Below are 144,179 nucleotides of genomic sequence, written 5' to 3' on the forward strand. Positions count from 1 at the left end.
ATTGAGTCGAATGCACCACGAAAATCTACAAAAGCAGCATATATCTTAGATTGCCTTTGAGATCTATATTTTTCAACCAAATGCATAAGTATAAGGCAGTGGTCTAATGTAGAGCAACCTTTAGAGAAACCTATTTGTTCTTTCCCTGGTAAATTTAAATTTTTCATCCATATAAGGAGTTTGGATAGGAGGTGCTTAGCGTAGATTTTCCCTATCACTGATAGTAAGCTTATCGGTCTGTAATTCTTTGGTTCTTTTGGGTCGCCATTTTTAAAGATTGGGATAATTATTGATCTTAACCATATCTCCGGTATGATCCCATCTTTGTCTATGAGAGTAAACAATTGAGCTAGGGGTGCTGCCCACCAATCTATATAGGTCTTAAATAATTCTATTGGTAGACCGTCTGGCCCAGGCGATTTCCCCGATTTGAAATTTTTAACTATCTCTCTAATTTCCACTTCTTCTACCCTTGGCCACTCCTGGAGTTTATTGATTTTATTTATAGCGGTCTCATTTCCTTTAAGTTCACTGTGTAGATTGTTAAATACAGATGTAAAGTATTGGGACCATTTGGATTCTGCAATTGGTGGTTGGGTTAGTTGATTTTCGGCTTTCAGTCCTCCGTACACTAGGTTCCAGAACGCTTTGTTGTTTTTACTCTGAATTGAGTCAAATAGTTGTAGCCATTTTTGGGTTGCATATTTCTGTTTCTTTTCGGCCAAAATGTAATGATATTTTCTTTTTTCATCGAGATAAGAGGGCTCTAGTTTAATGCGATTATTTTTAAATGTTTGACGCAGTTTTCTTTTTAGCTGGAAACATTCATCGTCAAACCAGGGGCTAGCGCTATGTTTAAGTATCCAACCTTTAAGTGGAGTACTAAGCTCTACAAACATTTGGAAGATTTCATTATAAGTTTTCAGAATATCACTGCAGGGATTAGTGGTCTTTAAATTGGATAATACTTGTTTTCTCAGGTTGGCTGTGAGTTTTTGCCCCACTGCTGCACTCATTTCCTGAGACCATTTTAATTGAGTCATTTGTTTGTATTGAGAAGGTTCTATGATATTGTACTTAGTTATTTTGGTTTTGTTCTTTAAGTTTATAGACAGCGATAGTGGCTGATGGTCGCTTTCAGTACGCGTTCCAATTTTGAGGTCCATGATCGAATTTATAATATTATAAGGGGCAAGAATATAGTCAATGACACTGCATCCTCGGGGGGAGAAGTATGTAAACTCCCCGCTTCTATCGCCTTCTGTTGAGCCGTTCACAATCTGCAAATTAAAGTTGTTACATAATTCGAGTAGGCGTAAGCCTTCGTTGTTTACAACCCTATCTCTGGAGAAACGTCCTATTTTCAGGGCATGTGCGATATCATTATCAGTATTCCAATTTAATTTGCTACATAGTTGTTCATTGTTGGTTCCCACTCTTGCATTAAAATCACCTGCTATTATCAGTGAAGCATTTGGGTATTTATCGGTCAAATTTTCTATATAGAAGGTTAGCTGTGACCAATTTTCACTGCTGCTGTTGTTTTTGGTTGGGGGGATGTAGACGTTTACAAGTAGCAAGGTATCGTCTTTTTGTGTTAAAAGTAGAGCTTGTGCAAGTGGAAAGCATTTTTCTAGCTGCTTGATCTCAAACCCTGAGTTGTCTTTGATCATACAACAGAACCCTGCTTTCGGCCGGCCCTTCGTCTTTGTTTTCAAAGCGGGTTTCGTATAGGAGGTGAATCCATTAATTTTAATATCTCTAGTTGACCATGTTTCTTGTAGAAGTATTAATTCAAAATCTTTGAAGAAGTTCATTAGGTCTGGGTCTCCGCCTTTGTTTCCCCACCCTGCAATATTCCAGGACAGTAAGCGTAGAATCCGTTTTTGAGTTGGTGGCTGGTTAACAGCATTTAGTCATTCTAGTTCTGTTATTGAGTCCAGCGAGGAATTTTGTCTTTTGCAAATACAGCCATTTGTCGCTGCTTTCGGTGGGGAGGGTAATGGTGGGTCTTTTAGGGGGGGGGGGAATGAAGGGAAGCTGCCAAAAAGCTTTATGGAAATGGTAAAGATTTTTGATTTAGTGGATATATGGAGATATAAACATCCTGTTGAAAAGGAGTTCACATATTTCTCAGAACCAAAAAACTCGTATAGTCGAATCGACAGTATATGGATTACTAAGGATATGACAATTGAAGCAGAGAATGCCGAAATATTGCCAAAAACACTTACAGATCACAATCCAGTATCATTAACTCTTAAAGGAAAAGAGGAGAAAGGGGAAAAAATGTGGAGAATGAATGTTTTCTTATTAAAAAACGAAAAAGTAATACAAGGAGCCAGGAAGTTGATGAAGGAATATTTTGAAAACAATTGGAGGAAAGGGACAGATGTTAAAACAGTGTGGGATGCTGGGAAGGCGGTTGTTAGGGGATATTTCATACAACCAAACTCAATAGCATATAAGAATAAAGAAAAAAAGAAAAGGGGGCTTTTAGAAGAAATTAAAAGGAAGGAAAAATTGGCCTATGCAAGCAAAAATAAAGAGAGATTAAATCAAGAAATTAAATTACTGAGAGTAGAATATAATAAAATTATAGAACAGGAGGTAGAACAAGAAATCAAATTTTGGAAATATAAAAAATTTTGAATGGGCAAATAAGCCAGGCAAGATCCTTGCCTGGCAGCTAAAGAAACAAAGAAATGAAAAATTAATAAATAAAATAAAAGTAGAAGAGAGGACAATAAGGGATATGACAGAAATTAAAAAAGAATTTGAAAAATATTACAAAAAATTATATCAAAAAGATGAAGTGCCAATAGAAGAAATAGAGGAATATATAAAGAAAAATAAATTAATAGAGATAGCAGAAGAAGACCATAAATTATTAAATGAACCAATATCAACCGTAGAAATTAAGGAATCAATTCAAAAATTAAAAATAGGGAAATCCCCAGGTCCAGATGGCATACCAGCAGAATATTACAAAGAAATGTTAAATGAATTAATTGACCCACTAAAAGAAGTAATAGAGGAAGCAGTAGAGAAGGGGAATATTCCAGACTCTTGGACTCAAGGGTATATAACGCTCCTGCCAAAACAAGGTACGGATTTGGAATCGGTCTCAAATTATAGACCCATTTCATTGTTAAATTCCGATTATAAAATTTACGCAGGATTATTGGCTAATAGGTTGAAAAAAATTATAGGAAAAATAGTACATAAAAATCAGGCTGGATTTGTGGAAGGTAGACAAATAAAGGATAATATCAGAAATATAATAGACATAATGGAATATCTACAAGTAAGAAGAGACAAACAAGCAGCCCTGATTTCAATCGATGCGGAGAAGGCTTTCGACAAAATCTCATGGGAATTTATGAAAAAACTATTAAAAGAATTGTGTCTAGGTGAAAAATTCCAAAAAGGTATAAATGCAATATATAACCAACAGAAAGCAAAAATTATTATTAATGGAGAGTTTGGAGAAGAAATCAACATCTTTAAAGGTACAAGACAAGGATGCCCCCTATCCCCAATGTTATTTATAATAGTATTAGAGGTTCTATTAAAGAAAATAAGGCAGGACAACCAAATAAGAGGAATAGCAGTTGGTGAAAAAAGATATAAGTTAAGAGCCTTTGCAGACGATGTTATGATCACAACAGAAAATCCCCTACAATGTACACCTAGAATATTGGAATGCATAAACGAATATGGCAGATTAGCAGGATTCAAATTAAACTATGGGAAAACCAAAATACTAGTGAAAAATATGGAAGAAAAGGATAAAGTGAAATTACAAGAAATTACAGGATTGGAAATTAAAAAGAAAATAAGGTATCTTGGAATAAATTTAACAACAAATACTATAGACTTAAGTAATGAGAACTATGGGAAAACATGGAATGAAATAAAAAATGACTTGCAAGTATGGGGAAAATTAAATCTTTCCTTACTAGGGAAAATGTCGGTAATAAAGATGAACATATTACCAAGGATGATGTTTTTATTTCAAAGTATCCCAATACTAGGAGGAGATAAATGTTTTAATAACTGGAAAAGAGATTTGGCTAAATTCATATGGTCAGGGAAAAAGCCAAGAATAAAACACAAAATAACGATAGATAAGAAGGAGAGAGGAGGATTTGGTCTCCCAGATATGGAGTTATATCACGATGCGGTGGGTCTGACCTGGCTAAAGGAATGGATCAAATTAGATGACTCGGATGTATTGGATTTAGAGGGAGTAGAGACGAGATTTGGATGGCATGCCTATTTAATAGATGAAAAAGTGAGAGTACATAAAGGCTTCCTAGGGCATATAATCAGAAAATCTATATATAAAAAATGGGAGAAATATAAGAGACTCTTAGAACCGAAAACTCCCTGGTGGGCATCGCCAGCAGAAATTGTCGCAGTGAAAAAATTAAATATGAAAGAAAATTGGGCTACCTATAAAACTGTATTAAAGGAAGAAAACGGAGAATTGGAATTAAAGGACTACACAGAGATTAAAGCTCATATTAGTGATTGGTTCCAATATATTCAAATTAAGTATAGATTAGCAAAAGACAAAAAGTTAGGATTTGAAAAAGAAATATCAAAATTCGATAAATATTTAATACAAGAAAAATCAAAAAATATATCTAAATTGTATAATCTGATTTTAGAGTGGGAAACAAAGGATGAATTGGTTAAAGCATCAATGATTAAATGGGCGCAAGATATTGGGAAAAATATTATGTTTGAACAATGGGAAAAATTGTGGAAAGAAGATATGAAATTCACCATGTGTTATATACTGAAAGAAAATTACCTTAAAATGCAACATAGATGGTATTTAACACCTGAAAGAATAGCAAAAATGAATAAAAACTGTAGCGATATCTGCTGGCGATGTAACACGGGAAAAGGTACCATGATACATATATGGTGGAATTGTTTAAACATCAAACAATTTTGGGAAATAATATATAATGAAATGAAAAAAATGTTTAGATACTCATTTAGGAAAACGCCAGAAGGTTTTCTATTGGGAATTGTACCAGGAAGCCTAAGGGAAGAAGATAAGACCTTATATTTATACGCAACAGTAGCAGCAAGGCTATTGATTGCGAAAAACTGGAAAAGTGGTATAATACCGACAAAAACAGAGTGGCTTGCCAAATTATTGGAGTATTACAATATATCCAAAACAATGGAAGAAATTTGAAGGATTTCAAAAGAAAAGATAGATAGGGACTGGAAGGTGTTTAAAAGATACTTGCAAAATCATATCGAAAAATCAGAACTCCTATTAGAATAAACAAGTTCCGTTTCAAATACTGATATATCAAATAAGATGGAAAACAATGTGTAATAGAAAAAGAAGTATGAAATTAGGGTAAAGGTGTGTGAAAGAAAGTAATAGAAGTGGAAAGAAATTGTAATTGAGTAGATTGGAAGTCAAACACAAAGGTGGGGTGAAGGGTTGGTGGATGGTGATGGGGAAAGGAACTATTTGTGGGATTGAGTGTAAGTATGTTTGAACATTTTTAAGGATTGTAAGAAATGTATGTTTGTATGCTTGTATATGTGTATTAATGATGAATTTAAATTAAAAAAAAAAGGAAGGGACTGGACGTAAGTTTTTGTTCCTGAACAACAAACCTCTGTAGAGATACCAGATTTCCGAATTAGAACGTTTTCGCAGCTGAACAGGACAAGAAACCTGAGAAAGTGAGGAATAAAAAGAACAAAGGACTGATTACGACATGGAAAGAAAAAAGGGAGGAGCGGTAAAGACCAAGGAAATTAAAGGCCTTTTTTAGATTGGACGTTTGAAGTTAAACATTATTAAAATAAATAAATTAAAAGAAAACCGGCAAGGTGGAACTGGGGAGAAATCTGGCCATGGATTTGAGACCTCCAGGCTGACAACATACAGACTGATGGACATAGGGAATCTAAACCGGGGAAGGGGGGGGGGGAGATTTGGAATCCAAAGGCTGTGCAACTATTTTTTGAATCTTTTTATATCTTTTATCTCTTTATATAACTCTTGTATATCATTTCATTTTGATTGGACATGTTTTTTTAAAAAAAAGGGAATTCGTGGAAGGAAACTGGGGTGGATCTGGGGGAAAAATCTTTTTTTTCTATTTTTGTAAATGATATGGGAGGGAGGTAAGATTGTGTAATTTAAATTGGATAGTGGGTTAAACAAATTAAGTTTTAAATGGGGAGTGAGAGATTGTAGAACTAAATTCATGAAAGGGGAATACAGCTGGGAGGGGGAAGGGGGAGTCCCAGAAAGTTGGTATTGAAAGTAAGGCTTTAAGTGTATTTTATCTTTGTATTTCTATATTTTTTGGAAACTTTAATAAATATGATTTTTTTTAAAAAATGATGACACCTATAAAATCAGCCAAGGCAATTTGCACGGCAGCATTTGTTATGAATAAATGCTGCTGTTCAGTCTGTGAGAAGGGCAGATATATTGATGCAACATCAGAACCGCTCAAAGCTATAGCACGTGAACGTCCTTTGATAACAATGTCTGATGTGGATTCAACAACGGAATAAATGTTTTTAGGTGGGGTGTGTGGTAAATGTAGCCATTCTATAATGCAGATTGTCTTCTTCTTTTCTGTCTGAGCATATAAATTCCTGTTGGCAACAATGGTGTAGCAAACACTGCCAGATGCAGCTTGTGTGCAGCACCTCTAGGTGGTGCATGCGGAAAGGTTTCAATGCTTCACCCACAAAATGTTGACAAAGTGTAGGGGAGTTCCGCATGCCTTGAGGCAGGACAACCCACTGATATCACTGGGTGGGCTGCGAATTGTTATATACTGGCAATGTAAAAGCAAACCGTTCCCTGTCTGCTGGAGCCAGTGGGATGAAGATGGTTCAATGTGGCCGAAAGTCAATTGTTCAGAATGACCGCTCCCCGCTTAAAACGGGGGGCGCCCTTTGCGTGGGCGCGTGCAGCCCCTAGACCTGGAGCGGCCCCAACAGCATAGGCTTGGCTTTGCCTTCCCTCAGGTGTGATACCTGGAGGTCTCCGCCTACCTCAGTCAGTTGTCCAATCCCACCTGGGGGAAGCGTTGCCAAGGAGACCAGGCCAGGTAGGGGAGGGATTACCTGCCCACACAATAGAGGGAGGATCTCACCTAGGAATCCTCACTTGGCTCCAGAGCTTCTCCCACCCTACCCACCCTCAGTTAATGTCTTATTTTGCAGGTTAACTTTTCTTCACAGGTTTTTGCAGGTTAACTTTTCTTCACAGGTATGCGGGCGCTGCTACGTTAAGGTCGCTGTTAAAGGGCCGGAAAGGAATTTCCCTGCATTGGCAGGTTTCGCCTTTCCCGTAGCAAAACGTCACAACTTTGGCGGTATCAGGCCTTGGGCGGAATCCTTTTGTCCATCTTCCTCTTGCGGCGGCGATACCAGGGTTCCCCGTTAAAGGGGTTTTCTGAAGGGAGGCTTTGGCCGTACACCGAAAGGTTGTCATTGCTCTCCCCTGCGGCGGCGGCGTTACGGGGGCGGCCATCTCTGCTTGAACATATGTTCTCCAGAGCTGGCCCATCCCCCACACACACACTGGATAACCCTGATGCTCCCTAGGTCCCCGGCTGGGGACCAGGGAGGGAGAACGCCCAATGCCTGAGCCAAGGTCTACCCACATTTGAAATTTAATAAAGTTGTGGCCAATTTAATCCCATAGCACGTTGTCTTGAGTCGTTATTCCACATGACGGGGGGACCGTGCAGGATCTGGGGACTCCGCCTGCCCACGCAAATAAGCTGTTCAGAAACAGCTGGTGCCGCTGCTGCTGATTTTTCTTTTGGTAGAGGCCACTGTTCTACCCCCACTGGGGTATCAGTGATCCTGGTTTGCCACACTGGAAACAAGTTGTATCGGTGGCTACAGGCTGGTTTTCATTTAGCGCTGCTGCCAGCAGATGAGCCTTGTGGGTGGCTGTACCAACAGACTGACAAATGCGAAGCATGGCTGCTGTGTCTGTGGCAGGATTGTGTATCATCGGTTGTAACGCAACCTTACAATCCTCATTGGCATTTTCAAAGGCCAATTGTTTGATAATTATTTGTTTGGCTTCAGGATTTTCAATTTGACGACTCACTGCTGTAAGCAGCCTGTCCATAAAGGAAGAATATGATTCTCTTGCCTCTTGCCTGATTGAACCCCACCTTGATTGAATACTGGTGGGTTCTGGGATTTTTCTCATTGCTTGTTTAGCAGCAAGAGCAGTGTCCCTCAATAAGATTTGCAGCAGTGTGGCTTGCACTGAAGCTTGAGTGAAAGGACCACGCCCCATCATGGCATCTATGACGTCTGCAAGGGTAATATTTGGATTATTTCCCCTGATTTGTTGAAACAAAGCTGGAGCATAAGCACGGCAGGCAGTTTCCCATTCGTGGGCAAACAAAACACCTGCTGATTGGGGTAACACTGTACGTGCCAAAAGCTTGATGTCATCTGGAACCAAAAGCTGGGCTAATGTGGCTTCCAAAAGAGCCTGTGTAAATGGGGCTTGAAGTCCATTTGTCCTTACTGACAATTGCAGCTCTTTCAAGATTTTAAAGTCAAAAGGTTGGTGTGTCACTGAAAGTAGCTGGAGTGAGTGCCAAGCCAGGAATCATGCTTCTTTTCAAACCATGTTCTGAAGTTTGTTTCATGATCAGAACAATCCTCTCAAGTGATTGTTTTCACCCTGCTTTAAAAGCAACACTTCAAAGAACGGCTCAAAAAAATAAATACACAAAAAAAAACCTTAGCAAAACAGGATTCCCAATGAAATGGTCTGCCTCACAGCCAGAGGCTCTACTCCAAGGAAGCACTGAGGAGGAGTGTGACAGTTTGGAGCTTTGCTGTGTGTTCTCTGATCTGGTGACACATGCTGTCTGTTGAAGTTGAATGGGGAGGGGCCCTTAGATGTCTGAAAGAGTTCTGGGACTTGCTGGTTAATGGGATTTTCTGCCGTCCTCAGCGGATGCTCAGCCCTTCTGTCTATTCCAGCTGTAGTGTTTCAGAAAGTTGCTTTGAGCCAAACACACTCCCCTTTGAAAGTTTCAAGATCTCAAGTCTCAAATGTTTGGTAGCCAAGAGCATGGCTTAATTAGAATTGGAAACACTATTGAAAAGGTTTACTTTTCAAATACATTTAAGTAGGAATTACTCAGCCTTGGAGAAGCCCCTTCCTTGGGTCTCTGTCACTCACCTGTCAGTCACTCATCCATTCTGAATGGGTAGAAAGAAGCACAGAGCTATGACATACAGAGAGGCGTCAGGCAACCTCACTGGAGGAGGACTGGTGATTCTGGCCATGTATCTGAGTCAGTAATCACAACGCAGAGAATTGCCAGAGTTAGAATTAATCATCCTAGCAGAGACTGCTTAGAAGTATGGAATTCAACAACAATCAATCATGCAGAGATGCAACGGAGAACATTTTCTGAAATTAGAAAAAACTGCCCAGTGCTGGGGAATGACCCCAGTCATGTCCAGTGTGGGAGAGACATGGCAGGATTAACCACCCTGTGCTCTTTCAGCAACTTTCTCTGTGGTCAAGAGCTGTAGGTGCTCATCAAATGGAAGCCCTACTTCCATCTACTGCTCTGAAGTAGGGTCATCTCTGCCTCCAGGTTTTCAACTTTTATGTACATCTTCTGAAAATGCACAAACCTTTTCTCTTGTATGAACGATGCCAGGTTTTAGCTCACTGGTTCCTTTATTTTATCCAGTTTTCTGTTTGGAATCTTAATGGCTCCCCCTTTGTATTTTTTTTAAAATAATTTTTATTAACTGGCTAATCACATCAAATTAAATCACATCATATAAATTCCAAATTACAAAGCCAAATTTTTAAATTTTGTTGGGGGAACCCATACTTCAAGATCCAAAGGGGGATTCAGATCATCTTCTTTACTGCGTTAATGTCCAAATCAGTCCCAATCAGTCCAAACAAAGTTCATAATTCTATCCAGTCTTATCTTGGTGTTTCCACATCATATCTTATTCATATAATTTCTCTTTTTCCTTTACGATCTCTTCTGTTGGTCTCCTTAAGCCGATAGCAAGTATAATAATCCTGTGTGGATTTCCCGTTCCTCCACTAAGTCCAGATGGTTTCCATATATCTCCTTAGTAGATAACCTCGTTCTTTCCATCGTAAATTTTGGCATTTGTCGCTCTTAAGTCCCACCGAGGAGTTGATCCACGATATGTAAACAACTCTATTTCTCTCTTTCTCCTCCCAGACCCAAGAGCTCCAACAATGCCTCCCAAAATGGCGACGGCATTTTTAACTGCGTCATTCCAGAACTCTTAGCTTTCCAGCTTCATCTTGAAACATTGCTTTGGATCGAAAGTTTATCTCCACACAGCCTTAAATCCACAGCTTAAGTCCTTAGTTTCTGACTCATTAGGGGAGGGGATTCTTGTTAAATCACATAAAAAAAGGAAGGCAGGTTTTCTCCCCCCTCCCCCATTTGTCATACCATATCTTGACGTATCTTCTCATATTTTATTCTTGTCTTGTTATCAGAGATCTCTTCTGTCAGCAGTCTTTACTCCCCTTTTTCCTTGAAGCATGTGCAATTAATCTTGTCCAAATTGTTTCTTTTAAAGATCATTTGCAACTAGCGGCGCGAATCAGGAACGGCGTCCAGGAGAGCCGGAAATCCCACAGGAGGGCTTTGTGCCTAGTGCCCCCACCCCCATAAATTCGGGGGTGGTATAGGGCACAGCAGGCAAGGGCCGTCCCCCCCACAATCCTGGGGGGGTTAGGGAGGCTAATTACCCCCATCATAGCCTCCAAATTACCTCTTGTGGGTCGGAGAGATGTTATTGTCAGCCATCTTCCGATGCGCCACCTAGTGGCCCCCAATGGCTCCCCCTTTGTAAAAGCCTTTCCTCAGGAAAGTGGATAAGGCAAAAGAGGAGACCCATATATTGTAGGTGCCTTGGAGGGGTCATGTTTGCCTCCACACAACCATGTGCAGAAGAGTCATGGTTGCTCCTGACAGGGGCAGCCTTTGACACCACCACCACTTCCCCAGGAGAACACAAAGCTAGCGTATTTAGTAATGAGAATATTTTGTCTCCCCAAATACCGGTAGTCTTGCCACTTGTAATGTTTTTATTGGGAGGAGGAATAAGGAATTGCACCTCCTCCCAATTGCTTAGCCCAGCCATACTGAATTCTGTCTGTTGATCACACTCAAACACAACAAGGGACTAGGGATGGAGGAGAAATGTGATTCAATTTGCATTTAAAGGCAAACCTACTTAATTTGCACTTCCCAAAACAAAATGAGTACTGAAGTGCAGCCATTGTTTGAAATCCACACTTGCTGAATTTTGCAAGGTTGTCCTCCAGTCAAGCCATGTGTCCAGAAATGCATGTATTAGGGAAATAACATACAGAAATGTATTACATTAATTTAAATTGTTTTACAAAAATACATTAGGCAAGTTATACATACAAACTATGTGCATGTTATGAGAAATTTGCACTAAAAATGCTGGTGATTTTTTCTTTTAATTGCAAACTGATGTGGGAATGTGGCAAAATATTTTTAAGGTGACATGGAAATGAGGAGAGCTAAACTTAAGACATGGGTATAGCCAAGGAGGGGCAGATCCAAAAATATTATTGAAAAGCATTGAAAGTACTCAATTATCTGAGGTTCTGCTCCCCCTCAGCAGAAGCCTGGCCCCCACAATGTCTTATTTATGGTGTATTTTTGCCTGTGACTTAAGAAACTGAAACTGAAAGATTCTACCGTCCTTACAAGGGAAGTAACCTAGGCACTATCTCTCATTCAGTTCTGTAGCTTGGGGGTTCCTTCTACTGGACCCTTCGCCAACCTGGGGCTGGAAGCTGCAGGAGGGGAGGAGAGGGCTCTTGAGCTGGGGTCCTGCTCATGGGTTTCCCTTTGGGGCATTCACTGTGGGAGCAGGATCCTGAATTAGATGGGTCATTGGCCTGACCCAGCAGGTTTTTCTTAGTTTCCTATGTTCACATGCTGGTTTAAGAATAATCAATGTAGGTGATGTATTTTGGAGAGGTTCTGGCCCTATCGGGTTCTTTATAAGGGTGCTTTGTATGCTGCCATTCTTTCTGAAGGCACCTTGGTATCTCTGGTCCCAGCCCATGCCCTCATGCCATAGACCTGGCTGTTCCTTTCTCTCCTTGCAGGCTGAAGAGAAGCAGAAGGCCTCAGCTGCATTTGCTCAGCTCCACACTGCCATGGAGATCCTGGGAATTGTGGTGGAGGAGCAGAAGGCCATCTGGCGAGTTTTGGCCGCCATCTGCCACCTGGGTGCTGCAGGGGCTTGCAAAGGTAAGACTAACGGCTGGCAAAGGTGGCATTTTGGGCTGGGTGGTTCTACAAGGAGACTGCTGTGCTGGATCCATCTGCTGCAGCCTGAGAAAGGAGATGATGGAGATGTCCCTGCTTTGCAGGCTGCATGGTGCAGCATTTCAGAAAATCAAGCCATCTGCTTGGGCTCATTTGTCTGAATTCCCTGCCCCCTTTTAGCCTATCCTTCTAGGAGCATTACAGAAAGTCAATGGATCTCAGTTCAGCCTCTCTGCTTGAGAGGCTGCTGTTTTCATATAATGCTGGTCTTGCACAAGGCCTGCTCTTGGAGATCCCTGGAGTGGGAGGAGAGCCAGAGAAAGTGCAAGACCCTCCAATATGTGTTCTGTCTGAGCCAGCAAGCAGAGTGTGCCACCCACTGCAGAGTTGGCAAAATGTTAAGCCACTTGCTATCTTACATAGAACCATAGAATTGTAGAGGGCTGCCTCATGGAAACAAGCCTGTTTTTTGCTGCTCCAGAGAGTGGTACCCAAACCAACAGATTCAAATAACAAAAGAGGAGATTCTGATTAAACTGGGAAGAACGTTCTGAAGATAAGAGCCATTTAACGGTGGAACAGACTCCTTGGAGGCTTTTAAGCAGAGGTTGGATGGCCATCTGGCATGGATACTTCAGTTGAGATTCCTGCATTGCAGGGGGTTGGACTAGATGACCCTTGGGGAGGCCCTTCCAACTTTACAATGCTATGATTTCCTCAACACCCCTCAGCCTCCCAGGCTGCTCACACGTCCTGATCTGAATATGCCTCCTAGTAGGAGTTGCCTTATTGTGGCGTTCCCTGGGCTTTGAAGAGTGGTTGCCTAGGAAAGCTGCAGAATGCAAATCCCTGGGGTGATAATTTTAGAATGAGAGAAGGGACTCTCACAGCCACCCCTTGGCTCCCTTAAAATTAAAATGTGGGCTAAATGTTCAGCACAACAGTAGTCCAAGAGGATAGCAAAATCATACAAGGATCATGAAAGTGTATTATCAGAGATGGCTACAAGCAATGCTTCTGTTCCAGAGTCATAGAATCATAGAATCATAGAATCATAGAGTTGTTATAGACCACAAGGGCCATCGAGTCCAACCCCCTGCCAAGCAGGAAACACCATCAGAGCACTCCTGACATATGGTTGTCAAGCCTCTGCTTAAAGACCTCCAAAGTAGGAGACTCCACCACACTCCCTGGCAGCAAATTCCACTGTCAAACAGCTCTTACTGTCAGGAAGTTCTTCCTAATGTTTAGGTGGAATCTTCTTTCTTGTAGTTTGGATCCATTGCTCCGTGTCCGCTTCTCTGGAGCAGCAGAAAACAACCTTTCTCCCTCCTCTATGTGACATCCTTTTATATATTTGAACATGGCTATCATATCACCCCTTCACCTCCTCTTCTCCAGGCTAAACATGCCCAGCTCCCTTAACCGTTCCTCATAAGGCATCGTTTCCAGGCCTTTGACCATTTTGGTTGCCCTCCTCTGGACACGTTCCAGTTTGTCAGTGTCCTTCTTGAACTGACATGTGCTGCCTATGCACTGGTGGAGGAAGAGGGGACGGGCGGAGCGCACCACCCCCGGCAGAGCAATCCCAGTGGGGTTCCATCGTGGTTGCGCCCCCCGCCCGACACTGGGCGCCCCACCCCCACAGGCGGCATACCGCGCCCCCAGGACGCGTGCCAGCCCTGCCCCCGCCTGCTCTCTGCCCTCAGTGCCGGAGCATGAAGCTCTGCCACTGTGCCTATGCACTTGTTTATCCATCTGGCTCCATTTTGAATTTGCACCCTCAGCCTTCATTACCATTTTATTATGGTAATGAACAGAGTTGAGTCTGATACTGCTGGCTCCTCTATCAGCTCCTACCTATCAGTCTCCCAGGTGCCATCAACACTGCCTGGCTTTGCAACTGTATTTTATTTTCTTCTGATTATGATTTGGTGTTGCTGTGTCTGAATTATAGCAAGAAGAATCTTCATCTCTGTAGCATGTCACAGCACCATTAATCAACTATAATTATTTTAAAATTTGGAAAGTTCACTGCTTAGGATGATGTCCTTCACCTGCCAAATGCTTAATACCAGAGTTTCCTGTAGATAGTATGAAATATCCAGGAATTTTAGTGAGGCTCTGGGTTCAGTTCTGGAATCAAGCCTTTGATACCCTGTCTAAGGCAACATCCCTCCCTTTTGACAGCAGTGGCTTGTTGATTTCTAAACAGAGGATCACTTCATTGCCCTGTAATGCTTCATTCCAGATTTTTGAAGATTACTTGGGAATTGCAAAGAGTGTGATTGCATCCCCATGTTCCTGCTTTTTTATTGCTGCAATTGTCACATGATAGTTTGGTGATTATGGGTGACACACTGCATGGAGATTTCCCTTGCATTTTGAATAGTTGGAGCTTGGTTTCCAATAGTAAAATTACCACTAAAGTTCATGGGTTATTACTAAGGTGGTGGTTGCTACTGCGGCTTCTGCTTCTTCTCCAGCTCATTGCACACAGCTCTTTACAACAAAAGTCTTATCAGTGGCAACCTGCCCATTCTGTCCATGGCCAATGCTTAGGCCACATTCAAGTCATACCTTTAAAGCACTATGATACCTCTTTAAACAGTCATGTTTTCCCCAAAGGATTATGGGAGCTGTAGTCTGTTAAGGGTGCTGAGCATTGTTAGGAGCCCCCTATACCCCTCCCAGAACTACAGTTCTCAGAGTTTCCTGGGAAGAGGGATTGATTGTATAGCTACTCTGGGAACTGTAGCTCTGGGAGGGTAGGGGAGGAAGTTTCAGACATACGTAGGTGAGTTCATCTCTGTTATAATCTTTTCCAGCAAGGTCACATCAGGAAAAGTTTGGTTCTCACGAAAGTCGCTTGACTAGGCCAGATACTTCCTAGTTTATATCTTCACCATATTGCGGGCAACGGAAGGGTGTTGTCTCTGCAAACTAATGAAGTTCTGTGAGGGGGCTAGGAATCTCCTGACAGCTCTCAGCATCCTCAACAAACTACAGCTCCCAGGAAGCCATGACTGTCTGGAGTGGTGTCATAGTGCTTTATAAGTGTATGCCATGGGCACAGGAGCTGAGTAGACCTTTGCTCCCCAAAAGATTCCTTGTGATTGTGCCTTCTGGCAGCCAAGCAAGTACCTGTGTTGCAGCTCTGAGCTTCCCATCAGGGTCCACTGCCATCTCCTGAGGTCCGGAGAGGGAGCATCAGGGATCAAAAGAGGGCTCAGAATGTGGTCAGGGTGGTTTTCGGTGGTGGTAAGAACAGCCAAGGCAGTTCAGGTTGCCTTGTGGGGCTTCTGAAGGTTCTTCCAGGTCCTCATTTGTTCTCTGTGGGGTTTCTTGCCTCTTTCATATAGGAGGTCTCCATGAGATCTGGGCTAGGCAGAATCTTGGCCTGTTTGGAAGAACTGAATACCAGGCTGCTTCAAGACCAGCTATTTAGTGAGGCACATCCTGCTTCATTCAATCACTTTACAGGGCATCCACATGTCTGCACAAAATCTGACATTTTTCAGGGGTTTGGGAGTGGAAAAATAAATAGCTCTCCTTTCAGCAGCTCACCCTTTGCTCCAAAAATCGATTCTGTTGCCAAAGGGAATCAAAGGACTCACAGATTTAAAAATGGATCAAAGTAAAATAGAAGTGGACTAAGAGAGAAAAAGATGAATTAGTTCCTATAACTCCAGTCCTCTGCTCTTCCTGCATTCAGTGGTATTCTTGTCAGGGACTTTTTTTATTAATGTATTTGTTTGTTTGTTTGGGTTTTTTTTGTTTATTAAACTTCTATCCCAAAGTTGCCCAAGGCAGCAAACGTGATAAAATGATAAAAACCTCTTAAAAACATACCATTCCAGTAGAGATGCAGACTGGGAAATATTTAATCTTAAAAGGCTTGTTGGAAGAGGAAGGTCTTCAACTGGTACCAAAAAGAGGTGGCACCTCTCCAGTCATAGAATCACAAAATTGTAGAGTCGTCTAGTCCAAGCTCCTGCTAAATGTAATATTCAAGGGAAGGGCATTCCAAAGGCCAGGTGCCACAAAACTAAAGGTGCGACTCCTGTATTTTGCAGAACACACCTCTTAATAAGAGGGTATCTGCAGGAGGCCTTTTCCTGCAGAGCACAGTGATTGACAGTTGGGGGGGGGGTCTAAAACCCTAGGTGCCTAGGGTCAAAACGATCCCTTTGAGTAGTTGTCGAAGCCAGCCTTCGACAATCTTTGGGGTTGGCTAATTTGAGTAGCCAACCCCAAAGATCAAAGTCTGACAGTCCTTCATGTTGAATGTGAACAGCTGGCTTCGCAGATGGTGTAAACAGGAACGGTTTGGATTCTTAGATCACGGACTGCAGTTTCTTGAAGATGGACTTCTGGCAAGCGATGGGCTGCACCTCACAACGGTTGGGAGAAATGTTTTTGCCAAAAATCTCAGAAACCTCATCAGGAGGGCTTTAAACTGACTAATGTGGGGGAGGGAGACAGTGCTCCTGAAGGCAGGAGCCTATCAATTGATGAAGATGATCATCCAAATGTCATAGACCAAATGGAGCAAACAGCACGCGGACCTAGTGGTGGGAGGAAAAAATCCTTAAATAAGAGACACGGGGGAATGATTAATGGACTTCAATGTCTGTACACTAATGCGCAAAGCATGGGAAATAAACAAGATGAGCTTGAGCTCTTGGTACAGCAAACTAAATATGACATAATAGGCATTACTGAAACCTGGTGGGATAAGTCCCACGATTGGAATGTAATAATGGGGGGATACAATCTATTTCAGAGAAACAGACCAGACAAGAAAGGAGGAGGAGTGGCGTTATATGTCAGGGATGTGTATACCTGTGAAGAGATCCAAGATTTAGAACCTCAATGCCAAAGTGAGAGCATTTGGGTCAAAATTAAGGGAGAGAAGAATAACAGGGACCTCATTGTGGGAGTTTACTATAGATCCCCAAGCCAAACTGAGGACATAGATGATGCCTTCCTGGAACAGATGGCCAAGCATGCAAAAGGAAGGGAGATAGTAGTAATGGGGGACTTCAATTACCCGGATATTTGTGGGATGTCAAACTCAGCCAAGAGCATAAGGTCAAACAGATTCCTCACTGGCCTTGCAGACAACTTCATTGTCCAGAAAGTGGGAGAAGCAACAAGAGGAACAGCCATTTTAGATCTGGTCCTAACCAATGTTGATGATCTGGTTAGTGGGGTAGAAGTGGAAGGATCATTAGGCGCGAGTGATCATGCTCTTCTGAAGTTTACTATACAGCGGAAAGGAGCAGCCAAGCATACTAGGACTCAATTTCTTGACTTTAAGAAAGCCGACTTCATAAAACTTAGGGAAGTGCTGGGTGAGATCCCATGGACAGTAATACTAAAAGGAAAGGGAGTTCATGATGGCTGGGAGTTTGTTAAGAGGGAGATACTAAAAGCACAACGTCAGTCAATACCAATGAGACGGAAACATGGAAGGTGCCTAAAGAAGCCAGGGTGGCTATCTAAAGAACTTTTAACTGAGTTAAGATTAAAAAAGGATGTGTACAAAAAATGGAAAAGGGGGGAAACCACCAAAGAGGAATTCAAACAAATAGCCAGCACGTGTAGACACAAAGTCAGAAAAGCTAAAGCACAGAATGAACTCAGGCTTGCTAGAGAGGTTAAAAGCAACAAAAAAGGCTTTTATGGGTATGTTCGTAGCAAAAGGAAGAACAAAGAAACAGTGGGGTCACTCAGAGGAGAAGATGGTGAAATGCAAATAGGGGACACAGAAAGGGCTGAACTCCTCAATGCCTTCTTTGCCTCAGTCTTCTCCGATAAAGAAAACAATGCCCAACCTGAAGAATTTGAAGCAAATGATTCAGCAAAGGAAACACAGCCCAGAATAACTAAGGAGATAATACAAGAATACTTGGCTAGTTTAGATGTATTCAAGTCTCCAGGGCCAGATGAACTGCATCCAAGAGTATTAAAAGAACTGGCAGATGTGATCTCAGAACCACTGGCAGTCATCTTTGAGAATTCCTGGAGAACAGGCGAAGTCCCGGCAGACTGGAGGAGGGCAAATGTTGTCCCTATTTTCAAAAAGGGGAAAAGAGAGGACCCAAATAATTACCGCCCAGTCAGTCTGACATCAATACCAGGGAAGATTCTGGAGCAGATCATTAAGCAAACAGTCTGTGCGCACCTAGAAAGGAATGCTGTGATCACCAATAGTCAGCATGGATTTCTGAAAAACAAGTCATGTCAGACTAACCTGATCTCATTTTTTGACAGAATTACAAGCCTGGTAGATGAAGGGAACGCAGTGGATGTAGCCTACCTTGATTTCAGCAAGGCATTTGACAAGGTGCCCCATGATATTCTTGTAAAGAAACTGGTAAAATGCGGTGTGGACTATGCTACCACTCAGTGGATTTGTAACTGGCTGACTGACCGAACCCAAAGAGTGCTCATCAATGGTTCCTCTTCATCCTGGAGAAGAGTGACTAGTGGGGTGCCACAGGGTTCTGTCTTGGGCCCGGTCTTATTCAACATCTTTATTAATGACTTGGATGATGGACTCAAGGGCATCCTGATCAAATTTGCGGATGACACCAAACTGGGAGGGGTGGCTAACACCCCAGAGGACAGGATCACACTTCAAAACGACCTTGACAGATTAGAGAACTGGGCCAAAACAAACAAGATGAATTTTAACAGGGAGAAATGTAAAGTATTGCACTTGGGCAAAAAAAAATGAGAGGCACAAATACAAGATGGGGGACACCTGGCTTGAGAGCAGTACATGTGAAAAGGATCTAGGAGTCTTGGTTGACCACAAACTTGACATGAGCCAACAGTGTGACGCGGCAGCTAAAAAAGCCAATGCAATTCTGGGCTGCATCAATAGGAGTATAGCATCTAGATCAAGGGAAGTAATAATGCCACTGTATTCTGCTCTGGTCAGACCTCACCTGGAGTACTGTGTCCAGTTCTGGGCACCATAATTCAAGAAGGACACTGACAAACTGGAACGTGTCCAGAGGAGGGCAACCAAAATGGTCAAAGGCCTGGAAACGATGCCTTATGAGGAACGGTTAAGGGAGCTGGGCATGTTTAGCCTGGAGAAGAGGAGGTTAAGGGGTGATATGATAGCCATGTTCAAATATATAAAAGGATGTCACATAGAGGAGGGAGAAAGGTTGTTTTCTGCTGCTCCAGAGAAGCGGACACGGAGCAATGGATCCAAACTACAAGAAAGAAGATTCCACTTAAACATTAGGAAGAACTTCCTGACAGTAAGAGCTTTTTGACAGTGGAATTTGCTGCCAAGGAGTGTGGTGGAGTCTCCTACTTTGGAGGTCTTTAAGCAGAGGCTTGACAACCATATGTCAGGAGTGCTCTGATGGTGTTTCCTGCTTGGCAGGGGGTTGGACTCGATGGCCCTTGTGGTCTCTTCCAACTCTATGATTCTATGATTCTATGATTCTATGATTCTATGATTCTAATGTCAATGAGCCTCCCTGCCAATTCGTGTATGTTATTTAAGTGTCCGGTGATGTTCAAGGATTGGTCAGTCACATATGTGCAACATTCGGCGCCTATCAAAGCACAGGTCCCCCCTTGACTTGACAAAAAAAAGTCTGTAGCAATCCTCGTTTGTAACCTACCTCAGAGAAGTCAGATACCAAAGAGTCTGTTATCTGAGTGGCTTCTTGCATGAACTTCAGGAGGATGTCGGTGAGTCTGAGAATGTTGACGTGGTTAGATCCAGCTCCGTAAGCAGGGAACAGTGCCCGACTCACAGTCTCTCCATTGACAGCGATGTCAGAGAGATCTGACAGGTCCTTTTGTTCCCTTTTATTCCCCTGTCTCCCGGGTGGTAGATGCGGGGTGACCCTAATCCCAGGGACAATGTATCCGACAAAGCAGGACCCAGACATGTGTGGGCTTATCCAGGTGTATGCCCGGTGTCTGCACACCCAGAACAAGCCACTGAGGAACGATTCCATTCTGCCAGATGCAAAGGTCTGCAATAGCATAAGGTCTGAGTGTTGTGGCTTCCAAGTGGGTGGGTGGCCGATTGCGTTGGCCCAGGCGAGGGTGAGGTTTGGAAAGGTCTGGGAACGCGTCGGGTTGGTGACAGTCACTTGTCCTGTGGCTAGAATCTTAAATAATAATAATAATAATAATAATAATAATAATAATAATAATAATAATAATAATAATAATAATAATAATAATAATTTATTATTTATACCCCGCCCATCTGGCTGAGTTTCCCCAGCCACTCTGGGCGGCTCACAATCAGTGTTAAAAACAGTACAGCGTTACATATTAAAAACTTCCCTGAACAAGGCTGCCTTAAGATGTCTTCTGAATCTCAGGTAATTATTTATCTCTTTGACATCTGATGGGAGGGTGTTCCACAGGGCGGGCGCCACTGCCGAGAAGGCCCTCTGTCTGGTTCCCTGTAGCCTCACTTCTCGCAATGAGGGAACCGCCAGAAGACCCTCGGCGCTGGATCTCAGTGTCTTGAGGTTGACATTGCAGGTGCTAGTTCCGATAGAGGTCCCTTCTCCGGTGAAGCGGCGACAGAGGGGTCCCTTGGTGGGACCTGTGAGGTACAGATATTTGTGGGTAAGGAGGCAACATCTCTTTTTTTTATAACATTTTTATTGGTTTTTCACAGTTTTTATAAACACAAACAATACACACTACAAACAAACAAGTACACAAACAAACATGCATAATTTCATATCCCTTTTTCTTAAACCTTACTTCGCCGACTTCCTCATACCTCCCCTTTCTGCATCCCAATTCCCAAACTTATTTCAGCAAATCCTAACTTTTAGTTTTGTCAAATTTTTCCCTTATTCTTTTCTTTTACTTAATCTTTTACAGCTGTAATCGCCTTTTTTTCTAGAACCTCGACATTTTAGCATTCATTAATTTTATAATATTTCTTAAGATAAATTTTAAATTTCTTCCAATCTTCATCCGCCGTCTCTTTCCCCTGATCACGGATTCTGCCGGTCATTTCAGCCAGTCCCATATAGTCTATCACCTTCATCTGCCATTCTTCCAGAGTGGGTAGATCTTGAGTCTTCCAATGCTTTGCGATGAGTAGTACTCTTGCTGCTGTGGTCGCATACATAAAGAAAGTTCTGTCTTTCTTTGGCACCAATTGGCCGACAATGCCCAAGAGAAAGGCCTCTGGTTTCTTAGGGAAAGTACATTTAAGTACCTTTTTCAATTGATTATATATCATTTCCCAGAAAGCCTTAATCTTCGGGCACATCCACCAAAGGTGATAAAAAGTACCTTCAGTTTCTTTACATTTCCAACACTTATTATCAGGCAAATGGTAGATTTTTGCTAGCTTGACTGGGGTCATGTACCACCTATAGATCATTTTCATAATATTTTCCTTTAAGGCATTACATGCCGTAAATTTCAAACCGGTGGTCCACAACTGTTCCCAGTCAGCAAACATGATGTTATGACCAATGTCCTGTGCCCACTTAATCATAGCTGATTTAACTGTTTCATCTTGTGTATTCCATTTCAGCAACAAGTTATACATTCTTGACAAATTCTTAGCATTGGGTTCTAGCAATTCTGTTTCTAATTTTGATTTCTCCACCTGGAAGCCAATTTTCCTGTCCTGTTTATACACTTCCATTATTTGGTAATAATGGAGCCAATCTCGTACTTTGGTCTTCAATTTCTCATGGCTCTGAAGTTTCAGTTTGTCACCCTGTTGTTCCAAAATTTCCCAATATTTTGGCCATTTAGCCTCCATCTTGAGTTTTTTCACAGCTTTAGCCTCCATTGGCGACAGCCATCTTGGAGTTTTATTTTCCAACAAATCTTTATATCTAGTCCAGACATTATATAATGCTTTCCTATAAGGAGGCAACATCTCCGGAACGGTATTGTTCCAGTGTTATGGCTACTGGAACTAGTGGAAGACTTTGCTGGAGGTGGCTGGGTGCGTGGGCACAGATCCAACAGTTGAAGTAGGGACTTTCTTTAGCCACCTGGCTAAGAAGTTTGATGTAAGAGTTCTGCTCCCAGGACAAAAGGAGATCTTCTCCCGGGAAGGAGAGGTCTGTGCCAAGCTGCCGGGGCGTGATGCCAACTGGGTATAGTGGGTCAGTGGTATTCAGGAGCCGCCTGTCCTTAGCAATCCCGCCACATCTCAAAGGACCGGCGTTGTCCCACACAGGGGTGTGGGAGGGGTGTATAGGATGGTGCCAACCCTCCAGGTACTCTGCCCCTCTCCAGTCATGAGTGAGTCCAAGGCTCCATAGGCAACAGAATTGCCTTAGGCGGAGTCCTTGCAGTTAGGGTTTTCATGGCTCAGGGGTCATAAAAAGGCATTGGAAACCAAAGATCAAATTTTCGGAAGGGTGGTGTGAGTCTGTGTACACGTGTGTAGCCCCTCCGGCTTCGATTTCGGTCCAGTTCAGATTTCTAGAGATCTCTCCCTGGCCATAAAGTAGGTAAGTCCCATTGTTGCATCTCAGGCAGTAATAATAATAATAATAATAATAATAATAATAATAATAATAATAATAATAATAATAATAATAATAATTTATTTATACCCCACCCTCCCCAGCCAAGGCCAGGCTCAGGGCGGCTTACAAGCAATAATAAAAACAAGTTGAATTATTACAACTTAAAAACAAAATTAAAAATACAACAATAAAATATTGAAACATTAAAATATTAAAATGTAGTCTCCTCGCAGGAGGAGAAGGAAAAGAAAAAAGAAAGAGAGGGAGGGAATCAAATTGGCTCCAAGCCAATGGCCAGGTGGAACAACTCTGTCTTACAGGCCCTGCGGAAAGAAATCAGATCCTGCAGGGCCCTGGTCTCATGAGGCAGAGCGTTCCACCAGCCAGAGTTGAAAAGGCCCTGGCACTGGTTGAAGCCAATCTAACTTCCTTAGGGCCCAGGACCACTAGAGTGTTACTATTTATGGACCGTGGGGCATACCGGGAGAGGCGGTCCCATAGGTACGAGGGTCCTAGGCCGTGAAGGGCTTTAAAGGTCAAAAGCAGCACCTTAAATCTGACCCTGTATTCCACCGGGAGCCAGTGCAGCTTGAAAAGCACTGGGTGAATATATGTCTACATATCAGTACCAATACTGATGGTTGAGAGTGAGGACGGCTGACCCTATACGTTGGAGATTTTGGTCTCGTATAAAGAGTTCCCAGTACTGGTTATTGGTAAGTCTGGGTACTAATGAATGGTGCAACAGAGTCAGTGACACAGAGAGACAGAAGTCCAAGTCCCCCATTCAGTCAGGGTTGGATTTCCCCCCAGATTCGATACTGTGAAAGTCCAAGAAATGGTAGTTTGTTTGTAATCCAGTGCAGTGGCTCGACGCGAAAGCGGAGATCCTGGTCAGGGAGGAGAGGATAAAAAGGGTGGGCAATATTCCATGTTCAGCAGCGGGGTGGTAAACAGGATGAACGGAGGGCTGGGTTGGCGCTCGGAAAAGAGGAGTTGGGCTATGAAGTGGTGAGCTGTCAGTGGAGCTGTCGGTTGAGCTGTCAAACGGAGCGCTGAAGGAAAGCGACGAAGCAATGAGCTGTCAGTGGAGCTGTCAGTTGAGCTGTCAAACATGTTTGAGGTGTAGTTTGATGGCGGTTGTGTCCAGGACAACTTCGGAGGTCCAGATGGGCTCAGAGGTGGTATCTGGTCCAGTCTGTTGGGCCCAATCCTGACTCTGATCTGGTCCGGTCTGTTGGGCCCGATCCTGACCCCGATCTGGTCCGGTCTGTTGGGCCTCGTCCTCGTTGATGTAGGAGGTTGCGGCAGGAGGCGGGGCATCAAAGGTGTAGTCCTCTCCCTGGCTCTCCTGCGCCTCCTGGGGCAGTGGTGCTGCCTTGCACCTAGTGTGATGTAGTTCGGCGTTCTTTTCTCCCACCTTCACAGCAGTAGGCGAGGTTAGAAGTACTTGCTACGGGCCCTCCCAGGCAGGTTGAAGGGGCAGCTTCTGGTACACTTTAACCAGGATCCAGTCCCCCAGGTGGAAGGAGTGTGCTGGGACGTTGATTGGTAGATTCTGTCCCTCTATGGCAGCATACTTGTGGAGATGTTGTAGCTGTTTTTGGAGCTGAATGACATAATTAGTAAGTTCTGCTTCCCCCACCTCAAGTTCCAAGAGGGGAAATAAAGTGTTATAAACAGAGGGAGGGGGTCTCCCAAACAGAAGTTCAAAGGGGGACAGTTTTAACGGTCCAGTGGGGGCACTCCGAATATTATGGAGAACTAGTGGGAGTGCATTTACCCATTTTAGTCCGGTGGTACTACAAAGTTTCCCTAGCTGTACCTTTACCTCTTGATTCATGCTCTCTACTTGTCCTGATGAGGCTGGGTGGTAGGGTGTATGGAATTCCCACTTTATTCGAAGAGCTTGGGCCTCCTGTTGGACTGCCTCTGCAGTCACTGTCCAGTCGACGGGGTACTCCATACCGGGGAATGATATCTTGTAAAAGGGCCCTGGCGAGTACTGAAGCGGTTGCCTTCTTGCAAGGGAATTCCTCCACACAGGAGGAGAATTTGTCCACTATGATTAGGGCATGTTTGAACCCCTGACACTGGGGTAAGTCGATGAAATCCAGCTGTAAACTCTCATGTTATGCAATTCTTTGAGGCTGCTGTGGCTGCAGCCGCTATCCCTGGAGCATACCAGCACCTTTGGACATGGTCTATTAGTCTTCCCTTTCCCCAATGTGTCTGTTGGTGGAGGACCCTCACAAATTTTGGAGTCCAGGCTTTTGGCATGGCGGTTCTGCCGTCTGGGAGGAGCCAGACGCCACCCGTTTTGTTGGCGCCCATGGATTCCCACATTGTTTTTTCCTCTTCAGTGGCCGATTGGTACATTTGTTTGAAGTCAATGTTGGCAGGGAGTTGTATACCTTGGAACTCAGTCTCGTCCTCTGGGGGATGTAGTGAGGCCATTTGGGCTGCCCTGTCGGCTTGCCTGTTACCTTTGGAGACTGAGTCCCTCCCCTTTGTATGTGCTTTGCAATGGACGATGGCTATTGCTTTGGGCATGTGGATGGCTGTTAGTAACCTTTCCACTAGGGCGTCGTGGGAGAGCTGAGAACCAGCTGCGGTCAGGAAGCCTCTTTGGAGCCATATCTGGCCAGTTGTGTGTACTAGTCCGAAGCAATATTTGCTGTCAGTGTTGTCCTTCTTCCTTCGCTAATCTCACAAGCCCTTATGAGGGCAATTAACTCTGCCGCCTGGGCACTATATTGAGGGTTTATAGGGTTGGCTTCTAAGACTTTGAAGTCAGAGACTACGGCATATCCAGTCTTCCTTTCCCCGTTTATGACTTTGGAACTGCCGTCTGTGTAGAGTATTAGATCAGGGTTTTCTAGAGGGAGGTGGTCTAAATCTTCTCGGGGTTTCTCAGCTTGTTGGACTATCTTTGTACAATCATGGTGCAGGGTGCCATCATCTGGGAGGGTGTAGGAGTGCAAATATCCAGAGATGTAGTGATCAGGTGGGATTGCTATGAGGAATTATAACAGATATAGGGTAAGCCATCTGTGTCAGCAATGAAAGCATTGCGTTGACTGGGTTTATGTTGGATTCTTAAGCCTTATCAGAGGGAAAACTGGCCACTCTCCAAGCACTCGGCTTAAGATCCTTGTTGACCTCCCCGTCTGCGTCTCCCGGCAGGATACAGGCTAGGTCACTATCGGCGATCCCACTCAGCGTGAGAGGGACACACCACTCCTCCCTCCTCCCTGCCTCCCTCAGGGAGGGGGAAAGAGACAGACAGAATTCTATTTACATCGCTTTATTTCTGTCTTTGCAGCAGTACAGAGAAACGCGTCTGCACTCATCAGACTCCAACAGTAGAGAGAAAAAACTCCACCCCTGTACTTCCAGTACAGGTCAGATGACACTCTGAGCTAACATCCGGTGCTCAGAACAGTGAATAGACTGCCCCTTCGTTCCCATGGTACAGTCCCAAACATCAACATCCTGTTTTGCTTTGCAGCCACCTGCAGCTCGCTCTCACATTGCTGCTTTTTTCCTGACATATCATATTTTGATATGATTCTTGATCAATCTACACCCCTGCATCCCTGTTCCATTCCTCTCTTCCTCACATGTCACGTACACAGCAGTTGCTTCACCAGGCAGGCATCATGGGCCATAAAGATAGTGGGCAAGTTTCTTTGAAGCAGTTTCTTATATATTAATCTTAGGATGTTAATCTTAGGGCCAGGAAACAGATCTCACATGAAGGTGATAATGATCCGCTGTCCTCCTGGTCATCCTTCTTATCATATGTACTGATTGTTTATTACCTCCGGGGTTGCCATATGCTCTTTGTAGTTCTGTTCTTTGTTTACCCCAGAAATATTTGTGCTTAATTAGTTTTAGTAGTTTAACTTGTCCCCACGTGGGTTTGTGGAAATGCTCAGAAGAAATCTGATTGGTTCTTACGAACACTCTGTAAAAAGTTCTTTTGTGAATAAAACGGCCTGGGCCAGGGGCTGCACATGGACAGGCACAGAGAGAGAGAGAGACGATTTATATGCACCCTTCCCAGAGTCTTGCTGGTTCAAGCCTCTGTGTGTATTCTTATTAATCAGAGTTCAATCCTTCCTTTACTTTGCGAACGCAACAGGAGGGGTAGTAGGGTTGCTGGGTTTAGGGAGTTGACCCGTTTAATAGTGACATTGTATGGAGTTAACAGGAGGGCTTCATAACGGTTTAGACGTGGGTTTGAGAAGTGGTGGCAGCCCCTTAGAGCTAGAAGGGTTGAGACTGCGTGGGGAACATGTATTGTGATCTTATGTCCCAACACTGTCTCTTGAGCCTTTTGAAGGAGGAGTGCAGTGGCAGCAATGGCTCTCAAGCAACTCACTGCTCCCTTTGCAGTATTGAGTTATAGACTGTAATATGCCACTGGCCTTTCTTGATCTCGGAAGGGCTGGGTAAGAACTCCTGAGGCTACCCCCATTTGTTCATGAATGAATAGGTTGAAAGGGATGCGATAGTCCAGGAGGCCCAAGGCGGGGGCAGATCGTAATTCCCTCTTAAGGCTTTCAAAGGTGTTATAGGCTTCCTCTCCCCAAACCAGTTCATCAGGATGATCTTGGCGGGTCATAGTGGACTGGGGTTTAGTTATTTCGCTGTAGCCGGCAATCCAAGCTTGGCAGAAGCCTGCCATACCAAGGAAGCCTGGCAATTGTCTCTTTGTTTTGGGGAGGGGGATTTTGGTGACTGCCTCTATTCTGTCAGTTGCTAGGCTTTGGGTGCCTATCCCCAGGATATGTCCGAGGTATTTTACTTCCTGCTTGCAGTATTGCAGCTTCTTAGGGGACACCTTGTGTCCTTTATATGCTAGCTCGAGAAAGAGGTGTTTTGTGTCTAATTTACACGCCTCCTCGCTGGTAGAACATATTAAAATGTTGTCTACATAGAGCAGATAGGTAGACCAGACAGATGTACATCCTGTAAATCCTGGTGTAATATTGCAGAAAATATAGCAGGTGATTCCGCATAACCCTGGGGTAGCCTGGTCCAGGTTAGTTAACTAGGTCCCCAGGTGAAGGCGAAGAGGAATTGACTCTCAGGGGCTAGAGGGAGACTGAAGAATGCAGAGCATAGATCTGCAGCGCTGTACCATGTAGTTCCTGCCAGGAAGGGAATTTAGAAGGGAATTTGGGTTGCCCACCACTGTCTCAGGTCCTGAACAAATTGTTCATTCACCCACAAATAGCAAAGCGAAGTGTAATAAGGCTAAACAAAGCAAAACAGGTTGTTTTGGGTTCCATCTACATAGAAAGAAGAATCCTCTGTGGGCCTGAGGTGTTTGAGATGGCCTGAGCATTGCTTGCACCTGAAGCAGCTTGCACCTGAAGCAGTCCAGGCAGCTCCGTGGGACACGATTCAAGAGAAGCTCCGCAACCACTACGCGCCAAAGCCATCCAAGATTGCTGCCCGCCATGCGTTTTACCACCGGTAAAGACTCCTGAGAGGCAACGCGATCCCTTACAGGTGGGAGTTTCCCCAAGGCCTATCCTTTAACTATAAAGGAAAGAAAGTTAAAATTAAAACAATAGAAGACAACAAGAAGTTCCTGCACGACTACGGAGAGGACTTGCAGAAGGGAGCAGCAATTCCTTGGCCACCGTCACAGCCTGGTATAGTACCAACTCCCACACCCCCGGGTTCGGACGAAAAGAAGGACACCCCATAAAGAGAAACAACAGATTGATTCAGGATGTCTCTGCAGCTGTATAGTTGGAATATTCATGGAGCAAATTCCCCGGAAAAAAGAAGAAGGATCTTTCATATCTTGAAAAAAGAACACTTGGATATTATTTGTCTGCAGGAAACACATGTGACTAGACTCCACAGGAAAGTGTTAATCAACAAAAGACTAGGCCAAGAATTTATTTCATCAGATAGAGTTAAAAAGAGAGGCGTGGTGATCTATGCTAAGGAGAACTTGTCACCGAAATTTTTGTTTAAAGATGAACAAGGAAGAATTTTGGCAATTGAGATACAAACTCAAGGAGAAAAAGTTTTGATATTAGGAATTTATGCACCAAATGAGGGGAAATCGGAATTTTACAAGAAGCTACATGAGACATTGCTGGACTATCTGGATTATTCCAACATCATTATGATGGGAGATATGAACGGGGTGGTTTCTACCTATATGGATAAGTCACAAAACCAAAACTTAACCAAGGAAGGCAGACTACCAAAAACTTTTTTTGAACTAACCGACAATATGGATTTGATTGATATCTGGAGGACAAGAAACCCCTTAGGTAAAGAAGGAACCTTCTTTTCTGAGGCCCACCTGTCATGGACAAGAATCGACCAAATTTGGACAACTAGAGGGCTGGCTCCTAAGACTAGAAGAGTGGAAATCAGAAAGAACCGGAAATAGATCAATTTTTGAGGATAAATGGACTACCTAAAATAAGTCAAGATAAAAGATCAATTCTTAACAGCAAGATAACTCAACAGGAAATTGAAGGTGCCATCCAGAACATGCAGCTGGGCAAATCTCCAGGCCCGGATGGACTTACCTCCAAATATTATAAGACTCTGAAGGACTTCTTGATACAACCGTTGTTGGAGGTTTGTAACCAGATCATGGAGGGGAGAAAGGCACCGGAAACGTGGAAAGAAGCATTCATCACATTGATTCCCAAGTCAGAAAGGGAAAAGACTCAGCTTAAGAATTACCGTCCCATCTCACTCCTGAATGTGGATTACAAAATATTTGCAGACATTTTAGCAAATAGACTTAAAAATGTACTAAATGAAGTAATTCACAAGGACCAAGCAGGCTTTCTCCCTGGCAGACATATGTCTGACAACACCAGGAACATTATTGATATACTGGAGTTGTTGCGAATTAGAAACACAAGGGCTGCTTTAATCTTTATTGATGCGGAGAAAGCATTTGACAATATTTCTTGGATGTTTATGAAGAAAAACTTGGAAGGGATGGGAGTGGGACGGGGGTTTGAAAATGGACTAGAAGCAATCTACTCAGAACAAAAAGCTAAATTGATAGTGAACAATGTGGTATCGGAGGAACTTCAAATTGAAAAAGGGACACGACAGGGGTGCCCTTTATCCCCTCTCTTATTTATTTCTGTTCTGGAGGTATTGCTGAATATGATCAGAGAGGACCAGTTGGTGCAGGGTATAGTGGTCGGAGCGAAACAATACAAATTGAAAGCTTTTGCAGATGACCTAGTTATTACAGTACAGGAGCCAGAATCTAGCACAAAAAGAGTTCTTGAACTTATTTTGGAGTTTGGTCGGGTGGCGGGATTCAAGCTAAACAAACAAAAAACTAAGGTTTTGGCCAAAAATTTGACGCCTACAGAGATAGAGGGGTACCAGAAAGAGACAGAGTTAAGTGTGGTTAAAAAAGTGAAATACCTGGGGGTATCTTTGTCCACCAAAAATTTAAACCTATTTAAAGATAATTATGAAAAATGTTGGTCGGAGATTAAAAAAGACTTGGATATTTGGTCAAGATTGAAACTTACCTTGTCAGGCCGAATCGCAGCTATAAAGATGTGTGTTCTGCCAAAAATGTTATTTTTATTTCAAACCCTCCAGGTCGTGGACAGAATGGAATGTTTCGGAAAATGGCAGAAGGATATATCTAAGTTTGTCTGGCAGGGCAAAAAGCCCCGAATTAAATTTAAAATACTAACTGACTCAAAAGAAAGAGGGGGGTTTGCCCTGCCGGATCTAAGGTTGTACTATGAGGCTGCAGCCTTCTGCTGGTTGAAGGATTGGTTTTTGTTGGAAAACACCGATGTCCTAGATCTGGAAGGGTTTGACAATGTTTATGGTTGGCATGCATACTTGTGGTATGACAAGGCGAAGGTTCATAAATTGTTTAAAAACCATATTGTCAGAAAATCAATTTTTGCCGTCTGGATGAAGTACAAGGACTTATTAGAAAGCAAGACCCCGAGGTGGTTATCACCAGTGGAAGCCAAGATCTCTAAAAAGAGGCCCAATATGGAGGCCTACTGGCCAAAATATTGGGAACTGATTGAAAGAGTTGGAGATAATTGGAAGCTCCAAAGCCAGGACAAACTAAAAAATAAGGTGCGAGATTGGTTACACTATGCTCAAATTCAAGAGGTATTTAAAATGGATAAAAAAGTGGGTTTCCAGTTGGAGAAATCGAAACTGGAGACGGAGTTACTAGAACTAAAGACTAAGGTACTTTCGAGGATGTATGACTTGCTGCTTAAATGGAACACACAGGATGAGACAGTTAAATCTGCTATGATAAAATGGGCACAGGATGTAGGACACAACATTATGTCTGAGGACTGGGAAAGGTTATGGAACACCGGTATGAAATTCACGGCATGTAGTGCCTTGAAAGAGAACATTATGAAAATGGTATACCGGTGGTACATGACCCCAGTCAAGTTGGCTAAAATATATCATCTTTCTGATAATAAGTGTTGGAAATGTAAGGAGGCAGAAGGGACATTCTTTCACCTCTGGTGGACCTGCCCGAAAGTAAAGGCCTTTTGGGAAATGATACATAATGAGCTGAAAAAGGTATTTAGATATACCTTTTCTAAGAAACCAGAGGCTTTTCTTCTGGGCATGGTGGACCGGAAGGTGCCAAAGAAGGATAGAACCTTGTTTATGTATGCAACCACAGCAGCTAGGATTCTTATCGCAAAGTTCTGGAAGACACCAGATTTACCCACACTGGAGGACTGGCAGACGCAGCTGATGGACTACATGGAGTTGGCAGAAATGACTGGCAGAATTCGAGATCTGAGCGAGGAAACAATGGAGGAGGACTGGAAAAAATTTAAGGACTATTTGCAAAAATATTATAAGTTGTTTGAATGTTAAGATTGTGCACGATTAAGAAACGTTATGCTTCTGCAATTTATTTAAGTAAACGATAAAGTAAGTATTGATGGGGAAAAAAAATGAGACAAATTAGAAACAAAATATTATGTTTATTAAGAGTGTTAAAACTAAATTACAAATTTTCAAAATTGGTAACATAATAAATTTAAAGGTATAATAAGATGGGAAACAAGATAACAAATTGCTGAACTGGCTAGAACAATGAATGCAATGCCGAGAGGATGTGAGGAGGTCCAAAAGCGAATTGTTGAAGGACGTTATGAAAGTTTCTTAATTTTTTCTTCTTTTTCTCTACTTTTCTCTATATATAAAAAATGTTTCTTGCATGTTGCTATGTAAACAAATCTGTTAACCTATGGAAAGAAACGCAATAAAAATTTCTTATAAAAAAAAAAAAAGAAGAGTGGAAATCTGCCCAAAGACTTGCTCCGACCATAACGCTTTGAAAATGGAATTGAGACTTACTCCAGCCGGTTCCTTCAGATGGAAAATGAATGACAACCTACTAAGAGATCAAGAGATTGTAAAGAAGGCCCAAAAAACTTTAAAGGACTATTTTGAAATCAATTTGAACACCTCGGTGGAAAAGAGAACAATCGGGGACGCAAGTAAAGCTGTAATGAGAGGGTTTCTGATACAACAGAATACGATCAAGAAAAAACTCTGGAATGGAAAAAAGGATAAGATATTAGAGAAGATAAGAGACGGAGAGAAAAAATTGAGATTAAAACCAAAATCAAAAGAGATTCTAAGAGAAATTAAATTCCACCACCACCAGAAATTGACAAATCAAGAAGTGGAATGGAAAATTAAACAAATGAAACAAAGATCTTTTGAATCGGCAAATAAATGTGGGAAACTGCTAGCATGGCAGTTGAAAAAGAGACAAAAATTGAACTATGTTACCAATCTAGAGGGGGGACGCGGGTGGCGCTGTGGGCTAAAGCCTCAGCGCCTAGGGCTTGCCGATCGAAAGGTCGGCGGTTCGAATCCCCGCGGCGGGGTGCGCTCCCGCTGCTCGGTCCCAGCGCCTGCCAACCTAGCAGTTCGAAAGCACCCCCGGGTGCAAGTAGATAAATAGGTACCGCTTACCAGCGGGAAGGTAAACGGCGTTCCGTGTGCTGCGCTGGCTCGCCAGATGCAGCTTTGTCACGCTGGCCACGTGACCCGGAAGTGTCTCCGGACAGCGCTGGCCCCCGGCCAATAGATGTGAGATGGGCGCACAAACCCCAGAGTCTGTCAAGACTGGCCCGTTCGGGCAGGGGTACCTTTACCTTTACCTTTACCAATCTAGAGGTTGAAGGGAAAAACATTCAGAAACCAGATGAAATTAGAAAGTGTTTCCAGAAATATTTTAAAAAACTGTACACGCAAGGACCCGAGGAAGTGTTTGAGATGGATCAATTTTTAAAAGCAAATGGCCTACCAAAACTATCTCAGGAGAAGAGATCAATCTTGAACTATAGAATAACACAACAGGAAATTGAGGATGCCATTCAAAATATGCAGCTGGGCAAATCTCCAGGCCCAGATGGACTTACCTCCAAGTATTATAAGATATTAAAAAATTATTTGACACAACCACTAATGGAGGTTTGTAATCAGATCATGGAGGGAGGGAGGGCACCGGAAACGTGGAAAGAAGCTTTCATTACATTGATACCTAAAGTGGAAACTGAAAAGAATCAGCTTAAGAACTACCGTCCCATCTCACTCCTAAATGTGGATTACAAAATATTTGCAGACATTTTGGCGAGTAGATTTAAAAAGGTATTAAATGAAGTAATTCACAAGGACCAGGCAGGCTTTCTCCCAGGCAGACATTTGTTTGACAACACTAGGAATATTATTGACATTTTGGAACTTTTACAAACTAACATCAACACTAAAGCAGTGTTAATTTTTATTGATGCGGAGAAGGCCTTTGACAACATTTCCTGGAAGTTTATGAAGAAAAACTTGGAAGGGATGGGAGTGGGACGGGGGTTTGAAAATGGTTTAGAAGCAATTTATTCAGAACAAAAAGCTAAGTTAATAGTGAACAATGTGGTGACAGAAGAGTTCCAAATTGAAAAAGGAACACGGCAGGGGTGCCCTCTCTCCCCCCTATTATTTATTTCAGTCCTGGAGGTGCTCTTGAATATGATTAGGGAGGACCGGCTGGTACAAGGAGTACGGGTCGGAGCGAAACAATATAAACTGAAAGCTTTTGCAGATGATTTGGTTTTAACATTACAGGAGCCAGAATCTAGTACAAAAAGAGTTTTAGAACTGATTCAGGAGTTTGGTCGGGTGGCGGGATTTAAGTTGAATAAACAAAAAACCAAAGTTTTGGGAAAAAACTTGACATCTTCAGAAACAGATGGGTTTCAGAGGGAAACAGAGTTAAATGTGGTTAAAAAAGTGAAATACCTGGGGGTTAACTTGACTTCCAAAAATTTGAATTTATTTAAAGATAACTATGAAAAATGTTGGTCAGAAGTTAAAAAAGACCTAGAAACTTGGTCAAGACTGAAACTTTCCTTGTTGGGCCGAATCGCAGCTATAAAGATGAACGTATTGCCAAAGATGTTGTTTTTGTTTCAAACCCTACAGATCTTGGACAGAGTGGAATGTTTTGGAAAGTGGCAGAAGGATATCTCAAAGTTTGTTTGGCAGGGCAAAAAGCCCCGAATAAAATTTAAAATACTAACTGATGCAAAAGAAAGAGGGGGGTTTGCCCTGCCAGACTTAAGGTTATATTATGAAGCTGCAGCCTTCTGCTGGATGAAAGATTGGTTGCTTTTAGAGAACACTGATGTCCTAGATCTGGAAGGTTTTAATAACTCGTTAGGATGGCATGCGTATTTGTGGTATGACAAGGTAAAAACCCATAAAATGTTCAAAAACCATATTGTCAGAAAAGCAATATTTATGGTCTGGACAAAATATAAAGACTTACTAGAAAGTAAGACCCCGAGGTGGCTATCACCAGTGGAGGCTAAGGCCCGAAAAAAACCCAATATGGAGGCCGGTTGGCTGAAATATTGGGAAATAGTAGAAAAAATTGGAGATAATTGGAGGTTGCAGAGCTATGAAAAACTAAAGAATAAGGTGCAAGATTGGTTCCATTATGCTCAAATTCAAGAGGTTTTTAAGTTGGATAAAAAAATAGGATTCCAGGTGGAAAAATCGAAACTAGAGACAGAACTGTTAGAACCAAGGACCAAGGTATTATCGAGAATGTATAACTTGCTGCTTAAATGGAACACTCAGGATGAGACAGTTAAATCAGCCATGATAAAATGGGCTCAAGACATTGGGTACAACATTATGTTTGAAGACTGGGAAAGGTTATGGACCACCGGTATGAAGTTTACGGCATGTAATGCCTTGAAAGAAAACATTATGAAAATGATATACAGGTGGTACATGACCCCAGTCAAGCTTGCTAAGATATACCATTTGTCTGATAATAAATGCTGGAAATGCAAGGAGGCTGAAGGGACATTTTTTCACCTTTGGTGGACTTGTCCAAAAGTGAAGGCCTTCTGGGAAATGATCTACAATGAGTTAAAAAAGGTGTTTAAGTACACCTTTCCTAAGAAACCAGAGGCCTTCCTCCTGGGCATTGTCGGCCAAAAGGTGTTAAAGAAGGATAGAACGTTTTTTATGTATGCAACCACAGCAGCAAGAATTCTTATCGCCAAATATTGGAAGACTCAAGATTTGCCCACACTGGAAGAGTGGCAAACGCAATTGATGGACTATATGGAGCTGGCTGAGATGACTGCCAGGATCCGAGATTTGGGAGAAGAAGCAATGGAGGAGGATTGGCAAAAATTTAAGGACTATCTGCAAAAACTTTATAAGTTATATGAATTATAAGATTTCGCATGATTTTGAAAGGCTAGCTCCAGCAACGAGATTGGACGGTTTATGAAACTAAATTATATTAATGAAAGGACTAATGTTTAAAATAACATTTGTTTTTAGAGTAAATTGATAATAAGGAATTTAAACACAAAAAGCAACTATCTGAAAGTACAAAAGGAACGCATGAAACAAGGTTATAATTTGCTGATATTTTTATTGTTAAGAATGCATGGTGAGGGAGATGTGGGGAAGTCCGGTAGAAGATTGAAAAAAGTTCTGAAATGACGATTTTTTCTTTTTTCTTTTCTCTTTGTTCTTGTTTCTTTGTATAGCTGACTGTGTCTTTATCTGGAAAAAATTGCAATAAAAAATATTATATAAAAAAATATAATAATTTACACGCCTCCTCGCTGGTAGAACATATTAAAATGTTGTCTACATAGAGCAGATAGGTAGACCAGACAGATGTACATCCTGTAAATCCTGGTGTAATATTGCAGAAAATATAGCGGGTGATTCCGCATAACCCTGGGGTAGTCTGGTCCAGGTTAGTTAACTAGGTCCCCAGGTGAAGGCGAAGAGGAATTGACTCTCAGGGGCTAGAGGGAGACTGAAGAATGCAGAGCATAGATCTGCAGCGCTGTACCATGTAGTTCCTGCCAGGAAGGGAATTTAGAAGGGAATTTGGGTTGCCCACCACTGTCTCAGGTCCTGAACAAATTGTTCATTCACCCACAAATAGCAAAGCGAAGTGTAATAAGGCTAAACAAAGCAAAACAGGTTGTTTTGGGTTCCATCTACATAGAAAGAAGAATCCTCTGTGGGCCTGAGGTGTTTGAGATGGCCTGAGCATTGCTTGCACCTGAAGCAGCTTGCACCTGAAGCAGTCCAGGCAGCTCCGTGGGACACGATTCAAGAGAAGCTCCGCAACCACTACGCGCCAAAGCCATCCAAGATTGCTGCCCGCCATGCGTTTTACCACCGGAACCAGGCAGCGGGGGAGTCAATCAACAACTACACCACCACCCTGCGACAGGCTGCAATGCACTGCAAGTTCTGAGACTTAGACGATGCCCTGATGGATCGATTCGCCTGCGGGGTCTGGGACATCTGTCTGCAACGGTGTCTCCTCGCCAAACCAGACCTCACGCTGCAGAAAGCCATTGAGGAGGCCGTGGCCTCGGAAGCTGCTGATCCTCAAGCCAGCAGCCCACGTCTTGCTAGGAAGCCAGTTCCAGTGCATCATGAAGAGGCCAGCAGTGATGAGGCATCCTCCAGTGAAGACGATGACGTGCACCAGATAAAGCGGGAGCGCAGGAAGTTCCAACAGAAGTCCAAAGGTCAATCGGAATATGCCGGCTGCAGAGGCAACCATTCCCGTGCCAAGTGTCGATTCAGAGATGCCATCTGTCGGAAGTGTTCCAGAAGGGGCCACATTGCTAAGGTCTGCCGATTGGCTCCGTCCGGCACCCCCCCTTCACTGCCTCACAAGTCCAAGTCTTCACTCCAGTCCGCCAAGGAAAGCTGTTTCGCTCTCACCAACTGCCACTGCCCGTCTGGAACCACTATTGGCCAAACCGACTCGCCTACGCGACGCAAGCTAAACGTCACGGTGCTCATTGAAGGAGCTCCATGTGACATGGAGATTGACACTGGGTCTGCCCTGTCCAGATGTTAGGATATTTCCGTTCCACCTTAAAGGGAGCAGGCTTTGGGGAGTCACAGAGTCTGCGCATGTCCTGATCACAGGATGTTTTTGTTCTAATATTCCTTTCGTTTTTGTCAGTCGGCCAGATATGCTGACACAGAACGGTTACGTTTTCTTTTGTTCTGTTAAACGCTAATAAAGTCTGTAAATTATGCTCTTCTGTGATGCAAGCTTTTGACTGTGCTTTCTGCTGAAAGAGGGTGCACCAGCCTAGGAATGCAGCCTGGCTAGGAATTTCTAAGGCTTCGTGTCCCTAACTGTTGGATCTGCGTGACTACGGGAGGCCGATGGATGTCCAGAACTCCGGCTTGGGGGCTCAGATGGACGTTATCTCCCTGGCAGTTTCCCAACAACAAGGTTATGGGCCCAGATTCACGGCACCTACAGGAGAGTAAAGCTGCAACAGACTGCGTTTGAGAGGTATGAAGGGGGGAAAAGCGAAAGGGACGGACGCTTTTCTGTTTTACCTCGCAAGGAGTCTTTCATCTCCGGCAGATTAATTGGCCTGGGAGCCGAGCCAGAAAGGCTTCATGATAAATGAGCTGCCAAGATAACGAGTCTTTGAAGGCATAGGGCTCACGGCTCAAGTAAAAAGCTGAAATGGAGTTTTCCCAAGCTGATGGGGATACTCAGTGTCCTAAGTTACATGGGCAGAATTATGAAACTTGGGCAAAATGGTGTGAATCTTTGCTGCGTCAGTTTGGGGTGTGGCATGTTGTTTCTGAAGCCCCCCCAGTTCCTCTGACAGAGAGATGGAAATCGCAGAATTCGAAAGCGATTGACGTAATTGTCCTATCCGTATCTCTTGAGGAAATTAAGACGCTGGCTGGCAACACCACTGCACGTGGAATGTGGTCTGATTTGTTGAAAGCTCACAAGCCAATAATCCCAGCCCAGAGTTTGACTGCATCGGAGGTCCTAGCTGTTTCCCAGAATGCGATTGAGTCCAGGGATGCTGAGGGCACCGGTTGCAAGCTGCAGGGGGAGCTGACCGTCACGTCATCCCAGGCAGCATTCCAGCCTCCAGGGGGAGCCAAGGAGTCGGCAGCTGAGAGCTCTGGTTCTCGTGAGAACCAAGGCCATCGCCTTTGCAGACGCCGGAAAGGCAAAGGTAAACAGAGCCACAGGCAGACACCTGCAGATGGCCAGGAGCAGAGGGAGGGTGAAGAGCCCGCGTCAGAGAAAAACAAAGCATTGCTTGCTGGCACAGCTTCACCAAAGGCTAAAGGCACGTCTGGTGGCCAGGAGCAGCAGGGGGGCAAGCTGCAAAAGCCCACACCAGTGCAAAACAAGGGTTTGCTTGCTGTAAAGACTGCTCCAACAGCCAAAGGCAGCTTTGTTGTGGATTCAGGCTGTACGCGCCACATTTCGAAGGATCGGCATCTCTTTATCTCCTTCAAGCCTCAGGAAGGTGAGATCCACCTGGCTGATGGAAGGACGTTGCAAATTGCAGGAGAAGGGACTGTGAAACTTGCAAGTTTGCACACAACCATCAGCGGTGTACTGTATGTTCCAGGAGCTGCAAGCAACTTGTTGAGTGTCCCACAGCTTACTGGGCGTGGTTTTCAGATTTCCTTCAAGAGGAGCGTCTGTGTCATCAGTAAAGGCAAAGAGGACTATTTGCATGCAAAGTTTATGGATGGATTGTTCCATATAACTTATGATGACACTGCTGTTGTATCAAATGCTGATTCTTGTTGTGTTGCACAAACTAACAAAGTTCTTCATGCAGGTTGCATTCATGATGCACATCGAAGGTTTTGTCACCTCTCTTGGAAGGCACTGGCCAAGATGCCAGAGGTGGTTGAAGGTTTGAACATCAAACCCTGTAAATTTCACATGAAATGTGTATCTTGTGCAGAGAACAAGGTGAAGGTTGCTCCAAAAGGCAAGGAGTCTAGCAGGCAGGCTTCCAAACCCTACCAGCTAGTGCATGCGGACCTGGTTGGTCCACTTGCGCCCTCTATAGGAGGAGCAAGGTACTTCATGATTCTAATTGATTCCTTTTCCAGGTACATTCATGTGTATTTGCTCGAACAGAAATCACAAGCGTTTCCGAAGTTTAAGGAATTCTGTGCTTGGTTGGAAAATGTGCACGGTAAACGTATTTCTTGCTTGTTTACTGATCGGGGCGGGGAGTTTACTTCTCAGCAGTTTGAAGCTTTCCTGACTGAGAAGGGAATCCAGCATGACATGTCAACGCCCAGATCGCCATGGATGAATGGTCTTGCGGAGAGAGCAAATCAAACATTGCTGCAAGGAATAAAAACCTTGTTGCATGATGCCAATCTCCCTGATAAGTTTTGGGGGGAAGCTTTGGGGAATTTGGTTTACAGTTATAATCGCAGATTGTCATCACCCATTGGTTGTACCCCCTATGAGAAGATGTTTGGCAAGAAACCCAACACCAAACACATGAGAATTTTTGGTTCGGACATGTGGGTACGCACACAACAAACCAACAAGCTTGGGAAGCGTGGGGCACATGGTTTGTTCATGGGGTACGAAAAAGGTGCATACAGGGTATGGATGACTGACTCTAAGTCCATTAAGTTCACAAGGAGTGTTGAGTACAATCCTAAGTGGGGGGGAAATGTGGGAATTTTCCAGAGTTACCCAGAGGAGGATGAAGGTGATGTCAAGCAAGCAGCTAAAGATGAGAAAGCTGCTGCTGATGAGGATGAGGATGAGGATGATGATGATGATGATGATGATGATGATGATGATGATCAGAGTTCGGATTCCAGTTCAGTGGGCGGCGCTGCTGCTGCTGCTGCTGCTGGTGTCAGTGACAGTGATGACACAGCAGACTACCAGAGTGCAAAGGCCTCAGTCAGACCATCTGATGCGTCTGACAATGAACTGGAAGAACCACTGTTCACCATTGGTCACTTTTCTCCTAAGAAAGAGGAGATGAGTCCAGAAGACTTGCGTCTAGTACGTAGGTCTGAAAGGGCGACCAAGGGCAGACCTCCAAAGAGGTATGCTGATGAGTTTGCTAAGACAGCAACTGCTGTTCTTAGTAGCTCAGAGAAGGTATGGGAACCTTCAAGCTTCAAAGAGGTTCAGGAGTTAACCTCTAAAGATGCTGAGCCTTGGCTTAATGCCATGAAGGCTGAAGTTGATTCCTTGAACAGGAACCAAACTTGGGAACTGGTACCGGTAGTCCCAGGAATGAGACTAGTTGGCAGCAAATGGGTCTTCAAGGCCAAGACAGACCAGAATGGCAAGGTAGTCAGACACAAAGCCAGATTGGTTGCCAGAGGTTTTTCACAGGTACCAGGACAGGATTACCACGAGACCTACTCTCCCACAGTCAAATATGAGAGCATTCGGCTGATGCTCAAGGTCGCTGCGGAGGAGAAACTGCATGTTTCCCACCACGACATTAATACAGCTTTTTTGTACGGGATTTTGAATGAACATACATGCTTCCACCTGATGGGATGCAGATACAGAAGGGAATGGTCTGTAAACTGCGGAAATCCTTATATGGTCTTAAGCAGAGTGCCAGGTGTTGGAACACAAAACTCACTGAGACATTGCTTTCTCTAGGTTTTCACCAGGGCAAAGCTGATCCATGTGTGTTTGTCAAAGAGGAGGGGCAAAACAAACTGTATTGTTTATGTTTTGTTGATGATCTTCTGATGTTTTGGAAGAATCAGGCTTTTTATCAAAGCACCCTAGCTCAGCTGAAGGAGCACTTTGACACGAAGGATCTTGGTGAGGTATCCAACTATCTTTCTCTGCAGGTGGAGAAGGACCAAGCAGGTAATTTTCTGGTACACCAAACACAGAAAATTGCTGATGTGTTAACCAGGTTGAATTTGGTTGATGCAAACCCAGCAGACACACCGATGGTGACAGGTTACCAGGTAGACAGTACTGCTGAAGCGTTTTCTGACACAACGCTGTACAGATGCATTCTAGGCAAGCTGAATTTCATTGCCAGATGTTCAAGACCTGACATAGCTGTAAGCTGTAATCTGCTTAGCAGACATGCCAACAATCCTACAGTTCAGGATTGGAAAGCTCTGAAGCGCATAGCCCGCTATTTGAAAGGGACTATGCACTACAGGCTGAGGTTCACCAGTCAGAAGACTGGAGGTCTTGAAATCTTTGCTGATGCAAGTTTTGGAAGTGACACCACGGATGGTACAAGCACTTCTGGAGTATGCTACATGTACAACCACTGCCTGTTTGACTGGTTGTGCAAGAAGCAGACAACAGTGAGCCTAAGTTCCTGTGAAGCAGAACTCAATGCTCTGTCATTTTCACTCATGGATTGTGAATGGTTGATGCAACTGTTTAAGGACATCAGGGTGTCTGTGAAATGTCCTATACAAGTGTATCAAGACAATAGATCGTGTTTGGCTTTGCTGAACTCCGAGAGTTGCAAGCAGAGAACCAAGTACTTGCAGATTAAGCTACATCGTGCAAGAGAGTGTATTCAGAAAGGACTGATTCAGGTGTCCTACATGGCAGGAAATGAGATTCCTGCTGATCTGTTGTCTAAGGTTGTTAAGAAAGAACAACTTAAGGTTTATGTACAAAGGTTGCAATTGGGTGAACCACAGGTACAACAGGTTACACGGAAAGGGGGAGGATGTTAGGATATTTCCGTTCCACCTTAAAGGGAGCAGGCTTTGGGGAGTCACAGAGTCTGCGCATGTCCTGATCACAGGATGTTTTTGTTCTAATATTCCTTTCGTTTTTGTCAGTCGGCCAGATATGCTGACACAGAACGGTTACGTTTTCTTTTGTTCTGTTAAACGCTAATAAAGTCTGTAAATTATGCTCTTCTGTGATGCAAGCTTTTGACTGTGCTTTCTGCTGAAAGAGGGTGCACCAGCCTAGGAATGCAGCCTGGCTAGGAATTTCTAAGGCTTCGTGTCCCTAACTGTTGGATCTGCGTGACTACGGGAGGCCGATGGATGTCCAGAACTCCGGCTTGGGGGCTCAGATGGACGTTATCTCCCTGGCAGTTTCCCAACACCATCGTGTCTTGGAGCACCATCAAAAGACTGGTACCCAGAGTGTCTAAAAGGCAACTCGACTCTCACCGTGTACACCTGAGAGACTACCAGGGAAACAACATTCCCGTGGTAGGCGTTGGCCAGTTCCAGATCACCTTCAAGGATTTTTCAGGCCTGCTCTGACTGGTGGTGGTCGAAGGTCAGCGGCCAAGCCTCCTAGGGCTAGACTGGTTTGATGGAAGTCACCAGCATCAACTGCATCTCTAACGCAGAGACTGAGGATCTGGTCAAAGACTTTGCTGAGGTTTTTGACGGCACTTGGGGCAATATACAGGTACGCCCATCTCCTTTAGCCTTGATCCACAAGTCGCCCCCATCAAGCTAAAGCCACGCCGGGTTCCCTTTGCTCTCAAGGCTAAGGTGGATGAACAATTGGACAAGCTGATCGCCCAAGGAGTTTTGGAGCCAGTTGACCACGCCAAGTGGGAAACCCCCATCATCACGCCTGTCAAGCCGGATGGGTTGGTGAGAATCTGCGCCGACTACAAGTGCACAATCAACAAGGCACTTCAGCAGCACGCTTACCCGGTTCCTATTGTTCAACACCTGCTGCGTTCCTTGGATGAGGGTAAGGTCTTTGCTAAGCTGAACCTTGCCCAAGCCCATCAACAACTGCCCGTCGATGATGCCACCGCTGAAGCCCCGACAATCGTCACCCACCGAGGGGCATTCTGTTGCCGCCGTTTGTAGTTTGGAGTAAATGTGGCTCCTGGGATCTTCCAAAGCCTTATGGAGCGTCTCCTGCAAGGGCTTCCGGGCATGGTACCATATTTTGATGATGTCTTGGTGTCCGCAGACTCACACCAGCAGCTGTTCGAGCGCCTCCACACCGTACTGACCAGGTTCCAGGAGGCCGCGCTCAAGGTAAAGAGGGAGAAGTGCCAGATCGCCGTTCGCAGGGCAGCAGTTGAAGAAAGAGCAAAAAGGGTTTTCTTGTGTGTGTGTGTTTCTTTGTGGCTGATTAGCTGTTCTCCCTGTGCAAAGGTCAGAGGGGGCAGGGTTTCTGTTGAGGCAGGTGATTAGCTGTGGGAAGAGCTTATCAGAGCTTGCAGGGCAGCAGCGCGCGCAGTTTGATCCATCGTGTAGATTTAGGGGAGCTAGTCTCAAACGTTCGTTGGGGGAGACCTAGGGTTTTTTTATGGGAGGAGTTATTTGTCCTGTCTTCACGCTTTTTATGATGGAGGACCGCTGTAGCCACCCCCAATGACACATTCTCAAGATGGAGGGGGAGGGAACAGCTGCAGTCGCCTGCGGTTCCTGCGCAATGTTTGCCATCTTGCCAAAGGTTCAGGCAGCTTTACCTGTAGCAATTGCATGTTGATTGCCCTCTTAAAAGACAAAGTCCAGCAACTGGAAGAACGTGTAGCTACGCTCCAAAGAATTAGAGAGCTGGAGCTCTTCTTGGAAGCAACAGAGCACACCGTCTCCACCAAGGAGGAGACAGGGGACTCCCCTGAGAAGGAGGCTAGTTCACCAACACAGGAGCCAGATATATGGAGAAACATGACTCAAAGAAGTAGGAGGCCCAGGGTTCGCTCTGATTGTTTAGAAATACACAATCGCTTTGAGGTCCTCTCCCCTAGCATGGAAGACGAAGAGCAGACTCCATTTGAGGATCTCTCCCTCATTACAGTCGATCAGGTATATGAAGACGAGCAGCAAAGTCAGTCCTCAGGGAATGTGCAGGCGACCTTGGAACGGACAGCTCACGGAAGAACCCCGACCAAACCTAAGAGGAGGCGTGTAGTGGTGATAGGGGATTCCCTACTGAGGGGAACAGAAGCAGTGATCTGTGGGCCTGACAAGATGTCTCGGGAAGTGTGCTGACTCCCCGGGGCTAAGATCCAAGATGTAACTGAACGACTGCAAGGAATCATAAAACCCACTGACAAATACCCCTTCCTCTTGGTTCATGTGGGAACCAATGACACTGCAAGCAATAGCCTCCAGAAGATCAAAAGAGACTACGAGGCCCTCGGCAGGAAATTGAAGCAACTAAATGCACAAATTGTCATCTCATCTGTCCTCCCAGTTGAACGACGTGGCCCAGGGAGAGAGGGAAAAATAGTGGAAGTGAACAGCTGGCTTCGCAAATGGTGTAAACAGGAACGGTTTGGATTCTTAGATCACGGACTGCAGTTTCTTGAAGATGGACTTCTGGCAAGTGATGGGCTGCACCTCACAACGGTTGGGAGAAATGTTTTTGCCAAAAAGCTCAGAAACCTCATCAGGAGGGCTTTAAACTGACTAATGTGGGGGAGGGAGACAGTGCTCCTGAAGGTAGGAGTCTATCAATTGATGAAGATGATCATCCAAATGTCATAGACCAAATGGAGCAAACAGCACGCAGACCTAGTGGTGGGAGGAAAAAATCCTTAAATAAGAGACACGGGGGAATGATTAATGGACTTCAATGTCTGTACACTAATGCGCAAAGCATGGGAAATAAACAAGATGAGCTTGAGCTCTTGGTACAGCAAACTAAATATGACATAATAGGCATCACTGAAACCTGGTGGGATAAGTCCCACGATTGGAATGTAATAATGGGGGGATACAATCTATTTCAGAGAAACAGACCAGACAAGAAAGGAGGAGGAGTGGCGTTATATGTCAGGGATGTGTATACCTGTGAAGAGATCCAAGATTTAGAAGCTCAAAGCCAAAGTGAGAGCATTTGGGTCAAAATTAAGGAAGAGAAGAATAACAGGGACCTCATTGTGGGAGTTTACTATAAATCCCCAAGCCAAACGGAGGACATAGATGATGCCTTCCTGGAACAGATGGCCAAGCATGCAAAAGGAAGGGAGATAGTAGTAATGGGGGACTTCAATTACCCACATATTTGTTGGATGTCAAACTCAGCCAAGAGCATACGGTCAAACAGATTCCTCACTGGCCTTTTTGGGGCCTTTGCTTCCATCGGTGACAACCACCTTGGGGTTTTATTTTCAAGTAAATCTTTATATCTTATCCAGACATTAAACAATGCTCTTCTGACAATATGATTTTTAAATGCTTTATGTGCTTTAACCTTGTCATACCACAAGTATGCATGCCACCCAAAAACGTTATTAAAACCTTCTAAATCCAAAATGTCTGTGTTCTCAAGAAGCAGCCATTCTTTCAGCCAGCAAAATGCCGCTGATTCATAGTAGAGTTTAAAGTCTGGCAGGGCAAATCCACCTCTATCCTTTGCATCAGTTAATATTTTAAATTTTATTCTGGGCTTCTTGCCCTGCCAGACAAATCTAGAAATGTCTCTCTGCCACTTCTTGAAACAGTCCATTTTGTCCAAAATTTGCAATGATTGAAACAAAAATAACATTCTTGGCAATACATTCATCTTTATAACAGCAATTCGACCTAACAAGGAAAGCTTCAAGTTTGACCAAATTTCTAAATCTTTTTTAACTTCCGTCCAGCATTTTTCATAGTTATCTTTAAACAAATTTCCATTTTTAGCTGTCATATTAATCCCCAAGTATTTCACTTTCTTAACCACAGTCAAACCTGTTTCATTCTGGAACTTCTCTCTTTCCAATGATGTTAAGTTTTTCTCCAAAACCTTAGTTTTTAATTTGTTCAATTTAAATCCTGCCACCTGACCAAACTCTTGAATTAATTCTAATACTCTTTTGGTACTAGACTCTGGCTCCTGTAACGTCAAAACTAGGTTACCTGCAAATGCTCTCAATTTATATTGTTTAGCTCCGACCTGTATACCTTTAACCTGCCGGTCTCTTCTGATCATATTGAGCAGAACCTCCAGGACCGATATAAAAAGCAATGGGGAAATTGGGCACCCCTGTCGTGTTCCTTTTTCTATCTTAAATTGTTCCGTAACCACATTATTTACAATTAATTTAGCCTTTTGTTCAGAATATATTGCACCTATACCATTTTCAAAACCTTGGCCTACCCCCATACCCTGCAAGTTCTTTTTCATAAAACTCCAAGATATATTATCAAAGGCTTTCTCTGCATCCACGAATATCAAAACTGCTTTAGTGTTTATATTCACTTCTAACTTTTCCAAAATGTCAATTACGTTCCTCAGATTATCAGATAAATGTCTTCCCGGCAGAAAACCCGCTTGGTCCTTATGAATCTCTTCAATCAGTACTTTTTTCAGCCTCTTAGCCAAAATATCAGCAAAAATTTTGTAATCCACATTTAATAAGGATATGGGACGGTAGTTCTTAAGTTGAGTCTTTTCAGTCTCTGTTTTCGGTATAAGTGGTTCCTCTTCATCCTGGAGAAGAGTGACTAGTGGGGTGCCACAGGGTTCTGTCTTGGGCCCGGTCTTATTCAACATCTTTATCAACGACTTGGATGATGGACTCAAGGGCATCCTGATCAAATTTGCAGATGACACCAAACTGGGAGGGGTGGCTAACACCCCAGAGGACAGGATCACACTTCAAAACGACCTTGACAGATTAGAGAACTGGGCCAAAACAAACAAGATGAACTTTAACAGGGAGAAATGTAAAGTATTGCACTTGGGCAAAAAAAAATGAGAGGCACAAATACAAGATGGGGGACACCTGGCTTGAGAGCAGTACATGTGAAAAGGATCTAGGAGTCTTGGTTGACCACAAACTTGACATGAGCCAACAGTGTGACGCGACAGCTAAAAAAGCCAATGCAATTCTGGGCTGCATCAATAGGAGTATAGCATCTAGATCAAGGGAAGTAATAGTGCCACTGTATTCTGCTCTGGTCAGACCTCACCTGGAGTACTGTGTCCAGTTCTGGGCACCACAATTCAAGAAGGACACTGACAAACTGGAACGTGTCCAGAGGAGGGCAACCAAAATGGTCAAAGGCCTGGAAACGATGCCTTATGAGGAACGGCTAAGGGAGCTGGGCATGTTTAGCCTGGAGAAGAGGAGGTTAAGGGGTGATATGATAGCCATGTTCAAATATATAAAAGGATGTCACATAGAGGAGGGAGAAAGGTTGTTTTCTGCTGCTCCAGAGAAGCGGACACGGAGCAATGGATCCAAACTACAAGAAAGAAGATTCCACCTAAACATTAGGAAGAACTTCCTGACAGTAAGAGCTGTTCGACAGTGGAATTTGCTGCCAAGGAGTGTGGTGGAGTCTCCTACTTTGGAGGTCTTTAAGCAGAGGCTTGACAACCATATGTCAGGAGTGCTCTGATGGTGTTTCCTGCTTGGCAGGGGGTTGGACTCAATGGCCCTTGTGGTCTCTTTCAACTCTATGATTCTATGATTCTATGAAATTTTGGTAGCAATTTCTCCTTTGCATATATCACCAAGCCTCTCTTTTTAACTTTGTCATACGAAATAAATTCTTGTCCCAATCTCTTATTAATAAGCATTTTCCTGTGTAGCCTCATTACATGTGTTTCTTTTAAACAAATCAAGTCCAATTGTTCTTTCCTTAATACATGAAAAACAGATTTCCTCTTCCGAGGGGAATTCAGTCCATTACAATTCCAGGTTAAAAGTTGCAGAGCCATGGTAAGTTACTTAGCTTTCCCTCCAACTGCACCGAGTTGTTGTTGTTCTTCTGTCGGTGGTGTGTCTTTCCCTGGGCCCGGGAATCCAAATGACAAGTTTGCTATGTCTAGAATTCCTTTTCCTGATGCAGTCAGCTCCTCTCCTGATTCCACTTCCTTCTGTAAGTCCTCCTCGTGATCTTTCAGAAACTTGTCTTTATCATTCACTGTCCTTATTCTTATTTTCCTTCCTTTGTATTTAAAAGATAAACCTTGGGGAAATTCCCACCTGAAGAGTATTTTATTTCTTCTAAGTAGGCCGACAAGATCTTTATAATAAGCCCTTATATCCAAAATGTGTTTAGGTATATCCTTGAAGGACTCAACAAATGAGCCTTCAATTTCCAAGGTTCTTTGGTAGTGCAGATTCAAGATTTTATCTCTTTCTTCTTTTGTTCTTAAGGTGATCAAACAATCTCTTGCTCTGTTCTTTCCTTGTCTTTTGCGGAGTCTAAATGCACTCACTATCTTGAATTCATCTTTCCCCAGGTCTTGTTGCCAAAAGTCTGTGAATTCCTTTGTAAGGAAGTCTATCAAGTTGTCTTTCTCACTTTCAGGTACTGCTCTAATTCTTAGGTTTCTCTCCTTTCTTTGTAATTCAATCATAGACAGTGTCAGGTCATGATCCTCTAATTTCTTATATACCGGTGGTATCTTCTCTTGAACAGCAGTTGCAATATCCTTAGCTTCCTCTGCAATCTGTCGAGTCGAGGCCGATTCCTCTAATAGTTTTTCAATGGACTGTGTATTGGAGTTCACCTTGTTCCCCAGTTCATTAATACTTGGAGTGTTCAAATCTATTTTTGCTGAGGCCCCAGCTACTTGTTTATTTGTCTCTGCAACCTGTTTGGCTAATTTTTCCAAAGATGCATCAATTTTGCCAAGTGCCTGAGCCAATAGCTCTTCAGATGACATAGCTTTTGATTTTACTTGCGAAGCAGCAGCTCCTACTGTGCCTGCCGCTCCAGATGTTGAGGCCCTTCTCTGAAAAGTAATATCAGTCTTGTATTGTCTGCCGGATCTGGTAGTTTTATCCTGTATGCCACTCACCAGCTCTATCTTCCCTTTCCCATCTGCCATAACAAGCCCAAGGTCAGTCACACGCTTGGTGAGTTTGTTTTGCAAAGTAATTTTCCAGAGCTTGGTAACTTGATGACAAAATAGTTGTTACAACGTAGTCTCCTCTAGGGGGACACCCTTCCAACTTCACTATGCAACTGTTAAAAACAAGTATAGTTCTTAAAAGTTCCAATATCCCTCAAAAGCCAGAGTTTCAATGCTTTTAGAAAAGTTTCAGTGTCTCTAAAAAGTTACTTTATAGTCAAAGGCAGATCTATAAACACTGTATCTTTCTCAAAGTGTCAATATTCTTTACCCTTAACATGCAGACAATTCTTCCCACTGGTCGACCTTCCCTGTCATAGGCAGTCCGTTCCCAGATTTCCGAGACAGCAGAAATATATTTACACCCTCTTTTCTTGCAGGTAAAATAATGCTCGGTTCTCCCCCCTCCACTCCTGCAAACCGGAGGGGAGTCGTCTTTTTTGGTGCTGGATTTGACCTTTAAAAGTCGTCTTTCAGGGTTACAGCTTTACAGTCTCTTTACTTTAATCTATTTACAAGTCGGAAGAGGCAGACTTCCTGTTTGTGCCTTTCCCGTTTCGGTGCCAAATTAACTAAATTTTTCTTCCAATTACTTGCTTACTCCTACTCACGGGTAGTTGCTTTAGCTTCCAATTGTCCAGAAAGAAATCAGCGCTCTCCGCGCCACACACTCCCTTTCCGTTCCGGAGCCTTTAAAAAGGGGGGCGCAAACGGAGCCCGCCGAGTCTCCAAGTTCTCAGGCTTCCCCGCCTGAGATTTCTTCGGGTCCCGCTTCGCCGCAGCGGTCAGACCCTGTCCCCGTGGAGCCGATTCCCTCCGGAGCTCAGAGGGAATCCGCCATTTGTCGCTGGTGCTGACCGGAAGTCTTTTGCAGGTTTCACCTGGGACTTGGTACGACTTTTGCCTGACGCTTCAGGCTTTGCAGAGTTCCCCTTAGCTCCTTTGTGTTGACATGGCTTCTTACAATTCCGCTGAAGATGCCTAGTCTGTCCACAATTGAAACAATGGACAACGTTCAAAGCAACAGCCTGTTCTTCACTAGCAATAGCAGTGGGGGTGTCAGAACTCCGAGCTTCTCTCCCCCTGTCTTTGACATCTATTGCAGCAAGGCGATCTTTCTCATTGAGAATCACGGCGCAGATTCTCTCCGTCGTGAGTTCTGCGGCAAGTAGAGAACCAAGCTGACTTGCAACCGTTTTATAATAATAATAATAATAATAATAATAATAATAATAATAATAATAATAATAATAATAAAATTTATTTATATCCCGCCCTTCCCCAGCCGAAGCCGGGCTCAGGGCGGCTAACAACAATCAAATAATCAAACAGTAAAATAGTTACACAATCTAAAAATATTTCATTATAAAAATTAATTAAATCAAATTGAAGGCAACCAATTAAGCAAAATTATGTGCAGGTTGCCAGAGGAGGGAGTCAGGCTGCGCCCTGACCAAAGGCCTGGTGGAACAACTCTGTCTTGCAGGCCCTGCGGAAAGATGTCAGGTCCCGCAGGGCCCTAGTCTCTTGTGACAGAGCATTCCACCAGATTGGGGCCACAGCCGAGAAGGCCCTGGCTCTAGTTGAGGCCAGCCTAACCTCTCTGAGGCCTGGGACCTTGAGGATGTTATTATTGGCAGACTTTAGGTTTCTCTGTGGGGCATACCAGGAGAGGCGGTCCCGTAGGTACGAGGGTCCTAGGCCGTATAGGGCTTTAAAGGTTAAAACCAGCACTCTATAAACACTGTATCTTTCTCCTGTACTCCACCGGGAGCCAGTGCAGCTGGTATAGTACCGGGTGAATGTGATCTCGCAGCGAAGACCCCATAAGGAGTCTCGCCACGGCATTCTGCACCCGCTGGAGTTTCTGGGTCAGTCTCAAGGGCAGCCCCACGTAGAGCGAGTTACAATAATCCAGTCTGGAGGTGACCGTCGCATGGATCACAGTGGCTAGGTCAGGGCGAGAGAGATAAAGGGCCAACTGCTTAGCTTGGCGGAGATGAAAAAATGCCGCCTTTGTTATAGCTGTAATCTGCACCTCCATGGAGAGGGAGGTGTCGAAGATTACACCCAAACTCTTAACGGACGATGCTGGCACTAATTGCACCCCCGCAAGAGATGGGAGTTGCCCCCTCAATCCCATATCGCCCCATCCCAGCCAGAGGACCTCTGTCTTCGAAGGATTTCACTTCAACCGGCTCCCACGTAACCATCCAGCCACAGCTTCCAAACATCTGGTCAGTGTGTCTGGGGCCGAGTCAGGATGGCCATCCATCAACAGATAGAGTTGGGTGTCATGAGCATACTGATGGCAACCCAACCCAAAACTCCGGACAAGCTGGGCGAGGGGGCGCATAAAGATGTTAAAAAGCATCGGGGAGAGAATTGCACCCTGAGGCACTCCACACACCAAGGAGTGGCGCGATGACAATTCCCCCCCAAGCGCCACCCTCTGTCCCCGACCAGAGAGAAACGAGCGCAGCCATTGAAGGACTGTGCCCTGGATCCCCACGTCGGCAAGGCGGTGGTCCAGGAGTTCGTGATCGACCATGTCAAAGGCTGCTGACAGATCTAGAAGAATCAGCAGCCCCGACCCGCCTCGATCCAGCTGCCTGCGGAGATCATCTGTTAGGGCGACCAGAGCCGTCTTGGTCCCATGACCAGCGCAGAAGCCGGACTGGAATGGATCCAAAGCAGATGTTTCATCCAGAAACCTACCAAGCTGTTCAGCAACCGCTCTCTCAATCACCTTACCCAGGAATGGAAGATTCGAAACCGGGCGGTAATTGGATAGATCTAAAGGATCTAATGATGTTTTCTTTAAGAGCAGACACACCACTGCCTCCTTCAGTTCCCCTGGGAATATCCCAGTGCCAAGGGACAAATTGATGATATCCCCCAGGGGGGCCCGCACCTCGTCTGGACACGCTCTAATCAGCCAGGACGGGCACGGGTCAAGAGGACAGGTGGTGGGCTTTCCAGCTCGGAGGAGTCTGTCCACATCGGCTGGGGATATCCGGTCAAAGTGGTCCAATACTGGACCCGAGGACAGTCGAGGGGCCTCCAGTTCCTTTATTGTATCCAAATTGGCAGGGAGGTCATGGCGGAGCAACAGGACCTTCTCCGCAAAAAAGCTCGCAAATGCCTCGCAGCTGTGTGTCGAATTGTTATTTAAATTTGGCTGGCCTTCAAGGGACAAAAAATAAAATAAAAATAAAAATAAAAAATAAAAAACCTAAAAGAAAAAGAGAAAGTGCTTTATCCACAAGAGGAGAGCTTTCCCACAGGCACCAGACCAGCGCATGAGGAGTAATAATAATTATTAACAACAGCAACAATAATTTATTATTTATACCCAGCCACTCTGGGCGGCTTCCAGCAAAAGATTAAAATACAGTAAGGAGGAGCTCTTTCAATCTATTTTCCCCATGGCTTTGGAAGCTCACCTGATGGCCTCCTTGTAGTGCATGAGGGCCTCCTGGAGCTTCCCCTGCTGTTGCAAAACACTGGCTAAATTTGAATGCGCAGCTGCAAACTCCGGGAAGACCTGCGGGGAAGAAGCTCACTCTTAGTTTCCCTGAGAAGCATTCTAAAGAGACGGAGGCCGCTCTTTGAGGCTCAAAGGTTGTGGGCGTGAAATAAATCCTCATTTGGATTGACTTGCAAAAATTAAGGAGGAGGAGGAACCTATGGACTGCCTTTTTAGCATGCATAGGAAATACTGTTGGGAGATCAGACTGTCAAATGACCAATGCCGTATTTTAAAGAGCCCCTCTTTGATGCTCAAATGTGGCAGGGGCTGGCTGCAAAATAAATCACCGTTTGGAATGATTTGTGGTAATGATAATAATAATAATAATAATAATAATAATAATAATAATAATAATAATAATAATAATGGGCCTATGAACTGCCTTTTTCGTACGCATAGGAAATACTGTTAGAAAATAAGACTGTCAGGGGATCAAGCTCAGCCGACACAGAGAACAGCATGTGCCCAGCTTTTATTTCAATTTCTGTACCGTTCCTTAACACCTTGCATTGTTCTTCTGATGAAAAAGCAGATTTTTGGTCATTCCAGGAGGCCTAGGAATATAAAAAGGGGGACAGACCCTCTTCCTTCCAAAAGGGACTTATCGGACCATGCTTTGTCGAGCCTCAAAATGCTACTTCACTTTCACTTCTTCACCATTATTTCCGTTATTGATCAAGAAAAATTTGATCGGCGATTTTTAAAAAGACCCAGACTAGGAGTCCAGGGTATGCATGCCTAACCCTTATATGTCAATTTAATTGTTGTAATTCTCCACGCACGTACCTCAAGAGCTTTCCGGTAGAGGCGGACAGCCTCCTCGATATTCCCTTGTTCTCGCTTGATGTTCGCCAGGTTATTAAGAGAATCCGCGTGAGTCGGACATAAACGGAGAGCTGTATTGTAGCATTCCTCGGCTTCGGCAACCTTCGAAACACAAAACAGAGTTTTTACACGAATATTAGTATGTCTTTCACAGGAGCCCAAAAGGCTGCTCTGTGATGTGATGGCTGGATTGAGGTTTGATACGGCCCCTCAGCTCCTGACAGTAACTTGGTATTAGAGCGGTTCATAAAAAACTCTTTTTTTGAAAATGCCTGCTCCAAAGTTCTTCTCTTACCAACAGTAGAGATTATATAGCTATATCTGGAATGGCATGCATATCAGTTAATATCTTTTATATATATATGCCAGCTGTCCTTTGTCAACAACCAATTGTTGCTGTTTTTTATATTGAATATATGCTATATGGTAACTGTTGCACCTCATAGGTAACTCAAGCCTTCTGCACGTCACAAAAGATGTATTTTATCAAAGTCATTGTTGAACTGAAATACAATTAAGAAGTATATTAATAGTGAAATGCAATTAAGAAGAAGCATATTAACAGTAAAACCCCACAATTGTTGAGCCTTTTTTAAGGATTTGACCCCAGAGGTGCTGACCTTTTTTTAGGATTAAAGTTCTTGAGCTTTTTGGGGGGAAGTTTTGCCCTAGTAAATAAACCGCCACGAGGGCCGGATTAAATCGACCAGAGGGCCAGATTAGGCCCCTGAACTGGACTTTGGACATGCCTGGTCTAAAAGAACATTGGGAAAATTTAAAACAATTTATTGAATGTACAGCACTAATTAAAAATTTAACGAAGGTGACGTATAGGTGGTATTTGACGCCGACTAAACTTGCTAAAATATATATAACTCAAGATAAGGCACGCTGTAGCACCCTGCTTGTGGTTAACGCTTAGCTGGAATGAAATATTCAACGCAGCAACAGAGAAATTAAAATAATAATTTATTTGTCAGACAAATAAATGAGAGGCACAGTGGTATATGGTTACCAAGCTCTGGCCTGGCCTCCTGCCATTATGGCCAGCACTTATATTCCCTTAATCCAGCCCCCTTTGCTCCTCCTGTGGCTGCCTCTGTTCAATCAGCCTGGTTGAATTTCCTATTGGCTGATTGCTATAACCAATTCTAAAAGATACACCCATATCCTCCTGTCCTTATATGTCCTTATATGTCCTTATATGGAACACAAAGAGCTATATATTGTTACATCTATAAATGACAAATAAGTAGTAATATATCTTACATGTGTCTCAACAAGGAATCTTAATTACCAGCTCACCTCTTGCCTTCCTTGCCCTCCAAAACAGATGGTTAATAATTTTAAATTTTTATCTTGAACAGATGTCAGAGACCTTGGGTTCATATTCTCATGCATCATCAATGAAATATCTCCTTTTGGAGGTCTTTAAACAAAGGCCTGACAGCCATTTGTCATGAGTGCTCGATTGGCGTCTCCTGTCTGGCAGGGGGCTAGGCTGGTGGCTGACTTAATTTCAGGATAAATACAACTCTTACAACTATATGAAATAAGAATCTAGCATTTCTTAAATCTTTTGCATAATTACATTTAAGCCAGCATATTTCATACATTATCATAGATAGCTTTTTAGAAGGATAAACTTCCTCAAAGTAAAAAGGAAGGAACAGTTTACAGCCTCAAAATAAAATAGGAAAAAAGCCTCTTCCCCTGTTTACACTCCCCCCCTTCTCCAGCCAGTTGCTTTGTTTTCCATGTGCTCTTGGCCTTTTGTCCTGTGGCTCAAGTTTAACGGTTTTATTTTACTATTTACCCATTCCTAATTATGTTTGGTCTATGTAACCTTGTTCTTAACCTGTAATTCCCTTTTTACGACTTTGAGAATTGTTTTCTGCTATAAATCAAGGGGCCCCTTGTCTAGGAGGAAAACATTGCCAAGGTTCTCTAAACAGCTGGCATGAAACATTTGAAAATCTAAGCCCATTTAATTTAGGAACCTGATCAAGATATAAGCCAATATATGCCTTGATTAAAAATGCAGTCTATATTCAGATGCCACAACGCTAGAAGTGCAAGGAGAAGGAAGGGAATTTCGTCCATAGGTGGTGGATGTGCACTAAAGTCAAAGTCTACTGGGATATGATTTACAAAGAATTGAAAAAGATCTTTAAATATACTGTTATTAAAAAAACCAGAGGCTATTCTATTGGGTATTGTGGGAGAAGAAATTCCAAAAGTAGACTTATGTATGCTACCATAGCTGTAAGGACATTTTTAGCCCAGAAATGCAAGCGGCAGGAACTTCCAATTTTGGAAGAATGGCAGACAAAAACAATTGAATATGCAGAACTGGCAAAGCTGGCAGTGAAAATCCGAAATCGGCGCGACAAACTGTTTGAAAAGGACTGGAGTAAATTTATAAAAGATGTGAAAGAACATCTGAGAATGTTTGCTGGTTTGATTTAAAATATTTTGTCATGATAATTTTTGAAAGTGATTTACAAATGCTAAAGTAAATTGTTTTAAGTAGAGTAAGAAGGTAAATAGGGCGATATATGTTCAGGTAGGCAGCTGTGGTGGTCTAACGCAATTGAAATATATAAAAAATATATAAATTGTCCAGTAGCACATTGCAGACCAACTCAGTTTGGTCTTGGTAGAAGCTTTTGTATCTGAAGAAGTGGACCTGCATACAAAAAATTATACCAAGAAGAAGCCAAGTTTAGCAAGCCCTGTTTAGGGAAGCTTTTAATGTTTGACGGACTATTGTATTTTAATATTTTGTCGCCAAGAGTGGCTGGGGAAACCCAGCCAGATAGGCGGGGTATAAATTTATTATTATTATTATTATTATTATTATTATTATTATTATTATTATTATTATTATTATTATTATTATTATCATCATCATCAGGTGCTACTGGACAATTTTTAAAGGGTGATATAGAAATGCTAAGAGGATCGTGACTGCTTAAGAAAGCCAGGGAGTGGGAGCGGGGGAGGGGGGAGGGGAGTCGACGCTTGGTATGAGCAAAGTTGTATGTGACGATATGACAAAGGAAAAAATAAAAGAGGACTTCTTCTAGGTTCTGTACCCCAAATCCCCCCCCCAAAGAGCCCAATTTCGAGGTCACCATCATCCGGAAGGCTTTTTTCAGCAAACCCTCTGACATACAGAAAGCAAAAGGGACCGGTTTCATTTTCTTTTTTTAATTTTTATTTTATTTATAACATAGTCCACAACAACTCATACATACAAACAGACCCACCACCATTGACTAATTATCAAAATTAAACTCCTATCCCCTTACACAAAGAAAACATAACATAAAAATAAAAGACTTTATTCTGTTAAATGGCCGCCTTATTTACCTCTTGTATACTATTTCTTTTGTATGGGATTATTACAATTTTTCCTAATTATGACTTAAACCACAAAGTCTCCTGTAGAAATTAATTGAAACAAGTCCAAGTGTATATTTTGGGGCACTGTTTGGTAAAGTATTCTCTGCATTTTCCCCATTCCTTTTGGAATTCTTGTCTGGGTTGTGCCCTAATTGTCTCTGTTAATCTGGCCAATTCAGCATGGGGTAAAAGCCTAAGAAAAAGCTAAACAACTTCAATCCTAAAAAAAGTTCAACAATTTAAACCCTAAGAAAAGAGCTCAACAACTTCAATCCTTAAAAAAAGTAAACAACTTTGGTCGGCCCTTATGGCCCTTCACTTCATCAAATCTGGCCCTCTTTGAAAAAAGTTTGGACACCACTGCCTAATAGGAAAGTTTCTGTATTTTTTTTTCACAGGCCCACCAGAAATGTATAAGTGTCCCTTCTTCTTTACTGCACCTCCAGCACAGTTTTTTTGTTTTATACATTTTAGCTATTTTGGCAGGTGTTAAGTACCATCTATAAAACATCTTTTATATAGATGTTCCCCCCACCCCAAGGCAAAAGGGACCAGTTTCTTACGCTGCCTTTCTCTTTCAGCGCGTTGGCCAGGTTGCAGTAGGCGTCAGGGAAGTGGGGCTGGAGCTCAATGGCCCTCTTGTAGGTATCGATTGCCAGATCGATCAGCCCCTGTTCGTAATACACACATGCCAGGTTGCCGTGGACAACAGCGTGGTTGGGACTCAGGCTCAGGGCCCGTAGGTAGGCTGCAACGGCTCTGAAATGAGATCAAGGACTGGTTCAGTTTCATTGTCACCAGGGTGGATAAAAATCTGTTTTTTAAAAAATAAAATGCTTTGGGAGGACGATTAAGAGGATCGAGGCGGGCCGGGACTGCTGATTCTTTTAGATTTGTTAGCGGCCTTCGACATGGTCGATCACAAACTTTTGGACCACCGCCTTGCCAACGTGGGGATTCAGGGCACAGTCAGACAATGGCTGTGCTCCTTTATCTCAGGTCGGGGACAGAGGGTGGCGCTAGGGAGGGAGTTGTCGCTGCGGCACTCCTTGTTGTGTGGAGTGCCGCAGGGCACAATCCTTTCCCAGATGCTTTTCAATATCTTTATGCGCCCCCTTGCCCAGATTGTCCGGAGTTTAGGGCTGAGTTGTCGTCAATATGCTGATGACACCCAACTTTATCTGTCAATGGACTCGGCCCCAGACACACTGACCAGATGCTTGGAAGCCGTGGCTGGGTGGCTGCGTGGGAGCCAGTTGAAGTTAAATCCTTCGAAGACAGAGGTCCTCTGGCTGGGTCAGGACAACATGGGGTTGGGGGGCCAACTCCCATCTCTTGTGGGGGCGCAATTAGTGCCAGAGCCTTCTGTCAAGAGCTTGGGTGTAACCTTCGATGCCTCTCTTTCCATGGAGGCACAGGTTGCAGCCACAGCAAAGGTGGCATTTTTCCACCTCCGCCGTATTAAGGAATTGGTTCCTTACCTTTCTCGCCCTGATCTGGCCAGTGATCCATGCGATGGTCACCTCCAGGCTTGATTATTTTAACTCGCTCTATGCTTAGACTCACTCTGACACCCTATATGGGATTTGGTATATAAATTTTCCCGTGGCTTTTTTGCTGGCCCATGTAGCACCAGCATGGATAGCTGGCTTGGGTGAATAGCTGATGTTTCCTCCCTTTGTAGTCTTGATGAGGCTGCATTTTAAGCTGTATTTTAATTAACTGGGGTTTTTTTCTATTCTATTTTATTGTAATTTATATTTGGTGTTAGCCGCCCTGAGCCCGGCCCTGGCCAGTGAGAGCGGGGTAGAAATAAATAAATAAATAAATAATTCGGGGAAGAATTATTTGTTTTAAGTTTTTCATGTGTGCGAAAACTCAGTCCAAGTTTTTCTTGGGGAAAAAATGTTTCAGCACATCAGTTAAGCAACATGGATACATATGCTACCATGTTACTGTTTTAGTGAAATAAATTGCTTAAATTGTTATGAAGGAAATGTTTCTTTTCTCCTTCCAATCAAGTGCAGCAGAAAAGTTGTTCAAATAAAAAGTGTTCACTTATTAAAACTCACCATCATTTCGTCACAATCGGGCTGTATATAGCAGAACCAAATCATTTTGATATAACTGTAGAAAAGACTCTGAAGTTAGGATTCCAAAAAGGAAACCTGCCTCCGTTTGTCAATATTAAGAGGATGCCAGCAAGGCTGAACCTTCCGGTAAAAGGGGGATTTAAATCAAGTCTTATGGATTTGGGATTTAAATCAATTTGCTTTAAATAAAATCAACCCTCTAGGCATCAATGGGAGTTAGTTTGGGTATGGGTGCAACCACTAAACTGAGAATATAAGACGTAATGTGATTATACGCAAAACCAATAAAAAACATTTATATAAAAAAGAGAATATAAGCTCTATGCCTATTTGCTTACCTGTCAAATATACGCGCCTCCTTCAAGACGTTCCCCAGATTAATGTAAGCATCCAGGAAGTTGGGGTCCAGGGTCACCGCCTGAAAATATTTAAGATAATAGATTTTTGTTACTAATACAGTCATACCTCAGGTTGAAGTAGCTGCGGGTTAAGCATTTTCGGGTTGTGCTCCGTGGCGACCTAGAAGTAACAGAGCCCGTTACTTCCGGGTTCTGCAGCTTGCGCACGTGCAGACACTCAAAATGATGCCACACGCATCTACGGAAGCAGCAAATTGTGACCCGAGCATGTTCGCTTCAGGATGCGAACGGGGCCCCGGAACGGATCCCGTTCGCATCCAGAGGTACCACTGTATAACAGCATGGTTACTTTTAAATAAGTGGGTCAACTTTGACCTAGGCTGCCTCCTACCTACCTTCCTACCTTATCGATCTACCGACTTTATCTTATTATCTATCTACTTGCCTACCTATCTTATCTATCTATCTATCTATCTATCTATCTATCTATCTATCTATCTACCTACCCTATCTATCAAATCTATCTACCTACCTACCATCTAATCCAGGTGTGGCCCAACTTGGTCCTCCAACCCCCATCATCCCTACCTAACAGGACCAGTGGTCAGGGACAATGTGAGTTGTAGTCCCAAAACAGCTGGAGGGCCAGGTTTGGCCATGCCTGAATCTATCTACCTACTCAATCAATCAATCTAACTAATCTATCTATCCATCTACCAACCTTTCTTATATATGTATCTATCTAATCTACCTACCTAATCTATCTATCTAATCTAATCTAATCTAATCTAATCTAACTATCTATCATCTATCTAATCCAGTGTTTCCCAACCTTTTTTGGGCAAAGGCACACTTGTTTGATGAAAAAAATCTCGAGGCACACCACCATTACAGCCCCGTGACGTCAGCGCGCAGCGTCACTTGAGCTCCTTCTCCTGCTCGTTCAGGGCCGCAGTGGCGTAGCGTGGGTTGTCAGCACCCGGGACAATGCAAGTAATTTGCGCCCCCTAACCCGTGGATTTGCGCCCCCTAACACTAACCCCCAGATGTTGCGCCCGGTGTGGCCGGCCCCCCCTGCACCCCCCACGCTAGGCCACTGATCCATAGCTAAAAGCAGAAGTCGACAAATGTGTCCTGTTTTTTGCTCTTCAAAATGTGGCAACCCGAAGACCCCCAGGGACCGTCCAACCAGCCTAGGAAGTGTGCTCTGGTCGCGGGGGAGGAGACACGAGGCATTGCCATCCACACCTGGAATTGAGGAGGAGCTGGAAAGGTCCTTTGGTTTCACACCCAGGACCCATTTTTTCTCTCTTCTTTTGAGAAAGGGGTGGGAAACGGGATTTGGAGGGCGCATGTGTGCGTGTAGCTGAGCTCCAGTTGCTCTGGGCATTTCTGGACGGGGCCGGTAGCGTCTCTCCTAACCCCTCCCCACCCCGGTCTCCAGCCCCCCCCCCCGCCCAAAGGCTTCCCCCTACCTGGCCAAAGTTCCACCCGAAGCTGGAGATGCGGTTCGCGCTGCCCACGAAGAGGACGCCGAACTCGGAGAGGACGTATTCCTTGCGCTCAGCGCAGCGGCGCAGCTAGCCGCTCAGGGGCCCGGGGCGGCGCGCGCGTCCTGCAGCCAGGGGCGAGTGCCATGGGGGCGAGCCATGGCAGGGCGCGCTGCGTGGAGCCTCGCTGCAGCCTCCCCCTCAGCTGTAGGGAGGCTGAGGCGGTGGGCAGAGGCCAGAGCGGAGCTTGCGGGCAGTTCGCCCGCAGACGCATGGCTCAGGCACGCTGCAGGCACCGAGGTGTGGCGCCCAGTGCCCCCCGCCTCGCCTAGCTACCAGTGGCATAGGAAGGGGTCTGCGGTGGGTGCGGGGCTGAAAGGACAGACAAGGCTCCAGCAACCACCCCCACCGCCAAGTCCGCCGGTCCTGCAATCCCTTGCACGCTGACTTGGAAGTACAGTGGTACCTCGGGTTACATACGCTTCAGGTTACAGACTCCGCTAACCCAGAAATAGTACCTCGGGAGGGGCAGAGAGCTGCGAGTGCGCCCCCCGCAGATGTTGCGCCCAGTGCGGCCGGCCCCCCCTGCACCCCCCACGCTACGCCACTGCAGGGCCGGGTCGCCGCCGTGAGGGAAGGGCGCCGGGGCGCTGCTGCTGCTGCTGCTGCCGCCGCCGCTCCCGGCAGGCATGGGCCCAGCTGAGGCGGCGGCGGCTGTTGTGGTGGTGGCGGCGATAGCGGGCGGAGGAGGGAGCGGCGGCGGGGCCGAGGTAGCCGGCGGCGGCGGGGGAGGCGGCGGCGGTGGAGCAGGAGGGCGGCCGAGGCCGGTGAGGGAGTAGGGTTGCCCGGGGCTTGAGGAGCAGTCGCCGGGAGTTGCTGCTGCTGTTGCTGCTGCTGCCCGGACATGCCGGCCACCTCCTTGTCCGCTGTCTCGCGCTCCTCCCTTTTGCGCGCGCTGCCCCACCGCTGCCCCATTGGCCGGGTCCTGTCAGCTGATCCTGTGTTATTTCCTATGTGTGTGTGTGAGGGGAGAATGGAGAGAGAAACCTCGGCACCACCACCGCGGAGCCGCCCCCGGCTCGACGCGGATCCTCGCCGCCGCCGCCCCGCCTCTCGCCGCCCGACTCGCCCGCCTCCCTCCCACGGCACACCAGGCAATCTCTCGCGGCACACTAGTGTGCCGCGGAACACCGGTTGGGAAACACTGATCTAATCTATCTATGCAAGGAATATCAACTGTACGAGAAATGGTACCAACTAATGGTACTAACAGGACACCGGAGGCCCATTGCAGCTGAAAAAATGCCTCCAGTTTTAATATAAAAAAGAATGGGAAACGTTTATTGCATATTGACAAAAGCAGTGCACACAGGTTAATACATTAGCAGGATTAATTTTTTTTAAAAACCCCACCTGTAATGGTTAAATTTAAAGTAGAATCATAGAATCATACAGCTGGAATAGACCACAAGGGCCATCGAGTCCAACCCTCTGCCAAGCAGGAAACACCATCAGAGCACTCCTGACATATGGTTGTCAAGCCTCTGCTAACTGGGACTTTTCTCTTGCTTTTCTTTTGTGCAAATACCCCCTTCCCCCTGTACCTACCTACCTCTCGACCCTCCCAAGGCCTGCTACCTGAAAGCCATCGAGACCCAACCCAACTTTGCTGTGGCATGGAGTAACCTCGGCTGTGTGTTCAATGCGCAAGGGGAAATCTGGCTGGCGATTCATCACTTTGAGAAGGTAACTGTTACAGAGTTTCTGGGCTCTAGATGGGAAGGCCTGGAAAAATAATGATAATGATAACAATCCAATATAAGCCCCATTAATTGGGCTAGTAGCGTTCTCTCTTCTTCTGTTAAATAATGTTTTATTAATTTTTCATTAATCACAATCCATTAGAAGCCCCATTAATTGGGTTAGTAGCGTTCTCTCTTCTTCTTTTAAAGAATTTATTATTTTCATTCATAGCAATCTGATTTAAGCCCTATTAATTGGGCAAGTGGCATTCTCTTTGTAAATTATTTTTTCATTAATTTTTTCATTAATAACAATCCCATATGAGCCCCATTAATTGGGCTAGTGACATTCTCTTTTTAAATTATTTTTTATTAATTTTTTTATTAATAACAATCAAATATAAGCCACATTAATTGGGCTAGTAGCATTCTCTCTTCTTTTAAATATTTTTTTATCATTTCTTTCATGAATAACCTGATCTAAGCCCCATTAATTGGGCAAGTAGCATTCTCTTTTGAAATATTTTTTTACTAATTTTTTTCATTCATAACAATCCAATTTAAGCCCCATTGGGCTAGTTGCATTCTTGCTGCCGTCGTTGCAGACATAAGAAGTCTTATACCTAGTGAGAAGGCTTCTGGCTTTTTTGACAAATGTATTTTCAAACATTTTCTTTAAATTCATCATATATTATTTCCCAGAAAGCCTTGACCAATGTCACATAATAACAGATGCATATTAGTATATCGCTGCTTCGCAAGATGTTGCAGGGCTGAATGAAGTGGTTTGTAATAACACTGTCAAAATTGGATGCAATTTTTAAATATATACAGTGGTACCTCGTTTTACATAGACTTCAGGTTATACACTCCGCTAACCCAGAAATCGTGCTTCAGGTTAAGAACTTTGCTTCAGGATGAGAACAGAAATCGTGCTCTGGCGGCTCAATGGTAGCAGGAGGCCCCATTAGCTAAAGTTCAGGTTAAGAACAATTTCAGGTTAGCAAAGAAGGAAAACTACCCAAGACTTTCTTTTCAATGACGAAAAACTGTAATCTAATTGATGTTTGGAGACTTAGACATCCACTGGAGAAACAGTTTACATTTTATTCGGAACCAAATCAGTCAATGTCAAGAATAGATCAAATTTGGGTCTCGAATGAACTAACTCCAAGAATTCGGCAAATTGAAATTCAGCCAAGAGTAATTTCAGACCACAGTCCAATAAAATTGGAAATTAAAGGTTATGAAGAAAGATCATTTAGATGGAGAATTAACGATTACCTCTTGGGTGATCAAAAAATCATACAAGAGGCGCAAAAGAAGTTGATGGAATATTTTATGGACAATGCCAATAAGTCAGGTAAATGGCTCGCGTGGCAAATTAAGAAAAGAAAGGAACAAAACATAATCAACAAAATTATTGTGGATGGAGAAGAGATTGAGAACCCGAAAGGCATTAGAAAAGGATTCTTGGACTTTTATAATCATTTGTACAGCAACAGAGAAAAGAACAATTTGAAGAGAATAGAAAGATATTTAAAAGAAAAAAAGGTGCAAAAGATCCCGACAGAAAAGAAAGACAGACTGAATGCCCCAATTGAGAATGAGGAAATAATAGAGGTCATAAAAGAATTGAAAAAAGGAAAGGCTCCAGGACCAGATGGATTTACAGCCAGTTATTACAAAGAATTGAGGCACACCCTGACGGTACCACTGAAAGAAGTTATGAATAATATTTTGAAGGAAAAAGATATTCTGGAAACTTGGAAAGAAGCCTTCATCATACTTATTCCCAAGCAAGATTCTGATTTAACACACGATCTCATTGTTAAACACAGACTATAAGATTTTTGCTGGAATATTAGCAAAAAGATTAAAAAAGGTATTGAGAGAATTTATTCACGATGATCAAGCAGGGTTTCTTCCAGGCAGGCAGATGAAACATAATGTGAGAAATATAATAAATGTTTTGTAATATCTGTCTGCTAGGAATGAGAAACAAGCTATACTAATGTTTGTAGATGCGGAGAAGGCATTTGATAATACAGTGGTGCCTCGCAAGACGAAATTAATTCATTCCGCAAGTTTTTTCTTCTTGCGAGTTTTTCGTCTTGCGAAGCACCGTTTCCCATAGGAATGCATTGAAAATCAATTAATGCGTTCCTATGGAAACCGCTTTCAAGGCTGGCGGTGCGGAGAAGGGCTTTTCTCCCCACCGCAAGCCTTCAGGACAGATACGGGAACAGAGGGGAAGGGGCGCAGCGCTTCTCCTCTGTTCCCGGGGCTTGCGGTGGGAGGAGGGTTTTTCCTCCCCACCGCCAACATTCAGAACAGCATTCTGAATGTTGGCGGTGGGAAGGAAAACCCTCCTCCCACCGCAAGTCTTCAGGACAGCCACCCGAAGGCTGGCGCGGGGAGAAGGTCTCTCCGCCCCACCGCCAGCCTTCGGAGAGCCTTCCGAAGCCTGGCGGCGGGAGGAGGTCTCTCCGCCCCACCGCCAGGCTTCGGAGCAGCCTTCTGAAGGCTGGCGGTGGGGCGGAGAGACCTTCTCCCGCCGCCAGGCTTCGGAGCAGCCTTCTGAAGGCTGGCGGTGGGGCAGAGAGACCTCCTCCCGCCGCCAGGCTTCGGAGCATCCTTCCGAAGCCTGGCGGCGGGAGGAGGTTTCTCCACCCCACCGCCAGGCTTCAGAGCAGCCTTCCAAAGGCTGGCGGCGGGAGGAGGTCTCCACACCACCGCCAGCCTTCGGAGGAGGTCCGAGGACAGTGGGGAAGACGTGCTGCGCTTCCCCGCTGTCCCGGAGATTTCCCTATGGGCTTTCGTCTTGCGAAGGAAGCCCATAGGGAAATTCGTTTTGCGAAGCGCCTCCAAAACGGAAAACCCTTTCGTCTAGCGGGTTTTCCGTCTTGCGAGGCATTCGTCTTGCGAGGCACCACTGTATATCATGGGAATTTGTGTTAAAAAATTTAGAATTTATGGAAGTGGGGAACGATTTCTATAATGGAATAAGGGCGATTTATACAGAGCAAAGAGCTAAATTGATTGTGAATAATGTAATAACAGAAGAAGTGAAGATATGGAAGGGTATAAGACAGGGTTGTCCTCTCTCGCCACTGTTATTCATAATGGTTCTGGAAGTCCTCTTGAGTGCAATTAGACGAAATGAATTAATAAAAGGGGTGACAGTAGGTCAAAACGAATATAAAGTTAAAGCCTTTGCTGATGACCTGGTAATAACGATAGAAGATCCTTTAAAGAGTTTAAATGTGGAGATGGAATTTGGCAAGGTGGCCGGGTTTATATTAAATGTGGGAACCAGTTGACGGAAACCAGCCGTCATTTTGGGGTGCAAGGCAAAGAAAAAACACACACAAAGGCAAATGTCTCCATGGACGGAGGGCAAAAAAGCTCCTTCCTCTCTCTCCTCCGATTTTATTATCCTTTGTTCTCTCCAGCCGCATGGCAGCATTCCAATGTCTCACGTTACCTCATCCGGTCAAGCTTTAACCCACCCACAAACCATATAGGGTTACAGTGCCCAGAGGGGAGAACCTAACTCCTTATAGGGTCAATACATTCTAATACATTGTAAGCTCAGAGTGCTGGTCACCGAGGTCAGCAAGGCACCAGGTGGCACTACAAGCCTTTTCCATGACTTCCTGGCTCCCACATGCCCTCTTTCTTTATTTATTTAATCAGAGTCATATATGTCAGTACCAATACGGTTATATCGAGCGCGATAGGCGACTCTTGTGAGACCGGAAGCGGGCCGCGGACTGGAGAACCATGCAGTACATACAGAAATTAAAGAAGGAATACATTGTATACAGCAACACAAAATAATGCAAATAACTACTATAATGATCACTAAAATCAATAAATGTCGAAGCCAACTTCCATCCGGAAGCCAAGAATATAACCATGCCCATGGATCAACGGAAGGAGGGGGGGCAAACGGATTGTGGGCTACCATGGTTTCCATATGGTCGATTGTCGCAGATATGCTGACATTATTATCAGGAATAAACATGCAACAGTGAGAATGAACAAGCGCACAAACTCCTCCTTTTGAAGCTAAAATCACATTCAAAGTATAACGATTCTGTAAAACCACTTCTCTCATTGCAGACACCTCCTGGTTGAGTTCCTTCAAAGCTTTTATGGTATCATTGAATAATCCTTCAGTCCAATTTGCTAGCCGATGGAGGTCCCTATAGTTCATTGCTGCACCCACCGAGGGCAGCAAGGCCCGAGAGACCTGGGTACCGATATATTGATTTATGGGTGAATTTACCTCCCGACGATTTCGTAGTCTAAGAGAAGATGGTAACTTATCAACCTTATACAACAACGGAACCACGAGACCCAATGTACATGTGCCTGTGAGGTTTCGAGGAATGGCTTTGTATGCTTTTTCGCCACAAAGCAACCATAACTCTCTTTGGAGTAAATAGCTGATATTACTACTCTGTTGGGACCAATTAAAGGCTTCAGTAAATAAGGAACTGATATGAAATTGCTCATCTGTGGCATTTGCTAAGCCAGGGATAGAAGAATTCAGACTCCAATTTGCATGGTAGGTTTCTTTCCTAGTTTTTAGCCATGCACTGCTATCGCTTCTAAAGCACTGAGATTGGTCACTGTATGTTCCTGTAAGAGAACAAGAGCTATTAAACATGAATTTCAATGTATATTGACAGTTTGGATATATGCCCCATGATTCTTTCCCCTCTTTAATTTGAAAACAAATGGGGGCAGGCTCATGGAGGGTCAATTGTACTGGAGGCCAAAAAGTTTGCTTAGGGGATATAATATCAGTAAATTGAAAAGATCCATTGACAGGCACGCCATGAAGCATTATGCCTGAATGACTGGCAAAGGGCGGCATGTGCATACATAACCAACATTTAGAAGCATGCAATAAACTGGTAAACTTAATCATATCTTGTACAAAAATATTATTCCTCCATATCTTATGATAATTTTCTCCCCTAAAAGTCTTATTCAACAATGCTGTTCTTATAGTTCGAGAGTGGCTGAGCCGTGGATACTGCCAGCCAGAGTAGGATTCAGGCGACAGCTGCTTGCCAGCCGATAAGGTGAAATATGGTGGCTGCAACTGGATTGTGTCGTCTGCTTCTCATCCTTGTATAATGATGCAGCAAAAGATGGCAAGGCAAATGGTTAGGAAGGCACTTCTGTAGTTGAAGGGACTCGCCATGGCCGCACGCATCGAGCTGGAACCCACAAAGGCTTGTCCTCGACGTCCACTGCCGCGTACCCTCGTCCCCACGTGATCAGCGGAACAGGTCCATGCCACGCGGGATCAGGCAAGCGTCGGTACACCACCAAGGGGCGGGGGAGTGCCTCCTCCTTCCTAAAATGCAATTCCGCGGGAGTATGGGTCCTATTATGTGGATATAAAAGATGGTTAAGTACAAAAAGAACTTGGTGAACAGCCGAAGGGATATCTGCCGTTGGTATGCTTCGGCCGCCAAGCTGTTTAAGCAATAGTGTTTTGAACGTCAGGTGTGCTCTTTCCACTATAGCTTGACCTGTGGAGTTAAAGGGTATGCCATGAGTTAATTTCACATTCCACAACATACAAAATTCCGAAAATGTTTTAGAAATATATGCTGGACCATTATCAGTTTTGATACGCGCAGGTTTACCCATGACTGAGAAACAGCGGATAGTGTGCTGAATGACATGCCGAGCTGTTTCCCCCCTCATGGGCGTAGCCCATATGAATCCAGAGTGGGTGTCCACCGTGAGGTGAACCTTGGAGAGTGGAGCCAACACAGGTGTGTGTGTGACATCCATCTGCCAACACGCCAATGCAGACGTGCCCCTAGGATTGACAGCATCAAAAGGAATGGCCAGCTGAGATTTAGAACAAGAAGCACATTGGGAAACTATATCCCTTGCTTGGGCCAAAGGAATAGAAAAATGCTTTGCCAATGCTTTCGCAGGAAGGTGAAAGGTGTTATGACCTAGTATAGGGTCAGAAAAGAGAGAAAAGGTAGAAATGTCCCTCAGAGCCACATCTGCTCTTGCATTGCCCTCTGCTAAATACCCTGGGTGTGATGTGTGGGAGCGAAGATGTGCAACATAATAAGATAACTCTCTGTGCTGAAGTAAGGCCTGCAGGCCAAGAAACAAGGAAAACAAGTCAGAATCCAAGGAAGGAGTTATATAAGATATTGGTAAACTAGCAAAAAGGCGATATACATACTGAGTATCCACAATAAGATTGAAAGGTTGAGTAGGAAAGGATTGAAAGGCAAGAATCACAGCTGCTAGCTCAGCTCACTGGGCAGAAGACTGTGGAGGGGTATATAAACATTTCCATTTTCCTCCCTCCTCCCATGTCACCACCCCCCTACTTCTTGTTCTATCCATGAAGAGGGTTAGTGCAGAGGGGAGAGGTGTGAGAGACAAGGGGGTAGCCAAACATAGGTGACCTGTGTCAGAAATGTCAAACGGTCATCCTTTGGAGGGTTAAAAATGATGACACCTATAAAATCAGCTAAAGCAATTTGCACGTGAACGTCCTTTGATAACAATGTCTGATGTGGATTCAATTACTGAATAAATGTTCTTCGGTGGGGTATGTGGTAGATGTAACCATTCTATAATGCAGATAGTCTTCTTCTTGTTCCGCCTGAGCATATAAAATTCCTGTTGGCAACGATGTAGCAAATACGGCCAGGTGCAGCTCGTGTGCAGCACCTCTAGGTGGCGCATGTGGAAAGGTTTCAATGCTTCACCCACAAAATGTTGACAAAGTGTAGGGGAGTTCCGCATGCCTTGAGGACAATCCACTGATAACGTTGCGAATCGTGATATACTGGCAATGTAAAAGCAAACTGTTCCTTGTCTGCTGGAGCCAGTGGGATGAAGATGGTTCAATGTGGCCGAAAGTCAATTGTTCAGAGATAAGCTGTTCAGAAACAGGATGGTGCCATTGCTGCGGATTTTTCTTTTGGTGGAGGCCACCGTTCTACCCACATTGAGGTATCGGTGATCCTGGTTCGCCACGCTGGAAACGTTGTATCGGTGGCTACAGGCTGGTTTTCATTGAGCGCTGCTGCTAGCAGATGAATCTTGTGGGTGGCTGTATCACCAGACTGACAAATGCGAAGCATGGCTGCTGTGTCTGTGGCAGGATTGTGTATTATCGGTCTTAACGCAACCTTACAATCCTCTTTGGCATATTCAAAGGCCAATTGTTTGATAATTATTTGTTTGGCTTCAGGATTTTCAATTTGTCTACTCACTGCTGTAATCAGCCTGTCCATAAAGGAAGAATATGATTCTCTTGCCTCTTGCCTGATTGAACCCCACCTTGATTGAATACTGGTGGGTTCTGGGATTTTTCTCATTGCTTGTTGAGCAGCAAGAGCAGTATCCCTCAATAAAATCTGCAGCAGTGTGGCTTGTACTGAAGCCTGAGCAAAGGGCCCACGGCCCATCATAGCATCCATCACATCTGCGAGGGTAATATTAGGATTATTCCCTCTTGCTTGTTGCAGTAAGGCAGGAGCATAACCATGACAGGCGATTTCCCATTCATGAGCAAATAATACACCAGCTGATGGAGGTAAAACTGTACGTGCCAAAAGCTTGATGTCATCTGGAACCAACAGCTGGGCTAATGTGGCTTCCAAAAGAGCCTGTGTGAATGGTGCTTGCAGTCCATTTGTCCTGACTGACAATTGGAGCTCTTTCAAGATTTTAAAGTCAAAAGGTTGGTGCTGGGCTTGAGTTCCTGCTGGAGCACCAGCAGGGGGCACAATAACAGGGAATGCCATGGTATCCTGAGATAAGGAACAGGCAAGGGCTGCACGTTGAAAGGGGGTAGCTGGTTCTGCTGCTGAAAGAGCAGGGTCATTTCCAGCCAGACCACGATATTTTTGCAGGATTGGGTCCTCTAGTGAGGAACTATAATCTGGAGGCTTGGGTTCTGGAGCTGCTGGCAGGGCAAGGATTGGAACAAACTCTAACACAGCAGACTGGATTAAAGAAGCTGGAGGTTGTGATGGCAATGCAGCCAGGGAGATATTTTTTGGTGATAAAGAGCCCATAGCGTAATGAACCTTGCACCATGCATTTAAAATCCGAGTACTGATGCTGGGGAGCTCATGAAAATGTTCACCAATCTTGTCCCAAAGTTTCAGTTCCCAAGTCCCATTTGCAATTACACCCAAGTCCCAGGGAGAATGTTCATCAATGGCCAGAATGAGCTGTATCAAATCACCCTCGGGAACTTCCAGTTTGTTGGAGGAGAGGAGAAATTTTAAGTCTTTTAAAAATTTCTGTTGGGGAGTAGTCAAAGAGCTGCCCATTTTTCAAAAATCAATATAATAGAAGGGATCGAACTCACCGGGATCTTTTTTAAAGATGTAGAGCGCTTTGCAATCCTTGCCGGACGTAGTGAGTCGATGATAACCACTGCTTGGATCAAAAATCCTCTCAGTTTCTTTTAAAATCCTCTTAGTCTGCCTCAGACTGTTTGCTTCCAGTTGCTTCTTTTTTCCCTTTTAAAAACCTCAGCCGTATCCTTTTATTCTGCCTCAGAGAGGGCACCACTTGTGGGAACCAGTTGACGGAAACCAGCCGTCATTTTGGGGTGCAAGGCAAAGAAAAAACACACACAAAGGCAAATGTCTCCATGGACGGAGGGCAAAAAAGCTCCTTCCTCTCTCTCCTCCGATTTTATTATCCTTTGTTCTCTCCAGCCGCATGGCTGCATTCCAATGTCTCACGTTACCTCATCCGGTCAAGCTTTAACCCACCCACAAACCATATAGGGTTACAGTGCCCAGAGGGGGGAACCTAACTCCTTATAGGGTCAATACATTCTAATACATTGTAAGCTCAGAGTGCTGGTCACCGAGGTCAGCAAGGCACCAGGTGGCACTACAAGCCTTTTCCATGACTTCCTGGCTCCCACAATTAAATAAGAAAAAAACCAAAGTAATGATTAAGAATATGGACCAAAGTGCAATAGAAGTAATGCAACGAGAATCAGGGATTGAAGTGGCGAAGAAGGTAAAATATCTGGGAATATGGTTAACTCCAAGAAATATTGATTTATTTCAAAACAACTATATACCGGTGTGGAACAGAATCAAAAAAGTTTTGTAAGTTTGGGGAAGGATGAAACTTTCTTTTTGGGGTAGAATCTCAACGATCAAAATGAGTGTGCTTCCAAAGATGTTATTTTTGTTCCAAATGATTCCTATAATTAGGGGGACAACGACTTTCAAAGAGTGGCAAATTCAAGATATATCTGGCAGGGCAAAAAGCCAAGAATACAATGTAAGTTATTGACAGATGCAAAGGAAAGAGGAGGCTTTGCGCTGCCAGATTTGAAATTATATTATGAAGCGTCTTGTCTCTGCTGGTTAAGGGAATGGATAAAATTAAAAAACAATAAACTGTTAGAGTTAGAAGGATTTGATAATAGATTTGGGTGGCACGTGTATTTGTGGTTGGAGAAGAAGAAAAGTCACAAGGGTTTTGAGAATCACATTTTCAGGAGCTCCATAATAGAAATATGGGATAGGTGTAAAAATATATTAGAACCCAAAGTTCCACACTGGTTGTCTCCATTAGAGGTTATGAGTGTAAAGAAAATCAATATGAGAGGGAATTGGATCACTTACGGAGAGCTAATAATTAAAGAAGGGGGGAAATGGAAAATGAAGCCATATGAACAAGTAAAAGAACATGTGTTTGATTGGTTGCATTATTTTCAGGTAAATGAAATGTTTAAAAAGGATTTAAAAGAGTGGATATACGGAAAAAGAATCGAAATTTCAAATAGAGATGATAAACAATGATTATAAGATATTGTCAAAAATGTATAAAATGTTGTTGGATTGGCAAACGATGGACGAGGAGGTAAAGTCGGTTATGATACATTGGGCCAGAGACTTTGGTTATAATATACAATTGGCTGACTGGGAAAAATATTATGAAAATGGAAAAAGGAAAATATTATGAAAATGGTATATAGATGGTACATAACACCGGTTAAGTTAGCAAAAATGTTCAAAACATGTAATAAGTGTTGGAAATGTAAAGAAAAAGAAGGATCTTTTTTCCATATGTGGTGGGAATGTAAGAAGGTAAAGGGTTTCTGGGAAATGATATATAATGAGTTGAAGAAGATGCTTAAATACACATTTGTAAGGAAACCAGAAGCCTTTTTGTTAGGAATAACTGGAAGAGAGATAAATAGAAAGGATTACAAACTTTTCCAATACGCAGTAACAGCGGCAAGAATATTAATGGCCCAAAAATGGAAACAAGAGGAGCTACCGACCCTTGAAGAGTGGAGAATGAAACTTATGGACTATGCAGAACTGGATAAACTGACTGGGAAGATTAGATATCAATGGGATCACAAGTTCATCGAGGACTCGGGAAAGTTTACAGATTATCGGAAAAGCATATGTGACGAACAGACAACGCTAGTGGGATTTAAAGAGGCTTTGTGAAAGTTAAAGATGTATTGTAAAAAAGAAATAGAACTGAAAGGATAATATTAAATGGCAATATAAATTTAGAGAATGCATAAAAATAGAAAATATGGATTGGTGGAAAAGCTTGTGGAAGTCCAAAAAGTTGAAATTTGTGAATACTGTTTGGGATGGCGAATTTGTAAATAGGAAAATTTAATAAAAATTATTATTATTATTTAAAAAAAGAACAATTTCAGGTTAAGAACAGACCTCCGGAACGAATTAAGTACTTAACCCAAGCTACCACTGTATAATATTTTTTTAGTTTTCACAAAAAACCAAATCATTAAATTAAATAATATTTTTTAAAAAAACAACTGTATACACAATCAATGTTAATCCCACATTATGGGATTATTTGACTTGCCTCCCCTGGTTCCTTTGTATTATCATCATTCATTATCATCACTGGAGAGCCAGTGTGGTGTAGTGGTTAAGAGCGGTAGACTCATAATCTGGGGAACCGGGTTCGCGTCTCCACTCCTCCACATGCAGCTGCTGGGTGACCTTGGGCCAGTCACACTTCTCTGACGTCTCTCAGCCCCACTCACCTCACAGAGTGTTTGTTGTGGGGAAGGAAGGGAAAGGAGAATGTTAGCCGCTTTGAGATTCCTTAAAGGGAGTGAAAGGCGGGATATCAAATCCAAACTCTTCTTCTTCTTCAATAAAATCATCATCACTAATTTAAGGTTATCAGATTTTTTTTCAATGAGTCCGGGGATACTTTTCAACTTAAATGGATTTTGTATGGGGACTGATTTGTAAATCCGGGGACTGTCCTTACTCCAGAGGAGGGCAACCAAAATGGTCAAAGGCCTGGAAACGATGCCTTATGAGGAACGGCTAAGGGAGCTGGGCATGTTTAGCCTGGAGAAGAGGAGGTTAAGGGGTGATATGATAGCCATGTTCAAATATAGAAAAGTATGTCACATAGAGGAGGGAGAAAGGTTGTTTTCTGCTGCTCCAGAGAAGCGGACACGGAGCAATGGATCCAAACTACAAGAAAGAAGATTCCACCTAAACATTAGGAAGAACTTCCTGACAGTAAGAGCTGTTTGACAGTGGAATTTGCTGCCAAGGAGTGTGGTGGAGTCTCCTACTTTGGAGGTCTTTAAGCAGAGGCTTGACAACCATATGTCAGGAGTGCTCTGATGGTGTTTCCTGCTTGGCAGGGGGTTGGACTCGATGGCCCTTGTGGTCTATTCCAGCTGTATGATTCTATGATTCTACTTTAAATTTAACCATTACAGGTGGGTTTTTTTAAAAAAATTAATCCTGCTAATGTATTAACCTGTGTGCACTGCTTTTGTCAATATGCAATAAACGTTTCCCATTCTTTTTTATATTAAAACTGGAGGCATTTTTTCAGCTGCAATGGGCCTCCGGTGTCCTGTTAGTACATTAGTTGGTACCATTTCTCGTACAGTTGATATTCCTTGCATAGATAGATTAGATAGATGATAGATAGTTAGATTAGATTAGATTAGATTAGATTAGATTAGATTAGATAGATTAGGTAGGTAGATTAGATAGATACATATATAAGAAAGGTTGGTAGATGGATAGATAGATTAGTTAGATTGATTGATTGAGTAGGTAGATAGATTCAGGCATGGCCAAACCTGGCCCTCCAGCTGTTTTGGGACTACAACTCACATTGTCCCTGACCACTGGTCCTGTTAGGTAGGGATGATGGGGGTTGGAGGGCCAAGTTGGGCCACACCTGGATTAGATGGTAGGTAGGTAGATAGATTTGATAGATAGGGTAGGTAGATAGATAGATAGATAGATAGATAGATAGATAAGATAGGTAGGCAAGTAGATAGATAATAAGATAAAGTCGGTAGATCGATAAGGTAGGAAGGTAGGTAGGAGGCAGCCTAGGTCAAAGTTGACCCACTTATTTAAAAGTAACCATGCTGTTATACAGTGGTACCTCTGGATGCGAACGGGATCCGTTCCGGGGCCCCGTTCGCATCCTGAAGCGAACATGCTCGGGTCACAATTTGCTGCTTCCGTAGATGCGTGTGGCATCATTTTGAGTGTCTGCACGTGCGCAAGCTGCAGAACCCGGAAGTAACGGGCTCTGTTACTTCTAGGTCGCCACGGAGCACAACCCGAAAATGCTTAACCCGCAGCTACTTCAACCTGAGGTATGACTGTATTAGTAACAAAAATCTATTATCTTAAATATTTTCAGGCGGTGACCCTGGACCCCAACTTCCTGGATGCTTACATTAATCTGGGGAACGTCTTGAAGGAGGCGCGTATATTTGACAGGTAAGCAAATAGGCATAGAGCTTATATTCTCTTTTTTATATAAATGTTTTTTATTGGTTTTGCGTATAATCACATTACGTCTTATATTCTCAGTTTAGTGGTTGCACCCATACCCAAACTAACTCCCATTGTTGCCTAGAGGGTTGATTTTATTTAAAGCAAACTGATTTAAATCCCAAATCCATAAGACTTGATTTAAATCCCCCTTTTACCGCAAGGTTCAGCCTTGCTGGCATCCTCTTAATATTGACAATCGGAGGCAGGTTTCCTTTTTGGAATCCTAACTTCAGAGTCTTTTCTACAGTTATATCAAAATGATTTGGTTCTGCTATATACAGCCCGATTGTGACGAAATGATGGTGAGTTTTAATAAGTGAACACTTTTTATTTGAACAACTTTTCTGCTGTACTTGATTGGAAGGAGAAAAGAAACATTTCCTTCATAACAATTTAAGCAATTTATTTCACTAAAACAGTAAAATGGTAGCATATGTGTCAGGGGTTCGGAAGCAGAGACGCAGAGAAGGGAGGAGACAGAGAGCGAGGGGGAGGAATACGAAGGAAAGATGAGTGGGGATGACGAACCGAGATCGCCGAGCTTATCCAGTGAGTCCGAGGATTCCCAGAAGGGAGCGCCAGCAGTCAGAGCAAGGGGGGAAAGCAGGGGGACACCCCAGGAAGAAGGGTCCAGAGAGGAATCAGAGAGCAGCAGTTGGAGATCGGGACCCACGTACCCAGCCGGGAGCAGCGGGGAGAAAGGGGACCAGATATCGGGTTCCGGAGGCTTTCAGAAGGAGGGAGGGCATGAGTCAGGAGTAGTCACGCCCACCTCGGGGAGCGACGAAACGATCAAGAGGAAGGTTGAGAGTTGGGCGCGCGCGCCAAGTTCAAATGTAGCGGAAGCTGGCGCAGTAAGCAGCCCAGAGAGTGAACCAGGTCCCAAAGCCCGCCGCAAGGAGGCGGAAGGGTCAGGGGGGTCCGCGTCAGAAGAGAGTAGGAAAGAAGAGACCCCGGGGGGCAGAAGGACCCAGAGACGGAAGGAAAGGCGCAGGAGGTGGAGCAAGGCTAGGGTATTAAGCTGGTGTGCTAGAGGCGGAGACTCAGACGGGTCTTCGCCGGTCTGACCTAGAAGAAGTAGGGCTGCATATTGCAGTTTGGAAATGGAAGCTGTAATCCAATAAAGACTCTTTTAACCTGAACGCTGGCTAACGTGGTCCTATGTGAGCTGGGACTGAGTGGCAGCCCTGACAGTAAGACCCGTCACTTTTAAGCTTCGGACACCTGATACCTCGCAGAGGAGGCAGAAGCAGCGAGAGGAGGAAATTGGTGTTTGGGAGCGAGCTCACAACGGTTGGCAGAGATGACGGAAGCAGAGAAAATTTCAGCGCTGCAACAGGCAGTGACCCAATTGAACGCGGAGGTACAGGCATCCAAGAAAAGGGAGGAGGATGCGGCAGCCGCCTACAGAGATCTCCACGCCAGGTTTGAAGCATTGGTTAAGCATGGGCAGCCAGGACCCAGACCGGAGGGGGTTGGGTTGGCACGGAGAGCAGGAGGGCTTGTGGCTCACTTCGATGGGAATTTACAACAGTACCCCAATTTTCGAGCAGACGTAATGTGCGCACTGCAACTGCTGGCGAAAGACTTTAGGGATGAGGAAGAGAAAGTGGGGTTTATACTATCCCATTTGCATGGGGATGCTAAAGCGTGGCTACGCAATTTGTGGAGGGATAAAGATCCGGCGCTTCAGAATGCAGATGCCTTTATCAAAGCGATGGATGCGTGCTTTTTATCTACCATTGACGTGGATCTTGCCCGACGGGAGATTCATGGACTGAAACAAGGGAGGGCGAGCGTACGCCAGTATCACGCCCGCTTTTTTGCGCTGGTCAGTGCCTTGGAATGGGACCGGGATTCGCCCCCAGTCAGAGACCTCTTCTGGGAGGGATTAAGCAGTGCTGTTAAAGACGAAATTGCGAGGGGGGAGAGGCCCCGGAGCACGCAGGAGGTGGTCCAAAGGGCGCTGACTGTGGGGGTGAGGCTGGAAGAACGTCCATGGTGCAGAGACGAAGGACGTGGAGGGCGCGAAGCAGCGAGAAGTTTCTCTTTCGTTCCCAGGGACGCTACGCGTGCGCAATCTACACCTCCGCCAGGAGGGGGAGTGGAACCTATGGAGGTGGGAGGAGCCAGGGCTCAGTCAGCTACCAGAGCCCCTGCACCGGCGGCAGTCAAGACTAAACCTCCTAGAGGGACCAGGAAGTGTTATATATGCGACAGCTCTCAACACTTGGCGAAAGAGTGTCCCCAGAGGAGCTCCAAGCACACTGCAGCCTCCGCAACGGTGAAAGCGGCCACGCAACACAGCGAACACCAGCAGGGAAACGACGATGTCTGGCTGGAGACAGAGGCACTGGGGCCCAGCCAGACGCATCACTGAAGCAGTCCCCAGCGATCTTGCAACCCACAGACCCCCTCCCACCCAAACCAGTAGTGCAACTCACAGCATCTCTCCAGCTGCCCGATGGCGTCACTATCGAAGTCCCGCTTTCTGTGGATTCTGGAAGCAACGCAGACTTTATAGCACAGGATTTTGTGGAGCAGCACGCTATACAGCTATTGCCGGCCACTCTGCCCCTGCAAGTCGTCACAGTGGATGGCAGAGAGTTGCTGGGGGGGCAGGTGGTGAAGCAAACGCCGCCAATGGTGATGCGCCTTGGCAACCACAGGGAAGTCATCAGTTTTAACGTCACACGACTGTCGGACACACCCATTGTGTTGGGCATGAGTTGGCTGGACAGGCACAGTCCGACACTGGCTTGGTACCAGCGACAGCTGATCTTCGGCTCCTCTTACTGCGCAGAACACTGCATCCTGCCCGGACAGGAGGGAGAGGAGGAGGAATCACAACTGCAGTTGGGAACGTTGCAAGCAGTCCCCCACAAATACGCGGACTTTCTGGAGGTCTTCTGCGAGAAGGAGGCAGACAAGTTACCACCGCACAGGCAATATGACTGCAAGATTGACCTCCTACCAGGGGCGACGCTACCGAAGGGGAGGCTGTATTCCATGTCTGAGGATGAACTACAGGAACTCAAACAGTTCATAGATCACAATTTGGAGCGCGGTTTCATCCGGGAGTCCAGGGCAGTAGGGGGCAGTCCTGTTTTCTTTGTGAAGAAGAAGGACACGCCCCAAAAGAGGCTGGTGGTGGATTTTCGCCTCTTGAACAAGATGACCAAGCCCTCTGATTTCCCCATGCCCAGGATTGACGACCTACTGGCGACGGTGCGCAAGGGACGCGTGTTTACCAAGTTGGACCTGCGAGGGGCGTACAATCTCATCCGCATGAGGGAGGGCGATGAGTGGAAGACAGCCATGTTCACGCCTCTGGGCACCTACGAGTACAGAGTGATGCCGTTTGGATTGCAAAACGGTTCTCACTGTTTTCAAGCTTTCATGCATCATGTGTTGGCGGGACTCCTCTACAAGAAGTGCGTCTGCTTTCTGGATGACATCCTGATATTCTCCGAGTCGCAGCAAGCGCATGACCAAGACGTTCGGGAGGTGCTGGAGAGGTTGCAGCAGCATAGACTGTACGCCAAACTGGAGAAGTGCCAGTTCGACACGACGGAGGTGGATTTCTTGGGTTACAAGTTGTCGGACAAGGGGCTAGCCATGGACAGCACCAAGGTGCGAGCGGTGTTGGATTGGAAGAGCCCGCGCAACCGGAAGGAGGTGCAGCGGTTTGTCGGCTTCGCCAACTTCTATCGCAAGTTTATCAAAGGGTTCGCGATGCAGACGGCGGCTATTACGGACACGCTAAGCTCCAAGAAAAAGAAATTCATCTGGACGGAGCAGGCAGAGCAGTCTTTTCAGGCACTCAAGCGTCTCTTCGCGTCGGAAGAGCAACTGCTGCATATCGACCCCAGCAGACCGATGCGGGTAGAGACAGACGCGTCCGATAGAGCAGTGGGAGCTGTCCTGCTGCAGAGGGACCCACAGGGGGTCTGGAGACCGGGAGCGTTCTACTCCAGAAAGCTCAGCAAGTCGGAGCAGAACTACACCATCTGGGACAGGGAGTTGCTTGCCATTCATGCAGCATTCAAAGCATGGAGGCACTTCCTGATCGGCGCCAAGCACACGGTGCAGGTCTGCACGGACCACAAGAATCTGGAGCACTGGCGCACGGCGAAGTTCCTGAACCAGAGGCAGATACGTTGGGCGGAGTTCTTTGCTGACTTCGATTTCCGAATAGAGTACGTCCCAGGCGACACCAACATCATGGCGGATGCACTGTCCCGAAAACCGCAATACCTCGAAGAGGCGACGCCAGCGGCAGCCATGCACATCTTCGCGCCAACAGCGTGGGCGTGCGCTTCAGCCACAGTAGACCTGGAGGCGGTGCGGCGGGCGTTGCAGGACGACTCATTCGCGCAGGCGAAGATGGCCGAGGTGCACAAGGGCACGGCGAAGAGCGACGAGTTCCAGATACGGGACGGCTTGCTCTTACGTAAAGGGGCCATCTACGTGCCTGGAGATGACCTTCGCGCCAAGGTACTGCAGCAGTTGCACGACGCACCCACGGCCGGGCACTTTGGCACGGAAAAAACGGTGGAATTAGTCGCAAGGGACTTTTGGTGGCCCAGACTGAGAGGGGAAGTCGCGGACTACGTCGCGAGGTGCGACACCTGCCAGAGGGCCAAGCCGGTGCACAAACCACCGGCGGGACTGCTCGAACCGCTGCAAACGCCGTTTGAACCGTGGGAGAGGGTGGCCCTGGACTTTGTCACGGATCTACCCAGCTCGAGAGGCAAGACGGCTGTACTAGTGGTGGTGGACTTGTTCACCAAGATGGCACACTTCATACCGTGTGCGAAGGTGGCCACGGCAGAACAAACAGCCAAACTGTTCATAGATCACGTGTTCAAAGTGCACGGGCTGCCGCGGTCTATACTGTCCGACCGCGGTCGCCAGTTCATCTCGAATTTCTGGCAGAAGCTGATGGGCTTCCTGAACGTCAAAATCAACCTGACATCAGCGAGACACCCGCAGACCAACGGGCAAGCGGAGAGGGTCAATGCCATCATGCAGCAGTACCTGAGATGCTATGCCAATCAACAGCCTGCGACGTGGGTGGATTACCTGCCGCTCGCCGAGTTCGCCTACAACAACACGAAGCACGTGTCCACAGGGGTGACACCGTTCTTCGCCAACAATGGGAGGAATCCCAGAACCTTCCCGGGACTGGACAGAGTGGGGGAAGGGGAACCGCAGACGGCGGACGCTTTCGCGTCTGAGTTGCAGGAGGTCCACGATCAACTCCGACGGCAGCTGGAGCTAGCGAAGCACGCATACAAGGTGCAAGCGGACAAGCACAGGCGGGTTGGCGAAGAGATCCGAGTGGGAGACTGGGTCTGGTTGGCAGCCCACGCAGTGCCGACCAGATCGTTAGCCAAAAAGAAGTTGGGGCACAAGCAACTTGGTCCATACCAAGTCGAAGCGCAGATCAACCCAGTAGCTTTCAGGCTGGTGCTCCCGGAGGGTTCCAGGATGCATCCGGTGTTCCACAGGTCGGTGCTCACTCCCTACAGGACACCTCACAGGTTCCAGGAACCAGGAACAGCACCGAGTCCGTCTCAGGAGCGGTCGGAGGCGGGAAGATTGCCACAGCAGGACCCCATCAACGAAGTCACGGAGATTTTGGACTCCAGATGGGGGGAAGACGGAGTGGAATACCTCCTAGCCAGAGAGGGCACCCGGGCTAGTGCTAATAGCTGGGTGCCAGACTACGCTTTGGAGGAACCCCTGCTCAAGGACGAGTTTCATGCCCTTTTCCCACACAGACCCATGCCAGCAGGCTTCTTCGACGACTGGTTGTTCACGCCCACACTTTCCTCCAGCACGTTCCATGGCTTCGACTCGGACGGGGAGCCCGCACAGCGCACACATTCCCCAGAGGGGTCACCGGAGGGTTCGGCGTCCGACACCTCGTATTGGTGGGACGATCGGCCAGAGGAGCAGTGGCGCCGGAGGTGGCTGGAGATGCCAGGTCAAGCGACCGACGCAGAGACTGACATGGACGTGTGCGGGGAGGATCTCGGTTTCGAGCACGGCGGCACTGAAATGGAGGCGGAGCAGCTCACCGTTGACGAACGCGAGGAGGAAGACTCGGAGGTCTTCAGTTGGCGGCCAGCAACGAGGAGCGAACTGTATCCGGCATTCACTCCTGTGATGATGGAGCACCCTGCAACCACCCTTGAAAGTGGGGAGGGGGGAAGGGGGGGCTTCGAGGGGGGGATGGATGTCAGGGGTTCAGAAGCAGAGACGCAGAGAAGGGAGGAGACAGAGAGCGAGGGGGAGGAATACGAAGGAAAGATGAGTGGGGATGACGAACCGAGATCGCCGAGCTTATCCAGTGAGTCCGAGGATTCCCAGAAGGGAGCGCCAGCAGTCAGAGCAAGGGGGGAAAGCAGGGGGACACCCCAGGAAGAAGGGTCCAGAGAGGAATCAGAGAGCAGCAGTTGGAGATCGGGACCCACGTACCCAGCCGGGAGCAGCGGGGAGAAAGGGGACCAGATATCGGGTTCCGGAGGCTTTCAGAAGGAGGGAGGGCATGAGTCAGGAGTAGTCACGCCCACCTCGGGGAGCGACGAAACGATCAAGAGGAAGGTTGAGAGTTGGGCGCGCGCGCCAAGTTCAAATGTAGCGGAAGCTGGCGCAGTAAGCAGCCCAGAGAGTGAACCAGGTCCCAAAGCCCGCCGCAAGGAGGCGGAAGGGTCAGGGGGGTCCGCGTCAGAAGAGAGTAGGAAAGAAGAGACCCCGGGGGGCAGAAGGACCCAGAGACGGAAGGAAAGGCGCAGGAGGTGGAGCAAGGCTAGGGTATTAAGCTGGTGTGCTAGAGGCGGAGACTCAGACGGGTCTTCGCCGGTCTGACCTAGAAGAAGTAGGGCTGCATATTGCAGTTTGGAAATGGAAGCTGTAATCCAATAAAGACTCTTTTAACCTGAACGCTGGCTAACGTGGTCCTATGTGAGCTGGGACTGAGTGGCAGCCCTGACAATATGTATCCATGTTGCTTAACTGATGTGCTGAAACATTTTTTCCCCAAGAAAAACTTGGACTGAGTTTTCGCACACATGAAAAACTTAAAACAAATAATTCTTCCCCGAATTATTTATTTATTTATTTATTTCTACCCCGCTCTCACTGGCCAGGGCCTGGCTCAGGGCGGCTAACACCAAATATAAATTACAATAAAATAGAATAGAAAAAAACCCCAGTTAATTAAAATACAGCTTAAAATGCAGCCTCATCAAGACTACAAAGGGAGGAAACATCAGCTATTCACCCAAGCCAGCTATCCATGCTGGTGCTACATGGGCCAGCAAAAAAGCCACGGGAAAATTTATATACCAAATCCCATATAGGGTGTCAGAGTGAGTCTAAGCATAGAGCGAGTTAAAATAATCAAGCCTGGAGGTGACCATCGCATGGATCACTGGCCAGATCAGGGCGAGAAAGGTAAGGAACCAATTCCTTAATACGGCGGAGGTGGAAAAATGCCACCTTTGCTGTGGCTGCAACCTGTGCCTCCATGGAAAGAGAGGCATCGAAGGTTACACCCAAGCTCTTGACAGAAGGCTCTGGCACTAATTGCGCCCCCACAAGAGATGGGAGTTGGCCCCCCAACCCCATGTTGTCCTGACCCAGCCAGAGGACCTCTGTCTTCGAAGGATTTAACTTCAACTGGCTCCCACGCAGCCACCCAGCCACGGCTTCCAAGCATCTGGTCAGTGTGTCTGGGGCCGAGTCCATTGACAGATAAAGTTGGGTGTCATCAGCATATTGACGACAACTCAGCCCTAAACTCCGGACAATCTGGGCAAGGGGGTGCATAAAGATATTGAAAAGCATCTGGGAAAGGATTGTGCCCTGCGGCACTCCACACAACAAGGAGTGCCGCAGCGACAACTCCCTCCCTAGCGCCACCCTCTGTCCCCGACCTGAGATAAAGGAGCACAGCCATTGTCTGACTGTGCCCTGAATCCCCACGTTGGCAAGGCGGTGGTCCAAAAGTTTGTGATCGACCATGTCGAAGGCCGCTAACAAATCTAAAAGAATCAGCAGTCCCGGCCCGCCTCGATCCTCTTAATCGTCCTCCCAAAGCATTTTATTTTTTAAAAAACAGATTTTTATCCACCCTGGTGACAATGAAACTGAACCAGTCCTTGATCTCATTTCAGAGCCGTTGCAGCCTACCTACGGGCCCTGAGCCTGAGTCCCAACCACGCTGTTGTCCACGGCAACCTGGCATGTGTGTATTACGAACAGGGGCTGATCGATCTGGCAATCGATACCTACAAGAGGGCCATTGAGCTCCAGCCCCACTTCCCTGACGCCTACTGCAACCTGGCCAACGCGCTGAAAGAGAAAGGCAGCGTAAGAAACTGGTCCCTTTTGCCTTGGGGTGGGGGGAACATCTATATAAAAGATGTTTTATAGATGGTACTTAACACCTGCCAAAATAGCTAAAATGTATAAAACAAAAAAACTGTGCTGGAGGTGCAGTAAAGAAGAAGGGACACTTATACATTTCTGGTGGGCCTGTGAAAAAAAAATACAGAAACTTTCCTATTAGGCAGTGGTGTCCAAACTTTTTTCAAAGAGGGCCAGATTTGATGAAGTGAAGGGCCATAAGGGCCGACCAAAGTTGTTTACTTTTTTTAAGGATTGAAGTTGTTGAGCTCTTTTCTTAGGGTTTAAATTGTTGAACTTTTTTTAGGATTGAAGTTGTTTAGCTTTTTCTTAGGCTTTTACCCCATGCTGAATTGGCCAGATTAACAGAGACAATTAGGGCACAACCCAGACAAGAATTCCAAAAGGAATGGGGAAAATGCAGAGAATACTTTACCAAACAGTGCCCCAAAATATACACTTGGACTTGTTTCAATTAATTTCTACAGGAGACTTTGTGGTTTAAGTCATAATTAGGAAAAATTGTAATAATCCCATACAAAAGAAATAGTATACAAGAGGTAAATAAGGCGGCCATTTAACAGAATAAAGTCTTTTATTTTTATGTTATGTTTTCTTTGTGTAAGGGGATAGGAGTTTAATTTTGATAATTAGTCAATGGTGGTGGGTCTGTTTGTATGTATGAGTTGTTGTGGACTATGTTATAAATAAAATAAAAATTAAAAAAAGAAAATGAAACCGGTCCCTTTTGCTTTCTGTATGTCAGAGGGTTTGCTGAAAAAAGCCTTCCGGATGATGGTGACCTCGAAATTGGGCTCTTTGGGGGGGGATTTGGGGTACAGAACCTAGAAGAAGTCCTCTTTTATTTTTTCCTTTGTCATATCGTCACATACAACTTTGCTCATACCAAGCGTCGACTCCCCTCCCCCTTCCCCCGCTCCCACTCCCTGGCTTTCTTAAGCAGTCACGATCCTCTTAGCATTTCTATATCACCCTTTAAAAATTGTCCAGTAGCACCTGATAATAATAATAATAATAATAATAATAATAATAATAATAATAATAATAATAATAATAATTATACCCCGCCTATCTGGCTGGGTTTCCCCAGCCACTCTTGGCGACAAAATATTAAAATACAATAGTCCGTCAAACATTAAAAGAAGAAGAAGAAGAAGAGTTTGGATTTGATATCCCGCCTTTCACTCCCCTTCAGGAGTCTCAAAGCGGCTAACAATCTCCTTTCCCTTCCTCCCCCACAACAAACACTCTGTGAGGTGAGTGGGGCTGAGAGACTTCAGAGAAGTGTGACTAGCCCAAGGTCACCCAGCAGCTGCAGGTGGAGGAGCGGAGACACGAACCCGGTTACCCAGATTACGTGACTACCGCTCTTAACCACTACACCACACTGGCTTCCCTAAACAGGGCTTGCTAAACTTGGCTTCTTCTTGGTATAATTTTTTGTATGCAGGTCCACTTCTTCAGATACAAAAGCTTCTACCAAGACCAAACTGAGTTGGTCTGCAATGTGCTACTGGACAATTTATATATTTTTTATATATTTCAACTGCGTTAGACCACCACAGCTGCCTACCTGAACATATATCGCCCTATTTACCTTCTTACTCTACTTAAAACAATTTACTTTAGCATTTGTAAATCACTTTCAAAAATTAGCCTCTGGTTTTTTTAATAACAGTATATTTAAAGATCTTTTTCAATTCTTTGTAAATCATATCCCAGTAGACTTTGACTTTAGTGCACATCCACCACCTATGGACGAAATTCCCTTCCTTCTCCTTGCATTTCTAGCGTGCCTTATCTTGAGTTATATATATTTTAGCAAGTTTAGTCGGCGTCAAATACCACCTATACGTCACCTTCATTAAATTTTTAATTAGTGCTGTACATTCAATAAATTGTTTTTGCCCATAATCTTTCCCACTTATCTAATTCAATGTTATGACCAAAATCTTGAGCCCATTTAATCATAACCGACTTAACTTCTTCATCCTTTGTATGCCATTCTTATACGTTTTTGGCAATGATTTTCTTTTACTATCTAGCAACTCTGTCTCTTAATTTTGATTTAGTATGACCAAAACCATTTCCCTTACTGTCTTCCTTAAATACATCTTGCAAAAGACGGTAAGTGTGCGGGAAAGAGAGTTTGAATCGGATTAGTCTGCTCTTGTATTTATGTTCCCCTAAACCAAGCATGTCCAAAGTCCACTTTGGGGGCCTTCCACCCATCTCTCCTAGATCTCAAAATGCATTGGTTTTGTCATATTTCCTGCTATCCTGCCAAAGAATTTAAATTTTCCCAATGTTCTTTTAGACCAGGCATGTCCAAAGTCCAGTTCAGGGGCCTAATCTGGCCCTCTGGTCGATTTAATCTGGCCCTCGTGGCGGTTTATTTACTAGGGCAAAACTTCCCCCCAAAAAGCTCAAGAACTTTAATCCTAAAAAAAGGTCAGCACCTCTGGGGTCAAATCCTTAAAAAAGGCTCAACAATTGTGGGGTTTTACTGTTAATATGCTTCTTCTTAATTGCATTTCACTATTAATATACTTCTTAATTGTATTTCAGTTCAACAATGACTTTGATAAAATACATCTTTTGTGACGTGCAGAAGGCTTGAGTTACCTATGAGGTGCAACAGTTACCATATAGCATATATTCAATATAAAAAACAGCAACAATTGGTTGTTGACAAAGGACAGCTGGCATATATATATAAAAGATATTAACTGATATGCATGCCATTCCAGATATAGCTATATAATCTCTACTGTTGGTAAGAGAAGAACTTTGGAGCAGGCATTTTCAAAAAAAGAGTTTTTTATGAACCGCTCTAATACCAAGTTACCGTCAGGAGCTGAGGGGCCGTATCAAACCTCAATCCAGCCATCACATCACAGAGCAGCCTTTTGGGCTCCTGTGAAAGACATACTAATATTCGTGTAAAAACTCTGTTTTGTGTTTCGAAGGTTGCCGAAGCCGAGGAATGCTACAATACAGCTCTCCGTTTATGTCCGACTCACGCGGATTCTCTTAATAACCTGGCGAACATCAAGCGAGAACAAGGGAATATCGAGGAGGCTGTCCGCCTCTACCGGAAAGCTCTTGAGGTACGTGCGTGGAGAATTACAACAATTAAATTGACATATAAGGGTTAGGCATGCGTACCCTGGACTCCTAGTCTGGGTCTTTTTAAAAATCGCCGATCAAATTTTTCTTGATCAATAACGGAAATAATGGTGAAGAAGTGAAAGTGAAGTAGCATTTTGAGGCTCGACAAAGCATGGTCCGATAAGTCCCTTTTGGAAGGAAGAGGGTCTGTCCCCCTTTTTATATTCCTAGGCCTCCTGGAATGACCAAAAATCTGCTTTTTCATCAGAAGAACAATGCAAGGTGTTAAGGAACGGTACAGAAATTGAAATAAAAGCTGGGCACATGCTGTTCTCTGTGTCGGCTGAGCTTGATCCCCTGACAGTCTTATTTTCTAACAGTATTTCCTATGCGTACGAAAAAGGCAGTTCATAGGCCCATTATTATTATTATTATTATTATTATTATTATTATTATTATTATTATTATTATTATTATTATTATCATTACCACAAATCATTCCAAACGGTGATTTATTTTGCAGCCAGCCCCTGCCACATTTGAGCATCAAAGAGGGGCTCTTTAAAATATGGCATTGGTCATTTGACAGTCTGATCTCCCAACAGTATTTCCTATGCATGCTAAAAAGGCAGTCCATAGGTTCCTCCTCCTCCTTAATTTTTGCAAGTCAATCCAAATGAGGATTTATTTCACGCCCACAACCTTTGAGCCTCAAAGAGCAGCCTCCGTCTCTTTAGAATGCTTCTCAGGGAAACTAAGAGTGAGCTTCTTCCCCGCAGGTCTTCCCGGAGTTTGCAGCTGCGCATTCAAATTTAGCCAGTGTTTTGCAACAGCAGGGGAAGCTCCAGGAGGCCCTCATGCACTACAAGGAGGCCATCAGGTGAGCTTCCAAAGCCATGGGGAAAATAGATTGAAAGAGCTCCTCCTTACTGTATTTTAATCTTTTGCTGGAAGCCGCCCAGAGTGGCTGGGTATAAATAATAAATTATTGTTGCTGTTGTTAATAATTATTATTACTCCTCATGCGCTGGTCTGGTGCCTGTGGGAAAGCTCTCCTCTTGTGGATAAAGCACTTTCTCTTTTTCTTTTAGGTTTTTTTATTTTTTATTTTTATTTTTATTTTATTTTTTGTCCCTTGAAGGACAGCCAAATTTAAATAACAATTCGACACACAGCTGCGAGGCATTTGCGAGCTTTTTTGCGGAGAAGGTCCTGTTGCTCCGCCATGACCTCCCTGCCAATTTGGATACAATAAAGGAACTGGAGGCCCCTCGACTGTCCTCGGGTCCAGTATTGGACCACTTTGACCGGATATCCCCAGCCGATGTGGACAGACTCCTCCGAGCTGGAAAGCCCACCACCTGTCCTCTTGACCTGTGCCCGTCCTGGCTGATTAGAGCGTGCCCAGACGAGGTGTGGGCCCCCCTGGGGGATATCATCAATTTGTCCCTTGGCACTGGGATATTCCCAGGGGAACTGAAGGAGGCAGTGGTGTGTCTGCTCTTAAAGAAAACATCATTAGATCCTTTAGATCTATCCAATTACCGCCCGGTTTCGAATCTTCCATTCCTGGGTAAGGTGATTGAGAGAGCGGTTGCTGAACAGCTTGGTAGGTTTCTGGATGAAACATCTGCTCTCGATCCATTCCAGTCCGGCTTCCGCGCTGGTCATGGGACCGAGACGGCTCTGGTCGCCCTAACAGATGATCTCCGCAGGCAGCTGGATCGAGGCGGGTCGGGGCTGCTGATTCTTCTAGACCTGTCAGCAGCCTTCGACATGGTCGATCACGAACTTCTGGACCACTGCCTTGCCGACGTGGGGATCCAGGGCACAGTCCTTCAATGGCTGCGCTCGTTTCTCTCCGGTCGGGGACAGAGGGTGGCGCTTGGGGGGGGGGAATTGTCATCGCGCCACTCCTTGGTGTGTGGAGTGCCTCAGAGTGCGATACTCTCCCCGATGCTTTTTAACATCTTTATGCGCCCCCTCGCCCAGCTTGTCCGGAGTTTTTGGCTGGGTTGCCATCAGTATGCCGATGACACCCAACTCTATCTGTTGATGGATGGCCATCCTTACTCGGCCCCAGATACACTGACCAGATGTCTGGAAGCTGTGGCTGGATGGTTACGTGGGAGCCGGTTGAAGTTAAATCCTTCGAAGACAGAGGTCCTCTGGCTGGGACGGAGCGATATGGGATTGAGGGGGCAACTCCCATCTCTTGCATGGGTGCAATTAGTGCCAGCATCGTCCGTTAAGAGTTTGGGTGTAATCTTCGACACCTCCCTTTCCATGGAGGCGCAGATTACAGCTATAACAAAGGCGGCATTTTTTCATCTCCGCCAAGCTAAGCAGTTGGCTCCTTATCTCTCTCACCCTGACCTAGCCACTGTGATCCACGCGACGGTCACCTCCAGACTGGATTATTGTAACTCGCTCTACGTGGGGCTGCCCTTGAGACTGACCCAGAAACTCCAGCGGGTGCAGAATGCCGCGGCGAGACTCCTTACGGGGTCTTTGCTGCGAGATCATATCCATCCGGTGCTGTACCAGCTGCACTGGCTCCCGGTGGAGTACAGGATCAGGTTTAAGGTGCTGGTTTTAACCTTTAAAGCCCTATACGGCCTAGGACCCTCGTACCTATGGGACTGCCTCTCCTGGTATGTCCCACAGAGAAATTTACGGTCTGCAAATAAAAACACCCTAAAGATCCCAGGTCACAGAGAGGTTAGGTTGGCCTCAACTAGAGCCAGGGCTTTCTCGGCTGCGGCTCCAATCTGGTGGAACGCTCTGTCACAAGAGACTAGGGCCCTGTGGGACCTGACATCCTTCCGTAGGGCCTGCAAGACAGAGCTGTTCCACCAGGCCTTTGGTCAGGGCGCAGACTGACTCCCTCCTCTGGCAACCTGCACAGAATTTTGCTTGATGGTTGCCATTAATTTGATTTTAATTTGATTTAATTAATTTTATAATGAATGTTTTAAAATGTTGGACTATTTTGATTGTTGTTAGCCGCCCTGAGCCCGGCTTCGGCTGGGGAGGGCAGGATATAAATATTATTATTATTATTATTATTATTATTATTATTATTATTATTATTATTATTATTATTATTATTCAGTTTTTTTATTTTATCATTTTATTTCCATACACTCCAAACATTTTCAATATATACAATACTGGGATTATACAAACCCCTTGGACTCTCCCCCACCCCCCACCCCCCGTTTCCATATTTTGCCATCTTTTCTTGCATGTAATTACAATGATTCGTTCTATTCCATTTCCTTATTTGCTACTTTGGCTTCATCAATGTTATATCAATCCTGCCTGTGGAAAACCATCTAATTCGATTTTAATTTGATCCTGATTTGTTTTTAGGAGGTAATTTAATTATTGTTTGATTTTATACTAATGTTATATATTTGATGTTAGCTGCCCTAAGACCGGTTTCGGCCAGGGAGGGCGGGATACAATTATTATTATTATTATTATTATTATTATTATTATTATTATTATTATTATTATTATTATTATTATTTCTAAATATGTATCTTTAAGGTATTCAATAAATTTTTCCCATTCTTGTTTAATTTTTTTATATATATAAATAGTTTTTATTAAGTTTTAGCATTTTATATTCAACACAAACATCATTCTTGCAGACAGCATAGATGAATCCCAATCTCCCCCAGCTTCCCTCTTCTGGTTTTTTAAATATTTACTTCTCCTGCCTATCTCATTCTCCCTTAATTTTGCCATCTTTGAACTAACGATGGTTATATCCTTAAGGTTTTTGCACCATGCTTTTTCACATTTCATCTTCATTATTTTCCCCATTTTGTCCTTTTAACTTTTTTCTTTGCTTAAATTTCCTATCATCTTGATGTCTGATCTTCACAGTCATTTTGATAATCCACTCTTCTTTTGTTGGGACCTTCTCTTCCTTCCACATCCGGGCTAAGAACATTCTGGCATAAATAGAATACACTGTCTTTTTAGGTCTCTTGGTATTTCTTCACCCGTTAAACCTATTAGAAAGGCTTCTGGTTTTTACACAAATGTTCTCTCCCCCCCCCCCCAGTTAATTATACAGTGGTACCTTGGTTCTCAAACTGAATGTGTTCCAAAACCAAGGTGCATTTTCCCATAGAAAGTCATGCAAAACGGATTAATCCGTACCAGACTTTGAAAAACAATCCCTAAAACAGCCATTTAACATGAATTTTACTATCTAACGAGACCACTGATCCCTAAAATGAAAGCAGTCATCCATGTACTGTACTCTAAAATAAATACAACAGTCTTGTAAATGATAAAAATGAAAATTATTTTTTTTCCTCACCTGCACTGATGATAGTCATTGTTCGGATGGGGACCGGGGCTTCTATCCGTTTCTGCAATCAATCACAATCAATCAATCAATCAATCAATCAATCAGTAACTAAACTGGGATCCGCACAGTCGCAAAAACAAATGAACCAAAAAAGCCTCCGAAACAAAAACACCACATAAATTGCAAAAACCAAAGCACCAAACTTAATCTGTTCCCGAAGTCTGTTTGATTGGTGCAGGCGCCCCAGAAAGAATAGCTGACAGCCAAATTTGATGTTTGGCTTCCGAAAAACGCCTGGAAACTGGAACACTTTTTCTGGGTTTTCGGCATTTGGGAACCAAAGCGTTTGAGTAGTAGTAATAATAATAATAATAATTTGTTTTTGTTTGTATCCCACCCTCGCCGGCCAAGGCTGGGCTCAGAGCAGCTAACATCATAAAAACAACACAACGAGCCTAAAAGCAGACATCAAGTAATTCAAATAAAAATTAATTCAGACAAGTTAAAATCCGGGCAGGTGGCAATTATTAGGGTGGAATTGAGAGTGATTAATAATTGCCAGAATTGAGGAGCATGGAATTTCCCAAAAGGAAAGTGCTGCTTGTCCGTATGAAGAGGATGCCACAATGCTGAACCTTTCTGTATAAAAAACCTTCTGTATAAAGAAACCTGTATAAAAAACATTTGAGAACCAAGGTCTCACTGTCTCACATGACCACTAGGGTGGTTCATAAAAAAACACTTTTTTGAAGATGCCTGCTCCCAAGGTCTTATCTTACTACACTAGGGATTATATAGCTATATCTGAAATTTTGTGCATATCAGTTAATATCTCAACCCTCCATGAAAATAGCTGTTTTCTTGGACGTTTTCCTATTTTGTGAAGGCTTTGGAGAAGGCATTTTTAAAAAAAGTTTTTTTAATGAACTGCCCTAAAGACCACCGTATAGGATAGAAAGAGCCTTCTTGACCCTTACATTTCCAGCGTAACTTCAGAGTATTTTTGTACCAAAATGGCACTTTTTCTCTCCCCCTCCATGTCAGAATCAGCCCCACTTTTGCAGACGCCTATTCCAACATGGGGAACACCTTGAAGGAAATGCAAGACGTCCAGGGAGCTCTGCAATGCTACACAAGAGCAATCCAGATAAATCCTGCGTTTGCCGATGCCCACAGCAACCTCGCTTCCATCCATAAGGTAAGCTTTGTGTCTCTGCTAAATCTATTTAAAAAAAACAACTGGGGGGGGGGCAGCAGGGGAATCTTAGTTTTTACAAAAGGAAAACAACTGGCAAAAGCCGTCCCAAACCGAGATGGGGCACAAAAAGAAAAAGGGGAGAATTGGAATTTATGCTGGAAGTGTGAGGAGGCAGAGGGCACACCGATACGTTTATGGTGGGGCTACAGAAACGTTAAAAAATTCATGAGGAAATAAAAAAGATGATCAGAATTAATTTAGAGGGGAAAACCAGAGGCATATTTACTGAGTATAAGAGGTAAAGAAATACCACAAGATGGGAAGATATTATTCTTATACGCGACAGCTGCAGCAAGGCTACTCCTTGCACAAAACTGGAACAGGAAATATATACCCACAAAGGATGACTGGATAAAGAAACTAATTGAATTTATAGAACTGGCAAGGTCAAGTGCAGTAATAAGGTACCAATCAAACTGGAAAATAAAAATATAATGGAAATGGTTTGAAGATTATGTGTTCAAGTACTGCTCAAAAACTAACATGTTGATATGTTTGGTTTAATGTTTGTAAATCTGGTTTATAATAATAATAAATAGTAAGTTAAAAGAGTTAAGAAATATAAATTTAGATAAAAATTGCAATGTGAATGTGAGTGAAGGAAGTCACGTGGGTATTTGGGTAAATGCTGAGTTGTGTATAGGGTTAGATGTGGGGAATCCATATATGTAATGTATAGTGTTGAAAATGTACGGCAACTAGCATGTAAAATGAAATCAAAAATAAATAAATAAATAAATAGGGGGGAAATAAAAATGGCAATGTGAAATATTATATAGGAGGGTGAGGGGCGGTGGAGGGAAGCCACAAGGGTGGTTTTAATGTCTGAAATTTTGGGTGGTAGGGTAATACGAATTTTGTTTTGTGTCTATGTGTTTGTTTGTAAATAATTTTTTTAAAAGGAAAATGAAAAAATTGCTATTTTTACTTTGAAATAAAAATGGGGGGGAGGTCTTATACGGGTGATTGGGTGGGTGAATGGCTCATTTTCTTAAATTTGAGCCCCCCCAAATAGAGGGTGGCTTATATAGACGGAAAGTATGGTGGAGTTCCACACCCAAAAATCTCATTGTGACTTCCAATCACCCCTACGTCACATTTCCGATGGCGCCCTTTTGCTCGTCTCTCCTAGATCTCAAAATGCATTGGTTTTGTCATATTTCCTGCTGTCCTTTGTCAATCCACACCTGCCAAAGAATTTAAATTTTCCCAACATTTTTTTTTAGACCACACATGTCCAGCGTGTGGCCGGGGAGCGTAACCTGGTTTACTTACTGGGGCAACCCCCCCCCCCCAAATGCTCAACAACTTCAATCCTAAAAAGAGCTCAACAACCTTGGGGTTAAATCCTAAAACAGCTCAACAAATTTGCCCCGCCCTCATGTCAAATCTGGCCCTCTTTGGGAAAATTTGGGCACCCCTGTAAATTTAGACAATACAGTCCTATCTCGGGTTAAATATGCTTCAGGATGAATATTTTTGGGTTGCGCTCCGCAGTGACCCAGAAGTAACGGAGCACGTTACTTGCGGGTTTCGCCGCATGCACAGACCCTCAAAATGATGTCATGCGCAGAAGCGGCGAATTGCGACGTGCAGATGCGGGTTGCATTCGCTTCAGGATGCGAACGGGGCTCCGGAACGGATCCCATTCACATCCAGAGGTACCACTGTACTCTGCAAGTGTCCTGTTCTCTATGAAATGTTTCTTCCAAAACCTCTCGTAATTCTGCCTGTATTATAATCTTGCTAATTCTGCGTATTTTAGCCTTTTTGCTAGCTACGCCAACTTAGTAGGGATGGGATTCTCCTTTCCATCCTTTGTCTGTTAAGATTCTCGCTGCGGCTATTGTAGACACTGTGACTTGCCATTGTTTTATAACCATTTATTGTAACATTTATTCTATGATCAATTACAATAATCATTCATTGTAATATTCATTTATTGTACGATTAATTACAATTTATTGTAATTGTTAAGAGTAGGTTTCTATTGAATTTTTACATGCTGATACTCAATATTATTCTATAGCATGGGGAGGCAAACTACGGCCCCATGGCCTTCTCAATCTAGCCGGGAGTCGGCATGTTTTGACACAAGTATAATGTGTCCTTTTATTTAAAATGCACCTCTGGGTTATTTGTGGGACATAGGAATGCGTTCCTTTTTCCCCCTCCCCAAAATCTAGTCTGGCCCCCACAAGGTCTAAGGGACAGTGGACGGCCCCCTGCTGAAAAAGTTTGCCGACCCCTGTTCTATTCCAATGATTGTTGAATGTTACTTTATAAGTCTACCAGGTGTGGATCATCGTGCCTTCTGTCTGTTCTTCATCTTTGGTTTTGATGGTTGAGAAAAAAAGCTAGTGGCAATTGCTGAAATATCCCTCCCTTTCTAGGATTCCGGAAACATCCCAGAGGCAATTGCTTCGTATCGCACCGCCTTGAAACTGAAGCCGGATTTTCCTGACGCTTACTGCAACCTGGCGCACTGTTTGCAGGTGAGGCAGAGTTTTAAGGGCCAACACTCCCAGGGTTTCCGGCATTTGGGAACCGAGGCGTTTGAGTCCCAAGGTACCACGGTAATGGTAAAAGCGTCACCTAATTCAGGAATTGTCCAATGTCACTTTAGAGACCAACTCAGTTTGTTCTGTGTCTAAGCTTTCATGTGCAGGCAGACTTATTCAGATACACTGAAGCGGAAGTCCCCACACCCTGATATTTAGAGGGAGGGTGGGGCGGGGTATTTCTCTGAACGGTAGTAGGACTCAATCGGTATGGTCAACCTGTGGACGACTGTGTCTCATTACATATCCTAAAACTATTTCAGGTCATCTGTGTACCATCCCTTGTTTTTTCAGTCATTCACAGTTGCCAGCAGGTGGACCATACCCATTGACTCCTACTACCCTTCGGAGAAAAACCCCAACTCACCCTCCCACTATATATCAGGGTCTGGGGGCTTCTCCTTACTCTTATATAGCAGGGTCTGGGGACTTCTCCCTCTGTATATCAGGGTCTGGGGACTTCCGCTTCAGTGTATCTGAAGAAGTGTGCATGCACACAAAAGCTTATATCAGGCATCCCCAACCTGCGCCCCCCCCCCCGATGTTTTGGCCTACAACTCCCATGATCCCTAGCTAACAGGACCAGTGGTCGGGGATGATGGGAATTGTAGTCTAAAACATCTGGAGGGCCGAAGGCTTGGGGTGCCTGGCTTATACCAAGAACAAACTTTGTTGGTCTCTAAGGCACTACTGGACAATTTTAATATATTTTGACTTCATCAGACCAATACGGCTACCTACCTGAATCTAGAACCCTGGTTTTCTTTGCCCCCTTTCAGATCGTCTGTGATTGGACCGATTATGACGAGAGAATGAAGAAGCTTGTCAGTATTGTGGCTGACCAGCTGGAGAAGAACCGGCTCCCTTCGGTGCACCCGCATCACAGCATGCTGTATCCACTGTCTCACGGCTTCCGAAAGGCTATTGCCGAGAGACATGGGAACCTTTGCCTGGACAAGGTGGGTCTATGCTGTGAAGAGGTGTGCGCCGCTCCGTTCCGTCAGAGTTTGAATGCTTTCATGTTGGCTTTGGATATATAATAATATATAATAATTTATTATTTCTACCCTGCCCATCTGTCTGGGTATCCTCAGCCACTCTGGGTGGCTGCCAACCAAATATTAAAAACACAAGACAGCATTAAATATTTAAAAACTTCCCTAAACAGGGCTGCCTTCAGATGTCTTTTAAAAGTGAGATAATTGCTTATTTCTTTGACATCTGATGGAAGGGCGTTCCACAGGGCGGCCGTCACCACGAGAAGGCCCTCTGCCTGCTTCCCTGTAACTTGGCTTCTTGCAGGGAGGGAAGCGCCAGAAGGCCCTCGGGAGAGGGACCCCGGTGTCCGGGGTGGAGATGCTCCTTCAGGTCTACTGGGCCGAGGCCATTGAGGGCTTTCAAGGTCAGCACCGACACTATGAATTGTGCTTGGAAACGTACTGGGAGCCAAAGCAGATCTCTTGGGACCGGTGGTATGTGGTCTCAGTCAGACTGGATTTAAATCCTTTATTTTACAGAAAGGTTTGATCTTGCTGGCATCCTCTTAATATTGACAACCAGAGGAAAGTTTCATCTGCTGGGCTGTTTAGGGCTTTCAAGGTCAGCACGAACACTTTGAATTGTGCCCGGAAACGTACTGGGAGTCAATGCAGGTCTTTCAAGACTGGTGTTATGTGGTCTCTGCGGCTGTTCACGGCCCCCAGTCTGGCTACCACATTCTGGATTAATTGCAGTAAGGTAGCCCCACATAGAGCGCATTGCAGTCGTCCAAGCTGGAGATAACAAGAGCATGCGTGTCAGGGCTGCCACTCAGTCCCAGCTCACATAGGACCACGTTAGCCAGCGTTCAGGTTAAAAGAGTCTTTATTGGATTACAGGTTCCATTTCCAAACTGCAATGTGCAGCCCTACTTCTTCTAGGTCAGACCGGCGAAGACCCGTCTGAGTCTCCGCCTCTAGCACACCAGCTTAATACCCTAGCCTTGCTCCACCTCCTGCGCCTTTCCTTCCGTCTCTGGGTCCTTCTGCCCCCCGGGGTCTCTTCTTTCCTACTCTCTTCTGACGCGGACCCCCCTGACCCTTCCGCCTCCTTGCGGCGGGCTTTGGGACCTGGCTCACTCTCTGGGCTGCTTACTGCGCCAGCTTCCGCTACATTTGAACTTGGCGCGCGCGCCCAACTCTCTACCTTCCTCTTGATCGTTTCGTCGCTCCCCGAGGTGGGCGTGACTACTCCTGACTCATGCCCTCCCTCCTTCTGAAAGCTTCCGGAACCCGATATCTGGTCCCCTTTCTCCCTGCTGCTCCCGGCTGGGTACGTGGGTCCCGATCTCCAACTGCTGCTCTCTGATCCCTCTCTGGACCCTTCTTCCTGGGGTGTCCCCCTGCTTTCCCCCCTTGCTCTGACCGCTGGCGCTCCCTTCTGGGAATCCTCGGACTCACTGGACAGGCTCGGTGATCTCGGTTCGTCATCCCCACTCATCTTTCCTTCGTATTCCTCCCCCTCGCTCTCTGTCTCCTCCCTTCTCTGCGTCTCTGCTCCTGAACCCCTGACAATGCGCCACTCTGGCAAGAGAGTCCGTGGGCAGGGAGGGTCTTATCCTGCATCCCAGATAGAGCTGCCCTGGGCACAGAACAGACCTGTGCCTCCATGGGTCCAAAATGACCCCCAGACTGTGCAGCTGGTCCTTCAGGGGCACAGTTGCCCCGTTCAGGACCAGGGAGTCCCCCCCACCCGCCCACACACCACAGAACTTCAGTCTTGTCAGGATTCAACCTCAACCAGTTAGCTGCCATCCATCCTCCAACCGCCTCGAGGCACCCGCGCAGGAACTCCACCGCCTTTGCCGGCTCTGATTTGAAAGAGAGGTAGAGCTCTCTATCAGGCTTCCTCAACCTTGGCCCTCCTGATGCTTTTGGCCTACAGCTCCATGGTCCCTAGCTAGCAGGTCTAGTGGTCAGGGATGATGGGCACTGTAGTTTGAAAACAGCTGGAGGGCCAAGGTTTAGGAAGCCTGCTCTGTATTGGCGCCAATGGCTGTTAAGCGAAAAAATTCCAGGGTGAGTGACTCCTTGACAGCCTAGCTCACCGGGGCACTTGTCCCCCATGGGTCCATGCTGTCAGTAAAAGGAGGAAGTCCCAGCCCGGTAATTTGGAGCAAAACAGTGGTCAGTAGACCATGATTCTTACTGTTGCACCACAGGTCTGCCCAGGAGTAAGAACCCCGAGCATGGGGCAATGTCAACTTTTAAAACTTCCTTCTTCCCCCCAGAATACACTTCAAGCAGCATCGTTGATACATCATCACTACATCACTAGCACATCACAAATGAGGAGGGGTATACAAGGGTTATGCATTCACTATGAGGTCCCTTTATCAGACCCCTTAAATCTCCATCACTGAAAGAACAATAAAACTCTTGACACGTCCTTTCCCACTGGACTTGTCTGGAGATGGGCATTCAGAACACCTGCCTTGCTAAACTGCCTTGGCAGATGTCTATGGTTGCCCCCTTGGTCCCTCCCTCGGTGGGGTGCCGTGTATGTGCTCTCAGGCTTGGGGAATTCTGGCGGGATGCCCTGTTCCTGCTGCCTACATGACTTCCTGCTTCTTGGCTCATGGAGGGAGGTGGAGCCCAAATTCGTTCAAATGGCGGAATGAGGAGAGTCGGTTAAAGCATAGATTTTCTGCGTGTCTTTCTTGGGCTGTCAAGTCAAAGGTATGTATATTTGTAACATTGGAACAACTTCAAAGATGTGGCCTCATGTCCCCCACCCCCATGTCATTTCCGTAACCCGGCTTTCTTGAATCCCCTTGCTAGATCAACGTGCTCCACAAGCCGCCTTACGAGCACCCCAAGGACCTGAAAGGCAGTGAGGGCCGGCTCCGCGTTGACTACCTGAGCTCTGACTTTGGGAACCACCCCACCTCCCATCTCATGCAGTGAATCCCAGGCATGCACAATTCGGACAAATTTGAGGTGAGGTGCACAAGAGGGCAGCTGTGTGAGTAGCTCAGGCGGCAGAGCGCTGAGACTCTGAATCTTGGGGTCATGGGTACGAGCCCCACGTTGGGCCAAACGAATGAATACAGCCTAGGACCGCCTCTCCACGGAGGATCTAACAGTCTGCAAATAAAAAAAATGTTAGAGGTCCTGGGCTTCAGGGAGATTAGGCTGGCCTCGACCAGGGCCAGGGCCTTTTCAGCCTTGGCCCCGGCCTGGTGGAACTCTCTGCCACAAGAGATCAGAACCCTGTGGGATCTGACATCTTTCTGCAGGGCCTGTAAGATGGAGTTGTTCCGCCGGGCCTTTGGTTCAACCTGACTCCCCTTCTCTTTTTGTGTAAGGACTAGTATGAAAGAGGCCTCCCAGTGTTCTCACAGGCCCATATAAGAGTTGGGCCTGATGAGCGTTTACTGTTCCCAACCCTAATCCTGCGGAAAGCCATCTAATTGGATTTGAATTTGATCCTGGCTTGTTTTCAGGAGGTAATTTCGTTATTGCTTGATTTTATACCAGTGTTACATATTTGGTGTTAGCCTCCTTGAGCCCGGTTTCGGACGGGGAGGGCAGGATACAAATAAAAGTTTTTTTTATTTTTTATTTATTATTATTATTATTATTATTATTATTATTATTATTATTATTATTATTATCATCATCATCATCATCATTATCATTATCCTCTTAATTTGCATCAGCCCTTGGTTGTAGCAATAAAACAACGAGATGATCTGCAAGGAATAGAAATGAAAAATCAATGATATCAAATACATTTGAGGGTTTTGAATCGAGAGTGGACCTTATTCTGACTGCCCCAGCTCAAAACCCGGCCGCCTTTGCCGTCACCTGCTCCTCTTGATCTGCCAAGAGAGGACTCTGGGGTAGTGGTTGGGCAACCCGGAACAGGCAATAAAGGAGGGGTAATCATCTCACGACAAACCTAGACAGCATCTTAAAAAGCAGAGACACCACCTTGCCAACAAGGTCAGTATAGTAAAAGCTATGTTTTCCCAGTAGTGATGTATGGAAGTGAGAGCTGGACCATAAAGAAGGCTGATCGCCGAAGAATTGATGCTTTTGAATTATGATGCTGGAGGAGACTCTTGAGAGTCCCATGGACTGCAAGAAGATCAAACCTATCCATTCTGAAGGAAATCAGCCCAGAGTGCTCACTGGAAGGACACATCCTGAAGCTGAGGCTCCAAGACTTTGGCCACCTCATGAGAAGAGAATCATAGAATCATAGAGTTGGAATAGACCACAAGGGCCATCGAGTCCAACCCCCTGCCAAGCAGGAAACACCATCAGAGCACTCCTGACATATGGTTGTCAAGCCTCTGCTTAAAGACCTCCAAAGTAGGAGACTCCACCACACTCCTTGGCAGCAAATTCCACTGTCAAACAGCTCTTACTGTCAGGAAGTTCTTCCTAATGTTTAGGTGGAATCTTCTTTCTTGTAGTTTGGATCCATTGCTCCGTGTCCGCTTCTCTGGAGCAGCAGAAAACAACCTTTCTCCCTCCTCTATGTGACATCCTTTTATATATTTGAACATGGCTATCATATCACCCCTTAACCTCCTCTTCTCCAGGCTAAACATTCCTCATAAGGCATCGTTTCCAGGCCTTTGACCATTTTGGTTGCCCTCCTCTGGACACGTTCCAGTTTGTCAGTGTCCTTCTTGAATTGTGGTGCCCAGAACTGGACACAATACTCTAGGTGAGGTCTGACCAGAGCAGAATACAGTGGCACTATTACTTCCCTTGATCTAGATGCCATACTCCTATTGATGCAGCCCAGAATTGCATTGGCTTTTTTAGCTGCTGCGTCACACTGTTGGCTCATGTCAAGTTTATGGTCAACCAAGACTCCTAGATCCTTTTCACATGTACTGCTCTCAAGCCAGGTGTCCCCCATCTTGTTTTTGTGCCTCTCATTTTTTTTGCCCAAGTGTAATACTTTACATTTCTCCCTGTTAAAATTCATCTTGTTTGTTTTTGCCCAGTTCTCTAATCTGTCAAGGTCGTTTTGAAGTGTGATCCTGTCCTCTGGGGTGTTAGCCACCCCTCCCACTTTGGTGTCATCTGCAAATTTGATCAGGATGCCCTTGAATCCATCATCCAAGTCGTTGATAAAGATGTTGAATAAGACCGGGCCCAAGACAGAACCCTGTGGCACCCCACTAGTCGCTCTTCTCCAGGATGAAGAGGAACCATTGATGAGAATCCTTTGGGTTCGGTCAGTCAGCCAGTTACAAATCCACTGAGTGGTAGCATAGTCAAGACCGCATTTTACCAGCTTCTTTACAAGAATATCATGGGGCACCTTGTCAAATGCCTTGCTGAAATCAAGGTAGGCTACATCCACTGCGTTCCCTTCATCTACCAGGCTTGTAATTCTGTCAAAAAAGGAGATCAGGTTAGTCTGACATGACTTATTTTTCAGAAATCCATGCTGACTATTGGTATCACAGCATTCCTTTCTAGGTGCTCACAGACTGTTTGCTTAATGATCTGCTCCAGAATCTTCCCTGGTATTGATGTCAGACTGACTGGGCGGTAATTATTTGGGTCCTCTCTTTTCCCCTTTTTGAAAATAGGGACAACATTTTCCCTCCTCCAGTCTGCCGGGACTTCGCCTGTTCTCCAGGAATTCTCAAAGATGACTGCCAGTGGTTCTGAGATCACATCTGCCAGTTCTTTTAATACTCTTGGATGCAGTTCATCTGGCCCTGGAGACTTGAATACATCTAAACTAGCCAAGTATTCTTGTACTATCTCCTTAGTTATTCTGGGCTGTGTTTCCTTTGCTGAATCATTTGCTCCAAATTCTTCAGGTCGGGCATTGTTTTCTTTATCGGAGAAGACTGAGGCAAAGAAGGCATTGAGGAGTTCAGCCCTTTCTGTGTCCCCTGTTTGCATTTCACCATCTTCTCCTCTGAGTGACCCCACTGTTTCTTTGTTCTTCCTTTTGCTACGAACATACCCATAAAAGCCTTTTTTGTTGCTTTTAACCTCTCTAGCCAGCCTGAGTTCATTCTGTGCTTTAGCTTTTCTGACTTTGTGTCTACACGTGCTGGCTATTTGTTTGAATTCCTCTTTGGTGGTTTCCCCCCTTTTCCAGTTTTTGTACACATCCTTTTTTAATCTTAACTCAGTTAAAAGTTCTTTAGATAGCCACCCTGGCTTCTTTAGGCACCTTCCATGTTTCAGTCTCATTGGTATTGCCTGACGTTGTGCTTTTACTATCTCCCTCTTAACAAACTCCCAGCCATCATGAACTCCCTTTCCTTTTAGTATTACTGTCCATGGGATCTCACCCAGCATTTCCTGGATTTCCTGGAAAAGACCCTGGTGTTGGGAAAGATGGAGGGCACAAGGAGAAGGGGACAACGGAGGACGAGATGGTGGGACAGTGTTCTCGAAGCTACCAGCATGAGTTGGACCAAACTGCGGGAGGCAGTGGAAGACAGAAGTGCCTGGCATGCTCTGGTCCAGGGGGTCACGAAGAGTTGGACACGACTAAACAACAACACAATCATCTCCTCAAGGCTTTTTATAAAGCACATGCACTACTGATTTGGTGCTACATGGGACATGAGCGTTTCCCATGTGGAATCTGTCGGAATCGTCCCTCGAGTCCAGTCCAGGGCGAGACATTTGATCTTGCAAGGTTCAAAGCTGTCGGCATTTTGGGATTGCTTGGTGATGCAGATCAGGTGCTGGAGAGTCGAAATGGGACGGTGGGAAATTTCCTGATAGCAGTCAAGTTGTTCTGACACTTGAGATCATTTAGGCACTGACAGATTAGACCAGGCATCCCCAGCCGTCGGCCCTTCAGATGTTTTGGACTACAATTCCCATCATCCCTGACCACTGGTCCTGTGAGGTAGGGATCATGGGAGTTGTAGGACAAAAACATCTGGAGGGCCGCAGGTTGGGAATGCCTGGATTAGACTGTTTGCTTGACTAAAACCCAAAGTCAGTATCTGTTGTGGGGATAAGCCACAAGAGGGAAGCTCTTTGGCAAAGATTCCCACATTGCAGGGGGTAAGCCTAGATGAGCCTCGTGGCCCTTTCAAACTCCCTAGTTCTATGATTATATATTAGCAATTGCTTCATCATTGAGGAAAGCTGTGATGGTTCATGCGCTTCGTAAATTCTGGCCTTTTCCTGCGATGTTTGGGAAAGATGGGCTTTGTCTACTGTTTATCGGCCTGTGTTTTGCTGCGCCTCACGTGCTTCCTGCTCAAGTGACCCTCAAATGTATTTTATACAATGGACTTTTTATTTCCATTCTTGATTGATATTTATTACGGCCATTGGCCCGTCACACGACAGTTTCCCACCAACATATATATACTTAAACCTCCAAATTTAAAACAGCTAAAAACTTACAAGAACAGACAAGAACCAAAGCAAAATAAGCAAAAGACCCAACAACATACATTACAATAAATTTGCAACATAGACATCGTCTTCTGCTCATAAATTAATAAAAGACATCAGTGGTGATATCACCTAGTTACATCCTAAAACATATATCATGGTTTAAAAGGGTCATCTGAGCCGCACAGGAGTCCGTTTTTCTTCTTTAGGGATAGGACGCTGATCAAGAATCTGGCAACCGTGAGTGATCTTAGGGGATCTTCATCATTTAGTAGATATCTCAGTTTGGCTTCATTCCAATCATCGGCGATTCCCTTTAGATATGGATCAAGAAACTTGCTCCTGGCCGATGAGTGAGAAGCACAATCAAAGATTATGTGATGCAACGATTCCGGTGCCCCACAATTACAATCACATAAGAGCGATATCTGTCCATTGGAAAATCTATTTCTCAGCATGTTCGATGGGATGGCGTTGAATCTTGCCTTTATAAAGGCATATCTATGAGTCGAAGAAGTTAAGGAATTCAAATAGTTTGGGAGCCTTAAGAGGGGTAATAAACCAAGGTTTTGAGGTGAGCAGGTACCATTGCCCAACACCATTTTCTGCTGCAAGTCCATCTCCTCTAGTTTACAGGTTACTGTTCTTTTAGCTGGAACTATGTCCTGCTCTAGTAATTTAGATGGGGAGATTCCCATTGCCGTAATTTTCAGTTGTAAATTTTTTACCCATGGGCTCTGGAAATCATCTCTCCACATACATTGTATCAAATACAAGTTTGGGAGATTGTGCCATAGAGATAACCAGTGACAGAGTATGTGCTTCCACAGGGCGTTTTCCAGGGATACAATATTAAGTTCCATGTGTAACGCTGTATTACTTACACAGTTGGGCAGTTTCAATATCCCTCTTAAAAACTGATTTTGAATAACCTGTAGGTGAGATAGGTTGACAAAAGTCCCCCAAGTTGAGATGGCATAAGCAATTGTCGGGATCACCTTGGCCTTGAACACTTTCAACGCCGATGGGATGTGGAGGGCTCCATCGGTGAAGAAGAATCGCAAGATCGCCAAGGAGATAGCTTTGGCTCTGTTTGTAACATAAGCTACATGGGCCTTCCATCTAAGGTTATGTTGTAACCAAACTCCCAAGTATTGGAATCTATAAACTGGTTCGATGACTCTCCCATCAATTCTCCAATTATGGAGTTTCCGGCTCTTTGAGAAAACTAGGATCTTAGATTTTCCATAATTAATTGTAAGGGAATTTGTGTTACAATATGATCCAAAAAATTTTAAGGCCCTCCTGAGACCTACTCTAGAAAAGGAGAGGATGACTGCGTCATCCGCATATAGTAACAGAGGGCAACGATAAAGTGCTAGGCGGGGTGCGTGAATCCTTTCTTGAGCCTCTGTTAGGGGAGTCCTCATGTCGCTTATGAATAAATTAAACAGGAATGGAGCCAATATACAGCCCTGTCGGACACCTCTGTTAATGGGAATTGAATTGGTGAGATCGCCCTCCGGAGTGAGTCTCACTCTGGCCACTGAGTTCTCATGGAGTTTAATTATTAGCCAGAGAAGCCTTCTGTCGATGCCCCAGCGGGTGAGTTTTTCCCAGAGGATGTTCCTGGGGATACTATCGAATGCTGCCTTTAGATCAATGAATGCCACACAGAGTTGGCCACCCTTTGGGGTGGAATATTTCCAGGCAAGATGCTGTAAAATTAGAATATGATTAATTGTTGACTGTTTTGGGCGAAATCCAGCTTGTTCGGGCCCAATTAATTTTTTCTCTTCGGCCCATTGGGTAAGTCTGTTCAACAGGAAGCGGGCATACAGTTTCCCCACTATTGAGAGCAGACTGATATTTCTATAATTTCCTGGGTCGTCTGGTGAGCCCTTTTTGTGGATTGGAACGATAATAGCGTCCTTCCATACTTCCGGGATCATTCCAGAGTTGTTAACGGCATCAAAAATGGTCGCCAGGACTTAAGCCCACCAGTCCGCATGGTATTTTATAGCTTCTGCCGGGATCAGGTCTGGCCCAGGCGCTTTCCCTGTTTTGAGTTTAACGATCAAATCATGGATGTCCTCCGGATCAGTGGGGGGCCAGAGGGGAAGCTGTTCTTGAAATTCATCTCTTGTGTTAGCAGTACAGTCAGTTGTGGCAAAATAATTTTTTAAGTATGATTCCCAAACCGGGGCAGGAATAATAGTTAAAGGGTATCTTTTAGTTCTTTTATTTACCAGGAGCCAAAATTGTCTGGAGTTCCGTAATGATGAGGCTTCTATGATTGCCCGCCATTGATTCACTTGCCATTCCTGTCTAGCTCCCTTTTGAATTTGCTTGTAGGCCGATTTTGCTTGGAAATATTCTTTTGGCAGGACCGTTGCTTTATATTCTTTGTAGATGTTACCAAGAAGTTGTCTAGCCTGTTTACAAGCACTATTGAACCACAATGCACCTATCTTCCTTTGTGTTCGATTTATTTTAGGCGTCGGAACAGAGAAGAAGGACGATAGATCTTCTGACAGATTCGAGAATAGTCTTAGAGTTTGGTCATAATCGTAGTAGTCCTCAATTAAGCCTGAATATGCTTGTTTTAGCCCTTGTTGGAAATATGCTGAGTATTTTTGGGCCTGTAATTCGGACCATTTAACACTTTTGATTTGCAATACTGAGTTCGTAATCAGATGTGTTGGGTGCCTGTCTCCATCTGGGGTCCAGTCTATAGTCATTGTGGCGACCAACGGTAGGTGGTCGCTCAGTTGAATATTTTCAACTTTAAAATGGGAAAATTTGGGGAAAATGTCATGAGATACTAACATATAATCCAGGACACTGTTTGCAGAGGAGCTTATGTGTGTAAAATCACCCGGTACGTCTGGTGGGCAGTTCCCGTTTAGAATCACTAAGTTTAGACGTAGTACCAATTGGTAAAGAAGGGTTCCTGCTTCATTTACCCTTTTGTCTTTGGAAAGTCTTTGAGTATGGAGGGCGAGGTCATTAATGAATTCTGGAGTTATCCACCATTTGGCTTTGATTAAAGACTCCCAGTTTGTTGCAATGCGAGCATTGAAGTCCCCTGCTATAACATTGGGTATATTGGGGTATTTGGAGAGACAAAGAGTAAGATGTTCCTCCAAAATTCCCCATTTATTGTATAAGTCTGCAGTGTTGCCTCCAGGAGGAAGATAGACATTTGTTATAACAAGTTCAAATTTTTTCCCCGTAATCAGGGCTGTAATTGCAAAGGTGGAAGCATTTACAAGCGTGAGTTTTGCCTGTATTTTCAAGGAAATTGCTATAACTAATCCTCCACTAGGCCGGCCTCCTTTAGTAGACGGGCATGCCGGTAATGATGTAACATCAAAACCATTAATATCTACTCTCCCCTCTTCCCATGTTTCTTGTAAAAGAATTACTTGGTGTAAGTTTATTAGTTTTACAAGGTCCGGGTCAGATTTTTTCCCCTTCCAACCTGCTATGTTCCAGCTTAAAAAGGAGAACGGGGGGGGGGGGGAGATTTGACTGGGGTTTGGGTAGTCACAATGGAGAAGGGGGGAACGCTGATCTTGGGTTGTCAGATTTAAAGAAGTCAGTAATTTTCCTTTGACTAATAGTAGATGACTTCTCTCCTTTTGACGCAGGTGTGCCTCTTGAGCTGTTTATAATTTTGCTCTGCTCGCTCGGTCCTATAGGGGTAGTGTCCTGGTTTGGTCTGATCTCCTCTCTGAAATCCCTTGTTTTATCAGAGAGCTTATCACCTAGGGGGGCAGAGATTAGGTCGGTACAAGTTTTAGCTATTATTAGATTTTCCTTCCATGGGTATATCATCTTATTTATATGGCCCAAGGGGTCTTCTGTCCAGTCCGTATCGATAACAGATTGAACTTCTAGATCATCAGCTAGGGATTCTCCGTCCGATAATGATGACTCCAGGTCAGGCATTGAGGAATGTGTCGAAATTTTGTTTACATTTTGCTGTTCTTTAGTAGATATATCCATTCCGGTTGGTACAGGATGAGCTGGTTCCAAATTAACTAATGAAGGTGGCGGGACGATTGTCTGTATCGTTGCCTTGGATTTTATAGACCTATTTTGGGGCTGTGGGCTAAATTGGAGAAGGTCCACCGAGCCTTCAATGGCCCTGTTTGTTTGAATTTCTTTGTTTCCTATTTTACTTTTGGCCTGAAACATCTTCTCTCTTAATTTGTCTAATTTATTTATTATTTTTTCTTTTTCTTGTGATTGTAATTCATCAAATGAATTCATAAGGGCGCTTTCACCACTGGATATTCTGGAACTACCCAAATTCATTCCTAGTTGTGGGCTGCAGACGATCTCCTCCGTTCTCTGTGGGGAGAGCAAGATCTCTTTGTCTGGCGATTTTATAGAGCTTGTTTCTGAATCTAATGTCTCTTTCCCTTTTTCCACAAGTAGTGGATTTACTATGCTGTCCGCAAAAACCCTTGTGGGTATGATTTTTGTTTTTATGAATTTCCATTTTTCTCTTATTATTAATAAGGGTAATCTCAGCGAATGGAAGGCTAAAATAACTTTGTAAGGGCCATTTGATTGAGTTAGCGGAAGTAAAGCACGAAGATCGATATGAACTGTGCTTATTCTCAGGATTTTACTTAGGGCAATTTTAGCTCCTTCTAAGCTTGACCAGTCCCATATCTCTGACCTTATCGTTAGGCACACCTTCTTTGGTTGCAGTGTTAGATTTTGCTTACACATGAGATTGTTTAGTTTGTATTTTCTCATCCCCTTTGCCCCAGATTTTGGTGGGGCTATCCGTGGAGGTCCCCTCTGGTAGTTATTTTTGAGGGCAATTTTGGCATCCATATCCATCACTTTTTCAGTTAGCTTGGAAATTGAGCACGTCAGAAAGTCTATCTTTTTAAATATACAGTCCAGTGTCCTAATGACTAATTGTAAATGGGAGGACTCATTTCCCAGCTGGTTCTCTTTATCCTGGATCTTTTTTCCATCCACGTCGGACCCACCTTTAATGGGAGTGCTCGTTAGATTACAAGTGTGTAAGATGGTATTTTGGGGCTTGGGAATGGCTACATCCAAGTCACTTAGTGGAAGAAATCTATTGTGTGTAGTAACTGCTGCTTGAGGATTTGACTGGACTCTTCTTCCCTTAGCTTGTAGCTTGGGGCTAGGGAGAAGCAGTAATTCCTCTGCTTCTCTGAGGCGTTTCCTCTTGCCCATAGCCACAGTAAATATGAACTAAATAATATAAATAATACAGGAGAGAAGAAGGGAACTTCCTACCACAGTCAGTGATTTAGCTGTGCAGCTGAGTATTTAACTCCAGGGATTTCTCCACAGTTCGTTGAAGAGCTATAATAAGAGTAAAATTCCGATAGAGATTTACTCCTGTTGAGGGCTCTAGTAAATCTTCTCCAGCTCAGCCCTCTTCACAGTTAATTATACAAGTCAAGGGCTCTCAATTTAAATCTTTATCCGGTCCCCCGTCCCTCCCCTATTCGGTCTCTGGGGTAAGTGAAGGCAGGCTTTACTTAAAACAGAAGGGTCTCACCGCTTTGCGAACTTCCAGGCTTTTGTTTTGTTTAATTGGAACTTCTGTCTCCTTTCTTCTCACCTCTCTCTGCCGTAGACTTCTTCTTCGCCTCTCAAAGTGTAATTTCAGCAACCCGAAGCCTCACAGCCTCACAGCTTTCCACACTAGCTGGTAGGATGACGAAGTGCAGCTGGAGAAAGCGGCTCGGGAGGGAGGCTGGGTCCTCAAGCCCGTCGGGTTCAGCTGCTTGTCCAGGCACCTGAGGACTCCTATGGTCTCCTCTGGTCCTCCCCTGGCCTGGCTTCAAAACTTCGGCTTGGCTTCTTTCCCTTCCCCAAGTATTGAGACTCCGCTCAGACCCTGTCTCCAGGCTACAGCTACAGCAGCGGTGATCCAGTGCCCGGGAGTAATTTTAACCAACGCTTGCCTTCTAGTTCCTTGTGTAGCCGGTGATTCAGTGTCCTTCCAACAAGGGAGACAAATTGCTGTGTCACTTGTAGGTTTAAATGCCTTAGCTAGCAATTAAAACAGGTAAAAAGAAATTAATAAAACTGTTAAAAACTAATAAAAAACTGCACGACTAGCATGGAGCTTAGAGCAGGGCTGCCCTTGCCGGCGCCATCTTGGAAGCTCTCCCCCCACCTCTCGGGCGTGGAATTGGCATTTCTCCAGTTTGACCCACAGCTGATGCTCCTGCAGCCTTTTCAGCACTTTCTTGACATCTTTCAGATGCTGCTCCTCGTTCTCTGAGTAGATAAGTACGTCGTCCAGGAAGGCCACACAATTCTTGTACAGCAGGGACCCCAACACGTGGTTCATGAAAGCTTGAAATGTGCTGGAACCCGATTGTAATCCGAAGGGCATCACGAGGTACTCAAAGGCCCCCAGAGGGGTGAACATCGTGGTTTTCCATTCATCCCCCTCCCTCATCCTTATCAAATTGTACGCCCCTTGAAGGTCCAACTTGGTAAAAACCTTCCCTTTCCTTACCCTGGCCAAAATGTCATCAATTCTGGGCATAGGGAAGGTCACTGGTTCCGATACCCGGTTGACCGACCTATAATCTACGACCAAGCGGGGCTCCTTGGAGTCTCTTTTGTCCACAAAGAACACTGGACTGCCCCCCACCGCCCTTGATTCTCGTATAAAGCCCCTCTTCAGGTTCTTGTCAATGAACTTCCTCAACTCCTGCATCTCCCTGTCTGACATGGCGTACAGCTTACCCACTGGTAACTGAGCCCCTGGGAGTAGGTTGATCTGACAGTCAAAGGGCCTGTGAGGGGGTAGTCTATCCGCCTCTTTCTCACTGAAAACTTCTTCCAGGTCTGCATACTGAGGTGGTACTTATGGCAACGGAGAGGCCAAAGTTGCCATGAGTTCCAAGAAAAACAAACATGGAGTCCAGCACGCTTCCCTTTGCGCAGCTCTGCTGTCTGTCCGTGCTGATCCAAAAATCCTTCCTGCCTCTCCCTCTTGCCGGTAGCAGAGATAAACACAGCGGTGAAGCAATTGCAGTAATAAATTCAGACACAAAGGCGTTCCTTATCTTCTTAGCCTTTAATCATGAAGTTTAACAGCATAACTTCAAACCTGGTGAAAGCCACCCATCTTGCGTCCTCTCTCCGCAAAAGCGAAACCAGACTGAAACTCTCAGAGTCAATCCACTCCCATAAGAGTTTCTAACCACGCCTCAGGTAAGAGACGTCACACAGAACTCCTTAACCCTGTGAGTTCTGAAACCAATAACAGTACTCTCACCTTTTCTCCCACCGCTATCCCTGCCATCCTGGCTACTGCCATCCTCGGGGCTTCCCCTTCGTGGCAGTGCTCTACGCAGTGAGCTGACCCAAAGGTGACTGTCCGCTGGTGCCACCCCACTACTGGATCGTGCAGTGCCAGCCAGCTCATTCCCAGTATGATTGGTGGCCCTGCTAATGTGGCAACGTGAAAGGCAATTGTCTCAGTGTGTCTGGAGACCCTCGTTTTCATGGGAGGGGTCTAGTGGGTCACTCCCCCCCCCAAGAGTTCTCTCCCATCAATGGTTGTTACTTGCAGGGGGTGTTCGAGAGGCACCACCTGGAGTTGGTGTTCTAGTGCAAAATCCCTGCTAAAGAAGTTGCAAGAGCTGCCAGAATCCAGCAATGCCTTCACCTTAATAGGGTGTCCGTTGGGGAGTTCTAACACCACCTCTATGGCTATTGCTGCCCGGGGGGGGTCTGGTTTGGGCACCTTCACTGGTTGCTCGCCTGGCTGCTGTGCCCGCTCTCCTGCAGCCAAGCCTTGCCGTTTCCCTGCTCCTGCTCTCCCCCCGCGGCCCCCACCATTCCTTACCACGCTTTTCTCTGAGGGCAGACTCTGGCAAAATGTCCCGGCTGTAGGCAGAGAAAACACTTCCTGGTCGTTTTCCCCTCTTTCTTGCGAACCTCGCCGGAGTTTGAAACCCCGCGCACGCGCGCTCCTCCAATTTCCATTGGTTCCGCGGGCAGCACGGGTGGTGCAGGTGGCCCAGGCACGTCTGGAATGCGATTGTCATGCCAACGCTCCACTCTCCCTTCCCGCCTTTCCAGAGCGCGCGCCTCTTGGCGTACTCCCACAGCAAGCGCCATTTTAGTCAGCTGGTCCATCGATTGCGGGCGGGGCGAGCGGGAAAGTTCATCTTTTACCCAAGAGGCTAAGCCTTCCTCAAATAGCATTTGCACTGGTTCTGAACCCAGTTCCCACCCGAGTTTGTGGATTAGCATTGCAAATCGTGACCAGTACTCTCTCACTGATTGGTTCCCTTGTTTGCACTCCATCAGCTGCTGGCGTGTCACGCTTTGCTCCACATCACTTGAGAACATATGGTCCATGGCGCTAAAAAATTTCCTCAAGTTCTTTAAGGCGGCATTCTCCGATGCCATTAAGGGCCTAATCCATTCTCTGGCCCCGCCTTCCAGGTGCCCTATCACAAAAGCGACCCTCCCCCCATCGTCTGCAAAGTCCTCATACTGCAGGTCCAGCGCATATTGCACATCTGTCTTAAAAGCATTATAGTCTCTGGGGTTGCCTGAAAACTTCTGCACTAGTCCCGGTACCTTCCTTGCGATGGGGTTGGGCTTCCCCTGGGCATCCTGAGTCCGCCTTTCATCCAGCCGCGCCGCTACTATAGCCAGTTGCTGCTCCAACTCTCTGTTTCTCTCTTCGAGCGTTGGTTCCTTCCTGGCCCCTCTCCGGCGCCTGCTCCTCCAGCTTGACTCATGACACTGCCTCTGCTGCTCTCCGCACAAGCAACAAGGGACTGACGGATTGCTGTAATGGGAATTGGGGTTGCTTGTGCGTAAACTGCAAACTGCTGCAAGCTAGTCGTATAGCTAAAACTTTCCCTGGTTTGACAGCCCTTGAAACGCGACTGTCTTAGTCACTGGCAGAATCCGTCAGTGGGTGTGACCTAAATTTCTTCCAACATAAAAGTTGCTTGACTCCAAGTCTCCTCCTAGATTCTCTGCGTGGAAGCCTTCTGCGCAGCGTGGGCGTGCCAAGCGGAGGTCCTGTGCTCTCTCCGCTGATTTCACTGGAAGCGTTATATGTCAGGGATGTGTATACCTGTGAAGAGATCCAAGATTTAGAACCTCAAAGCCAAAGTGAGAGCATTTGGGTCAAAATTAAGGGAGAGAAACATAACAGAGACCTCATTGTGGGAGTTTAGTATAGATCCCCAAGCCAAACGGAGGACATAGATGATGCCTTCCTGGAACAGATGGCCAAGCATGCAAAAGGAAGGGAGATAGTAGTAATGGGGGACTTCAGTTACCCGGATATTTGTTGGATTTCAAACCCGGCCAAGAGCATAAGGTCAAACAGATTCCTCACTGGCCTTGCAGACAACTTCATTGTCCAGAAAGTGGGAGAAGCAACAAGAGGAACAGCCATTTTAGATCTGGTCCTAACCAATGTTGATGACCTGGTTAGTGGGGTAGAAGTGGAAGGATCATTAGGCGCGAGTGATCATGCTCTTCTGAAGTTTTCTATACAGCGGAAAGGAGCAGCCAAGCATACTAGGACTCAATTTCTTGACTTTAAGAAAGCCGACTTCATAAAACTTAGGGAAGTGCTGGGTGAGATCCCATGGACAGTAATACTAAAAGGAAAGGGAGTTCATGATGGCTGGGAGTTTGTTAAGAGGGAGATAGTAAAAGCAAAACGTCAGGCAATACCAATGAGATGGAAACATGGAAGGTGACCTAAAGAAGCCAGGGTGGCTATCTAAATAACTTTTAACTGAGTTAAGATTAAAAAAGGATGTGTACAAAAAATGGAAAAGGGGGGAAACCACCAAAGAGGAATTCAAACAAATAGCCAGCACGTGTAGACACAAAGTCAGAAAAGCTAAAGCACAGAATGAACTCAGGCTTGCTAGAGAGGTTAAAAGCAACAAAAAAGGCTTTTATGGGTATGTTCGTAGCAAAAGGAAGAACAAAGAAACAGTGGGGTCACTCAGAGGAGAAGATGGTGACACAGAAAGGGCTGAACTCCTCAATGCCTTCTTTGCCTCAGTCTTCTCCGATAAAGAAAACAATGCCCGACCTGAAGAATTTGGAGCAAATGATTCAGCAAAGGAAACACAGCCCAGAATAACTAAGGAGATAGTACAAGAATACTTGGCTAGTTTAGATGTATTCAAGTCTCCAGGGCCAGATGAACTTCATCCAAGAGTATTAAAAGAACTGGCAGATGTGATCTCAGAACCACTGGCAGTCATCTTTGAGAATTCCTGGAGAACAGGCGAAGTCCCGGCAGACTGGTGGAGGGCAAATGTTGTCCCTATTTTCAAAAAGGGGAAACGAGAGGACCCAAATAATTACAGCCCAGTCAGTCTGACATCAATACCAGGGAAGATTCTGGAGCAGATCATTAAGCAAACAGTCTGTGAGCACCTAGAAAGGAAAGCTGTGATCACCAATAGTCAGCATGGATTTCTGAAAAATAAGTCATGTCAGACTAACCTGATCTCGTTTTTTGACAGAATTACAAACCTGGTAGATGAAGGGAACGCAGTGGATGTAGCCTACCTTGATTTCAGCAAGGCATTTGACAAGGTGCCCCATGCTATTCTTATAAAGAAGCTGGTAAAATGCGGTCTTGACTATGCTACCACTCAGTGGATTTGTAACTGGCTGACTGACCGAACCCAAAGGGTGCTCATCAATGCTTCCTCTTCATCCTGGAGAAGAGTGACTAGTGGGGTGCCACAGGGTTCTGTCTTGGGCCCGGTCTTATTCAACATCTTTATCAACAACTTGGATGATGGATTCAAGGGCATCCTGATCAAATTTGCAGATGACACCAAAGTGGGAGGGGTGGCTAACACCCCAGAGGACAGGATCACACTTCAAAACGACCTTGACAGATTAGAGAACTGGGCCAAAACAAACAAGATGAATTTTAACAGGGAGAAATGTAAAGTATTGCACTTGGGCAAAAAAAATGAGAGGCACAAATACAAGATGGGTGACACCTGGCTTGAGAGCAGTACATGTGAAAAGGATCTAGGAGTCTTGGTTGACCACAAACTTGACATGAGCCAACAGTGTGACGCGGCAGCTAAAAAAGCCAATGCAATTCTGGGCTGCATCAATAGGAGTATAGCATCTAGATCAAGGGAAGTAATAGTGCCACTGTATTCTGCTCTGGTCAGACCTCACCTGGAGTACTGTGTCCAGTTCTGGGCACCACAGTACAAGAAGGACACTGACAAACTGGAACGTGTCCAGAGGAGGGCAACCAAAATGGTCAAAGGCCTGGAAACGATGCCTTATGAGGAACGGCTAAGGGAGCTGGGCATGTTTAGCTTGGAGAAGAGGAGGTTAAGGGGTTATATGATAGCCATGTTCAAATATAGAAAAGGATGTCATATAGAGGAGAGAGAAAGGTTGTTTTCTGCTGCTCCAGAGAAGCGGACATGGAGCAATGGATCCAAACTACAAGAAAGAAGATTCCACCTAAACATTAGGAAGAACTTCCTGACAGTGAGAGCTGTTCGACAGTGGAATTTGCTGCCAAGGAGTGTGGTGGAGTCTCCTACTTTGGAGGTCTTTAAGCAGAGGCTTGACAACCATATGTCAGGAGTGCTCTGATGGTGTTTCCTGCTTGGCAGGGGGTTGGACTCGATGGCCCTTGTGGTCTCTTCCAATTCTATGATTCTATGATTCTATGATTCAAAGATGATAAAGCTCTGATTGGGCTTTTTTCAAATTGGTGTTTTTGGGGTTAGAATGCACATTCAACCAAAAATCGCAGGTGACATGTTTGTTACCAGCCCAAATCAAGCATAGGTGTTTTGGTTCCATCTCAATAGTAAAAGGACGAATAAGCTTCGATTGCTCTTTCGGTGTTCATTCACCCACAAATAGCAAAGTTGTGCAATAAGCCTAAACAAAGCCAAACAGGTTGTTTTGTTTTCCAACTACATAGAAAAAAGAATTTTGGATTGCGTTTACTTCATTTCGTGTTTTTTGCTTTTAATGCACATTGACACAGAAATCGCAAAGTGTGTGTAATGAGACCAAAATAACACAACACCATCTTTTCGCTTCCATATGCATAGAGAGAAGACATATAAGCTTTGATTGGGCTTTTTTCAATTCACATGGTGTTATTTGGGTGTGCGCCAGAATCACCCCAAACCAATGGAAAAAGGGTATTTTGGGTTCCATCTACATAAAAAGAAGATGATAAAGCTCTGATTGGGCTTATTTCAAATTGGTGTTTTTGTTTGTTTTTTATGTTTTTTTTAAAGATATTTTATTAAATTTTCACAGTAAAAGACAAAAAAAGTACGAAATCACACAAAACAAAAAACAATACGATACAAAAATACAGACATAAAACATACAACATAGTTAAACCAAACTTCCATAACCCTCTTTCTTGACCCCCCTCGCCTCTCCCTTTCCTGTGTTCCCATTTACCAAATCATGTTCAGCAATGCTTCACCTTCTCTCAGAATTTGTTTTAAATTAAACTTTTCAGCTATTATGTCTCCAATTTTACCCTTTGTTATCAAATATTTAGATATTTAAACTTGACATAATATTATTCAAATTTCATCTTTGTTCTTATAGTTCAGTTATTTTCATATTTCGTTCAACTAGGTTACTAATGCCATGTTGTCTTTATATCCTGCATCATTCTAACATTCATACATTTTACAGTACTTTTGCAAATAGTCCTTAAATTTTTTCCAGTCCTCTTCCACTGTCTCTTCTCCCAGGTCTCGCATTCTGCCAGTCATTTCTGCCAATTCCACGTAGTCAATCAGTTGCATCTGCCATTCTTCCAGAGTGGGCAAATCTTCTGTCTTCCAGTACTTTGCGATGAGTATTCTTGCTGCTGTTGTCGCATACATAAATAAAATTCTGTCCTTCTTTAGCACCCTCTGGCCAACAATGCCCAAAAGGAAGGCCTCTGGTTTCTTAGGGAAGGTATATTTAAATACCTTTTTTAGTTCATTATTGTCAGAGCTGCCCAGGGTCCCAGCTCACAAAGGACCAACGCCAGTCCGTTGTTATATACAAAAGTCTTTATTGAAGTTCAGTTTGTCTTTCACATCAGGAGCGTGCAGCTCTACGTCTGAGACTCTAGACCGCCGAAGCTCCGTCTGAGTTTCCTCCCTCCAGACACCAGTTTAAGACCCTAGCCTTGCTCCACCTCTTCCTTTGCTCTTTCCTCCTCTGGGTCCGCCTGTCAGCTGGGGTCTCGCCCTTCCTAGACTCTTCTGACGCTGAGTCCCCTGAGTCTTCCCCCTGCCTCCGGCGGGCTTTAGGACCTGGTTCCCCATCCGGGTTTTCTGCTGTCCCGCGCGCCTGTACATTCGAACTTGGCGCGCGCGCCCAGCTGGCAACCCTCCTCCTGACCGTTACACTGCTCCTGTCACTGCTTCCCCCTTCGGGGAGGCCAGCTGGACCTGACCTCCCCTCTGTTCCCCCACTCTCCGACAGAGGCGTGGTCAGTCCCGACTCTTCTTCTCTCCCTGCTGGAGGAGACGCTGCCCCTGACACCTGGGACTCTTCCCCCCCACTATGCTCTGGTGGGGAAGCTGGTCCTGATCTCCAGCTGCTGCTTTGGGAGTCCCCGCTGGCCCCTTGTTTCTGGTGTGTCTCCCCTGGGACCCCCCTTGCCCCCTACGCTGCCCTCAGATCCTTCCCCTTCGCTCTCCATCTCCTCTCTCCCCTGTACCTCTGCTCCTGAGCCCCTGACATCCATCCCGCCATCGAAGCCCCCCTTCCCCCCTTCCCCTCTTCTGGGGCGGGTTCCTGGTGCTCCAGTGCTGTGGGGGTGAGTGCGGGATACAGTTCCTTCCCCCCTGGCGTGCAGCCGACCAGTTGGATCCGGCCAGCCCGTAATGGGCTCGCCGACGTCGATCTCCTCTGCTTCCATCTCTCTGCATTCGTGTTCGAACCCAAGGTCCTCCCCCAACACGTCCATGTCCGTCTCTCCCCGTTACCTCGGGTGATGCTGCGTGCCAGGGCCCCCTTAGCAGTTCCCTGCTCCACCCCACCTCCGGTTGAGTGTCCCACCAATAAGAGCGGTCTGTGGCAGACCCCAAGAGTGATCCCTCCGGGGAGCTTGTGTCTGGCGCCGTTTCCTCAGCAGATGAGAACCCCTGGAACGTGCTGGTTGAAAGTGTGGGTGTGAAAATCTGCCGGCATAGGTCTGTGCGGGAAGAGTGCATGGAACTCGTCTTTGAGGTAGTGCTCCTCCAAGGCATAGTCCGGCACCCACCTGTTGGCGCTGGCCGGGGTACCTTCCCTGGCGAGGAGATATTCAACTCCCTCTTTCCCCCATCTTGAGTCTAAAATCTCCGTGACCTCGTTGAGTGGTGCCGCCCTCGGTGACCCCTCCCCCGTTGGCGACTTTCTAAGTGGGCGAGGTGCGGTCCCTGGCGCGTGAAACCTGTGGGGTTCCTTGTAGGGTGTGAGGACTGACCTATGAAATACCGGGTGCATTCTGGAGCCCTCCGGGAGTGTCAACCGGAAGGCCACTGGGTTGATTTGTGCCTCGACTTGGTATGGCCCTAACTGCTTGTGTTTGAGCTTCTTCTTAGCTAACGTTCTGGCCGGCACTGCCTGGGCCGCTAACCAGACCCAGTCCCCCACCTGGATGTCTTCCCCGACTCTCCTGTGCCTGTCTGCCTGCACTTTGTAGGCGTGTTTTGCTAGTTCCAAGGTCCTTCGGAGTTGCTCGTGGACCTCCTGTAACTCTGCTGCCAAGTGCTCTGCTCCCCGTGGCTCCCCCTCCCCCTTCGTGTCTAACCCCGGGAAGGTTCTGGGATGCCGCCCATTGTTGGCGAAGAACGGTGTCACCCCTGTAGACCCATGCTTCATGTTGTTGTAGGCAAACTCAGCCAGCGGTAGGTAGTCAACCAAGGTCGAGGGCTGTTGATTCGCGTAGCATCGCAGGTACTGCTGCATGATGGCGTTGACCCACTCCGCTTGTCCGTTGGTCTGCGGGTGTCGTGCCGACGCTAAGTTGATCTTGACGTTCAGGATGCCCAGCAGCTTCTGCCAGAAGCTCGAGACGAATTGGCGACCCCGGTCAGACAGGATGGACCGTGGTAAGCCGTGAACTTTGAACACCTGGTCTATGAACAGTTTGGCAGTCTGCTCCACTGTGGCCACCTTCGCGCAAGGAATGAAGTGCGCCATCTTGGTGAACAGGTCTACGACAACGAGTACCACTGTTTTGCCTCGCGAGCTGGGCAGATCTGTGACAAAGTCCAGGGCCACTTTCTCCCACGGTTCGAGCGGCGTCTGTAGTGGTTCCAGCAGTCCCGCCAGCTTCTTGTGCACTGGTTTGGCCCTTTGGCATGTGTCACACCTAGAGACGTAATCCGCGACTTCTCCCCTCATCTGGGGCCACCAAAAGTCTCTGGCCACCAATTCCGCCGTCTTGTCCTTGCCGAAGTGCCCAGCACTGGGCGCGTCGTGTAACTGCTGCAGGACTTTAGCTCGGAGGTCGTCCCCAGGCACGTAGAGAGCTCCTTTGCAGGTGAGCAGTCCGTCGCGTATCTGGAACTCGTCGTCCTTCGCTGTGCCTCTTCGCACCTCCTCCATCTTGGATTGTGCGAAGGCATCCGTCTGCAGTGCGCGACGCACTGCGTCCAGGTCCACGGTGGCTGAAGTGCATGCCCACGCTTTCGGTGCAAAAATGTGTTTGGCCGCCACCAGTGCCGCTTCCTCGAGATACTGCGATTTCCTGGATAGTGCATCTGCCATGACGTTGTTGTCTCCCGGGATGTATTCTATCCGGAAGTCGAAATCCGCAAAGAACTTCGCCCAGCGGATGTGTCTCTGGTTCAGGAACCAGTACCGTGCGCCAGTACTCCAGGTTCTTATGGTCCGTGCGGACCTGCACAGTGTGTCTGGCTCCGATGAGGAAGTGCCGCCACGCCTTGAAGGCTGCATGAATGGCCAGCAACTCCCTGTCCCAGATGGTGTAGTTCTGTTCCGACTTCCTGAGTTTCCTGGAGTAGAATGCGCAGGGCCTCCAGTTCCCTTGAGGATCTCGCTGCAACAGGACCGCCCCCACCGCTCTGTCCGATGCGTCCGTCTCAAGCCTCATTGGTTTGCTGGGGTTTACGTGTAGCAGCTGTTCTTCGGACGCGAAGAGATGCTTGAGTCTCCGAAAAGACTGTTCCGCCTGGTCCGTCCAGGTGAACTTCTTCTTCTTGGAGCTGAGGGTGTCCGTGATAGCCGTCGTCTCCTTCGCGAACCCCTTGATGAACTTGCGGTAAAAGTTGGCGAAGCCGACGAACTTCTGGACCTCCTTCCGATTGCGCGGGCTCTTCCAGTCCAACACCGAGTGGACCTTGGCGCTGTCCATGGCGAGTCCCTTGTCGGACAGCTTGTAGCCCAGGAAATCCACCTCCGTCACGTCGAACTGGCACTTCTCCAGTTTGGCGTAAAGTCTGTGCTCCCGTAGTCTCTGCAGGACCTCCTTGACGTCTCCCTCGTGAGCCTCCTGCGATTCCGAGAAGATCAGGATGTCGTCTAGGAAGCATACGCACTTCTTGTAGAGGAGGCCCGCTAACACGTGGTGCATGAAGGCTTGGAAACAATGGGAGCCATTTTGCAGACCAAACGGCATAACTCTATATTCATAGGTGCCTAAAGGCGTAAACATGGCCGTCTTCCACTCATCGCCCTCCCGCATGCGTATAAGGTTGTACGCCCCTCGTAGATCCAACTTGGTGAAGATCCGTCCCTTCCTCACCGTCGCAAGCAGGTCGTCGATCTTGGGCATGGGGAATGCTGTGGGCTTTGTCCTGGAATTTATGATCCTGGAATCAACTACGATTCTCCGTTGGGGCGTGTCTTTCTTCTTCACGAAAAACAGGGGACTGCCCCCCACTGCTTTGGATTCAAGTTGTGATCTATGAACTCCCTGAGTTCTTGCAGTTCGTCTTCAGACATGGAATATAGTTTTCCAGTCGGCAGTGTCGCCCCCGGTAGGAGGTCAATCGTGCAGTTGTAGGGCAGGTGGGGAGGCAGCTTGTCCGCTTCCTTCTCGCAGAAGACCTCCAAAATTGCCTTGTACTTGTTGGGCACCGCCTGCACCATGCCTAGGTGTAGCTGCTGTTCATCTTCCTGTCCCTCCTCTTCCTGGCCGGTTCGGATGCAGTGTTCTGCGCAGTAGAAGGAGCAGAAGGTCAATTGCCGCTGGTACCATGCTAATGCCGGGCTGTGCCTATCCAGCCAACTCATGCCCAACACTATGGGCGTGTCCGACAGGTGGGTGACATTGAAGCTGATGACTTTGCAGTGATTTCCAATTTGCAGTACCATAGGCGGCGTTTGCTGTACCACCTGTCCACCCAGTAGCTCCCTGCCATCGACCGTGACAACGTTTAGGGGCATCGTGGCTGGTAGGAGCGCTATGCGATGTCGCCTGATGAAGTCCACCCCCACAAAGTCTGCATTACTACCAGAGTCAATGGTAATAGGGACTTCCAGGGTGAATCTATTTGGCAGCTGGAGTGATGCGGTGAGTTGCACCACTGGTTTGGGTGGGAGGGGGTCTGTGGGCTGCAAAATCTCTGGGGACTGCTTCACTGACTCGCCTGGCTGGGCCCCAGTGCCTCTGCCTGCAGCCAGGCTTCGTCGTTTCCCTGCAGCTGTTCCCCCTGCTGAACTGCTCCTCTTACTGTTGCTGAGGCTGCAGTGTGCTTCTGGATCCTCTGGGGACACTCTTTGGCCATGTGCTGTGCACTGTCGCAGATGTAACACTTCCTGCTCCCTCTAGGAGCCTTCGTCTTGACTGCTCCTGGTGTTTGGGCTCTGGTCGCTGTCTGAGCCTTGGCACCACCGATCTCCATCGGCTCTTCTCCCTCCCCCAGTGGAGGCGTGGAGTGCGCGTGCCCTGTTTCTCTGGGTATGAAGGGAGGTGTTTTGGCCGGTGTGCGTGCCAGACGACCCTCATCCCTGCCCCAAGGGCGTTCTTCCAGGCGTACCCCTATCGTCAGCGCTCTCTGGACGACTTCTGTGGTAGTGGTAGGTCTCTCCCCCCTCGCCAGCTCATCTTTCACGGGTCCATTTAGCCCCTCCCAGAACAGATCCCTCACGGCATCAGAGTCCTTCTCCCAGCCCAGCACATTTACCAACGCAAAAAAGTGGGAGTGATATTGTCTCACCATGGCTTTGCCCTGCTGCAGCCCGTGCGTTTCCCTCCTGGCCACATCCACATCTACCGTTGATTTAAAACAAGCGTCCATAGCCTCGATAAATGCGTTTGAATCCTGGAGGGCGGGATCATTTTCGCGCCTGTCAGGGCTGCCTCAGGTCCCAGCTCACAAAGGACCAACGCCAGTCTCTCTTTATATACAGAAACGTTTATTGCAGTTCATTTTTCGTTTCACAGCCGAGGCGCGCAGCCCCACGTCCGTAACGCTAGACCGCTGAAGTCCCCTCTGAATCAGTCCCTCCCCTGCACCAGTTTAAGATGCTTGCTTTGCTCCACCTCCTCCTGTCTTTCCTTTTCCGCAGGGTCTTTCTGCCCGCTGGAGTTTCGCCCCTCCTGGATTCCTCTGACACTGAATCCCCAGATGGCTCTCCCTCCCTCCTGCGGGCTTTGGGACTTGGCTCCTCCCCCGGGCTCTCCGTTTCCCCTCGCGCTTGCACATTTGAACTTGGCGCGCGCGCCCAGCTTCCAACCTTTCTCCTGATCGTTACATCACTCCTCTCACTGCTCCCCTCCCCTTCCGGGAGGATAGCTTATTCTGACCTCCCCTCCGTTCCTGCCGACGGAGCTGCTTCCCCTGACACACTGGAACCTCCCCCCCTTCGCTATGCTCTGGAGGGGAAGCCGGTCCCGATCTCCAGCTGCTGCTTCGGGATTCCCTATTTGCTCCTTCCCCCTGATGAGTCCCCCCTGGGGCTCCTCTTGTCTTGGCTACAGGCGCCCCCTCCTGGGAATCCCCCGATTCGCTGGAAAGGCTCATGGAATCCCTCGGGCCACCGTCCTCCTCTTCCTCGCTGTCCTCGGACTCTTCCCAATAGTCCTCCCTCTCCTGCCTCCCATGTGCCTCTGCTCCTGAACCCCTGACATCCATCCCCCCTCGAAGCCCCCCCTTCCCCCCTCCCGCTGCTTGGGTGCTGGTTCCGGGTGCTCCATTGCCATGGGGGGTAATGCTGGAAACAGTTCATTTCCCCCGGTCTGCCGCCCCCCAACTGGATCCGGCCAGTCCTTGACGACCTCATCTACGTCGATCTCCTCTGCTTCCAATTCAGTGTATGTGTGCTCGAACCCGGGCTCCTCCCCCAACACGTCCATGTCCGCCTCTCCCCCTGTTACCTCGGGCGATGCTGTTTGCCAAGGCCACCTTAGCCACCTCCTGCTCCACCCCACTTCTGGCTGATCGTCCCACCAGTAAGAGCGGTCCGTGTCCACCCCCGAGCACGATCCCCCCCTTGGAGACTTCCAGTCGGCGCCAGCGTTTAATGGCTGTCCTTTCTCCGAGCTCCGGAGAAGGACTGCTCCGTGAGTTCGGGTCTGACCCGCTACGGCAAGCGGTGGACCCCTAAAATCACAGGCGCAGAAGCCTGTGAACAAGGAGACTCGGTGGGAACCAGAAGCGCCCCCCTTTACTGCGAAAGAGCCTTTTTAAAGGCTCCGGAACGGCATCGGGAGTGAGCATGGTGCTGAGAGTCGCAACCCAGCCCGCGGAGTGAAGCCGCGTTGCCATGAACGGAGAGCGCCGATTCCTTCCTGTAAATTGAAATTCGACTGAAAAACCCGTGAGTAGGACTGAAAGATTATTTGGGACTTTAAAACTAAAATTTAAAATTCAGCCGGAAACGGGAAAGGCAAAAAATAAGGAAGTCTGCCTTCCCCCAACTGCATGACAGATTAAGCAACGAAAACACAAAGCTGCATCTGAAGGAAAATAATCTTATGACTGCTTAACCTTGGCATTGGACATGATCTCCTCTCTAGCAGGCAGGGGCAGAGGGGAGAAAAAGTGACTTTATAACCTGCATGACTTTTTAAAAGAGAAAAGTTTTCCGCTGCCTTAATCCCCTGAGACGGACTGTCAAAATAAGATACCAGGAACTGTATTTAGAACTTGATACAACTTGTTACAAAGTTATACTGTGGAAGCTCTGCTTGTTACAGTGTTGGGACTTTGCTGCAACAACTCTTTGGATAGTGTGGACAGAGTAATTATATAGAAAAAGTGTTGCAGCACTTATATTGAGGAATCCTGGTCTCTTTGTTCTTTGTTTCCTTCACTTGGACATTTTGGTTTGCTCCCTCTAGAGGGTTGAGAAGTAACAGTTGCAGAGCAACGGATTAAGACAGTGGGATTTTCCATCAGGAAACTGCTCCTGTGAGAACGTCCTTGGGACATGAGCGGCCCAGCAGATGAGATAACTACCAGAGCTAAAGCAAAACAACAACAACAAAAGAAAAGAGGCTCAATATCAAGCCTAACACCGACAGGAGCAGCTGGGCAAGAAAAAGTGACAGCTGTTTCAATGGATTCAATGACACAGGCGTTACTCAAGTTAAATCAATCTTTAGAAGCTTTGACAAAGCAGAGTACAGAAAATTCACAAAAATTAACAGCAAGGTTGGACTTGAATACGAAAAGTGTGACATCTAACATAGAATCTATAAATAAGCTGATTGAAGAAAACTCTGCAACACGTAAAATCGCAGAGGACGCCAGACATATTGCTGAAGAGACACAGGAAAAACTAGAACCAATCTCCAGAAAAGTGTATGAACATGATGCGACCTTGTCTTTGCTGGAATTACAGAGAAAGGAGAGAAACCTGAAATTAAGACTAGTTCCCGAAAGTGAAGGGGACAGCCTTGTGGAGTTCCTCACACAAGAGTTTTCTGACTTTTGGCAGGAAGAATTGCAGGAGGAAGAATTTAAGATAACAACAGCATTCAGATTGGGCAGGAGACAGAACAGAAAGACTCCGAGGGATTGCCTGATTACTTTTAGATCCAAGGAAGAAAGGGACAAAATATTAAAACTACATTGCCAAAAGGCCTTGGAAATTGAAAACTCTCATATACAAATCTTCAAGGACATCCCTAAATATATTCTTGAGGTGAGAACCTTCTATAAAGATCTGGTCTACCTGCTGAAAAGGAACAACATACTTTTTAGGTGGGAGTTCCCACAAGGACTGTCCTTTAACTACAAGGGAAAGAAGGTGAAAATAAAAACAATTCAAGACAAAGAGAAGTTTTTGGAGAAAAACCACGAGGATTTGCAGAAGGGAACGGTAGACCCAATTCCAGAGGTAAAAGGGGCGGTAGATATCTTGAATCTATCGTTTGGACTTAAACCACCATCAGAGGAAGAGCAGCAACTTGGAGCGGTAGGAGGAGTAAATGACAAATAACAAGATGGCCCTGCAATTCCTTAGCTGGAATTGTAATGGGCTGAACATGCCCAGGAAAAGACGTCAATTTTTTCATATTCTGAAAAGAGAAAAATTGGATTTGATTTGCTTACAAGAAACCCATGTGACAAGGGTACACAGGAAATTACTTATAAATAAAAGACTAGGACAAGAATTCATCTCATCGGATAAAGTTAAGAAAAGAGGAGTGGTGATTTATGCAAAAGAGAAATTGGCCCCAAGAATGATGTTTAAAGACGAACAAGGAAGATATTTGGCAATTGAAATACAAATACAAGGAGAAAAACTGTTAATTGTTGGAATTTATGCACCAAATGAAGGGAAGGCGGAATTTTTTAAGAAGCTGCATGGAACTCTGATGGACTATTTGGACTATAATGTAGTAATCATGGGAGATATGAATGGTGTGGTTTCTACAAATATGGACAAGGCACAAAGACAGACAATCTCTAAGGAAGGGAGACTTCCGAAGACCTTCTTTGAAATGACTGAAAATATGGACTTGATAGATATTTGGAGAACAAGGAACCCACTCGAAAGAGAGGGAACTTTCTTTTCTCAAGCAATGATGACCTGGACCAGAATCGATCAAATCTGGATTACTAGTGGGCTGGCTCCAAAGATCAAGAATATAGAAATCTGCCCCAAGACTTGCTCTGACCATAACGCCGTGAAGATGGAAATGAAATTTATAACAACTGGTCAATTTAGATGGAGGATGAATGACACCCTGTTTCGAGATGAGGAGATCCACAGAAAGGCCCAAAAAACCTTAAAGGACTATTTTGAATTAAACCTAAAAACTGATGTAGAAAAAAGAGTGATCTGGGACGCAAGTAAAGCTGTGATGCGAGGATTCCTAAACCAACAAAATTCAGTAAAAAAGAGAAAGCAAAATGAGAAGAAGGAAAAGATCCTGGAAAAGATAAAAGAAGGAGAGAAGAAATTGAGATCAAAACCAAAGTCCCAGGAGATTTTGAGAGAGATCAAGTTATACCAGACACAATATATGGAACTGATGAACCAAGAGATTGAATGGAAGATAAAGCAAATGAGACAAAAGACATTCGAATCTGCAGATAAATGTGGTAAGCTTCTGGCTTGGCAATTGAAGAAAAGACAGAAACTAAATACAGTTACAAACCTAGAAGTGGATGGAAAGAATATATCCAAACCCAATGAGATTAGAAACTGTTTTTTGAGCTACTTTAAAAAATTATATTCACAAGGACCGCAGAAGGAAGAGGATATAGATGAATTCCTTAAAAAATATGGACTACAAAAAATCTCTCATCAAAGCAAGGTGGATCTAAACCAGAGAATAACAGAACAAGAGATAGAGGGTGCCATTCAGAACATGCAACTGGGCAAATCTCCAGGACCAGATGGACTGACTTCCAGATACTATAAAGCTTTGAAGGAGTGGTTGGTACAACCGTTAAAGGAAGTCTGTAACGAGATTCTAGAGGGGGAAAAGGCGCCAGAATCGTGGAAAGAAGCTTATATTACACTCATACCAAAGACAGAGACTGAAAAGACTCAGCTTAAGAACTACCGCCCAATATCATTACTCAATGTGGATTACAAAATCTTTGCAGACATTTTGGCAAAAAGATTGAAAAGAGTGTTGATGGAGAAGATTCACAAGGACCAAGCAGGCTTTCTCCCAAAAAGGCACTTATCAGACAACGTGAGGAACATAATAGACATTTTGGAACTATTGGAGGTGAATATAAACACTAAAGCAGTGCTGATATTTGTGGATGCGGAGAAAGCCTTCGACAATATTTCTTGGAGTTTTATGAAAAAGAATCTTCATGGGATGGGGGTAGGCCAAGGATTTGAGAATGGTATGGGTGCGATATATTCTGAACAAAAAGCTAAGTTGATTGTAAATAATGTGATAACTGAAGAATTTAAGATAGAAAAAGGGACACGACAAGGGTGCCCAATTTCCCCATTGCTTTTTATATCAGTCCTGGAGGTTTTGCTAAATATGATTAGAGATGACCAGCAGGTTAAAGATGTACAGGTCGGAGCAAAACATTATAAGTTAAGAGTCTTTGCAGATGATTTGGTACTTACTTTACAAGAGCCAGATACTAGTACAAAGAGGGTGTTGGAGATAATTCAAGAATTTGGTCAGGTGGCCGGATTCAAACTGAACAAACAAAAGACTAAAGTTTTGGAGAAAAATTTAACAGGTATGGAGAGGGAGAAATTCCAGAATGAAACAGGTTTGACAGTGGTTAAGAAGGTGAAATACCTAGGGGTTCATCTGACATCTAAAAATCTGAATTTGTATAAAGACAATTATGAAAAATGTTGGTCAGAAATCAAAAAAGATCTAGAAATATGGTCAAATTTGAAACTGTCAATGTTAGGCCGAATTGCAGTTATTAAGATGAATGTATTGCCTAGAATGTTATTCTTGTTTCAAACTTTGCAGGTTCTTGACAAGATGGACTGTTTCAAGAGGTGGCAGAAAGACATTTCAAAATTTGTCTGGCAGGGCAAAAAGCCCAGAATAAAATTTAAAATATTGACAGATGCAAAAGAAAGAGGGGGATTTGCCCTGCCGGATTTAAAATTGTATTATGAAGCAGCAGCGTTTTGCTGGCTGAAAGAGTGGATGCTCCTCGAGAATACAGATATCTTGAATCATAGAATCAGAGTTGGAAGAGACCACAAGGGCCATCGAGTCCAACCCCCTGCCAAGCAGGAAACACCATCAGAGCACTCCTGACATATGGTTGTCAAGCCTCTGCTTAAAGACCTCCAAAGTAGGAGACTCCACGACACTCCTTGGCAGCAAATTCCACTGTCGAACAGCTCTTACTGTCTTGGATTATCTTGGATTTAGAAGGTTTCAATAATGCATTTGGTTGGCATGCATACTTATGGTATGATAAAATTAAAGTGCATAGGGCCTTTAAAAACCATATTGTCAGAAAAGCATTATATAATGTCTGGATAAGATATAAAAACTTGCTGGAAAACAAAACCCCTAGATGGTTGTCACCCTTGGAGGCTAAGGCATTGAAAAAGCTCAATATGGAGGCCGAATGGCCAAAGTATTGGGAAATCTTGGAACAAGACGGAGATAAATTGAAGTTACAGAGTCATGAGAAATTGAAACCCAAAGTACGAGATTGGCTCCATTATTATCAAATAATGGAGGTGTACAAACAAGATAGGAAAATTGGCTTCCAGGTGGAGAAATCAAAATTAGAAACTGAATTGTTAGAACCCAATACTAAGAACTTATCAAGAATGTATAATTTGCTGCTGAAATGGAATACACAAGATGAAACAGTTAAATCAGCTATGATTAAGTGGGCACAGGACATTGGCCATAATATTATGTTTGCTGACTGGGAATGGTTGTGGAACACCGGGATAAAATTTACGGCATGTAATGCTTTAAAGGAAAATATTATGAAAATGATCTATAGGTGGTACATGACCCCAGTCAAGCTAGCAAAGATTTATCATTTGCCTGATAACAAGTGCTGGAAATGTAAAGAATCTGAAGGTACTTTCTACCACCTTTGGTGGACGTGCCCAAAGATTAAGGCATTCTGGGAAATGATATATAATGAAATGAAAAAAGTACTTAAATGTACATTCCCTAAGAAACCAGAGGCCTTTCTCTTGGGCATTGTCGGCCAATTGGTGTTAAAGAAAGATAGAATTTTCTTTATGTATGCTACAACAGCAGCAAGAATACTTATCGCAAAGTATTGGAAGACACAAGATCTACCCACCTTGGAAGAATGGCAGATGAAAGTGATGGACTATATGACATTGGCTGAGATGACTGGCAGAATCCGTGATCAGAGGAAAGAGACGGCGGAAGAGGATTGGAAGAAATTTAAAATTTATCTTAAGAACTATTATAAAATTGATGAATGCTAAAATGTCGAGGTGTTGAGAAAGAAAAAGGGATTACAGTGACATAAGAATAAGTTGAAGAAAAGACTATGAGGACACATATTTGATAAAATTATTTAGAAGCTGCTGAAATAATCTTGGAAATTGGGATGCAGAAAGGGGAGGTATGGAGGAGTCTGAGAAATGAGGGTAATGAAAAAAAGGTTAGGAAATTATACATGTTTGTTTGTCCTTTTATTTGTTTGTATTGTTTAAAAAATGCTGTAAAACCAATAAAAAATTTATATATATATAAAAAAAGAGCACAATCCCCTTGGAGGGCTCGATTCCGGCGTCGTCTCCTCTGCGGAGGAGAACCCCTGGAACGTGCTGGCGGAAAGTGTGGGCGTAAAAAGCCAGCTGTCGAAATAATCCGCTGGCATGGGCCTGTGTGGGAAGAGTGCATGGAACTCGTCTTTGAGAAGCGGTTCCTCCAGAGCATAATCCGGCACCCAACTGTTGGCGCTGGCCGGGGTACCCTCCCTGGCGAGGAGATATTCTACTCCCTCCTCCCCCCCATCTCGAGTCCAGAATCTCCGTGACCTCGTTGAATGTCGTAGCCCTCAGTGACTTCCCCCCCTCTGGTGACTTTCTGCGTGGGTCTGGTGCTGTCCCTGGCTCCTGAAACCTGTGTGGGGCCTTGTAGGGTGTGAGCACCGACCTATGAAAGACCGGGTGCATTCTGGAACCTTCTGGGAGAGTCAACCAAAAAGCTACAGGATTGATCCTGGCCTCAACTTGGTATGGCCCTAGCTGTTTGTGTCCTAGCTTCTTCTTAGCTAACGACTTGGCCGGCACTGCCTGGGCCGCTAACCATACCCAGTCCCCCACCTGGATGTCTTCCCCTGCCCTCCTGTGCCTGTCTGCCTGCTCCTTGTAGGCGTGTTTAGCTAGCTCCAAGTGCCGTCGGAGTTCCTCGTGGACCTCCTGCAATTCTGCTGCTAAGTGCTCAGCTCCCTGCGGCTCCCCCTGTGCCGTCGTCTCCAACCCCGGGAAGGTTCTGGGATGTCGCCCATTGTTGGCGCAGAACGGTGTCACCCCCGTTGACGCGTGCTTCATGTTGTTGTAGGCAAACTCGGCCAGCGGTAGGTAGTCCACCCAAGTCGCAGGCTGTTGATTGGCGTAACATCGCAGGTACTGCTGCATGATGGCGTTGACCCTCTCCGCTTGGCCGTTGGTCTGCGGATGCCTCGCCGACGCTAAGTTGATCTTGACGTTCAGGATACCCAGGAACTTCTGCCAGAAACTGGAAATGAATTGGCGGCCCCGGTCGGACAGGATGGACCGTGGCAAGCCGTGAACCCTGAACACGTGGTCTATGAACAGCTTGGCGGTCTGTTCCGCTGTGGCCACCTTCGCGCAAGGAATGAAATGCGCCATCTTGGTGAACAGGTCTACAACCACAAGTACCGCCGTCTTGCCTCGCGAACTGGGTAGATCAGTAACAAAGTCCAGCGCCACCCTCTCCCACGGCTGTAGTGGCGTCTCCAGCGGTTCCAGTAGTCCCGCTGGCTTCTTGTGCACTGGTTTGGATCTCTGGCAAGTGTCACACCTGGCGACGTAATCCGCGACCTCTCCTCGCATCTGGGGCCACCAAAAGTCCCTGGCTACTAAGTCCGCCGTCTTCTCCTTGCCGAAGTGACCCGCGCTGGGTGCGTCGTGCCACTGCTGCAGGACCTTCGCGCGGAGATCGTCCCCCGGCACGTAGAGAGCACCTTTGCGGGTTAGCAGGCCGTCGCGTATCTGGAAATCGCCGTCCTTTGCTGTGCCCCTCCACAGTTCCTCCATCTTGGATTGCGCGAACGGATCCGTCTGCAGCGTGCGACGCACCGCGTCCAGGTCCACGGCGGCTGAAGCACATGCCCATGCCTGCGGTGCGAAAATGTGCTTGGCCGCCACTGGTGCCGCTTCCTCGAGATACTGGGGTTTCCTGGAGAGCGCATCTGCTATGACATTGTTGTCTCCTGGGATGTACTCTATCCTGAAGTCGAAATCCGCAAAGAACTCCGCCCAGCATATGTGCCTCTGGCTCTGGAGCTTCGCCGTGCGCCAATACTCTAGGTTCTTATGGTCCGTGCGGACCTGCACAGTGTGTCTGGCTCCGAAGAGGAAGTGCCTCCACGCCTTGAAGGCTGCATGAATGGCCAGCAACTCCCTGTCCCAGATGGTGTAGTTCTGCTCCGACTTGCTGAGCTTTCTGGAGTAGAACGCGCAAGGCCTCCAGTTCCCTTGCGGATCTTGCTGCAAGAGGACCGCCCCCACCGCTCTGTCCGATGCGACAGTCTCAACCCGCATGGGCCTGCTGGGATTCACGTGTAGCAGCTGTTCTTCGGACACGAAGAGGCTCTTAAGTCTCCGAAAGGACTGCTCCGCCTGGTCCGTCCAAATGAACTTTTTCTTCTTGGAACTGAGGGTGTCCGTGATAGCCGCCGTCTCTTTCGCGAAACCTTTGATGAACTTGCGGTAAAAGTTGGCGAAGCCGACGAACCTCTGGACTTCCTTCCGATTGTGTGGGCTCTTCCAGTCCAACACCGCGCGGACCTTGGCGCTGTCCATGGCGAGTCCCTTGTCGGACAGCCTGTAGCCCAGAAAATCCACCTCCGTCACGTCGAACTGGCACTTCTCCAGTTTGGCGTAGAGTCTGTGCTCCCTTAGCCTCTGCAGGACCTCCTTTACGTCACTCTCGTGAGCCTCCGGCGATTCCGAGAAGATCAGGATGTCGTCGAGGAAGCATACGCACTTCTTGTAAAGGAGTCCCGCTAGCACGTGGTGCATGAATGCTTGGAAACAGTGGGAGCCATTTTGGAGGCCAAACGGCATAACTTTGTATTCATAGGTGCCCAACGGCGTAAACATGGCCGTCTTCCACTCATCACCCTCCCTCATGCGTATGAGATTGTACGCGCCGCGCAGATCCAGCTTGGTGAAGATCTTCCCCTTTCGCACCGTCGCGAGCAAGTCGTCAATCTTAGGCATGGGAAATGCCTTGGGCTTTGTCATCGAGTTTATGGCCCTAAAGTCTACGATGAGCCTTTTTTGGGGCGTGTCCTTCTTCTTCACGAAAAACACAGGACTGCCCCCCACTGCCTTGGATTCTTGGATGAATCCCCGCTTCAAATTGTGCTCTATGAACTCCCTGAGCTCCTGCATCTCGTCCTCGGACATGGAATACAGCTTCGCAGTCGGCAGCGTCGCTCCTGGCAAGAGGTAAATTGCGCAGTCGTAGGGCCGGTGGGGGGGCAACTGGTCAGCTTCCTTTTCGCAGAAGACCTCCAAAAACCCCCTGTACTTGTGGGGCACCGACTGCACCATGCCCAGGTGCAGCTGCTGCCCTTCCTCCTGGCCCTCCGCTTCCTGGCCGGGCTGGATGCAGTGCTGTGCGCAGTAGGATGAACCAAAGGTGAGTTGTCGCTGGTACCACGCTAATGACGGGCTGTGTCTATCCAGCCAACTCATGCCCAACACTATAGGCGTGTCTGACAGGCGGGTGACGTTGAAACTGATGACCTCGCGGTGATTCCCAATCTGCATCACCATGGGTGGTGTCTGTTGTACCACCTGCCCGCCCAGCAGCTTCCTGCCATCGACTGTGACAACGTTTAAGGGCAGCGTGGCTGGTAGAAGCGCTATGTGATGTTCCTTGATGAACTGCACCCCCATGAAGTCTGCGTTGCTACCGGAGTCAATGCTAACAGGGACTTCCAGGGTGAGTCCATTAGGTAACTGGAGAGTTGCAGTGAGTTGCACCACTGGCTTGGGTGGTAGGGGGTCTGTAGGCTGCAAAATCGCTGGGGACTGCTTTACTGACTTGCCTGTCTGAGCCCCAGCATCTCTGCTTCCAGCCAGGCACTGTCATTTCCCTGAAACTGCTCTCCGTGGTGAGCTGCCTCTGTTACTGTTGCTAAGGCTGCAGTGTGCTTCTGGAGCCTCTGGGGACACTCTTTGGCCATGTGTTGTGCACTGTCACAGATGTAGCACTTCCTGCTCCCTCTAGGAGGCTTAGTCTTGACTGCTCCGGGCGCTGGGGCTCCGGCTGCTGTCTGAGCCTTGGCACCACCAAGCTCCATCGGTTCCTCCCCCTCCCTCAGCGGAGGCGAGGGATGCGTACGTCCCAGGTCCCTGGGAAGAAAAGGAGACGCTCTAGCCGGTGCACGCACCTGGCGACCCTCATCACTGTGCCAAGGGCGTTCTTCGTGGCGCACTCCTATCGTGAGCGCTCTCTGCACGACGTCTGCGAGGGTTTGAGGTCTGTCCCCCCTTGCCAACTCATCCTTTACGGAGCCATTGAGTCCATCCCAGAACAAATCTCTCACTGCCACGGAGTCCTTTTCCCAGCCCAGCACATTCAGCAATGCAAAAAAGCGGGAATGGTACTGTCGTACTGTAGCCTTGCCTTGCCTCAATCCATGCATCTCGCGCCTTGCCACATCAATGTCCACGGTAGATTGGAAACAAGCATCCATGGCCGCGATAAATGCGTCAGAATCCCTGCGGGCAGGACCATCTTCGCGCCATAAATTGCGTAGCCAGGCTTTAGCTTCCCCATGCAAGTGGGATACAATGAAGCCTACTCTCTCCTCCTCATCTCTAAAATCCTTCCGAAGCAAATGCAGCGCATATACGACGTCAGCTCTGAAACTGGGATAATGCTTCAGGTTCCCATCGAAGTGGGCTACTAAACTGCCCCCCTGCCAGCCGAGTCCAATTCCCTCTGACCTGGGCCCCGGGAACCCTTCTTTGCATGCACGCTCCCACCTGGCTTGCAGATCCTGGCATCGCGCTTCTGCTTCCTCTCCTGTCTTTTTGGAGATCAGTACTGCCGTGGAAAGCTCCGCTACTGCGTTTCGCAGTTCTGTTAGTTGCTCCTCCGCAGTCATCTCTGCCAACCTTCGTGAGCTTGCAAAAAAAATTTTTTTGCGTACAGAGAGGGGACTTACTGTCAGGGCTGCCTCAGGTCCCAGCTCACAAAGGACCAACGCCAGTCTCTCTTTATATACAGAAATTTTATTGCAGTTCATTTTTCGTTTCACAGCCGAGGCACGCAGCCCCACGTCCGTAACGCTAGACCGCTGAAGTCCCCTCTGAATCAGTCCCTCCCCTGCACCAGTTTAAGATGCTTGCTTTGCTCCACCTCCTCCTGCCTTTCCTTTTCCGCAGGGTCTTTCTGCCCGCTGGAGTTTCACCCCTCCTGGATTCCTCTGACGCTGAATCCACAGATGGCTCTCCTGCGGGCTTTGGGACCTGGCTCCTCCCCCGGGCTCTCCGTTTCCCCGCGCGCTTGCACATTTGAACTTGGCGCGCGCGCCCAGCTTCCAACCTTTCTCCTGATCGTTACATCACTCCTCTCACTGCTCCCCTCCCCTTCCGGGAGGATAGCTTGTTCTGACCTCCCCTCCGTTCCTGCCGACGGAGCTGCTTCCCCCTTTTTTTTATTATAATTTTTTTTATTGGTTTTACAATTTTTTAAAAAACAATACAAACATATAAAAAGACATACAAACACGTATAGTTTCATAATCTTTTTTTCATAAACCTTGTTTCTCAGACTCCCCCATACCTCCCCTTTCTGCATCCCGATGTCCAAAATTTTTAGCAACTTCTAATTATTTCTCTCAAGCCTCTGTCCTCTTAATCTTTCCTTCAGTCTAATCTTATATCACTGTAACCCTTTCTTTCTCAAAACCTCGACATTCTAACATTCATCAAGTTTATAATAGTCCTTAAGATAGATTTTAAATTTCTTCCATTCTTCTTCCGCCGTCTCCTTTCCCTGGTCACGGATTCTGCCAGTCATCTCAGCCAATGTCATGTAGTCCATCACTTTCATCTGCCATTCTTCCAGGGTGGGTAGATCTTGTGTCTTCCAATACTTTGCGATAAGTATTCTTGCTGCTGTTGTAGCATACATAAAGAAAGTTCTATCTTTCTTTGACACCAATTGGCCGACAATGCCCAAGAGAAAGGCCTCTGGTTTCTTAGGGAAAGTACATTTAAGTACCTTTTTCATTTCATTATATATCATTTCCCAGAAAGCCTTAATCTTCGGGCATGTCCACCAAAGGTGATAGAAAGTACCTTCAGTTTCTTTACATTTCCAACACTTGTTATCAGGCAAATGGTAGATTTTTGCTAGCTTGACTGGGGTCATGTACCACCTATAGATCATTTTCATAATGTTTTCCTTTAAGGCATTACATGCCGTAAATTTAATACCGGTGTTCCACAACCATTCCCAGTCAGCAAACATAATATTATGGCCAATGTCCTGTGCCCACTTAATCATAGCTGATTTAACTGTTTCATCTTGTGTATTCCATTTCAGCAGCAAATTATACATTCTTGATAAGTTCTTAGTATTGGGTTCTAACAATTCAGTTTCTAATTTTGATTTCTCCACCTGGAAGCCAATTTTCCTGTCCTGTTTGTAAACCTCCATTATTTGGTAATATTGGAGCCAATCTCGTACTTTAGGTTTCAATTTCTCATGACTTTGTAATTTCAATTTATCTCCATCCTGTTCCAAAATTTCCCAATACTTTGGCCATCCGACCTCCATATTAAGTTTCTTCAGTGCCTTAGCCTCCAAGGGTGACAACCATCTAGGGGTTTTGTTTTCCAACAAATCTTTATATCTTATCCAAACATTAAACAACGCTTTTCTGACAATGTGATTTTTAAAGGCCTTATGCACTTTGATTTTATCATACCATAGATATGCATGCCAACCAAATGTATTATTAAAGCCTTCTAAATCCAAGATATCTGTATTCTCGAGGAGCATCCACTCTTTCAGCCAGCAAAACGCTGCTGCTTCATAGTACATGTCAGGGAACTGCCATCGGAGGAACAGGTGGGGAAAGGGCTCACGGAGGCTGGGAGGGACTCAACAGTTGAAGCAGGGACCAGCAGGGGGAGAGATGGGTCTCTGGAGGAGAGTCTCACAAAGGCTGAGAGAGACGCAGCAGCTAAAGCAGGAACTAGCAGGGAAAGGGGAGGATCTCTGAGGGAAAGCGAGCAAGAGGGAGGGCTCAGGGACACGTCCAGCGAGAACAGTGGGGAGGTGTCAGAAGCTCCCATAGGGAGACCTATTCCTCGCCGGAAGCTGTCACGCCGCGAATCCCGAAGACGTGTTTCCGTTAAGGAGCTTTTATGCTGGAAGCGCTTCCGAAAACAACCACTGTCGGAATCTGCAAGTGACTAGAGCAGACATGTCTGAGGAGCTCTGTCACACACAGAGGTTTGTGGAGTTGCACAAACTCTGAGGGACTACGATTTTACGCACAAGCAGCTCATCATCCCATCACAGCATTCCGACAGTCTTTGTAAGCTGTTTGTGCAGGAGAAGGCATCATGAGTGACCCAGCCGGAACCGGAGAAGCAGGAGTTGGAGCGGGTCCAAGCTTGGAAGAAAGGTACCGAGTGTTGGAAATCCAACTGGCGCTGCAGACGGCGAGGCTTGAGGAGAGAAGGGCTCAGGATGCAGACAAGAAGGGGAGAGCCACCCAGTTCACCAGAAAGGTACCAGGATTGGTGCAGAAGTTTGGGGGGGACCCCAAGGACTACCATGCCTTTAGAACAGAGATGCAATATGCCCTCAATGTGCAGTTTGATGAATTCCCTGACGAGGAATCGCGAGTGGCTTTCGTGATTGGGCATCTTGAAAGGGGGGCGAGGGACTGGGTTAGACCCCTGATGGCAACGCATAATGACGTCCTAAAGGACACCATGAAGTTCTTTCGTGCAATGGATCTCATGTTTTCCAGCGATATTGAGCAGGGAGTGGTGCGCAGACAGCTAATGGCTTGCAAGCAGGGAAGCCGATCTGTCCGTGAGTACTGGACTGAGTTCACCATGCTGGTTCACAGATTGGGGTGGGACTTATCGGCGGCACCCATTCAAATGCTATTTGAAGAAGGCCTTGCTTCGGCTGTGAAAGACGAACTTTCCCGGGGTCCTAGGGCGGATTCTATGGATCAGCTGACTAAATCTGCGCTGACCATAGGAGCGCGCCAGGAGGCGAGAGCTTTGGAGAGGCGGGAAGGGAAGGGGGAACGTTGGAAGGAGTTCCGCATTCCAGACATTCCAGAGACAACTTTCCCGCCGGCAGAGCCGATGGAAATCGGAACAGCGCGCGCGCACGCAGTTTCAAAGCCCAGTGAGGGGGGAAAGAAGGAGGGAAAAGGCGCCCGGAAATGCTATCTCTGCCAACAGCCAGGTCACTTTGCCAGAGTCTGCCCCTAGAGGAAGGAATAGCAAGGGATGATGGGAGCTGTTGAGGGAAGAGAGGAGGAAAAACCGGAGCAGGTAAAAGCCAACGCCTGGTTGCCACAGTCGGGGCACAGCAGCCAGGCCAAAGAGCAGTGAAAGTGCCCATGCCAGAAGCTCCTCAACCTGCCCTAGTGATAGAAGTGTCGCTAGAGCTGCAAAATGGACACCCCCTAAAGATAAAGGCGCTGTTGGACTCAGGCAGCTCCTGCAATTTCATGAGCAAAGAGTTTGCAGCTGAACACCAAATACAGACTATCCCTTTAAGCAACCCCCTGCAGGTGACCACGATCGATGGCAGGGAGTTGTTGGGAGGAGAAGTCAGCTTGCAGACCGTCCCAATGATAATGAAGGTGGCAAGGCACACAGAACTGATAGCGTTTAATGTGGCCACCTTGGGAGGAGCTCCTATTATTTTGGAGATGAGCTGGCTAGCGTTACATGATCCGCTGGTGGGCTGGCATCAGAGAGTGGTTTCCTTTGGTTCAGCACATTGCTTAGAACACTGCAAAGGGGGAAAGGGTTCAGCAGGGGCCCAAGCCACCCTAGCAGGGACGGAAGTAATGGAGAAAGTGAAGGTACCACCACAATACGCAGATCTCAGCGACGTGTTCAGCGAGAAGGAAGCTGACCAACTACCCCCGCATAGACCCTTTGATTGTCAAATCAATTTACTCCCTGGGGCACAGCTTCCTGTAAGCAAGTTGTATGCCATGTCAGACAGAGAAATGCAGGAGCTAAAAGAGTTCATTGACAAGAACCTGAAGAGAGGCTTCATCAGAGAGTCCAAAGCAGTGGGAGGTAGCCCAGTGTTTTTTGTGGATAAAAAACACATGGACAAGCCGAGACTGGTGTGTGACTTCAGGGCGTTAAACGCAGTGTCAGAACCCGTGGCTTTCCCTATGCCCCGGATTGACGACATTTTGACCAGGGTGCGGAAGGGAAATATTTTTACAAAGCTGGACCTAAGGGGGGCGTACAACCTGATACGTATAAGGAAAGGGGATGAATGGAAAACCACCATGTTCACCCCTTTGGGGGCATTTGAATATCTCGTTATGCCATTTGGCTTACAAGCAGGCTCGGCGTGCTTCCAATCGTTTATGAACCACGTACTGGGGCCTTTGCTTTACAAGAATTGTGTGGCCTTCCTAGATGACGTGTTGGTGTATTCTGAGAATGAGGAGCAGCATGTGAGAGACGTCAGAGAAGTGTTGAGCAGGCTGCAAGCCAACCGGCTGTGGGTGAAACTGGAGAAGTGTCAGTTTCATACCAAGGAGGTGGAATTCCTGGGGTACCACCTGTCAGACAAGGGATTGGCCATGGATCCCGGCAAGGTCCAGGCAGTGCTGGAATGGAAAGCACCCAAAACCAAGAAGGATGTGCAGAGGTTCCTAGGGTTTGGGAACTTTTATCGTAAGTTCATCCGAAACTTTGCACACCTGACGGCGCCCATTACGGACTGTCTCAGCAGTAAGAAGAAATTTGTTTGGACTGAGGAGGCGGAGCGAGCTTTTGAGGAACTGAAAAGGGCCTTCGCCTCTGAAGGACAACTTCTGCATGTGGATTTACAAAAAAAGATGAGAGTCGAAACAGACGCATCAGATAGAGCCATAGGGGCGGTGCTTCTTCTGCAGCCAGGGAAGGAGGAGTCAGAGTGGAGACCGTGTGCCTTTTTTTCGCGAAAGCTGAACAAATCCGAGAGGAACTACACGGTGTACGACCGAGAACTTCTTGCTATTCATGAGGCTTTCCGGAGATGGAGGCATCTGCTAATTGGCGCACAACATAAGGTGCAAGTGTGCACTGACCACAAGAACCTAGAGTATTGGAGAACGGCACGAGTGCTCAACCAACGGCAGTTGAGATGGGCCCAGGAGTTCTCCAAATTTAACTTTGAGATTTGTTACGTGCCAGGCCCAGAGAACGTTAGGGCGGACGCTCTCTCACGCAAACCTGAATATTTGGAGGGGGAGAGAGCACCCGAAGAAAGACATGTCATTCCAGAGGACCGCTGGGTGTGTGGGGCGGCATTGGTGGGGCAAAGGGAACTGGTAGAGGGAACGGTGCATGATGAATACGCCCAGGAGAAACTCAGGGGTCTCAGGAGGGAGGGAGATAAACCCGGGGGTTTTGAGGAGAGAAACGGGGCGTTGTATTACAAGGGAGCGTTATATATACCTGAAGGTGATTTGAGGGAGAAGGTACTCAAGCAACTGCACGATAGCCCCACAGCAGGGCATTTTGGGCAACACAAAACCATGTGGCTGGTTACCAGGGAATTTTGGTGGCCCAAGGTCAGGGAAGATGTGCGGGAGTATGTGAGAGGGTGTGACCAATGCCAGCGAGCCAAGGGGGAGAGGCGGGCACCGGCAGGGTTATTAGAACCGCTACCCACACCTGAAAGACCATGGGAAGCAGTGGCAATAGATTTCATGACTGATCTGCCAAAGTCCAGAGGGAAAACAGCCATCATGGTTGTGGTAGACCTGTTAACCAAAATGGCCCACTTTATAGCATGCTCACATGCTGTCACGGCAGAAGAAACCGCTAAATTGTTTGTAGAAAATGTGTTTAGGTTGCATGGCGCCCCCTTGAGGGTGGTTTCAGACCGAGGGAAACAATTTACTTCCAGGTTCTGGAGGAAGCTCATGAGCTTACTGCATGTAGAGGTCAATTTTTCGACTGCCCGGCATCCTGAAACCAACGGGCAGGCGGAAAGAGCCAATGGCATCCTCCAGCAATATTTGAGGTGTTATGTCAATGACAGAGAGAATGATTGGGTGGAGAAGCTGGCGTTGGCGGAATTTGCCTACAACAATGCGGAGAACGTGTCCACGAGGATGAGCCCCTTTTTGGCTAATTACGGGTGCCATCCCCGGGCTTTCCCGGGGGGGGGGGGAGGGGAGAACTGGTGCGTTCCAGCTGCCGAACAGTTCGTAGAAGAAATGGAAGCGATCCATCGCCAGCTCCAACTTAACTTAGACAGGGCCAAGGAGGAATATAAGAGGCAGGCAGACAAAAACAGAAGAGAAGGTGAAACAATTAGGGTGGGGGATCAGGTGTGGCTGTCAACCCAAGGGTTACCATTCAAAGGAGGTTGTAAGAAGTTAAGACCCAAAAGACTGGGCCCATTTGAAGTCACACAACAGGTCAACCCAGTGGCTTTCAGACTCCGGTTACCGAACCACATGAAGCTGCACCCAGTTTTCCACAGGTCGTTGCTGTCACCGTATAAAGGGGACAGAGAAGGGAGGGTCACTCGGGGACCAGCAATGGAGGAAAGGGAACACAGCTACCATGTAGCGGAGATCCTCGATTCCAGGTGGAAGGGAGATCAAGTAGAGTATTTGGTAACGTGGGAAGGGGAACCGGAGTCGGAAAACTATGGCAACTGATAAGCCAAAGTTGCCATGAGTGCCAAGAAAAACAAACATGGAGTCCAGCGCGCTTCCCTTGCGCGGCTTGCAGACTGTTTGTGCCGATCCAAAAGTCCTCTGGCTCCCTGGCTGTCAGCAGAGCGATCGCAGCAGATAGAAGCAATTGCAGCGTGTGGGTGAATAATTCAGAACAGACACAAAGCGTTCCTTATCTTCTCTAGCCTTTAATCAAGTAGAATAACATCGTAAATTAAACCTGGCGAAAGCTCGCCCATTCTCCCTTTCGCGTAGCGTCCCAAAAGCAGACTGAAACACTCGGCGTCAAACCACTCCCCGTATGTGTTTCTAACCACGCCTCAGGGAAGAGACGTCACACAGAACTCTTTAACCCTGTGAGTTCTGAAACCAATAACAAAAACACCTGGGTCATGGCAGAGGATGTCAAGGACGAGGTTTTAATAGAAACTTTTCATCAGAGGTTCCCACGTAAACCTCAGCCAGTGGCGAGGTTCCGGAGGGAATACTTTGCCACCACAGATGAGGAAGAGGAGTTGGAGGGGTTCACAGATTCCGAGGAGGAGGAGGATTCAGCGAGCCGGAACAGCGACCGATGGAGGGAAATGTTCGAGACGTCTGAAGATGAAGAGGATTCTTTTCGGAGTTTTACCTCCTCACCGCCCAGAGGAGAGGGAACGGGCGGGGGTGAAGGGGGTCCTGGAGGGGAGGTGGATGTCAGGGAACTGCCATCGGAGGAACAGGTGGGGAAAGGGCTCACGGAGGCTGGGAGGGACTCAACAGTTGAAGCAGGGACCAGCAGGGGGAGAGATGGGTCTCTGGAGGAGAGTCTCACAAAGGCTGAGAGAGACGCAGCAGCTAAAGCAGGAACTAGCAGGGAAAGGGGAGGATCTCTGAGGGAAAGCGAGCAAGAGGGAGGGCTCAGGGACACGTCCAGCGAGAACAGTGGGGAGGTGTCAGAAGCTCCCATAGGGAGACCTATTCCTCGCCGGAAGCTGTCACGCCGTGAGTCCCGAAGACGTGTTTCCGTTAAGGAGCTTTTATGCTGGAAGCGCTTCCGAAAACAACCACTGTCGGAATCTGCAAGTGACTAGAGCAGACATGTCTGAGGAGCTCTGTCACACACAGAGGTTTGTGGAGTTGCACAAACTCTGAGGGACTACGATTTTACGCACAAGCAGCTCATCATCCCATCACAGTACAGTTTTAAGTCCGGCAGGGCAAATCCCCCTCTTTCTTTTGCATCTGTAAGTATTTTAAATTTTATTCTGGGCTTTTTGCCCTGCCAGACAAATCTCGCAATGTCTTTCTGCCACCTCTTGAAACAGTCCATCTTGTCAAGAATCTGCAAAGTTTGAAACAAAAATAGCATTCTAGGCAATACATTCATCTTAATAACTGCAATTCGGCCTAACATTGACAATTTTAGATTTGACCATATTTCTAGATCTTTTTTAATTTCTGACCAACATTTTTCATAGTTGTCCTTATACAAGTTCAAATTTTTAGATGTCAAATGAACCCCTAGGTATGTCACCTTCTTAACCACTGTCAAACCTGTCTCTTCTTGAAATTTCTCCTTCTCCATGACTGTCAAATTTTTTTCTAAGACTTTAGTTTTTTGTTTGTTCAGTTTAAGTCTGGCTACCTGGCCAAATTGTTGAATTATCTCCAACACTCTTTTCGTACTAGTGTTTGGCTCTTGTAAGGTCAATACTAAGTCATCTGCGAATGCCCTTAACTTGTAATGTTTAGCTCCGACCTGTACACCTTTAACCTGCTGGTCATTTCTAATCATATTCAGCAACACCTCCAGAACAGAAATGAAAAGCAATGGAGAAATTGGGCACCCCTGTCGTGTTCCTTTTTCTATCTTAAGTTCCTCCGTTATCACATTATTTACAATCAGCTTAGCTTTTTGTTCAGAATATATTGCACCCATACCATTCTCAAAACCTTGGCCTACCCCCATCCCATGAAGATTCTTTTTCATAAAACTCCAAGAAATATTGTCAAAGGCTTTCTCCGCGTCCACAAAAATCAGCACTGCTTTAGTGTTTATGTTCACCTCTAGCAATTCCAGAATGTCTATTATATTCCTTACATTGTCCGATAAGTGCCTTTTTGGGAGAAAGCCTGCTTGGTCCTTATGAATCTTCTCCATCAACACTCTTTTAAGTCTTTTTGCCAAAATGTCTGCAAAAAAATTATAATCCACATTAAGTAATGATATTGGGCGGTAGTTCTTAAGTTGAGTCTTTTCAGTCTCTGTCTTTGGTATGAGTGAAATATACGCTTCTTTCCACGATTCTGGTGCCTTTCCCCCCTCTGAAATCTCATTGCAGACTTCCTTTAACGGTTGAACCAACCACTCCTTCAAAGATTTATAGTATCTGGAAGTCAGTCCATCTGGCCCTGGAGACTTGCCCAATTGCATGTCTTGAATGGCACCCTCTATCTCTTGTTCTGTTATTCTCTGGTTTAAATCCACCTTGCTTTGATGAGAGATTTTTTGTAATCCATATTTTTTAAGGAATTTATCTATGTCCTCTTCATTTTGTGGTCCTTGAGAATAAAGTTTTTTGAAATAACTCAGAAAACAGTTTCTAATCTCATTGGGTTTAGATATGTTCTTTCCATCCACTTCTAGGCTTGTAACTGTATTTAGTTTCTGCCTTTTCTTCAATTGCCATGCCAGAAGTTTGCCACATTTATCTGCCGATTCGAATGTTTTTTGTTTCATTTGCTTTATCTTCCATTCAATCTCTTGATTCATCAATTCCATATATTGTGTTTGATATAACTTAATCTCTCTCAAAATCTCCTGGGACTTTGGTTTTGATCTTAATTTTTTCTCTCCTTCTTTTATCTTTTCCAAAATCTTTTCCTTCTTCTCATTCTGCTTTCTCTTTTTTATTGAATTTTGTTGAATCAAGAATCCTCGCATCACAGCTTTACTTGCGTCCCAGATCACTCTTTTTTCCACATCGGCCTTTAGATTTATTTCAAAATAGTCCTTTAAAGTTTTTTGGGCCTTCATGTGGATCTCCTTATCTCGAAACAGGGTGTCATTCATCCTCCATCTAAATTGACCAGTTGTTGTAAGTTTCATTTCCATCTTCACGGCGTTATGGTCGGAGCAAGTTTTTGGGCAGATTTCTACCCTCCTAATCTTTGGAGCCATCCCACTAGTGATCCAAATTTGATCAATTCTGGTCCAGGTCATCATTGCTTGAGAGAAAAAAGTTCCCTCTCTCTCAAGAGGGTTCCTTGTTCTCCATATGTCTATTAGGTCCATATTTTCCGTCATTTCAAAGGTCTTCGGAAGTCTCCCTTCCTTGGAGATTGTCAGTCTTTGTGCCTTGTCCATATTTGTAGAAACTACACCGTTCATGTCTCCCATAATTATCATATTGTAATCCAAATAGTCCATCAGAGTTTCATGAAGTTTCTTGAAGAATTCCGCCTTGCCTTCATTTGGTGCATAAATTCCAACTATTAAGAATTTTTCTCCTTGTACTTGTATTTCAACTGCCAGATATCTTCCTTGTTCATCTTTAAACATCATTTTTGGAACCCATTTCTCTTTTACATAGATCACGACTCCTCTTTTCTTAACTTTATCCGATGAAATGAATTCTTGTCCTAATCTTTTATTTATGAGTAGTTTCCTGTGTGCTCTGGTTACA

General features: G+C 45.7%; 2 protein-coding genes across 2 annotated transcripts; one reads left to right on the forward strand and one right to left on the reverse strand.

The window, feature by feature from the left end:
• Positions 1 to 52,476: 52,476 nt before the first annotated feature.
• LOC308578206 (uncharacterized protein) lies at positions 52,477 to 59,355 on the reverse strand (the record flags this gene model as incomplete). The annotated part of the gene is made up of 4 exons (XM_081178460.1): positions 52,477 to 52,581; positions 53,353 to 53,493; positions 57,363 to 57,558; positions 59,231 to 59,355. 4 exons carry the CDS (start codon positions 59,353 to 59,355, stop codon positions 52,477 to 52,479), a joined length of 567 nt encoding a protein of 188 aa, XP_081034586.1.
• Positions 59,356 to 62,340: 2,985 nt separating this feature from the next.
• On the forward strand, positions 62,341 to 103,916 carry LOC308578207 (uncharacterized protein; the record flags this gene model as incomplete). Its single annotated transcript, XM_081178461.1, has 9 exons — positions 62,341 to 62,487; positions 75,216 to 75,295; positions 83,539 to 83,734; positions 86,761 to 86,901; positions 87,682 to 87,782; positions 92,277 to 92,430; positions 94,884 to 94,985; positions 95,831 to 96,050; positions 103,894 to 103,916. Coding segments are annotated over 9 exons (1,164 nt in total), but the record flags the coding sequence as incomplete, so codon positions are not given.
• Between the last annotated feature and the right edge of the window lie 40,263 nt (positions 103,917 to 144,179).

This window comes from Podarcis bocagei (genome assembly GCF_964188305.1).
Source record: "Podarcis bocagei genome assembly, chromosome: W".
NCBI lineage: Eukaryota > Metazoa > Chordata > Lepidosauria > Squamata > Lacertidae > Podarcis > Podarcis bocagei.